Raw genomic sequence first — 144,179 nt, forward strand, 5'->3', positions numbered from 1 at the left:
GTTTGTGAGTTTTTCTCTTGCTCAATCTTTGGTCTTGGATTTTTCAACTCTACACTCTCTATGTCGCATCATGGGTATTCATAGTGTTGTGTGTAGGAATGTTTCGCTGATGGTTTTTATTTCTTCCTATAATGTGAGGCTCTAGGAGAGGGATTGTGTCATGGGTCTCTGGATTTTGGATTGTTATTGGTATGTTGTCATGGGGTGGTGTTGTCTTGGTCAAATGGCTAAGGAATTAAAGCCTGTTGTGAAATTTGTGTCTTCCCCTGCCTGTTTAGGTGGCTTTCTTTCTAAATTTAATCTCCTCATATGGGGTTATTGTGACAATTGGGTATGTTGGTGTCATCACCTAATCGAGGGTGAAAGAGTCAGATTTTTCCATCCTTTTGCAGGTAAAGTAATTCCCATAGATATTCAAATCAATCTCTTGATGATTCTGATATTCCTCTGAGGCAACAACATAGAAGAAGAATAGGTGGAGGGGGCACTACTCAACCTGGTCAGAGGGGTGTGGGGTTTTTTTCTCATGAGTCAGTGACTTACTATTTCAACGCATTTCTGCCTGAGGTGAATATGGAAATAAGAGAATTAGAGACAAAAGTGGGAGAAGAGAGGAATTTGTTATCTTATTCATAATCGCTCAAGGATTTGGGGGGTGTTTTCTAGAACCTAGATACTCGAGATGTAGAAATAAATAATTCCTAAACTCAATGGCCCTTTATTGGCAAATGAATACACTGTTGGGATTAGTTCTTAGAGGTAAACAAGTTGAAAAGCACAACATCTTTGCATTGCTAGAATATGTCAAGAGGATTTTGAGGTTGTGCTTCAACTTTGGTGGGATTGATGCCTTCTTAAGGCATGTAGAGAGCCTTAAGATGTAGGAAAATGTTTCTATGTGGAAATATTTACAAAGATGTGGGAACATGTAGTGATGGATATTAACTATGGTGCGGATGACTCCACACTCAGCATTGAAAAACTAATTAAGGCTTAGCATTACTATTAATATCTATTCAACAAATCAACATGTAATCATGCCATCACTCAATTTATTAATACCATTTACTCAGATGCATTGTGTAATGATTACTAGTTGTAAACATATCAATAAAAGTGTACCTATTAATATTATAAAATAGTGTTTTCAGCTTTTATTCAGTGAATCGAAATGTAATTGGCACATTTTTCGGGTGCTTAATAGAATTTATTGTTTGTAAACAACTAAATAATATGTGCATGTCTCTGCAGCCAGTATTTGTCATAGAAAATTAAAACGATGTGCGGAAATCCTTCACACACATTTTCGATTCACGCATTTCTTCCACCAAATGGAAGCTTCCTATGCACCTTCGCAGTCCACACAAAGAAATTACATCCTTTGACTACTTAATAGAATTTAATTTAACACATCATGTAATCATTATTCATTGTAAACATATCAAGAAGATTGTATTTATCAATATTATAAAATAGAGTTTTCGACATTTTTTAAAAAATTGACGCATAATTAGCACATCGTTCAAGTGCTTAATAGAATTTACTACTTGTAAACAAGTTAATAAGATACACAAGGCTCTACATCTAGTATCCATTATAGCAAATTGAAATGATATTCTTCACACACTTCTTGCACACATTGCCTTGTTTACTAGCAACATTTTGGCAAAATGTTAGATATATTCAATTAGCCTCCTATGGCATAGATTACTGAATGTAAAAGAATAATCAACGCGTAATGAGGACATCCTTCAAGTGCTTAAGAGCATATTAAAATAATAGTTAAGGCTTAATCCTATGATGAACCAAAGGTCCCTTCCTGACTAACGTAAACATTTATTTGGTAAAGCGACGTGCAATCAAAACATTACTCCAATGCTTAATATAATTTAGCCTAATGCAATGTGTAATGATTACTGCTTTTTAAAAAATCAAGAATATTGTATCCATCGATATTATAAAATAGTAGTTTCGACAATTATTCAAGGAATCCACATATAAACATGCTCCGCAACCAATATCCATTCTAGCAGATTGGAAGGATGTGTGGAAGAATGATAAGTGCGATAGAACCTTTGTTCGCTCTTTTTTAAATACCTCTGCATACATTACTCCTCCATACATATCAACTTCCCACAATGCACATTTGTAGATATTAAAAACTTAAGTAAGTATCAATCCTATGATTAACAAATATATTTTCAGATCTTAATGGAAAGTACTATTGAAATCATAAGCATTCATTGAAAAGTAACAGCAAATTCATTATATATTTATAGCTTATGCGAATTCAAGCCCATTGAATTTTACTAGTGGTTATTGTATATTCATGCTATAAATTTGTCATGTTTTTACATTGTTTATAGTAAAAAGAAATTGTAATGGCTTCATCTCGTCTAAAGGTTTTCCAGGTTAGAATGCATAAGGGAACATAGATGAATGAAATATTGACCCTTGTTCAAAATCTAGAAATGAAATGGAGGATGAAGTTTAAGTATTCATGTTTCAGTGTTGTTAAAAGAAACATGACACATTATGCATCACTCAATGAACCCATAATCTTTACTATATCAAGGTCAAAGTTCAAAACACTAGAAGGAATGAAGCAACAAGTCCAATTGACATTTTTGGGAAACTCATAGCTTATAGATGCACTCTTTATGGTAGAGAATTTATAATGTTGTTTTTCTTGTCTATTTAGCTATCATCTTGTTGTGAATGAGGATAATGAAGAAGATGAGAGGCCTTGGTAATGCAATAAAGAAAGAGGCAATAGTTGCTAATTGTAGTTTTTAAAATGCTAAAAAATAATAGCAATTAAAGATAATAAATTAGAGAATGTTGTGACAACAACTCCAAGATTTGTTGTGAAAAATATTTAAATATGTGTAAAGGAGTCGGTGTGATATTTGTGTTTACTTAAGTTATGTACATATGGAGAGAGATTCCTAAAAAAATGTGAAAATGTGAAGTTGGGTTACACTTTTGGTCTTGAGAAAAAAAAAATATCATTTTTAGAAGTTTTTCAAATTTTGGTAAGCAAAAGAGATATTTCTACTTAGAATTTCATTTTACAGTAAAAGAAAACTTGTCAAAAAAATTATTAGCTTTCTATTTCATATTTTTTAGAATTTTTTTTATTCAAATTTGATATGTCAACTTAGAAATTGTTTGGTTGTGTATTCATTAAAAATCAAGGGATTGATAAAAAATCATGTTTTTTTTCCCCAGTGTAATCCTTCTTAACCTTTTGTTTTTGAAAAAAAAGTGTGTTGCAACAATCTAGACAGACTCTACTTTGGCATGGCTATATTTACGAAGCCAACAGATGCATATCATAATTACTAGAATTTTTTGAATTGAACCAATATGAAAAAAATACATATTTTGAAGATGTTTAACAAAGCACCATGTTTCTCATCATATTAGTCTAAAACTAAAAAATATAAAAGCTACCTATTAAAGAGGATGGACCAATGTAATTCACCATCAAATTTTCATATTTTTTCATAGTGTATTTTGGAAGATACAAAATTTTGATTTCACTAAATCATAATGACCTTCAGAAAAATTGTGCACACATTTTACTAGAAAATTAGTTAAAATTAGCAAATACCTATGAAATTCCATAAAATTTATATCTAGTGACAATAGATTCAATTTTTCAAATGTTTGTGTTGGTTCTGAAAGTAAATACACTATATTTGATGGAGTTTAACCATTCTAAAATTGGAAAAGGGTGAATATATGTGAGCCAACTCTCGCTGGTTTAGAGTTGCAGGTTTTCAACCAAAACAAAAAAAATCGAATGAAAGTAACCTTTTTTCACCTAAAATTAAAAAATTTATTGCAAAAGTTAAAGTTAACAGATAAAAAAATCCAGTCGAAAAGCTAGTACTTTCAGCTGAGAACATTTTTCATTTTTTCCTTCGACCACAAAAATAACACAGGGTGAACATGTCAAACTAAAGGATATGACCATTTCAGCCAAAACCTATAAATAAACTCAGCTGAAACATTGTTTCCTCACTCTCATCCCACATTTTCCATATGTAACTTTTGGATAGCAAACTTTTTTCGATCTACCTTAAACATTTTTGAGCTAGATTTTGAATAGTTAAACTTTTTCAATAACAAATTTCTTGAATAGCTAAATAAGATTTTGGATAGCATATTTTCTTATGCAACTCCTTTTACCAGAACAATTTTATCATATCTTTCATTGAGTTTCTTATTGAAGAATGTTGAATTGTTGGTTTAACCTAAGCTTGTCAAGTTCTTGATTTATGGTTTGGTTGTATGGATATTTAGGATGTATTAGATCAAATTATTATTCAGGTTTATTAATGTTAGCAGTCACAAGGGTTTACTATTGAAGGTACTAAGTTTGACAGTGTTAAGTAGATTTAATTGGAGTTGGTTGATGTGTCAGGGATTATCTTGTTGACATACATGAATGAAGGTTTAATACTTGTATTACAACAAGAGCGTTGAGTGTATTGGATTGTACAGTTAGGGTTTGGCTTGATTATTTTTGTTGAGTAGGGTTGATTGTTCAATTATCTTTGAGGGTTGATAAGGTTGAAGAAGACAATAGGGTTTTCATTTATATGCTAGATGGATAGCAAACATTTTTGGATCTAGCTTTTAGATAGTGAACTTTTTTGGGTTATCTTTTAGATAGTAAACTTTTTTAAGTAACAAACTTCTTGATTAGGTAAATAAGATTGCAAAGAGCATAAGTAATATTTTTTAAGGTTTTAGTATTAAAGTTTTTTTCAAATTTTTCTTTTAATGAAAATGTTTATTGCCCATTTTCTTCTCCATGATTGTAAATTTTTTTAATTTATTTTTAAAATCTACAATTTGTTCTTTGAAATTATATTTCTTAATATAAAAATCTCATTAATTTTTTAAAAATCTATATAGATTTGATTCTCCTGGGGAATATAAAAAATTGCAAGAGAAAATATGATCGAATTAGAGATATTGATGTTTATAGAAAATATTCAAGAAACTATTATAGAAGAAAGAAGGAAGAGCATTTAAATATTGAAAGGGAAAATCAATCTCAATAAGAAGAAGTTGAACCAGGTATGTAAATGTCCATATCATAAATGATATTTAAAATTTCATAGTGTATTATGCAATTTAATTTTTATTTGGTGAAATAATTTGAAAAATATTTTGCAATGTAAACAAAGATATTTTCCTCATAACATTGATAATGAGATTCAAAATGTTGAAAGAGAAAGTGAAGAAGAAAATGCACCTGACATTGATGAAGTTGTTGAAGATGTTGAAGGAGATTCAAGTGAAGAAGAAGTTGAACCACCCATATATATATATATATATGCCATGTATTATCGAAATTATACATTTTTACTAGTTTCACTTTTATTCTCTAATTTTTAATTTAATTATTTAATGTGTATTTATACTCATTTACATTAAATTCTCATATGTACAAGTGAAATCAATATTGATAATGAGATGTTAGAAAATGTTGACACTGGCACATATGGAGATAAAAATGTTGCCCATGTTAGATGATATTGTGTTAAGTTGATTATTGATAATTTCTTCAAAGATGAAAATGTGACATTTCAAGCTAAAATTTTGAGAGATCTATTAACACCAAAGAAATTAAAAGAAGCTAAAACACTATTGGGCATTTGAAAACCAATAAAAGATAAAAAGGTGAAGGATAATGTGATAGAAAATATAAATAGTGCTCTAAAATAAATTGGAAGATCTAGAAAGAAAAGTAATCTAGATGCACATGGAGCAATACAAACATTAGTGGTTTCATCAACTACTCATGAAAATTATTTGATAAAATCTATGTTAGAAGCATTAGGAACCTCACGAAAATCATCGCATGTTATGAAACCAGCTCAAAAAGAAAGATAGAAAAGATATATCAACGCCTTAGAATTCAGCCTCTTCGAGGGGGCAACCTCCTTTACATTACATAAATGAACAATTCTTGGATGATTCAAATGACAAAACCTCCTTTCTATATATAGGAGTCTAACGAGTCACAATATAACCTAACCAACCTAACAATAATAATATAAAGCCACAAAAATAACAATAGAGGGATTCTATGGGGCACAGTAATAACAATATGGGGACAATAGGTGCACAACAATATTAATAAGGGATACAACTGCAATAGTAATGGGGTAATCACTAGTATTATAGGGACCCAACATGCCCCTATCCTTAAAAAAAGTGTTGTCCTCAATCCTTGAGTAGTTTTGGATGCTTCTGTATAAATATCTCATCCTCCCATGTGGAATTTTCAGCGGATAAAGTTCTTCCACTTGATAAGATACTCCGAAATTGATCGATTTTGTAGTTGTTGAGTTCTTGTTTCTGTGACTACTTCTGGTTCCAATATAATTTTTCCTTCCTCGTCAAGTTCTGGCAATATTGTTTGAACTGGGAGCTTGTCGCCTATAACCTTCTTTAAACATGAAACATGGAAAACTGGGGGCAATCAAGAAGCTGCAGGAAGCTCCAATTTGTATGCCATAGTACCAATCTTTTGCAACACCTTGTACGGACCATAATACTTTGGTGATAATTTATTATCCTTCTTAGCGTGCTTGAGGGACATTTTCTTATATGGTTGTAGCCGTAGGAATACCCAATCACCTACATCAAAACTTCTTTCATTGTGATGTTGATCTGCCTGTTGTTTCATTCTATTCTGTGCTAACATGAGGTTATCCTTTAAGAGTTGGAGGACTTGTTGTTGATGTTCGATGTGATGTTCCACTGCTTGAACCTTAGAATTTTCTCTTAAATATGATGTGATGGATGGTGGCTGATATCCATAAAGTGCCATAAATGGGGTCATTTTTGTTGTTGTATGGAAGGAAGTGTTATACCACCATTCAGCCAGAGGCAACCATTTGACCCATTGTGTCTGTTTATCAGATACAAAGCAACGAAGATATCCTTCCAAACATTTGTTTACTATCTCAGTTTGCCCATTAGATTGAGGATGATAAGATGAGCTATGAGCTAACTGAGTACCAAGACAAGAAAATAATTTTGTCCAAAAATTTCCAGTGAAAATGGGATCTCTGTCACTTACAATAATCTTTGGTTTTCCATGTAGCTTTTGAATTGTTTCCATAAATGCAGTAGAAACTTTACTGGCTTTAAATGGATGTGATAATGCACAAAAGTGTGCATACTTGGTAAGTTTATCAACTACCACCATGATGACACTCTTTCCCTCAGACTTAGGTAAACCTTTGATGAAATCCATTGAAACCTCCTCCTAACGTTGGCTTGGAATGGATAAAGGTTGTAATAGACCCGGTGTCTTAATTGTTTCAACTTTATTTTTTTGGCAAACCAAACATTCCGCCACAAACTTTTGAATATCTGATTTAAGGCCATCCCAAAAAAATTCCTTCTTAACCCTGTGGTAAGCTTTTAAAAATCCTGAGTGCCCTCCTAAGGGAGAAGTGTGCAATTCCATAAGAATCTTTTGTTTTAGTTGGGAATTCTTACAGAGGTATAAGCGATCTTTGTACCATAACGAATCATTTTGCCAGCTAAATGTATTAGACGTACTGGAATCTTCTTGTAACTTTCGAATAAGTGCCCACACTTCTTCATCATTCTTCCATTCCTCCCTTGCTTCGTTTATCCAATCTGGTTGGATAATAGAAATGGCGCACAACAATGCTTCCACATCCTCATCCTTTCTTGAGAGTGCATCTGCCACCACATTTTGCTTCCCCTTTTTGTAGATGATTTCAAAGTCATAACCCAACATCTTTGTGACCCACTTTTGTTGCTCTTCAGAGGATAATCTTTGTTCCAAAAAGTATTTAAGGCTATCATGATCCATTTTTACCTTGAAGTGTCTTCCCATTAGGTAGGGTCGCCATTTCTTAAGTGCATGGAGTATTGCCAACATTTCCTTCTTATAAATAGCTTTGTGTAAAAACTTTCCCTTGATTGGACGACTTTCAAAAGCAATGGGTCTTTCATCTTGCATTAAAACAGCACCAATTCCATTTCCTGAAGCATCACATTCCACAATAAAGGTTTTTGTGAATTATGGTGTAGCTAAGACCGGTGCTTGGCACATTGCCTCTTTAAGATGTTCGAAGGCCTTTGTTGCTTCTGGAGTCCATGAAAATGTATCTTTCTTCAATAATGTTGTTAGAGGTGTTGCTATTCTCCCATAATTCTTAACAAACTTACAATAATACCCTGTCAACCCGAGAAATCCTCGCAGATGCTTTATGGATGTGGGGATTTTCCATTCCTTAATGGCTTTAATTTTGCTAGGGTCTACCTTAACTCCTTCATGAGATACAATATGACCCAGATATTCCACCTCTTGTACTCCAAAGAAACATTTGGATATTTTTGCATATAATTGTTTCTCCTCTAATAGTTGTAGCACCCTGTCAACATGTTCAACATGATCCTTCCAAGACTTGTTGTAGATTAGTATATCATCAAAAAATACTAACACAAATTTTCTAAGAAATGGTTTGAAAATGAAATTCATCAAACCTTGAAATGTTGAAGGTGCATTGGTAAGGCCAAAAGGCATGACCAAAAATTCATAATGACCCTCATGAGTTCTAAATGTTGTTTTCAGAATGTCTTCAGTCTTCATTCTAATTTGATGATATCCTGAACGAAGATCCAACTTGGTGAAGTAAATTGATCCATGCAATTCATCCAGTAATTCATCAATGACAAGAATGGGAAACTTATCTTTAATAGTGAGCTTGTTGAGCTCCCTATAATCTGGACACATGCACCATGATCCATCCTTCTTGTGCACCAATACTACTGGAGTAGAGAAATAACTTTGACTCGGTTGAATTATACCAGCCTCTAGCATTTCTGCAACCATACGTTCAACTTCACTCTTTTGGGCATAAGGATATCTGTACGGCCTGATGTTTGGAGGAACACTTCTTGGAATCAGATGAATAGCATGATCATGATCACAAATAGGTGGGAGACCTTTGAGAGTCTCAAATACCTTAGAATGATTGTCCAAGACTTTTTGGAGATCTGGAGAAATAGATGATTCCAATGTGGAAACATCTAGTGAACATAATTGTGCAATTACACCTCTTTGTTCCTTTTTTAGAAGCTTTTTCATACTGTTAGAGCTTAATATCTTTCTCGGTTTCCCTGCAATACCCCTTAATTCAACCTCCTTTCCTTCCACAGAAAATTTCATTAAAAGTTCTTGAAAATTAAAAGCTATTGTACCAAAGGATTGTAGCCATTGGACTCCTAGTACAACATTAGCACCTCCCATTGGAATGGAAAGCATTGGGCTAGTCAATGCATATTCTCCCACGGATAGCTTGATATTATGGCACTTTCCCAAGCAATTTATTGTTCCTCCATTTGCAACCATCACTTGAAACTCTGGTGCTGGATATAAGAAGCAATTCAATTCTTTTGCTACCTTACAATGAATAAAATTGTGGGTACTTCCTAAATCAATCAACACTATTACCTTTTTCTTCTTGATTTGTCCTTCTATCTTGATGGTTTGAGGAGTGGTAATTCCCGCCAATGCATTACAAGATATATTTGGATTCATTTCTTCTTTATCTAGGCTTTGTTCCTGTAGCATATCCTCTTCTTTTGACCTTTCTTGCTCCTTTTCTTCTTCCTCTTCACAATCTATGTAGAATAATTTCTTCTCAGCACACTTATGACCTTTAGTGTATTTGCTATCACAACTATAACAAAGCCCTTTTGCTATTTTTTCTTCCAATTGTTTTGGTGTCAAACTTATAGGTTGTGGAATACTAGGGGCAACAACACTTCCATATTTATAGTTGTGAGTGGTATGCTTCCTGATTTCCATAATTTTGCTTTCCATTTTTCTTGCTAACCTGAATGCCTTCTCTAATGAATCAGGTTCCCAAAGGCGAACATCATGTTGGATATTATCCTTTAAAGTCCCTATGAACACATCAATCCTATGCTCCTCTGGAATATTTTTTACCCTTATTTTCAATTTTTGGAACTCCTCAATGTGCTCCATTATTGAACCCTTTTGTTTGAGACTTATCAATTGGCTAAAAAAAGTGTTTCTTTTTGTATCCTCATAATGTGCTGTCAATTCTTCCTTTAAAATTGCCCAAGTGATAATTTGTTTATGAGAGCAAAGCCATTGATACCATACAAACGGATTTGGTTCCAAATATAAAGTTGCAATACGTACCTTTTGTTTGTTTTGCACATTATTTAGATCGAAAAATTGCTCCATCTGTAATATCCATGTTGCGGGATCCTTGCCATCAAAATTCCTCCTATCAATTTTTGGAATATGGTGGGTCTTCAATTCCACGTTAGAGTCTATGAAATCATGATAAACATTTTTTTTGTTTGCATCATGAGTTTTCTTTACTACCTTTTCACCATTAGTAAGTATTTCTTGTAGAAAATTTGTCAAATCTATCTTCAAATCTGCCATGTCTGTCTACAAATCTGTCTTCAAATCTGCCATGTCTCTCTTCAAATCTATCTTCAAATCATCCATCTTAGCTTCCACACCCTTTATCTTAGATTCCATGCCATTTATCTTAGCTTCTGTTAGTTTTTGTGAGAGTGACATTTGTTGCACTTGGTCTTGTAATTTTGATATATCATGTAGCATTTCTTCCTCTTCCTCATGAGTCATGTTAGAGCTTTCAGGTTGCTTACTAGGTGTTTGCATTTTCTTTCCTTGGGGCATCAGTTATCAATAATAATGCTCTACTATGCCCTTTGAATTCATTCAAAATAAATTTTCAAACCAAGCTTAAGAAAAAATTTAAAAAAATATACACACCTTTTTCACTTTGTAGGAGCTCTATATTGCCTCTGATGTATATCTATACTTTCAAATCATCCAGTTTTGAAATTTCTATCTGTAGTAGCCCTCTATGTCCTCTTTCCAATGCCACTAGTCTGATCCAAATTGGATTCTCCAAGGAAGAGTTATGTGAAATCTCCCACAGTGACCTGATTATAGACTAGTTCAGTAGAGAAAAATTGGATAACGTGCCACGGGTCACTGTATCAACCTTTGGCTCTGAAAAATATATACAAGAAACTAAATTCCATTCTCTTTCTATACCTTCTTATGAAATTTCAATCCGATGCTCAGAGAGAAAGTTATGATGATTTTCCCCAAGTCACTTGTGTGGAATGTAATTTAGGAGTCTGCAAAAAGACCAACTTCCTCAGATCATATCTCTGCAAATATAGCTCAAAAAGTTCTGAAATTCGGACCCAAGGTTCAGCACGATTTATTCTCAAATGGGTTTTTTTTAGCTTCCAAAATGTCACAGAAAAAAAGTTATAGCGAAAATTCCACGATGACCTATTTGGAGCAGAAAAACCCTAGAATCCAAAGCTCTAATACCAAATGTTATGAAACCAGCTCAAAAAAAAAGATAGAAAAGATATATCAACGCCTTAGAATTCAGCCTCTTCGAGGGGGCAACCTCCTTTACATTACATAAATGAACAATTCTTGGATGATTCAAATGACAAAACCTCCTTTCTATATATAGGAGTCTAAAGAGTCACAATATAACCCAGCGAACCTAACAATAATAATATAAAGCCACAAAAATAACAATAGAGGGATTCTATGGGGCACAGTAATAACAATATGGGGACAATAGTGGCACAACAATATTAATAAGGGATACAAATACAATAGTAATGGGGTGATCACTAGTATTATAGGGACCCAACATCGCATAAGAATAGGAAATTTTGATTGCAAATAGATGCAAATGATGAGCTTGCTTGCTAGACAATTATTTGTTGGAAACCATGCAAAGATAGACTTAGAGAAAATGTTTAAAATATGATATGTGAATATTGGATGAAAAAATCACGTGTTTCACCAAAATAAAGGGATGTGATGCGATGAATAATAGCATGGAATCAATATGAATAACATCCAAAACATATCTTGGACACCACTCAGATATATTTGTTCAATAGGTTCAAAAAAGAGAATCATGGAATTAATATCTCAATCAGTACTTTTGTGTAGCAAAAATCATGGTATGGTAATCCTACCACTGTACAAGGCACTTTTCATTGTTTTTATCATGTGGAATTTCAATTATATTATGACACCTTCCTTAATTTTGGTAAAACATTTTGGAGAAATTCACCTCCTCCTTCCACTATCCATGATTTCATATCCCAGATTCTATGTGGAAGAGAAAATCATGAATTATTTTACCAAAAGAAATGTGTTGGTGGTAAAAATTTGATAATTGTGGAAAGGAGAAATTCACCTCCTCCTTCCACTATCCATGATTTCATATCCTAGATTCTATGTGGAAGAAAAAATCATGAATTATTTTACCAAAAGAAATGTGTTGGTGGTAAAAAATGTGATAATTCTGGAAATTTGACTTTTTTTCAACAAATATCCTATTGATATGAATGATGAATCACTATCCAACATAAAAGTGGAATGGAAGATATATGAATAAATCCATACAACGATAGGTGCAAGTGGTAGTACAAGTGTTAGAAGTATTGATTTACAAGAAGATGAAATTTTTGTGATAGATTTTTTGAAGAAGCTTGAAAAATAAATTTATAAATACACCAAGAATTCTGATAGAGATTGATGGCAAGACCTGCAATTAAAAAAATCACGTGAAATTTTTCCACCATGGACGATTTTGTTGATAGTTCATTTTGTAGAAAATTACACATTTGTTGCACAAAATGAACAACAGAGTGAATATTATCATTTTGACCAAGTATTTATGCTTGTCCACGTTCTATATACACATGCTAAAAAAATGTTGATCATATACAAAGCACCAATGAAAATGAAAATGTTATTAAAGAATGTCATTTTTATATCAGTGATGATCATACATATGATATACATTTTGTACAACATTGTTTTGATAAGATTTTTTATTCATTGAAAGCTCATGGAATAAACTTAAATGAACATTGGATATTGTCAAATGGATGTGTCGGTCAATTAAAATCTTCATGATCATTCTTTTAATTGTGTCGTCTTTGTATGAAAACCAACATGAAAAATTATTGGAATTTCTTTAAGACTAGTCATGGAAAAGGAGAATATGATGACACAGGGGCATGTATAAAATGAGCACTTCAAAGATATCAGATGGACCACTCTGCCAACCGACTTGTCTCAACTGATTGAGTTTTTCAATGGTGCATTGTTACATTAATCCATGAGACTAACCCATCAAGGGAGGTACATAGCTATGTATATATATGAACTTGTATATATTTTTAATATATGATCATTTTTATAAAATTTAAATTTTAAAAAAATTTAAAAATTATAGTTTAAATAATTGATTGATGATTATATTTGATATATAAATTTTGTTTTAAATAACAATTATATTCTTGTTTGAATTTAATACAGGTTCTTTTGGCATATTGGAGTCCAACACGTAGATAGATCAATTCCATATGACGCTGAAATAATAAAAGGGACTTGAAAATTGCATTCAATTAAAGCAAAAGAGTACAGAAATGCATTTGAATTTGATAAAAGGAAAGAACTTTTTTTTTTTCCAATTTGCATAGAGGACACAACATTCAATGATTCTTGTGAAAACAATATGTATGTGAAAGCTTGGGAACATACAAAACTTAATACAAAGGGGAAATGTCACTTACAAGCTTGGCAGAGATGGAATTAGAGGATATTATAGAGTCATCCAAGGGTGATAGAGTTTATGATCTTGTTAGAGAAGGCAACATTCCAATTTCTTTCAAAGGATATGTGTGTGTGTGTGTGTGTGTGTGTGTGTAATCATTGTGTATAGATAATAGTTAAAATATAGATCTAGATCTAATAAAATTTTACATGTTGATAACTAATTTCTTGTTAATGATAATTTGAATTTGCGCATTGTTTTTTATTGTGCATAAGATGTTTTTTTGTAGGTTCACCCATCAACACCATAGAAAATGTCAAGTATGATTTGATGCAGTACACTAAACGAAAGATGAAGTTATTGGAGGACCATGATGATAATGGTGGTTTTATATATGAAAGAGAGCATATAATACTGAAAGGATATTTTTTCTAGGAAACTCATCAAACCAAGAGTCATGTTTACTTTCAAGACTATCAACCTGATTCCATAAGTTGTCAATATAGTCATTTGGTGTGTGAAATATGCATAAAGTTGGTAGAAGTTCAATCAAGAAAAAAATAAAATTTAAAAAATTGGAATGTCAAAATCCAACCATGAATGAATCATTTAGGATGGCATTCCATTAGAATATTTTTAACTGAACTAGCCAACAATATCTTCTCCTTGTATTCATCTCTTAGAAAGAGTTCTAGTAGATTCTTAGCCTTCCTTTTTTTTCACTCTTAAGTTGTTCATTCTAGCTACTACTAGGTATTACAGAATTATTTTCATTAAAGTGGGTCGCCTTTGTTGTTAAGTTAAAAGGAACTTCAAATATCCCAAATACTACTACAATTTAAGGATGTAGCATCACAATATTTTTGTTTTTTGTTGATCATACTTCTATCATGTTTATGATGCATTTTTCTTCTTTATGCCGTTTTTGTGTCTTTCCAAATATTTGTATTGTTATCTTAGTGACATTATTTACTTTATTAAAATCTCATTACCATCAATTTCAAATGTTTTATATCTCTTGTACATCTTGATAGAATCAAATTAGTTTCCTAAGTAGGTAGAAAAAATGCATTTTATTGTGTGTTTGTCCTATACATGAAGTGCATACACCATCTATATGTGCATTGTATAATCTCCATTGTATGAACCTATTAACTAACAATTCATGTTTCACACATAGTATTTAACATTTCAAAAATTCATTTACTAAGACAAAAGTTAGGCCCACATTGATATTAATGAAAATTTTCAAATTAATGCAACTTTAGTTGATTCAACGTTGCAATATTTAATTCCCAATCTCTATGCTTTCTCAAATTTCACGAAAAATACAGTAGAAAAATACCTTAAGAAAAAGGAGGTACTTAACTTTAGAATGTTCATATTTAACAAACTTAATGGAATGTACTTTTGTACAAAACACATATCTCATATATATGTACCATAAATCTCATAAAAAGAGAGAGAAAGTGTAATGGTCTATTATAAATGGGGCACTTACTACTCCAAATCTGTGTATAAATAGAATTTCATGAGGCTATAATAGAATTTCTTCCAGATATTCTATGGAATAGCTCAAGACTTTGGCCATGCTTTCAATCACAAAAACTCTTCTTTTCAACGCTTTTCTAGTCTTAGGCTGAAAAAACCTTTCATACATCTACGTGCAAATAAACTAAATTAATATAACATTACCTCCAATAAAAGGAGGAGGATAATGAGAATCTGATGTGTCAACTATATTTGGTAGAATACTATATTGAAAGTTTCAAAGGGTGAGAAGAATTGGTTATTAAATAATTCAAATCTTTTATTAAAACCAAGTTTATTTTGTTTTGCAATTTTTGTTAAGTAAATGATTGAAAAAGTGCACGTGTCATAAAAGGGCGTATACATGTCTTTAATTTTTGGTTAAAAAGGAGATTATATCCTGTAATCACATTAATAAATAATCAAGTCTCATAGGGTCAAGGTTGATTGAGAGGGAAAGATAAGCATTTGAATACCACACTTTAGGGGTTAGTTGATAGAAACATTTTCATGACACCACATTAACACAAATGGGGGTTGGGATGCATTTATGATCTAGAAACCTTAGAAAATGAATGTATTTTCATGTACTAATAATAATACCTTGATAGGATTGTGATGGGTTTATGTTAAATAGGTGATATGGATAGGAGATCAAATAATTAGGATGGTGCATACTTCAAATGGCATCGATATCAGGAATGAGATTTAGATCAAGGATGTATATCAATGGAATGGATAGGATTGGGGCATAGCTTTATTTCCAAAATTTTTGTAAGAAAATTAAGAAAAGAAAATGATTAAACTCACAAACTATAACTTGAAACCTAAAATCAAACAAAGAGTTGGAAATTAACTAGAAAAACCAAGCAAAGGTTGATCAATGAGAACTTTGGTGGGTAATAATGGCATCCAAAATATGACTTATATGTGACTACATTTTTTGACAATTTTGATGCATTCTACTCATCCACATTTTAACTATATTCATTCTACTTATCACTTGATGCATTCTACTTATCATTTAACTTCAAACATACATCACTCAAAGTTGGTATGGGGAAACTATAATTATTAAAAAGGATATCAAAAGTTGGGTTCTAAAGCTCTACATATGTGAGCCATACAAAGTACCAATTAAATGCAATTTTACTTTCATTGCTTCATTTTCATCAACTTAATTGTAAAACCTTCAAGTATCAAACCATGCATCATGCAAAATGGACCATGTTTTATTATGCAATTTTATAGTATGTTTTCTTTGAACAACTTTATTTTAAAATTTAAGTATCAACCCACATCCATAGTAGCTCTTATATATAGGATGATAATCTATTCATGAATGCAACATGTACACCATGTTTTATAATGCAATTTTAAGTTATGATTACTTTCAATATTTAACAACAGTTTGATAAAACCCAAGTATCAACCCACATCCATAGTTTTTCTAGACTTCTATAACATGATACTTTATTCACGAATGTAAAATGATTTCTTTGAATTTATTCAATGAACATGATAAAAACCCAAGTATCAACCCACATCCATAGTAGCTTTATACTTCCACAGTTCATGACACTTGATTCATGAATGTAAAATGATTGCTTTGAATTTATCCATTTCACTTGATAAAACCTAAGTTTCAACCCATATCCATAGTATATTTTCTACAACATTATAATATTCATCATGGAAAATGTGTACCATGACCCATTGAATGTAAATTTACTTTCATTGCTTCTCATTCATGAACATCTTAAATCTAAAACCTTTTAAGTATCCAACCGTGCATCATGCAAAATGTACCATGTTTTATGATCCAATTGTATAGTATGTTTGTTTTTTACAACTTGATTTAAAAACTTAAGTATCAACCTACATCCATAGTAGCTCTTCTATATAATATGATAATCTATTCATGAATTCAAAATGTACCATGTTTTATAATTTGCAATTTTAATATATATATATATATATATATATATATATATGATTGCTTTGAATATTCATTGACCAACTTGAAAAAACCTAAGTATCAACCCACATTGTTAGTATCGTCTACAACATTATAAGATTAATCATGAAAAATGTATAAACTCCAAAATTTTATATTAAAGATCAATTCATAATAAATAGTTCCATGAAAAATATGTCCAATATTTATATCATGATAAAAGTAAATATAATAAAAAGAATGTCAAATATAAATATTCATCAAGGAGAATCTCACTCACATCTATTATCTATCATCATTTTCATCCTCATGGGTGCCTTGCACAACATGTGTAATATGCATATATACATAAGATTTTGTACGTTTAAATTAAATTTTAACATATTAAAATTAAACGAGATTTGTTTTATAAGAAAGAATTTTTAAATTATATTAGCTAAACAAAATTTACACATTGTACAATCATGAGTTCCATCTCTGCCTCAAAGGGAGGAACCTAGAGAGTGTAGCTCAAAATTATCTACCCTTGGGTGGGGAAACCAAAGTTCACAATGTCCAAAAAGTTTGATATATGTAAAATAAAGATATACGAATTACAGAGGGTTGAGCCTCTCTGCACATTGATAATATATTGATGAATGAGGGTAGTGGAAAACTACACCATCAAAATGAGATTCTTAGTCTCCAACTGGGTGCACTTGGGTTGAGAGGAAAGGGTGTGGACATGCTGGCATTCATGGAGTCAAAATAAGGTTGCTCTAATATCCAAAAGTAAAAATGAGAGTGAAGTCACCAATCTTTTTCCTGTCATGTCATTGGTGTATAATGAGCACTACATTGGAACCTCATCGTTGTTGAGATGGTGCCCCCTTGAGCCTGGGTGTTTTCATGAGCTTGCACTAAGTTGTGGTCCCTAGGGACCTCCTCCAAGATATAACATAGGAATGGGTTGGGCCAAAGGGGGATGGAGGTGGAGCTTCGTTCACTGAAGGACGAGGAGGAGGAGCTATGAGGGGGGAGGGAGGGGATTAAATAAGTAGAAGGGAGCATGAGGGAGACATAGTATGGGAAGGAAGGTTGGGGGAATAAGAAATGTTGAGATCTCCGGCTAGTATTTTGGGTGAGGAGGAAGAGTGGTTGAAGTGTGCGGAGAGCTCCACAATCCAATTGGTAGTCTTGGTCTTATCCTTCTCTTTATCCATCAGATGATTGGTCGGGAGATTATGGATCACCCAAAGGGACGAGTGTCCCATGTGGGTCTCCTCTTCCTCCATGGCCACCACTTTCCTTCGAATGTGCACAAGTATGTTGTGGTCGAAGAAGGTGGTGATAGAAGCTTCGTACAGAGTGGTTGAGGGTTGTCCATGACCTCTACGCTAGCCAGGGCAACATCCCCTCCCTTTTTAACTACTCATAATTAAGTTTCAAAGATTGGTTATTGTAGAATTGAGGTAAGAAGGAGTGGAGAAGAGCATATAGGAAGGTAACCAAGAGATAAACAACGAGGAGGCCAGGCTGCTATAGATTATAAAGTTGGAGGCAACAAGGTGGGTTGTGCATTTCAAGGTGAGGGAGTGAATATGGAATTGAATTCATGAGGTTTCCATCTGTTGAGGGATAGACTAACCATTCTAGATGCCATTATTTGGTCTATCTCAGGTCACCTGGATCCAAGGTAAAATTAAATTAGAATTTTATCATCAAAAAAAATTATAAAAGGTTTCAAATTCGATGCAATACCTCGTGGTGTCCACCTTGCACTGTGCCCTGATGGATTCCCTGTACAACACATGTACGTGTATATATTAAAAGTTTAAAAGTTCACATGAAAATGCATGAACTCGTAATATTAAAAAGATTGTAACAATTTCTTTAAATTTTCTAGATGACCCAACACTCATAGTTGACTCCATCGCTAACGTCCCTAGAGAAGGAAAATTGCCTTCACAACCTAAAATTTTAAAATTTTAAAATTGTAATATAGCTCTTGATTTTTAACAAAACTTGCTTCAATTTATAACAAAATAAGGTTGAAATATGTAATACTTGTGACAAGCCAATCTTTGGTACATCTCCTAAAATAGAGGAAGAGAGTCATGTAGTGCCAAAAATGCTAGATGGAATGGAAATTTGTTAACATTTAACTATGTAATTATGTCTTCTACAAAAAATTATTCATAATACCAATATAATAAAAGTAAATTAATATTATGGGAATGTTCTTCAAAAAAACTAATATCTCTCAACATATCTTCATTTGAACCCAAACCCGACAATGTTATATTATCAAAATTTTCATTCAACAAATGATTTAACTGCAAATGGTGAACATATGAAACATTTGTGTTAGATTATATCTAAAAATATTTACAAAATATATGTGAATCTAATTCCCTATTATAAACATTAACATTAAAACATCTCTTCTAAACATTATCACATACATTACATTACATTAAAGTATGAACCCTAAACATTAATGCATATTGATCCCATGTCGTCTTCCTCATGAAAAATTAGGTCTTGCCATCCATCAGGTAAAGCCTTTGCATACGCTCTAAACTCTTGATTATTCATATTATTTATTTCCACAACTAATTTAAAAATAAAATTAGCATGTGCATTAGCTCATGCTCTTTGTAAATTTAGCCTGACATCAATTCTAGTTAATGTAGTCTCTATGTTGTCTAGAATGGCATCCCTTGCTTCTTGACCAATCTCAGAAGTGGCATCCATGTTTGATCGTAGAGTTACTAGACATGGTGGTTCAGGTACCAAAGGAGGCGAAGGACAAGGAAATGTAGTATCCCTAAATGCACCATTTCGATCATATGTCTGATCTTTTATAGTACCATAATATTTGGATGGAACCTCAAAAAAATATACATACAATAATCGTGAAAACGTGTGGAACCTCATCATTCCATGGTAGCTTTCCATATGTCACAAGAAACCTGTCATACAAATGGTGGGTTATTTCAGGTTGCTTAACATATTGCACCTTCAACATCTTTCTTTCCAACCATTATTTAAAACTAAACATATATTTGGCATGTGCTTTTGTAACCCTCCTATTTACCTCAGCCCATTTATTAGAACCCATCATTTTTTTCTTACGACACCTCATCATATCTATAAATCCATTAGTTATTGGTCCAATGTTATTGTAAATATCAAGAAATGTACTTATAGAGTGCAAAACTATTTCTAATATTTGCCAACTCTCTACAGGAAGCTCCAACCTCACAATATCATCCATCAATTTTGAATAATGAGTTGTGCACCTCTATAACTTACATTGTCGGATATTTCTCTCCCAAGGAATCTCATCAAGAATATCTAATGGATATGTGGTAATTGGCATATAGTATTTTTCTTGAAATTCCATCCTTCCCCTATGTTGAATTTCTTCTACATTTTCACCCCCTACCTCAATATAATTAAATAAATATTAAAACATTTAAATGTATTTATATACATGCAAAATAAACATACATGCAATTTATTTACATACAAATAACATAAGTCAATTTAAATTACTTAATTTACCAAATGGACGTACATGATCTGATTAAGATTCATGACCACCTTGAGATGGTTGAGCACCATCATGCCCAAGCACATGAGTTGATTGATCTTGTTGACCATCGTAAGAAGGTTGAGCACCCTCATGCAATGGCCTGGTGAGAGATGCTTCTAAAAAAGATGGAAATTATAAATTAATAAGGTTGAATTGACAAAAATCAATTTAATATGTATGTACATATGATTCTACCAATTTATCATTTAAGTATTTGCACATAAACATGTATATACCATGATGATTATGTAATTAACAATGGTCCTCCATTGATTCATTTGATACTCTCCTTGACTTAGTGACAGATGCTTGTAAAAAAGATGGATTTATAAATAATAAAGATAAATTGACAAAAATGAATTCAATGTGTATGTACATATGATTCTACCAATATCATTTAAGTAAGTTTGGACATAAACATACAATGATGAGGAAACAAATTATTTTCCTCCCCTAATTCATCTAATACTCTCCTTGATCCATGACCACCAATCTCTTTGACATGCATAGAAAGTCGTGCTCGAGTTGATGCTCAAGACTCATTTGATGTTCTATCTCATTTACGACTTGAAGAATTTGGTGGTGACTACTCATGTGATGATGTAGACCCTCGATCCATATATATGGATGGATATATATATATATATATATATGGATATGATATTTCAAAAAACCCAAGTCACCTCATGCATTTAAAAATCTTTAAAACTACTATTTAAATATATCAAGAATTAAAAACTTAATAAGACGTAAAGTTAACTATTTAAGGATTTCCTCAAAATTATTTGAGGTATAATTCTCTTCGGCCCGATATAAATATAAACAACAAGTAAATACTTAATATTTGAGTTGGGGCACACTTATTATAGTATTGAAAGAACCACATGGTCATTAAATACACCACATTTATAACTAAAAATTGTACACATATCAGAGATATATTGCATGTCTTACAATGTCCATCAATAAATTTTGATGGAGTGGTTCTTGATACCAATTCATCTTTCACACACAATATTGAGATGGAATTGCCCCATACAATATATCACTATACATCCTATTAACATTTGCACAATGACTTATGCCAAATGATTGAAATTGACTAGAAATAAGTTTTGCTTCTCTATGTAGTTGTTTTAACTTCTCCTTTTTCACATGGTACACACTTTCCATCTGGTTGCACACAAGTTTGGAATTGGTGAATACTACAATGCCATTCAATCCATAGTCCCTAGTTGTTCCTAAGCCTTTTATAAGTGTAATAAATATGCTTCATTGTTTATTTTCCTTCCAGGAACATCCCTTTTCCTTTGGAGGACTTTGTTCGTCAAAATATTGTATATCACATATGTAACCACTACTTTTCCTAGATTGGGGTAACAAGAAAATTTAATGCATAATATCAATTTTTCAACCATGTTTATGGGTTTTTTGATGCCTGTAAAAAAATAAATAAGATAAATAATATATTTCATTTTGAAAATTCCTTCGCTATAAAAAGTATGCATAGGACATTATTTGGTCAATAACTTTAGGGAAGAATGATGAAAAAATAAGTATCTAAAATCAATTTCTATCATGGAATGCATTCTAGGTACTGGGCAGATGGTTAGCATGGAAAGTGGGGAGAGGTTCTTGGTTTGATTGGGGGAAGATCCTTGTGTCAAAGGAGAGGAGATTTAATTACTCTCTCCAAATATGAAACATCATCCAAGATGATTGTTACCAGCATAGATTTTGGTTTATTCTTGTATAGAGACATATGAGAAAGCAATCCAACTTTAACAAGGAGGAGTCCAATTTTACTTCCAGTGGAAACTTTATTGTCGATTGTTTGTTTCAAGTGGAGAGATAGAACTTGTCAATTTTTAGTATTGTAAAGTTCAAATTTAGTTTTTTTTATAACCATGCAGAGAACCAATCAATAAAATCCCATAATTTTTAGTTTTATTACTCATGAATTTTATAATCATATTTAATACTAATATCATTTTATTTAATACCCCCTTACTATATATATGTGATCCATGAGCTCTATGCAAATTTTCCGCATTATATACAATTTTTTGTTTTGAATTATCATTTGGAACAGTTGTGAACTCATTTCACTCTTGTGAATTTGTCATTGTTGTAGGTGCCTTTTGTGCTAGAGGTAATGTGTCATGTCTGTTGAGGTTCAAATTTTTTTCCATTGTGTTATTTTTGCTAATAAAATTATATTAGTATTTCTTTTGGGGGGCAGAAATAGTTGGAATTGGTTATGTCGAAGAAGGGGCTGAAACAAAATAGAAAAAATCTCCTTTTGCCAAGGATTATGAATGGAATAGGTAAAGACATACTAGAAAAAAAATGGTTTGAGATAAATTCCATGAAATTGGTTGTGTGTTAGGTCCTTATAATACTAGTGTAACCCATGTAGGTTTTAACCCTGTATAGAAATTACCTGCAAATGAATTCTTATAAAATAGAAAATATACAATGGCAAGAAAAACAAAATAAATACACAGAGATTTTCCCCTGGATCCCAAAATTGGGACTGCCATATTGATTTTCCATTATATTCCTTTTAATGTTACAATAAATATATATACATGCCAAAGCATTCATAAACCCCAATCCATTTACCCTGGATTATTTCCCTTGACCGGATCTACAAGATACCATGGGAAGAAAACCATCATGCCCAAAACCATGTGCAAAACCCATGCCAAAAACCATAGGTAGCACGTGGGTATAGTCGTGGAAAGAATATAAAACATACCCAACATTCTCCCACTTGTTGTTTTCTTTCCACATAGGGGGTCACGGGAGAGCTTAGTCATTGGTCCAAACCTGCAACGCCCATTATTTCTTTACACCAAGAAAAATTCTCAGTGCTGTTCACAGACTTTGTCAATTCATCTTCAACATTCTTCAAAGTGTCCACCTTTACCAGCAACACCTTTTTGTCCTCAACCATATCCCTCACAAAGTTATACTGAACATCAATGTTCTTTGTCATTGAATGATAAGCAGGGTTCTTTGCCAAGAAAATTGTATTCTGGTTGTCAGAGTATATCCTTATAGATCATTTTACTAACCTCATACTTGAACACAATCTCTACAACCAAATTGCGTCCTTACTTGCATGAGTGACTGCCATGTATTACGACTCTGTAGTTGAAAGTGCCACTACAGACTGTCTCTTTCTCATAAAACTAATTGCACCTCCAAATAGGTTAAACATATACCCACTTGGATATCTTATTTGATCCAAATCTCCAACCCAGCCTGCATCAACAAAGCCACAAATGTCCAAAACTCTGTCAAATCCTAGTGTTCCTTGGTAGCACAAACCATAATCACTAGTTCCACACAAATACCTGAAAACCCACTTCATTATTGTCCAATGCTCCTTCCCTGGTTTTGACATAAACCTCCTCAACACTCCCACTGCATGTGTAATGCCTGGTCTAGTATATACCATTGCATACATCAGGCTATTGACTGCACTTTGATATGGAACACGAGACATGTCCTCTTCCTCTTCGTGTGTCTTGGGACACTATTCAGAAGATAAATTTACACCTACATGAATAGGAACCTTCACCAGTTTATTATCCTACATATTAAACCTATACAATATTGTATCGACATACTTCCTCTAGTTTAACCAGAGATTCCTCTTTTCCTGATCTCGTTTAATTTCCATTCCCAAAATATAGTTTGCAACACCGATATCCTTCATGTTGAATTTGGAAGATAATTGGATATACAATCCTGGATAATTTCTTTGTCATTTCCAATCAGAAACATATCATCCACATACAACACCATATAAATAACACGATCACCAATTAATTTAAAATACACACAGTGATCACTTTTCTCCTAGTGAAGCCAAGTCCACATATAAATTTATCAAATCTATGATACCAAATCCTTGGTGATTATTTTAACCCATACATAGACTTTTTTAATTTTCATACAAGTTCTTTCTTCCCCTTCACCATAAAGCCTTTAGGTTGCTTCATGTATATCTCTTCTTCCAAATCCCCATCAAGAAATGTTGTCTTCACATCCATCTATTCTACCTCAAAATCAAAAGAAGTGACAACAGATAAAAGTAATCTACTAGAAGCTACCTTCAGAACAGGAGAAAAAATATAACCAAAATCAATTCCTAACACCTGTGAATAACCTTTTACTACCAACTGAGCTTTGTATTTATCCACCTTTCCTTCTGCATTCATCTTCTTCTTAAACACCCATTTTCTTCCATTGGGTTTCCTTCTAGCTGACAACTCCACCAGATCCCATGCCTCATTTTTGTCCAAAGATTCCATTTCATCAACCATGGCCACTTTCTAGAGTTTGTCATCCTTTGAATTTACTACCTCCATGACAGTTCTGGGATCATCATTAGTAATAGATAAAGAAAAATTTGAACAAAAAGAAAATGTACTATACCTTTCTAGTTGTCTTCTTTCTCGAACTGATCTTCTCATGCCTGGAATTTGTGGCTCTTCATCTTCTGATTCCTCTTATGTTGTAGAGTCTAATTCTTCCTCCGTTAGCTCAAACTCTATCTTCTTAGGTTCCTTTGGTAGGACTTCATGTTTAATAACATTTTTCACCTCTCTAAACACCACATCTTGGATGTACAAAACCTTCCTTGTTTCTAGGTTCTAAAGATTATAACTTTTTAAACCATCCTTATACCCAATAAAGATGCACCTTTCAAATTTACTATCAAACTTGGTTTTTTTCTCCTTTGGAACATGTACATATACATCAAAACCAAATAACCTCAAATGTGAAAGAAAGTGTTTCTTACCATTCCATACCTCATGTGGAGACTTATCCTCAAACGTTGATGAAGGTGATCTATTAACCAGGTAACATGCAGTCTCCACCACCTCTACCCATAATTCATGTCCTAACCCAGCCCCACTGAGCATGCTTCTTTCCTTTTCCATCAACATCCTATCCATTATTTCTGTAGCTCCATTGTGTTGATGTGTGTATGGAGTATTCTTCTACCATGTTATACCACAGTTCTTACGTAACTCTTCAAATTCCTTCTTGCAAAACTCTCCACCATTATCTATCCTCAACACCTTTATCCTCTTCTCTGTTTGGTTTTCGACAAGAGACTTAAATTATTTAAACATGCCAAAGACTTCAGATTTCTTCCTAAGGAAATATATCCATGTATTCCTTTAGAAGTCATCTATAAATTATACATAGTACACAAACTTACCGAGTGATTGAACCGACTTAGGTCCAAACACATCACTCTGAACAAGCTCTATTATCCCGTTTGCCCCCTTAGCACCAGAGGGGAAACTCACCCAATTTTGCTTCCCATATATACAGTGTTCATAGAGATCGAAATCTAGAGAAAAATTAGACATACCTTCTACCATACCGTTACCATGAAGTATTCGAAGGCCCTTCTCTCCAATATGTCCAAGCCTTTGATGCCATAACATAGTCTTTTCTCTAGAGACCACTAGATTTTCTGCTCCACTTTCAGGAACTTAATAACTGTTGCACCCATCAATAACAGTGCTACCCAAAAGCTTGTACAGAGTTCCAATCTTAACTCCCTACATCAATATCAATGCTCCCCAAACCATCTTGCATGTATCTTTCTCGAACATTGTTTTTACACCTGCATCATCCATCTTTCTTACATAAATCAAATTTTTAGCCAATGTTGGAATATGAAAAACACCCGAAAATGTTTTAATCCTTCCACTTTGCAACTTTATCTTGAATTTTCCACATCCAATGATTTTATCCTTCCTATCATCCCTTAAGAATACACCACCACCATTATATTTCTCATACTCGCATAACCACTCCATATGGGGAGTGAAGTGAAAGGATGCACCTGAGTCAATCAACCATGCCTCATGATCTACATGTGTACTTGAAGAAGAATCCAAGTACACATCCCCACCTTCATCTAAGGTAGCTTTCACCTCTGCAAAAGGAGCATCACCAAATCCCATTCCTTTCCCAGGAGCTTTATATCTACAGTCCTTTTTGAAGTGTCCTTCTTTTCCACATCTCCAACATACCTTTATAGGTTTTCCTGGAGATTTAGATATCCCTCTAGATTTAGATCTCCCACTCAATGAATTATTTTTGTTTCTATTATATGACCGTCCTGGTATAGACAAAGCATCTCCATTTTGGCCCTCCATATTTTTCCATCTCATCTCCTCCGATAGCAAGGATGATTCTATTTCATCAAACTTCAAGGTAGTTGTATTGCTACTTATTGCAACAACCAGACTATCCCATGAATCTCGTAAAAAACACAACAAACTGATGCACTTATCTTCATCTGAAATTTTAATATCAACATATAAAAACTGGCCTACCACAGTATTAAAGGCATTCATATGCTCTACCACCAAGTCTCCATCCTTAATCCTTAGGTTATACCACTTTTTCCCTAGGAATAGTTTATTCACCAGAGACTTAGATTGGTACAAAGTGTGGAACTTCTCCCACAAAGCCTTCGTTGTAGCTTCCCCTGATGCATTCAACAATACTGAATTTGAGATAAATAACCATATTGTGCTCTTTGCTTTCTAATCCAACTTCCCCCAGTATTCATCTGACATTTCTGTTGGTTTAGTACCCAAATCTACCGCGATCCACTGATATTTATTCACCAACAAATCCTCCATCTTGAGTTTCCACAACTCAAAACTCTAGCAATTAAATTTCATGATCTCTATCTTTCCACTATTCACCATCTTCTTTCACAGCAAGAATCAATCTCGCATATCTCCCACTAAACAGGTTCTATCACAAGCCTAAGCAAAACCCCTCAGCAGCAAAGGTGTCCCCTTGAAGCTAAAATAGTTGTGATACCAAATGTAGGTTTTAACCCTATATAGAAATTACCTTCAAATTAATTCTTACAAAATAGAAAATATACAATGGCAAGAAACAAAAAATAAATACACAGAGATTTTCCCCTGGATCCAAAAACTGAGACCACCAGATTAACCCTGAATTAGAATATAACCATATCTCCCTTGACCGGATCTATGCAAGCTACCATGGATAGAAAACCGTCATGCCCAAAACCATGTGCGAAACTCATGCACAAAACCATAGGTAGCGCGTGGGGCTAGTCATGGAAATAATATAACACATACCCAATAACCCCTTATTATTATTGATGTGCCCATGTAGTCCCCATTGTTATTATTGTACCCCATAAATCCCACTATTGTTATTGTTGTGCCCTTACATTATTATTGTTATGTAGACTTTGATTATATTGTGACCCCTTAGACTCCTATATATAGAAAGGATGTTTTTTCATTTGGATCTTCTAAGAATTGTTCATTTATGTAATTTAAAGTAGGTTTACCCCTCGAAGAGGATAATTTCTAATTCGTTGATCTATCTATTTGTGAGCTAGTTGCATAACATTTGGTATCAGAGCTTTGGATTCTAGGGTTTCATTGCTTCAAACAGGCCATCGTGGGATTTTCACTATAACATTTTTTATACAAATATTCAAAATCTGAAATCACAACTATGTGGACATGAAATCTTTGTTAACTTCATGTACAAATTGCAGATCTTGTCTCACCATATTTTTGGAGATATGATTTGAGGAAGATAGGGTTTTTTGTAGGCTACAGAATTTCATCTCAAATAGGTGACCTGGGGAAAATTGTCATAACTTTCTCTCTTAGCATCGGATTTGAATTTCATCAAAATTGACAAAAATAGGATGGACTGTAATTTGGATATCAGTTTTAGGGACAAAGGTCAAAATAGTGACACGTGGAACTCCTTACAATTTCTCTCTACTGAACCAGACTATAATTAGACGACCGTGGAAGATTGGGCATAACCCTTCCTTGAATAATCTAATGTTAGTATGACTTGTTGGGTTGGAAATAAGACTCAAGTGGCTACTACAAAACGGAATTTCAGATCTTGGTGATTCACTATTACATAGATACAACAACTACAATATCTAGCTCCTAAAACAAAATAAAAAGGTGTGTATTTTTTAAATTTTTCATAACTTTTGTTTAAAAAATTAGTTTCAAGTGATTCAAATGGAATAGTGAAGCATACATATCATTGTTTGATTTCAAAATACCTTGAAACAAAAAAATGGAAACACCTAGTAATAAACCAGAAAGCTCTTCTATGATACATGAAGAAAAGGAAGAAATGCAACATGATATATCAATATTATGAGACCAAGTGCAACAAGTTTCTCTCTCACAAAGAGTAACCGAAAATGAAATGGAAGCTAAGATGGATGGTTTAAAATCATACATGAAAGGTTTGAAGGATGGCATGGAAACTAATATGGATGGTATAGAAGCAAAATTGAAAGGAAACATGGAATATTTAAAGAATGGTTTAAAAGTAGACATGGAAGGTTTGAAGGAAGTTTTGACAAAGTTTCTACAAGAAATGCTTCCTAATGGAATAAAGGTATTACATGAAACTATTCATGATAACAAAAGAAATTTTAATCATGATTTCATAGAATCTAATGTTGGATTGAATACCTGCCATATTCCAAACATTGATATGAGGAAGTTTCATGGCAAGTATCTAGTAACATAGATACTTTAGATGGAGCAATATTTTAATAACCATAATGTCCAACACACATTAAAGGTACGCATTACAACTTTATATTTAGAACCCAATCAGTTTGTATGGTATAGATGGCTTTTTCTCGTAAACCACTTGTCACTTAGTCAATTTTTATGGAGGAAATGATAACTCATTATGAGGATACAAAGAGAAACACCACCTTTAGCTAATTGATAAATATCAAACAAAAGGGTTCAATGGCAGAGCACATTGAGGACTTCAAAAAATTGAATATAAGGGTAAATGATATTCCAAAGGAGCATAGGATTGATGTTTTCATAGGGACTTTAAAGTATTAAATACAACATGAGGTTCGCCTTTGGGAATCTGATTCATTGGAGAAGGCATTTAGATTGGAAAAAGAAATTAAAAGAAAAATTATGGCAACAAGGAAGCCTACCCCTTACAACTATAAAGATGGAAGTGTTTCTACTCTTAGCCTTCCACAACCTACAAGGTTGACACCACAACAATTGGAAGAAAAAAGAGAAAAAGGGCTTTGTTATAGTTGTGATAGAAAATACACTAAAGGTCATAAATGTGCTGAGAAGATATTATATTACATAGATTGTGAAGAGGAGGAAGAAAATGAACAAGAAACTTCAAAATAAAAGGATATACACCAGGAACGAACCCTATATAAAGAATAACTGAATCCAACCATATCTTGTAATTAATTTGCAAGAATTACCACTACTCAAAATCTCAAGATAGAAGGAAATATCAAGAAGAAAAAGGTAATAGTGATTATTGATTTGGGTAGTACCCATAATTATATTCATTGTAATATAGCAAAGGAATTGAATTGATTCCTATATCTAGCACCAGAGTGTCAAGTGATGGTTGCAAATGGAGGAACTATAAATTTCTCTAGAAAGTGCCATAAGATTAAGCTAACCATGGGGGAATATGTATTGAATATGATCATGATCATGCTATATATTTAATTCTAGTAAGTGTTCCTCCAAACATTAGGCTTTACAAATATCCCTATGCCCAGATGAGTGAAATTGAATGTATGGTTGCAGAAAAGCTAGAGGTCGATATAATTCAACCTAGTCAAAATTCTTTCTCTGCTCCAGTAGTATTGGTTCAAAAGAAGGATGGATCATGGTGAATGTTTCCAGATTATAGGGAGCTCAAATAGATCATTATTAAATATAAATTCCCCATTCCTTTCATTGATGAATTATCGAATGAATTGCATGGAGCAATTTACTTCGCTGTATTTTATCACAGGTTTACCCAAGTCCAAATGAAAAAGTGTCATCATGGTGGTAGTTGATAGACTTACCAAGTATTCACACTTTTGTGCATTATCTCATCCATTTAAATATAGTACATTTTCTACTACATTTATGGAAATAATTGAAAAGCTACATGCAAAGCCAAAGATTATTGTAAGTGACAGAGATCTCATTTTCACTAGAAATTTTTGGACGGAATTATTTTCTTGTATGGGTACTCAATTAGCTCATAGCTCATCTTATCATCCTCAATCTAATGGGAAAACTGAGATAGCGAACAAATGTTTGGAAGGATATCTTCATTGCTTTGTATCTTATAAAAAAACACAACAGGTCAAGTGGTTACCTCTCACTGAATGGTGGTATAACACTTCCTTCCATATTGTAGCAAAAATGACTCCATTTATGGCACTTTATGGATATCATTCACCGTCCATCACATCATCTTTAAGAGAAAATTATAAGGTTCAAGCAGTGGAAGATCACATTGATCATCAACAATAAGTTCTCCAACTCTTAAAGGATAACCTCACATTGGCACAGAATCGAATGAAACAACAGGAAGATCAACATCGCAGTGAAAGAAATTTTGATGTAGGTGACTAGGTATTTTTACAGCTACAACCATACAAACAAATGTCCCTCAAGCAAGCTAAGAATGATAATATATTATCACCAAAGTATTATGTTCCTTACAAGGAGTTGCAAAATATTGGTACTATGGCATACAAATTGGAGCTTCCTGCAACTTCCCGAGTGCACCCAGTTTTCCATGTTTCATGCTTCAAGAAGGTTGTAGGTGAAAAGCTCCCAATTCAAACAATATTTCTAGACCTTGACGAGGAAAGAAAAATCATATTGGAACCTGAAGCATTCATGGAAACAAGAAATTGACAGCTACGAAATCGATCAATTTCAGAGTATCTCATCAAGTGGAAGAACTTACCTGCTAAAGGTTCCACATGGGAGGATGAGCATATTATATAGAAGCATCCATAACTACTCAAGCATTGAGGACAACATTGTTTTGAAGGAGAGGGGCATGTTAGGTCCCTATAATATATTGTATCCCCTTATTGTTATTAATGTTCCCATGTAGTCCCTATATTGTTATTATTGTACCCCATAGAAACCCACTATTGTTATTATTGTTCCCTTAGATTATTATTGTTATGTAGGCTCTGATTATATTGTGACCCCTTAAACTCCTATATATATATATGAGGTTTTTTCATTTGGATCATCCAAGAATTATTCATTTATATAATGTAAAGGAGGGTTCCCCCTTGAAGAGGATAATTTCTAAGTCTTTGATCTATCTATTTGTGAGTTGGTTGCACAACATTGTGTGTGTGAATATTGTGCCTAAAAGTAACTTATCTAGATCATTTTTAGTTATGGAATTTTAGATTTAGTCATGTGCATTTTGTTAACCTAAGAATATTGTAGTTGAAGAAGATGGTTGAATGGTTTCCTCCCATTCAAGATCCATCTAGCTCATGTGAGATTTGCATTCTAGAAAAGCAACATAGGGAAATTTTTTCTTAAGGGAGTGTCTTATAAAACAAATGCACCATTGGAGTTGGTTCATACAGATCTATGTGGTCTAACAAAAATCCAGTAATAAAAGGGACTGACTATTTCCTAATTACTGTAGATGATTATAGAGAAATACATGGGTCTATTTAGTCACAAAAAATAAGGAACATTTGATAAGTGTTGATAATTCAAGTAAATTGTAGAGAAGTAAAGTGGTAATCAGATTAAAGTGTTAAGATCAAATAGAAGAGGTGAGTATGATTCAAAAGATTTACATAACTTCTACAAGTAGCATGGGATTCAAATACAATTCACAATAAGGTACACACCTCATCAAAATGGTGTAGTTAAAATAAATAAAGAAAATGAACATGAATATAGATACAAGTATGTTGAAGACAAAACATCTATCAAATGATTTTTGGAGAGAAGAAGTAGATTGCTAAATTTATGTTTTGAGTAGAAATTTCACTAAATTGTGAAGAACAAAGTTTGAAAGGCATCATGAATAGGTACGAGTTGCACTTTAGCACACATAAGAATATTTGATTATGTGGCATATGCTCATGTGCCTAAAGAGTTGAGAAGGAAGCTAGATGATAAAAGTTAAAAGTGCATCATTATTAGGTACAATGATTACTCCAAGGAACAAAAATATTATAACCTAGTGACAGAGAATTTCAAATATGCATATTTTCATAGTTAATCATAATTTTTAAAGATTCTTTTGGAATTAAATTGTGTTTGAGGTATAGAAATATCCATTTTTTTATTGAACACTCCAACTATTATAAAGGACATAATCTTTGATGTTGGAAGTGAGTGAAAAAGTATAAAGGAAACATATAGAGGGTAACCTTGAAGAGTCAAATTATATGTTCAAAGCTAGTAATAATTAAAAAAATCAAAAATTAAAAGTTAATAAAAATAACCACTAGGAGAAAATTTAGTTAAGAAAGGATATATAAATAATGAATATTGAGAAAAAGTAAAATTTGAAATACAATATAAAGGGGATATTAATACTAATGAAATAAAATGGTATTAGTATTAGATATGAATATATTCTTAATATGTAATGTAATCATGAAATAGAATTGAGGAGAAATAGATTTATTTAGAGGGGCATATATTAAAACTATAATGCAATCTTAGCAGGGGTGAATTCATGATGCAAATGCTTATAAATAATTAGAGATACTATGATAAAGGAAATCAAAATTTAATAATTAAAGAATTAGAGGAAGGTGGTGAGGAGGGGTGGGAGAGGCCATGAACAAAAGGGTTAGTGATTGAGGTGATCAAAAATACCCTTCCAATATTGGATAATTTTATAGCCATCATTACAATTGAAACTATATCAATGTTAGAGAAAGAGATTAATTCCTAGATACAAGTAAATAAGTATTTAATTAACTTTAATTACTGTTAAATGAAAATGAATGAAGCCATAGGGTCAATAATTTAAATTGTGTCTATGATTTGTTGTGGAAAAGTAAATCTATAGAGTATGAATGGATATAGATTGTATATGTTCTAACCTTTGACTGTCCATAGTGGACAAGGTAAAATTATGTAAAAATAATTGAGCACAAGTGGATGCAGGTAAGTGTTAAATGAAATATGATATAGTCTGCCACTAACTCTACAGGTTTGGATTTTAGGTTAGTTTTCCCGTACATTCATTCTCATCAATAATCTTTTCAAAAGGATGGAGCTCGTCAATGTATGGAGTTTAAGCAAGTTCGATATGAGGTCAATCTCAAGATGTTCATTTAGGGGGAAAGGTCAATCACTAAGCCACAATATTATTGGTTTGTGAGGCCCATCAGGTCCCATGATAGGTCCAACAAGGTTTTCTAGACTAAATATAGTAGCATATAGTAATATGTAAATACATATGTTGCATTCTTCTATTATAAATGTCCTGATATGTACGAGATAACTAAATAGTGAAAAAATACTAATAAAAGGAAAGAATTTATAGAGGAAAGAGATTATTTTCTCTATTGGAACCGTAGTATAAATTTCTTATACCTTATTGATAAGGAAAATCTAGAGAAAAACTGTGATTTTTTTAACAAACAAAAAAAACTTTATTAATTGAAAAACTCTGTTTTTTTAAACAGAAAAGGAAAAAAATCAAATAAACATCAAAAGGAACCTTATTAGAAATATTTCAACTACTCATTTAATCTAATTTCTAAATAAACATTGGTTGCATGTTTTATACCTGATTTTTTATGTAGTGGGTTCCGGTTGACACCTGGACATGGCCAAAAGACCTACACTACCTGACAGACTTGGAATAATTCCTTCAACACCACGTAGATATTTAAAAAAAATTCATGACCAAATTCAATATGAAACTCCATTTAGTGCGAAAAAATTGAACCTCAACAAACCTGTAAAAATACCTCCAATGGCAAACAAACCCGCAAAAATGAACCTCCACTATGCAACAAACATGCAACATTACCTCCAATGTAAAAAATACCTATAGAAGCAAACCTCCACCGCTAAAAAAACCTGCAAGAATTCCTCCCACACCACAGAGACATGAAAAAAAGAATAAAACAATGCCAAAAGTTAGTAGAAAGAACACAATAGGAAAATTTTGAACCTCATCAGACACGAAAAATTACCTCCAGCGCCAAAGACACTTGCAACAATGACAAATTCACAACAGTGCAACTAATTTGCAACAGTACTAACTGATAATTTGAAACACAAAATTGTATACAATTCAACAATGCCAAATGTTAGTAGAAAGAACACAATGGGAAAAATTTGAACCTCAACAAAAATGAAACATTAACACTAGTACCAAAGACACCTACAACAATGACGAATTCACAATAGTGCAAAAAATTCACAACAGTGCCAACTGATAATTTGAAACGCAAAACTATATACAATTGTTATAACATCATTTATCACCCTTGCATACTTGATGCTCTGAGTCATGGCCTTGGGCAGCCCTTTCCCTTCAGACTTGGTCCATTTACTAAAAAGCATTATTTTAAATTCCATACATAACTTTGCCCTTCAAAAAGTGTGTGCACACACCAGTCCAACTATACGCAACTCGCATATATAATTTAAAATATTAGAAAAATATAAATCCCTATTTTATGGGAAGGGTTTACGGGTTACACTGGAATCCCACCTATAGGAGCCCGTGGCCTAACTATATCCCAATTGAAACAATTGTTTTGGGGTGATATAAATACACCTCATGGGAAGGCCTAAGGGATAGAGAAAGATAGGATATTGATATTATATCCAATTGGTCCCTAATAAAGTCTGATTTATCCATGTGCCTCTTGCACTCCCAGCTATAGAAAACCCTTATTTCCTCATAGAGATGTCCATCTCCTTTATATGGAATCTATGTGTATACATTTTAAAGAGGATTGTTGAGGCTTGGGTTGGACGAATATGGAGGAAGTTTTTGCTTGGAGTCGTGGTCGAATCAGGTTATATTCTTCCACATTCTTTGCATACATTAATAAACAAGCTTTGTCTTGTTCCTGATGTGCTGATATTTATGCTTTAATTCATGTTATAATCTAATTATGTATGATCTCATGTTTTATATTAATATGCTTATATGATCTAACATTCATATCTTGAACATGCTTCGAACTACTGCTAGTATATATGTTTTTTCTGGAATGAGTTGCAGGTTTTGAAGCATTGGAGGAAGAAAAGGGTTTGGACACTACGGGAAAATCCTCAAACATAGCACCTACGGGTACTATATCTTCATCCCACTTTAGTAGTTTAAGCATTAGGACTATTTGTTCGCTTGCTTCTTGTTGGTGTATGCCCTTCAATCTGTTGGGGTTCTCAACCCAAACCCTAGGGTGTTTTATACCATAACAATAATGCAATAGCACTAAAACACAATGGGAAAACTTTAAACCTCAAAAAACATGAAATATTACCTCCAGCGCCATAGACACAATGGGAAAAAAATGTACCTCAAGGGACATTAAACATTACCTCCGTCTCCAAAAAAACCTACAACAACGACAAATTCACAATAGTGCAACGAATTCACAACAGTGCCAACTGATAATTTGGAACATAAAATTGTATGTAACAATGCAACAATGTCAAAAGTCCATAGAAAGAACAAAATGGAAAAAAATTGAACCTCAATAGAAATGAAACATTAACTCCAGCTCCAAAGACTCCTACAACAACAATGAATTCAAAACAATGCAATGAATTCACGACAATGTCAACCGATAATTCAAAACAAAAAAATTGTATACAATGCAATGACACCAAAACACAATGGGAAAAATTTGGACCTCAACTCAGATGAAACATTATCTCCAATGCTAGAGACACCTGCAACAATGATAAATTTACAATAATGCAATGAATTCACAACAGTGTCAACCAATAATTTGAAACACAAAAATGTATACAATGCAACAATGCCAAAACACAATGGGAAAAATTTGAACCTCAATAGACATGAAACATTACCTCCAGTACCAAAGACACCTAGAACAATGATGAATTCACAACAGTGCAACGAATTCACAATAGTGCCAAATTATAATTCAAAACACAAAACTGTTTAAAATGCAAAAAAATTGAACAAAGCTCATGACTTGTATATGTAAAATATTTTTTTTTTTGGCCAAAAAACATTTTTCGGCCAAAAGGTGTTTTTGGATGAAAATATTGGTGGTCGTATTTCTCCCCTCCAACCAAAAATCCATTACATGAGATTTGAGATTATCGTTAACTTAAATGACCAAAATTTTGGCCAAAAGTTAGATTTAATTATTCATCTGAAAAAATTAAATATTTCAACCGAAAAATTGAATAGTTCAATGAAAAAAGTGAGATCACAAATTTTTCGAGGGCAATTCTGGTGAAAATGTAACCCATTGATAACAAATTTTTCGTGGGAAATTCTCATGAAAGTGTTCCATGGTCATCGCTTTAGAAATATTTCCTTATAATCCATGTGGGTAGATCTCTATTTGCTGCACTAATTACTTAGAAAAAATAAAATTGAATATACTAGAGCATCAATTATTATTTGTCCACATTACATGAATTATGGGCATTATTTTGATTGCATGTAATCTAGTTACGTCTTACTAATTTTTCTATCTATATTTGTGTCAATATTGAAATATGAAATGATTATACAAATATAATAATTATGAATTAATTGAGCTTTTTTTGTTGCAATTGTTTCCATAACTATTGAAAGAAATGCAACTAGCACAGCATGTAGATTTATCATGCATATTTAGGCCTAGAAATAGAAAATTGAGAAAAGCAAGTTTAGTTTTGTTATTAGATTTTTGAAAATTGAAAGGAATGTTGAAATGCACGAAAGAATGCATAAATAGTTTTAAAAATATCTTTATTTTGATATCTTAAATCAATTTATTTAATTAAAGAAATAAATAGTTTGATAAATTGTATTATTAAACTTTGCGAAAAATCCAAAACATATAAATGATATGTGAGACACTCTATAGTTCACAAATTTCTATGTGACGCATAAACATTTAATTATTAAAGTAATGTGACCACAATTACAGAATCGTATATTGCAGAAGACATATAGAAAGGAGCAAAAATTAGGCAAGAATAAGAGAAATACACAAATGCTTTAATTAGGCAGAGTTCGGATATGCGAAAGAAGCTTTGATTGTTCAGAGGAATATTTCATTGTGAGCATGAAGTTTTCATTATGTGGAGTGCGGATATGTCTTGCTCAATGTGAATTTCTGGGCTCCAAACAATGTATGAATCTGCACCTCTGCTTTTTGCAGAATGTATCAGTAGTAGTAGTGGCAAGAGAAAATATGTAAATATTAATATTTTATTATAATTCTAAGACATATTTTTGGGTGGCCACATGTGTAAAGTGTAGGGGTGTATAAATGTCATTCATGGTGAATAGTGTGAAGGTGGGGACGTGGGAATAACAACAGATGGTGGACACAATGGTCAAAAAGAAGCATTCTCTAACAATGACAAAATGAGGACCCCACATTGCTTCAATCAATTAATCCCATATCTCCACACTCCACAAATTGCAATTTGGGGAATAACCATTTCATTATTAGCCATTAATATCTAAGAAGATATATGTTAATCATAGGATTAATCCTTAATTAATTTCTTAATATATTCTAGTCCGCACTCCAAAAATTTTATATGTGCAGATGGGTAATTTATACGAAGGTGTACAAAAAAATGTAACAAAGTTTTTGCAACGCATATAATTCTTACGCACATCATTCTAGTCTGATGTAACATATACTAGTTTTGGAGCCATGTTTATGTGTGAATTTGTTGAATAAATTTCGAAAATACTATTTTATAATATCGATGGATTTGTTAAAAGAAATCATTATTACATAATGTGTGAAAATAAATGTTATCAAGCATTGAAACAATATCTTGATTGCATGTCAAATAGCCTTATAAATGTTGACATTAACCAGAAAGGGAAATAGATAAATATGAAAATTAAATTATGTAAATATTTTAAAATTAGGGAAATATCTTTTGGTTTGTGGAATGATGGGGAAAATAAGTATTTACGACCCGAGCAAGGAAATGACTAAATCAGTGGAAATCTACATTGACATAGGGTATAGCTAGTGAACTAAAGAGAGGTATATAGATACATGTTACCCATGGGAATAAATATTATTTATTTTGAAAGTTTGATAACATGTTATTATTTTGTTTCCTAACTCAATAACAAGGCAAGGTGGAATTCTTCTATGAACCAGTTTCATTTTATCATTGTTGTTATATTTTGCTTCTTTTTCTTGTTTTTTTTTTGGGTTGTTTTACTATTTTTTTGTTATTATTGGCTAGTATAATGGTTTACATATTTTTGTTTTTGTTTGAATTTTTTGTATCTTTGTTTTGACTATTCATTTAGATAGTTTATTTTAGGAATAAGTGTCGGTACATTACAATAAAGTCTAGTTGGGTTGTTGTTGTTCTCAGCTGAGTTGTAGTTCTATTTAATGTAAGAGGTTTTGTTAGTTTATCCCATCCATAGAATTATTGTATTTAAGCCCTTTGTTTTAGTGAAATAAAAGATTCCATGTGAATGAGGAAGAGTAAGGCATGGAGTTGGTGAATGGGGAGATTCAAGCCATTGTCACTTGGATAGAATTGATCAAGGGAAGCTATAGATCCTATCCCTAACAACATACCTGATTTAACAACCCTACATATGATCAACAAAAAATTGGAAATGAGCTTTCATATCTCAGGATATTTCTGGAACATCTCATAAGAGACAAAATGATGACCAGAATACAAACATCTCATTCATAAATGACATCCAATGCAAACAGTGGAAGATGTAGGACAAATTAGCAAATATGTAAAATGGTCAAGAGCATCTACAGGAAAAACTAGATCACTTTGAAGGAAGATTGGTTTACATGGAGAAACATGTACACTAAGAGTTTCAACGTTTGTTGTCACAGGGTTCAAAACCAGAGAATCTTGTTCGATAAATACCCCTCATATTTAATATATTTTGGTTTTTTACGAATCCTAAAAGTTTTTTGGATTTATGTTTATTTTCATTTTTTTAGCAGTGAAGCAATCTTTCACAATTTGTAAAGTTTTTTTTTTGCTAATTAGCTACTGGCCAATAAATCTAGTAAGAGTGAGGTCGGTAATATTTTTTCAAGTTATTCTTGCCATTGTGATATTTTTTTGCATAAACTGATACTTAGTTTCATTTACAAAAGCTTCTAAAATTCTCAATTGTTCAAGGTTTCCCTTTTCCTGCTATGGTATCCACATATTCTTTGTTCTTTATTTGGATTTATTTTTATTAAATTTTTATTGAGATGATCATTTTGTTTCTTTAGGACGAGGTATCCAATCCTTGTATGTTGGAATTCATGTTTATTCCTTAATATCTTATGATTTATGCTTTATTTATCTTTAGTGAATGCTTGGATGGATTAAAAATATTTTTATTTAGCATATTTCACAACACCATGATCGAATTTAGAGTGTTGTCCTGAGGTTTAGTAAAAAAATCCCTACCTTTTGGTGAATTGAAAGGAATATCAAAATGCATGAATAAATGGACAAATAGTTTTAAAAACATGTTTATGTGGTTATATTAAATAAATTTATTTAATTAAGGAAATAAATAGTTTGATAAATTGTATTATTAAATTTGGGAAAAACTAAAAACATCTAAATGATATATGCAAAGTGTGGAGGAATCCTTTATTATTCTTCCTCTACACTCCCACATGTTTGCATTCTTAAAATTGCAGTGTGAAGCATAACCATTTAATTATTAAAATAATGTGAGCACAATTACAGAAGCAGGTTGTGTAGATAAAGTAATTGATAGATTTGTTTTACAAATAAAATGGTTGTTGTAGAATGAGAAAATATGTGTCTCAAAAACCATAAAAAATGATGATTTCTAGTGTTTAGAAAGAAGTGTATGGAGGGGGAATATGTGTAGATTGCAGTAGGTTGACTAAGCTTATGTGGCATTTACTAGAAATTTTACTGCAAAATGGGAAAATATGTGTGTCAAATATTTGGAAGTTGACATTTTACAGCATCTAGAAAAAGTGGGAAGGGGGGGGGAGCTTGTGCGAAACCGCTAATGTAGGCGAATAAATTTTATCCTACACATATCCCTCTTGCGCATATAATTTGAATTTGTCATAATGGATACTATCTATGAAGCCTGATAAACTAGTGAACACTGCATAAAGCTTCAAGGTAAATGTTATTAATCATTCGAGCAATTCCTTGTTTACATCAAAAACCATTAATTAATTCATTAATATGTAGCTTGCGGGAATGTATGGGAGGCACAGAGCATTTCCAAAGAAACTTTTTGTTCCTTTCTCCAAATATTTGTTTTCCCGCACAACACTTATTCCTCTTACGCATTAAAAAGAGACTTTATTTAATATTATTGTTCAATTGACAAATCTGATATCACAAATGCACGTTGTATTTATGTAACCCAAACTTTTTATGTGAAAAAATTTAGTAAGCCCAAGCTACTAATTAATTGATTAATATGTAATGTGTAGAAATGTATGTGGAGATACAAGACATTGTGGAAGAAATTTTTTGTTCATTGCTTTGCACACCCATTTTTCCACACAATATTTCTTCCTTACACGAATTAATAAGCAAAAATTGCCAATTAGTTGACTAATTTGTTTCCTAAAAAAATTTCAAGCTCAAACACTTCATTTTAATGCTTAATGCATTTCAATGAATGTATGCTCAATGAATTCCTATGTGTGGGAAACTTATGTTGATGGATTAATTGTTTAACTAACCCTCTTTGTGGACAAATATAGCAAGCCTCCTCTCCTAGAATCCTTGGGAATTCAAAAGGTCAAATATTTACATTAATTGATAAAATGGTGTTAGTAAGCATGCCCAAACCAGGACTTTTATTTCCTATAGTAATAAATATTGATTCTGCAGTTGAACTCTTATTGATCATTCTCAGATTAATATGCAATATATTTCCCTACACAATGCTTTGACCTATCCATTAGCAAGATCAAGTTGTCTATCTTTTGACAAATCCATCAAGGAAGCAAATTTACTTTAATTTATTTCTCTTATTATGACATTACCTTGGGATATGTAATTATTAGTTCTTCCAATTTATCTTGTTCTAATCATCAATACTAATGCCAATCAATAAACAAAGAAGGACACAAGATGTAGGCACATAGCCAAGGAAAACCCCTAGATAGGGGAAAACTCAGTCAAGAACTCTTACTTCAGTAGATTCAAATCATAGTGAGACAACCAAGACTCTTTGACCTAAACCTCTCTCCATCCATCAAGTCAACCTTTCTGTTGAAGTAGTCTTCTTCCAAATTGATCTTCAAAATAAGAGTTACGACCCTTCTTCAACCACAAAACAACTTTGGCTCCTGCAACTATAGAAAGAAAATTTGGTCTTGTAATTATTTATAACTTAGTCCCTGCAATGATAGAGAACTTCGGCCCCTATAATGTAGACAACTTTGAACCTGAACTATAGAGAATTTCAGCCCTGAACTTTATTGTCTATGGTCATACGACCTTGTTGACATCTTATGCATTAGGTCAAACTCATTGGGGTATTTATAGTTGTTTCTGCCTGTATAATGATTTAACATGACTAGTAGGATAAGTGAACTTGTATAATATGAAATTGAAGCTAGATTTGAAGAGCTTCATGCCAACTTGAAGGTGGAGGAGTTATCATGACTCAAATAATTTTCTTCTTTAATACAATAATCCCAAGAAGGGTTTACATAATTGAATTTGACTTTTACTCAACAAAATCCTAGAGCACCCAATAGGTGCTTTAACCTATTGACATTGGCCCAAGCATGAAACCCATGCTTTAATAAGTCAATAATAAAATTTCTTATTCAAATATATTACATCATTTCTCAAGCATAATTATGAATATTGACACTAGTTACATTCCTCAACACTCCCTCTTAACTAGGCAGGTATTCATAATTACACATATATAGATGTACATGGAAGATCTCACGACGAACTAAATATTTTGAGCACACTCGATGCTACAGACTAGATTCCTGACGAGGGTAATCTATCTGAGTGGACTTAAGATGGATTAAAGATTTCATCAACTCTAGGTACCATCAGGCTTACCTGCTAACCATCAACCCATGGATATAGGTGTGTATCTAAGGTTGGAGATCCATGACCAATGCCACCCTCCCTCTTCAGGATCTAAACATCAACACATAGGCTGACCAAATGTCCTCCCAAGAATCCACCATTAAATGCTTCAACTCTCCCTATCAAACTAGATATACCCATTTTTCCAAGCATGCTTCTAGAGTGTTCAACATTTTTATGGAGATATTTACATATACAAACAAAACCCCAATCAATAATAAACTTTCAAATATAAGTAAACACAAAAGTTTGGGGGTCCTCTAATGCTACTATCATTAAGTTATCTATATAAAATTTGTCAGAAGCTTTCTTTTTCTTTCATTTCTTCACCAACACCAAATACATCTTTAGATTTCCTCAAGTCTTTTGTTTTCAACTTCCCAGACGTTTATTAATAGTTCTTTCATTCATTTGGATTCATTCTTACTTCAAGGAATTCACTGACATAATATACCCTTCCTCTCAACTGGGGAGATGTACCCTTTCTTCCACCAATCTCCCTCTTAATTTAGGGAGTTCAACATCTTCATAACATGAAGAAACTTCATCCTTTCAAGGCTTCATTCATTCTTATGACATCAAGGTTATCATGCTTACCAATATTATCATCTTCAATTATGAACATCCTCAAAATTTTGAAGATTATGTGCCTGCAAGACTTTAATAGCAAGTACAACCAAAAACAAATATACAGAAGCATGAAGTTAACTATATCATATTATTACAATGAAAGCTTTAAAACTATTAAATACCTAAACCTAGTTAGGTTCATAATTGATAAGAAACACATCTTTTTCATACTAGAATTCAAATTCTTGATAGGGATTTGTCATAAGCCCTAGACTTCATCTTCTTAACTATCAGTAACCAAATCAAGTCAATCATAGTATTATACACCTAGGGTTTCAACAATATACTTTTTCATGTCATATGTTACTAGGGTTTATTGCAAACCCTCGAGTATCAATTTCTACTAGGGTTTTGTTATATACCTTAAACACAACTCAAAACATCAATAATTCAGTTAGCATGCTAATATATGCATATCTAAGGTATCAATATATCAAAATTTACTTTGGTAAACCCTAAACAAAAATATCAAAGTTAGATATACAATACTTTTAACCAAGCTAGGGTTTCAATTATACGAAAGAATGCACACATAGGGTTTCATTCCTAGGACCTCACAAGGGTTTTGTTTATAAACCCTAATTTACCAAACCCTAATAATATATGGTTTCTATCCATTAGTGGAAAACCCTAACTTATCTAAGGTTTTGGTTTATTACTAGGACAATAACAACAAACCCTAAAAGACTAGGATTTTGTCATAACAATACCAAAACCCTAAATATTACAAGAATAGACTTTTCATCATTGGTTCTTTATTAGCAACTCTAAGAGGATTAGGGTTTCAACATCATTGTTAACATATCCTTAGCAAGGATATAACTTCATTGAACAAACCATAAGTAGATTAGGGTTTCATCGACATACCCTTCGGTTAGGGTTTTATAGTGAACCATAAAGTTTAGGGTTTCATAAACAAAATAGATAATATGATGAGGTTAGATTCAATAAAGAGACTAATCACCCTTACAATAATCCTTATGATTCAAAAACCTCGACATTAGAGAGTTAGTAATATAAAGCAAATGAAAGGTGATCATAATTTACATCCTTATACATACCTTGAGTTTTTCTTTAATAAAACTTGTAGAGTTTTCTTACTTTAATGATACAAGTATTTCCTTTGATACCTCCCTCTAAATCTAGTCATAATCTACATACCTACAAGCTTAGTCCTTAAAAAAAAGAATAATAAAAATAATACTTATCTTTTGTTGGAAGTTCTGCTTGAGTGACCTGTTCTTTCCATCAAATAAATATTCCTATATGTACATGCAACAATTATTTGAAAAGTACCAAAAGTATACAAGTACAAGAGTATGATAACAAACTTCAAGCATTAAGTCATTTTTCAAGATATCAATTCTATTCAATTATATACTTGATGGGGTTTTTAATTTCTTCTTAGGAACCAAAATCTAGGGTTTTATGAGAGAACAACATAGTGTTAGGATGTCAACATCTTTCAACATTATAAATCCTAAAAGATATTTCAAAACCCTTAACTTAGTAATAATTATATAGTTATATGGATAGTTAAACTTACCTCAAGGATTTATTACCTCATTCCTTCATGATCACAATGAGTCTATTGCAAAGGTTTCTCCAAAATGTCATGAATACTTCAAGGATGTCGATGTTGAGGGCTACCTTTAAAGGTATCAATATTTCCTAACTGTAGTTTCCTTTTAATTTTTGTCCTTGAATTATTTACTTCAATCTTGATTTGGATTTGATCTTCAAATCTTCTTCCATATATTGGTAAAATATATTTGATACTTCTTTTATCACAGCTCGTAGTAGAGGCTTGTTATACTGGAAGTCAACTTTTCTACTACTTCATAGGATTGAATGCTCCTATATAAATATGCACAAGTTCTTATAGGCTTCATTAATCAACCTTATACTTGAATATTCCTTTCTTATATTTCATTGATCAAGCTCAGACTACATATATACATATGCTCAAAATTTTCGTTCCTTCCACAGGACTCTCAGCTCTTTCAAGAATAATGATTGTAGTCTTGGTAGCAGGATTTCCAAAATAAGCCTCATAGATTGGTCTTGGTTCCTTTTAGGTAGAGATGTTAAGACTTTTTAGGATGCATTAAGATAGAATTCGATCACCCATATATGTGCAAAGTAACCTGAAAATTTTGGATTTCTGAGGAGACATCAAGAATTTGGGTTCCTGAATGGAGATTTTCGACCTTAAGGAATATGCTCAGGATTTCGGTCTTTATGTCAATGCATTCCTCCTTCAATAGACTATTATACTAGTCTTTTAGTGATCTAGAACAAGGCTTATAAGTCTATCAAAAACCTTTGAACTTTTCTCCACAAATCTGTGATCTTAACATAGTGACCTGATGTGCCCAAATTTTTAGTTTGATGTCTCTAGGAGCTCGGTCTTAGATATTTAGATTCTTCTTGATGGATTGAAGATTTTTTTGACCTTCTTCCTTCCCTTACAAAAATAAACCAAGCTTTGATACGACGTTGAGAAATCTATTAGGGAAGAAAATTTACCTTAATTCATTTCTCTTATTATGACATTATCTTGTGATATGTAATTATTAGTTCTTCCAATGTATCTTGTTCTAATCATCAAGACTAATTCCAATAAAAAAACAAAGAAAGACACAAGATGTAGGCACACATCCAGGGAAAAACCCCTAGATAGGGGAAAACCTAGTCAAGGACTCTTACTTCAGTAGATTCAAATCAAAGTGAAACAACCAAGACCTTGACCTAAACCTATCTCCATCCATCAAGTTAGCCTTTATGTTGAATTATTCTTCTTCCAAATTGATCTTCAAAATAAGAGTTACATCCTTTCTTCAACCTCAACAAATTTTTGGCTCTTGAAACTATAGAAAGGACATTCAGTCCTTTAATTATTTATAACTGAGGCCCTGCAATGATAGAGAACTTTGGCCCCTGTAATGTAGAGAACTTTGACCCTGAACTGTAGAGAGTTTCAGCCCGAAACTTCATTGTTTGTGGTCACATGACTGTTTTGACATCTTCTACATTAGGTTGAATTCATTGGGGTATTTATAATTGTTTCAACCTATATAATAAACCAACATAACTAGTAGGATAATCTGACTTGTAGAATATGAAATTGAATCCAGATTTGAAGAGTTTGAGTCTGACTTGATGGTCGAGGAATTATCATGACTCCAATAATTTTCTCTATTTAATACGATAATCCCAAGAAAGGTTTAGATAATTAAATTTGACTTTGACTCAACAAAATCCTAGAGCACTCAATGGGTGCCTTGACCTATTAACATTGACCCAAGCATGAAACCCATGCTTGAATAAGTCAATAAGTAAAATTCTTTCAACAAATGTATTACATCAGGACTCAAGTATAATTATGAAGACTGACATCAATTACATTCTTCAACACTTTCTTGTTGTTGATTATATTCTTTGGAATATGAACTTCTAGAAAGGTACATGGACAAACTAGCTATGATGATAACATGATCTATTTTGGTGTATAGAAAAAATTTGTGTGGTGAGTGCAACAGAAACTTTGTGTTTCAAGTGTAGTAGAAAGTATGTGTAGAGAATCCTTTTGTAGAGAAACGAACAGAAAAACCTCCACACATGTTTCCTTCACATACCCTTTCTCGGTACACCAAAATATTTGGTATTTACGTGCGAAGGGAGGAAGGTTTTTGTTACTTTCTGTTGGCATTATGATTCAAGTGTTGTCCTTGATGGCAACTCACTCAGAGACAGGTACAAGTGATGGCAACTTGATCAGAGGACAGATCTCAGTACAGCAGGACAAGAAAGCGATATACGCAGGTTCGTTAAGCCCAAGTCGCGTGTACACGCAGGTTGGCTTCAGTAAAAGAGCGTGTATGTGGAAAACGTATCTTTGGTCTGTGGCGGTTATTCCTTGGAAGTTGTGCCTATGGTTTTGGACCATGGTGTCTCGACGGACGTGTTGATCCCTAGTTTCGAGGTTGATGGTATTGTGTTGCTATGGTTTTGGCCCGTGGTATTGTGAAGGGCCTAAGGCTATATAAGGAGAAGATCATTAGGCAAAGGGATATGCAATGTGTGTGAGTTGTGAAGATCTGAGGTAGTGTGAGATCCAAGTGCTGGTTATGGGTTGGTGATCTGAACCAAGGTTTCACTCATGTGGAGGATGATGAATGATGGAACGAGATCTCAAGGCTTGGAATGATTATCTTCTTATGGTTTTACTGTGGATAGACTAGATCTACTGACGCATGTTTATTATTATGATCTGGGTATGTTTTGATGTCTGATATAGCTGCGGAACTTTAAGTTTGAATTTACAGATATATACGCGGGTTGTCTTTGGTAAAAGAGCGTATACACGCAGGTTTCGTTTGTCGAAGTAGCGTATACAATGTGAAGTATGAAGATGGAGTTGGATCTGGTTGTTGTTATGTTGTCTGTGTTCTTGACAGGGTTTCAGTGATTCAGTATTGCGTGATTCAGAGATTGATGATGCAGGTTGTTCTACAATGGATCCAGTATGAAAATGTATGAAACGTGGTCCCGGGAAGATCGTAGGCCGGCACCTACGTACTGGTAAACATATCAGCCAGTACACGAGCCAGGGGGTTGTAGCTCCCTTCCAGGAGCAGCTGGAAAACGAGCGAAGGTTGTAGCCTTCTGTAGGGTTGGCACCTACGTACTAGTAAATGGATCGGCTAGTACAAGAGCTATGAGGGTTGTAGCCCTCTGCAGGTTGCAGCCTGCGTGCTGGTAAAGGACTGCACCAGTACATTGTAAAAGAAGTTTCTTATTAAAGAAGAAAGAGACGAATTGCAGCAGGTGGTTTTCACCCACATTGGGTTTCCACCTTATATCATGGTGTTCATGTGTGTGGCTCTTGTGTGATATTCTGTTATGTTATACTGCACCTGTTTACTGTTAATATGCTTAATAATGTTCTGATGCATCTACTGAAGATTAAGATAACTGAATTATAAGATCTCTGGATATACACTAGTTTCTTTAGACACAGTAGCGTGTACACGCGGGTTCACTTAACTGAAGTCGCGTATATGTTTCTGAGCATGAAATTGAAAATTTTTATTGATCTGATAATACTGATTCACCCCCCCCCTCTCAGTATTATTTCCAACAATTGGTATCGGAGCAGGTCCTTCAGAGAAGCTTGATCGCTTGAAGGAGATTCGTAGAACAATGGGGAAGAAAGCACGTCAGAAGAAGAAGACAGCTCAAAGGAACAATGACAACCTGCCGTTGAGTGGAAGTAAGAATTCAGATCCTGAATCACCTCAGAATGAAGATGGACAAACAAATGAAGCATCAGATCAAACCATAGATCAGCAAGATCTACCTAGCAAAAAGGAGAATGCCCTCAAAGAAGAAATCATCAAATTAGAAGATTTGTTGGAATGTGCCTCCAGAACTCGACAAATGCTGCTAGCACTGAATAAAGAGCAAGAAAACGAGATCCTCAAACTAAGGCATCAGTTGGATGAAGGAAGGAAAGCTGAAGAGACCTTGAAGAAGCAATGTCTAGACAAAGAAGAACAACATCAAGTTGAGGTAAATATCTTGAAAAGTAAATTAGAAGAAAAGGATAAACTATTACGATTTCAAGATAGTACTAAGATCTTGGATGATATTCTTAGTAGTCAAAGGTCCCCTGCTATCAAAATTGGTCTTGGTTTTCATGAGTCTATTGAAGGTGAATCTGGTTCACAAAGTAAGACAAGAATCTCTAATGCAAAATCTGAAAGGCTCTACAAGGAGATGAAAGGTCAACCTCATCAACAATCAAGGAAAGAGACTCCTCAAAGAAAATCTTTTACTCCTCCCATGAATAATGTTGAATGTTATGTATGTCATAATCTTGGACATGTTGCAGCCATATGTAGAAGAAGAAGGTTTCAAGACCATCATGCAGAAAGATCATCACATTCAAGGTACTTTAATGGATATTGCTTTTCTTGCAATATATTTGGCCACAAAGCTGCTGATTGCTATAAGAGGAATATGAAACATGTAAGATGCTATGCATGTAACAAGTTTGGACATAAAGCAAGAGATTGCAGGAACAAAGCTCATGATAAGAAGAAATCATCAACATGCTTGAAGATATGGAAGAAGAAGCAAGTTCAGCCAGAAAGATGTGGCACAGCACAGGGTACTCAGCACAGCACAGACATAACAGACTCAGGGGGAGCTGAAGATGTAAAACTTCAGTGTTCTAATTCTCATACGCAAGCTTCATGAAGTAAAGACGCGTATATACGCGAGTTTCACACTGCAAAGTCGCGTATATGTCAGCTTGTGAAAAAGCAGTGGGGACAGACTCAGAAAAGGGGTCTGATATGATCCAGTCCAGTATATGCTCTATTGGTTAACAGTTACAGTCTGCTGAGGATGTTTGGAAATGTTTTGATACTTGTAAGATGTTAGAAGTGTTTAATCCTAACTTGATGATGATGAGATCTTGATGCTTATTACTGATGTATGCATGATCAGATCTAACTACAGATGGCACAGGCTCAGGGGGAGCATATACTTCAAATAATGCATTGTTGGCATTATGGTTAGAATTTGTTGATAAAGTCTATGAAGCTAAATGATACATCTTGTTGTTTGATCAAAGGAATGGCATTGCAGGCTGATGGTACAGATCATATATGATGAATGATAGTCATGGTCTTGAATGAATTGCTGGTCTTAGAACTTGCATCTACTAAGGGGGAGCATGGATGGATTGATACAACTAGGAGCCCATTCAGAAACTTCAGCATGTATCTCTTTTGTGATATCTCTTTTATGGTGTCAAGGTCATGTAACGGCCTATGTTGGTTTCCCCACTATGCCTGGGATGAATGATGTAATGTTCATGTCTTATCATGAGTAAACTCTTAATGTATCTCCACATGGTTAGGTGGATGAGTCAATATTGGTCTATCCCCACTAGGTTGGGTGATGAATGTATGTATTGAGTCTTTTGGTGATAGGAAGGTCTTCTATGGTGTATAAGTCTTTGTTCTTCTTGAAGAACATCTTTTGCAGATCTTGCCTACAGTCAAGGGGAGCATGAACAGCACAATTCAGCAAGAGCAGGATGGATAGATTGGTACACTTTGGCATATACAAGGGGGAGCACATTTGGAGATTACAGCAGGTACTCAGGGGGAGTATGGACAGCAGAAGGTATACCAAAGAAGAGAATATCTTGGTTCGCCCTTTGCCCTTGATGTCAAAGGGGGAGAGTGACTTGGTGTGGTGGTTGCCATCAAGTCCAAAGGGGGAGATTGTTGGCATTATGATTCAAGTGTTGTCCTTGATGGCAACTCACTCAGAGACAAGTACAAGTGATGGCAACTTGATCAGAGGATAGATCTCAGTACAGCAGGACAAGAAAGCGATATACGCAGGTTCGTTAAGCCCAAGTCGCGTGTACACGCAGGTTGGCTTCAGTAAAAGAGCGTGTATGTGGAAAACGTATCTTTGGTCCGTGGCAGTTATTCCTTGGAAGTTGTGCCTATGGTTTTGGACCATGGTGTCTCGACGGACGTGTTGATCCCTAGTTTCGAGGTTGATGGTATTGTGTTGCTATGGTTTTGGCCCGTGGTATTGTGAAGGGCCTAAGGCTATATAAGGAGAAGATCATTAGGCAAAGGGATATGCAATGTGTGTGAGTTGTGAAGATCTAAGGTAGTGTGAGATCCAAGTGCTGGTTATGGGTTGGTGATCTGAACCAAGGTTTCACTCATGTGGAGGATGATGAATGATGGAACGAGATCTCAAGGCTTGGAATGATTATCTTCTTATGGTTTTACTGTGGATAGACTAGATCTACTGACGCATGTTTATTATTATGATCTGGGTATGTTTTGATGTCTGATATAGCTGCGGAACTTTAAGTTTGAATTTACAGATATATACGCGGGTTGTCTTTGGTAAAAGAGCGTATACACGCAGGTTTCGTTTGTCGAAGTAGCGTATACAATGTGAAGTATGAAGATGGAGTTGGATCTGGTTGTTGTTATGTTGTCTGTGTTCTTGACAGGGTTTCAGTGATTCAGTATTGCGTGATTCAGAGATTGATGATGCAGGTTGTTCTACAATGGATCCAGTATGAAAATGTATGAAACGTGGTCCCGGGAAGATCGTAGGCCGGCACCTACGTACTGGTAAACATATCAGCTAGTACACGAGCCAGGGGGTTGTAGCTCCCTTCCAGGAGCAGCTGGAAAACGAGCGAAGGTTGTAGCCTTATGTAGGGTTGGCACCTACGTACTAGTAAATGGATCGGCTAGTACAAGAGCTATGAGGGTTGTAGCCCTCTGCAGGTTGCAGCCTGCGTGCTGGTAAAGGACTGCACCAGTACATTGTAAAAGAAGTTTCTTATTAAAGAAGAAAGAGATGAATTGCAGCAGGTGGTTTTCACCCACATTGGGTTTCCACCTTATATCATGGTGTTCATGTGTGTGACTCTTGTGTGATATTCTGTTCTGTTATACTGCACCTGTTTACTGTTAATATGCTTAATAATGTTCTGATGCATCTACTGAAGATTAAGATAACTGAATTATAAGATCTCTGGATATACGCTAGTTTCTTTAGACACAGTAGCGTGTACACGCGGGTTCACTTAACTGAAGTCGCGTATATGTTTCTGAGCATGAAATTGAAAAGTTTTATTGATCTGATAATATTGATTCACCCCCCCTCTCAGTATTATTTCCAACACTTTCTCCACACACCTTTCACGCACTAAAAAAATAAAAGCCTCACACATAGATACTGAAAAAATATTTATATTTATATGTGTAAATAAAAATTTTAAGTTTTATATGTAAAATCCTTTAGGTTTGATAACTACTTAATTCTTGTAATTAATTGGTTTGAATGTGTAAATATATAAATCCTTTGATAGAGTTTAAATGTGTAAATATTTATTTTTATATGGTTTATATTTGTAAATTGATATGCAAATTGATATCTCCTGCAAACCCTTTGGGTGACTAGGCATGATTAACTCCATTATTGTGCTCCAAGAAAATACGCATCAGTTACAATGTAAATTATAATTGCAATGTTCAATCTCGGAAATTGTTAATGTCTAATCCATTTAGAACAGTAAACCTTCACTATTTGATTTTCAAATTTATGTTTTTCCATAACATATGTTATTTTAATAATTAATATCACCCTATATATTTTATCTCGTTATCTTGTGTGGAATTTTTATCATTTTGCAGAATGCAGAGGTGCTGGGAAACATTTGCACAATGAAATCTTTATGCACTTGCATACAACAACGAAAATAAAACCTTGTGTCATTTTACCGTTGTTAACCTAAAACATGTGGTATGTATTTTACATGATAATTTCAACAAAGGTATATAACAAAAAAAAAAGAGTGGGATGTTTTGCATGCATAATTGTCAAATTAGACATCGATGTTTGTTATCAAAAATGTTGCACAAATTAATATATAAAATAATTTATATATACATATAATCGCTTGCACCTCTGTATATCAATGTTTGGTTTCATTGAAATTAATGTTCCAAATTTATCATTACAATAATATTGTCAATAAGGTTAGTAAAATGGGCATATTTGGATTTGTGTCCATCAAATTTCAGAATGGAATAAATATCTCCCATCGTGTCTAAAAGTAGAATAAATGTTTAGAATGATTTGTAATTTGTGAGCAATTTCTTTGGAAAAAAATTGTGAAAAATTACCATCCTAGAAGGGGATAAATTCATTCTAATCATTCAATATGTCCCATCACTCCTGTAAATTAACTCATAGTAATCATATATTGGAGACCAGTAAAAAACTTTTTGTAAAGATAATAGTTTTGGAATGCTAGTTTTTAGCTTAACATGAATCACTAGAAACCATATCAAGTCAAGATAGAAAATTGGCTTACAAATATAGTTAATTGTCTACACTTATTTCGCATCTGATATCCACATAAACAAAACTTTTCATGCCCCAAACTTTAAAAAGAGAAAACTGATAATTAATTGGTTTATGTGTAGTACATGTAGAATGGAAGTGTCTGGAAGAACTATGTGGAATGATAATGTATGCAAAAATGTGGAACATTGCAAAAAAATGTTTTTGTTGCTTTCTATGCATATTCATTCTACCACACAACACTTCTTCCTCACATGGATTAAAAACACACTCCATTTAATATTCGATAATATGTGTTTAATTCACAAATGTGAAATCACTGATGTACATAGTATTCGAGAAATATCAAGACCAAGTTTCACTCACTCTCTTTTGATAGTAAAAAAATTGGGTGGTAACAAAAAAAGCTAACGGAGTAAGTGTCATGAATACGCATCGATTCATTGAAAAAATGTTGAAAGGACTTGTATTTGTTGGTAGGGTAGCTTTAGTTAATCGTAGGGTTAATCTAGATCGAACATCGAGTTCAACTAATATCGAAAATAACACGACCATAAGAAGCATTAACTCAATGCAATAAAATCAATGTTTAATTGTCATTGTATTGTTACATAAATCAAAATAGAATGAGAATTATGATATTAATAAAATAGAATGTTGATATCGATTTCTATAGTGTGTCAAATGCAGTAATCATGGAAAGAAATCATATGAATTGGACTATCTCCAGTGGGAATTTAAGAAAAATGGATATGGTTTAGAGTAATTGATACTGAAATAGTATTTTCTAATTGCAAATCAGAAAAATCAATACTAGCTAGACTGACGACAATAAGTGGTTAATGAATACCATTAAAATCAGTAACAATTAAATGTGCTTTCAAAAATTTGATGTCAATTCATGATTTAGATGACTTGTGGCCTCTAGTGCATTATATGTAGGCTTGTTGGCTTTGAACTAGTTTCTAAAAGATTTGGGAAAGAGATTTTCCATTCTTCATCTTGTTGTAGGCTCGTTAGCACTAAACTTGTTTCTAAAAGCTCTAGGAAAGTGAATTGATTCATTTCTTCTGAAACTGAGAATTGTTATCAAGATTTTTTTTATCATTTGTCTATTATTTTTTGAATTTTATAAGTCTTGTCAGTATCATCATTGTCGAAAATCTTTCTAGTGAAGAGCCTTATGAAATTTCTTTTATTTTAAGCCAAGGTTACTTTAAATCGAAAATTTTCCATAAATTTGAAAGACAAGTTTGATATTATTGGCTTTAATAACTTGGTGTTGCACTATATTTTATCATCATGGTTTCAAAGAACTAGTAAGTCAAGCGGTGGAGGAGAGGGGGGATGGAGGGTGTTATAGACATATTTGGGCACTGCAACCCCAATCACATATGTCCATAAACCAAGGGCTTCTAAGTCCATAAAAGTGTTGTTTCATACCCTAAAGGAGCAAGGTCAACTGATTACATCATCTCCCAGAAGTTTTCCATGAAAAAACACTCAGAACTGGTCAACGCAGGACCATACAAACTGCCCAGAGCAAAGGGTACGATGTATCTCACCTGCCACATGCAAAAAGTGTGATGCATACTGGAAAGCCCTTCTGTAAGGTGAAATGAGCGAGAGCAGAGAAATGGCACAAGCAGTTTGCTAGGTGGAGACCCTGAGAATATTCTAGAAGCTGCTCATTTGACACTTGCCTCCCTGAATTCGCCCAAGGATGAGTAGGAGATCATGAAATCTCCAAATGGAACCAAGAACTATCAAAGAGATGGCACTAATCAAAATCCCAGAAGCTGACTCACCCCCCCGTAAATGTCTATAAATGGATCCCTCATCCCAGAGATCCAAAGGTTGGAATTTGGTAATTTCCAAAGAGGTGCTGCTGGTTTCTCTTTGAAGACATTGTTGGGTGATCTTGCTTTGTGTGAGGTGAAGAGGGCTTTCAAGCTGGGAGGATGGCACTGGATCAGACCAAGTGGTTGTAATCCTCTCTTCTACTAATTTTACTAATAAATCTATTTGAGTTTTCCTACATATTCTTGTGTATCTCTGAATATTGTGTTGATATATGCATTTGTATGGTCAATATATATCTGATCCTATATTGTTTATAATGAAAGATCTCTATGCTTTGATGGTATTATGCTGTTGTGAATCTACAGGTGCTCTTTGAAGCGAGACAAGTAAGGAAGCAGTGGTGAGATTCTGTCAAAGGGGAAAGGAAACAAGTAAGGAGCCAAGCAGAAGACTGAGGTCTCTGCTTCTTTCCCATCTATCTCTCGTAAAGGAGAAACAAGTGACTTTAATCTGTTTGTTTCTAAGATAGCTACCCGTCTTAGTGGGACTAGTAGCTCTAAATAGACACTAGATTTCCCGATAACAAAATGGTGACTCCACTGGGGAACAATTAGTTTGATTGCTTGTCTCTATTTGTTTGATTCACAAACCACAGACAGAGCCTAAATTTAAGCTAGCTAGCCTTCGAACTGCATTTGCTATGCAAGTGCAAAGTAGATCAATGTTGCTTCAGTCAATCTCCGGGTTTGTTTATGAATTGAAAAATTGACTTGCAAACATCCTAAGTGCCCTAGAGGTAGCTTGAGTAACCTCATTAGATCAGCCCCTATACTTTGTAGTTATTGACTATCATTTGCTCAGCCTAAATCCCTGAACTAAGCTGCAAACTATGACCAAAAACCAAGTTAAAGTCTCGTCCCTGGACCATCGCACCTTCTCTTCTTGGAAATCTGGATGCATCACACCTCCCGTGTGCAGTAGGTGGGATGCATCCCTGTTTCCCTGTGTTACAGGTGCGATGATCAGACAAGACTAGTTCTGCCTCCAGATTTTGGTTTTTCTTCACTCTCTTCAGCTTTATTTAGGAGTTTTGTTGTCTGTGATCAGTAGACCACTGTTGAAACCCCCTTTCTTTGCATCATCCAACCTCCATTGTGCAAAGATTTGTGAATGTTTTTATGTATTTTTTGCCATTCACAGTTCTCATTTACAAAATGGTAGCTTAATCAAACTGTCGTCTTTGGATTTGAAAGTGTTGCAAGTGTCATTTTCAGTCAAGGAAAATAATCCTTCTCTTTTTGATAGTCGATTACACTGTTACTCTTGTATTTGATCTGAATTAATAGTACTTCAGGTGTCGAAAGCAGTTTTCTATTCAAAATCGCAAAGATTCATCTTGTCTCCCTTTTGTTTTTTTTGAAAAGAAAATCGTTAGTACTGTCGCTTTGAAAGAAGATATAATTCAAATTTGTGCTTAGCATTATTTTTGTCATTCACACATTAAGAAAGCAGAAAACAAATACATGCATGTGCATTTGCATTTAGGCTACTTGTTGATTGTGATTTAGGATAGTGCATCTAGTGTGTGCTCTCTGCTCTATGTTGAAAGAATTTCATTTCTCTTTCCTTAGTAGCTAGGATTTTCATTGCAAAAAGAAGATTAAATGACTGTTTATCATCTTAGATTTTATTTTAGGAATTGTATATCTACATCATGCGGTGAACCTGAAAGGAAAATTTCTTAAGAAAGATCAACTGTAAAATAAATTCAATGAACATAAAAATGCTTTGGAACCTAACGCACAACATCTAGAAGTCTAGGCTAGAGACGTATTCCAGCATTGTAAAGCCTAGTAACTGTCACTTTCATTGTAGGTTAGGTGATTCCTCCCCTTTGAGACGACAAGTGCCAATATGGACTTGTGTTCTCACATACCATCGAGTATATATTGGGAGACCATAATAGGCTATATCCTTTATCCCTAGGAAGCCGTGTTTGCCACCCTATCGATCGCAATGCACTGAACACAGAATTCGGGAAGATTGACTGCCGTACCATAAAAAGTATTATGCAGTTTTGCGTTTGGTTTGGTAATCCCTCTGTCTAGATTTCTAGAGTAGTCTCTTTCGTTCCTTTTTAGACTCCTTAAAATAAAAGTTCCATCTGGGCACTTGTCACTTCCAGGACTGACAATCGGCCTGTCGGTATGGCTTTTCTCGACCTCTGTCATTCAAAGCACTGTGATTCCTGAACAATCGAATCAACAACTAGATGATACCAGAGTTCCCCCCAAACCTTATACTTTATTTGTCTCTCCCTCTCCTTCTTCCTCTTCGCTTGGTGAAGATAGTAAAACTAAAAAACAAGTAACTGAGAAGAAGAAGAAGGGGAAGGAGAAGAAGAAGAAGGATCCAACGGAAAAAAGGGGCAACCGTGCATCGTCTAGTGAAAATCCACACACTGCACCATCCAAACCTAAATCTCCATGTGTCATCTACAAAGGAGACCACTATCACTGAGATTGTCCTTGCATCCCACAGATCCTAAGGGACTGGTCTCCCTACTTGCACAATCCGGTGTCATCAACCTCTGACGATCATGTTGAAAGTACACCGTCAACTAGTGAAAGCAAAGTCACCGGACAGAAAGGAAAATCTAAATTTCCCTATAGACTGTGTGAAGGCGATCATGCCCTTCACCGTTGTCCCTTCCTGGACGAAGCTAAAAGATTCTTGGATAATCGTCCTGCATCATCGTAGCGACTCCCTCCTGGATACAAGAAACTCTTGCTGAATCCATTGCTAGTTGAAAATCTGACTGACCCACCTTTGTTGTCGGTCGAAGCACCTATCATTGAAGATAAACCCTCTTAGTCCACGTTGGACCAAAGTCAACAAGTCGAGATGGCAATCAACCCCATCTTGACTTCAGAAGCTTTACCTTCAGATGATACAGTCACCAAAGAGAATGAGAACGACACCATTCAAATTCTTTTCGTAAACACAGACTTTGATGAACATGGGGGCAATCTGCCCATTCCTTTACCGCAGGAAGGAAGTTCGTCAAAGTTGTATCCAGCCGTTTATTCGGTCCCACCTCCAAGAAACCTAGTCGTTTCTTTCGATTGGAATCTACTAGGCAGACCCTGTTTACCATCTAATGTACCATTTCAAATCATAGTGCAAACTTACAAAATGGTCATGGTTGGTACCATAATAGATGAAGGAGCTTCTGTGAGTATCCTTTCCTCAATTGCTTGGAAAGCACTTGGTTCACCATTGCTTTTGCCTGAGATGCGAAATTTGATAGGCCTTGATAAAGGAACCAGTCAACTGTTAGGGATCCTTCCAAGTTTGCCTATAACTTTGAGAAGGAAAACTGTTTATCTGAACGTAATGGTAGTCCAAGGACCTTTAGATTACAATCTACTCCTTGGGCATGACTACATTTATAGCATGGGAGCCATTGTCTCCTCACTCTTTTGAGTAATGTGTTTTCCGCATGAAGGCAGAGTGGTCCAGCTCATATACCAGCTTTCATTCCCTGGTTCACACATAGCTAATAGTCAAATGCCATCCCTAACAGGTCTTTTTGTGCAAGGAATGTCTCATCAATCTCCAATTCATCCACCTGATGAACGCGAGTGATTCAGTGGAACCCAGGGGGCATGCACCCTGGTCTGCTTCGGCAGGAAAACTTCAGGTATAGGGTAGGTTTCCGTAGAGGATATATGACTAGTCTGACACACCCGTCCATTTAGGAAAATGGGATTAGACCAGAATAAGATACCTCTATTAGAAGGTATGCCTTTCCCGATAGAACAAATGTTTTGTCTACAAATTGAAGGGTAACTTAGAAAAGGTAGGCCTTTCCCGATAGAACAAATGTTTTGTCTGCAAATTGAGGGTAACCTAGGAAACTCTACTTCACTATACCTAGGGGCATGCAAACCTTTTTGCGTGAAAGTGAAAAACGACCATTTATTTCCTTAGTTTGTAGGTTCTTAACCCTTTAAACTCATAGGATTGGTTGTTCCTAGCTTACATAATAAAAGGAGTCAAAGCATACTTTCGAATGGTGCAAGCTCCCTAAAAAATGAACCTATCAATGAGACATCCTTATTATATGACTGGCATGAGCAGTTTTACGCAAAGTTCAAGCTCGTTAAAAATTAAACCTAGCAATGAGCATATGTTCCACCAGAGTTTAAGCTCATTAAAAAATGAACCCACCTCCGGTAAATAACCATTGTGAATGATTATCATTAGCTTTTGAGCCTTGGTCGTGTTCTTACCATCACCTTCGCTCTGTTTAGCTGATCATTCACCTCCATTTGATTGTCTAACCCTTTTGAGGAACAACTGCAATGAGTGGTCATATTAGCCACCTTCTTTACACTGCCGTGATTGGAAAGTTCCAAACCTTACCTGGAACCAGCTGCTATCTGAAAACATCACTCGTTCCTCAAAAAATGAGTCTCCTTTAAGTTCTTTTCATCTGACTCGTAAAATATGAAAAGATTGCTGAGCAATTGGCCTCTCCAACTCGTTAAAGTGATTGGAAGTGCTATCCCTCCTCTAGATTTTAATCTTTTTGGACCTGAGGGATTATTACACAAAAAGATCAAGCGTTTGTCTTGTTCGGCTTGTTAAAACTATCGAAAATTCATTCCTTTCGCATTGTTTTATACTTTTTCGGACTTAAGGGATTATATTACGAAAAAGGAATATTGGAGTTTTCTTTCTGTCTCTTTTCAAACTCTCTAAAATTGAAAAGGACCGAGTTATCCTTGTCGTTAATCTTGTTAAAATAATAGCGACAAACTTGTCCATTCAGACAAGAGCAAGTTTCACTGTCGCTAGGCTCAATAAAACATAGCGACGGGTTTTCCCGAAGGGAAAATTATAGAACAAGCATATGTTATCCTCCTCAAGCTTGACAAAAATAAAGAGGTACTGGTCAGAAATGACTGGGGAAAATTGGGAAGAAAACTTTAAGAAACTTTATTGGTAGCGGGTCGCTCTTGAACATGACACTTTCACTCCATCACCATGATTGAGTCAGGTTGGGTTATTCCATTCACCGGTCATACCACCATTGGTCCACTGTACCATCCACTTTTGGGGTTAACGCTACCAATCCATTTCAGTGTCACCGATATGTTCAAGAGAAGTTGCTCAGAGAATTCACCTACCCAGCTTGTGTCTCATCTGCTACAATACCTTCACTCTTCATTCTTTCATGACTTCCACCCTGATCCTTGTCTCATCAGATCGTTTTCACCTCTACAAAATCATTTGCTCTGTTCCGTGTCGCAGATGTGGGATCCATTAATGCCCTCCTACGACGGGTCACTTCTTGTCAACATCATCTCATTATCTAAGAAGCCAACCTAGGGACAACCCTTCTAGTACTTTGAAGCTTGCATGCCTCAATGGCAAGTTTCTCACTTCCAGCGACAGGTTTACACTAATGGCCTTCGATCAAAAGATTTTTTGTGGTGTTCGACATCAACTCATGTATTCACACCACGTGAATTGTACTGTAGTACCTTGAGGGTCATCATCATCATCGGTGATTCCTCTCGTGTCTGTTAATAGCTTACATCATTGGCTGGTAATCAGGCGATGTCCTTCCATGTTCGACATCAGAACATCTTTTCACATGGATCGACTTGTACTTTCGGGCGAAGATTGAACAAGTTTTGAAGACCCCGGATCTAGTTTCATCCATCCGGGTTGCGATATATTCAGGAAAATAAAGACATCAAATGTACATCATTGCTGCACAGATAATCATCCAAACTAAGGGATGATGGCTCTACCAGAATCATCAGTCTGCACACAGACGGTTGTCTGTCCTATGTACATGAAAATGAATTTATCAAGCTAAGCATGGGAATGCCCGCCTCAGCTAGATCATGAAAATATTATGAAGATAATGTATTGTATTGTATCTTATTACAGGTCACCTTCCAGTGTGAAAAACCTCGGATCCTCATTATAAAGCATTTCACCCGACATCAAAAGATTTGCGACCTCATGCTTTAGGGGGAAACTATTATAGACATTCTTGGGCATTGCAACCCCAATCACATATGTCCATAAACCAAGGGCTTCTAAGTCCCTAAAAGTGTTGTTTCATACCCTAAAGGAGAAAGGTCAGCTGATTACATCATCTCCCAGAAGTTTTCCATGAAAAACCACTCAGAACTGGTCAAAGAAGGACCATACAGACTGCCTAGTGCAAAGGGTGCGATGCATCTCACCTGCCACATGCAAAAAGTGTGATGCATACTGGAAATCCCTTCTGTAGGGTGCAATGAGTGAGAGCAGACAAATGGCACAAGCAGTTTGCTAGGTGGAGACCCTGAGAATCTTCTAGAAGCTACTCATTTGACACTTGCCTCCCTGAATTCGCCCAAGGATGAGTAGGAGATCATGAAATCTCCAAATGGAACCAAGAACTATCAGAGAGATGACACTAATCAAAATCCCAGAAGCTGACTCACCCCCTTGCAAATATCTATAAATGGATCCCTCATCCCAAAGATCCAGAGGTTGGAATTTGGTAATTTGCAAAGAGGTGCTGCTGGTTTCTCTTTGAAGACATTGTTGGGTGATCTTGCTTTGTGTGAGGTGAAGAGGGCTTTCAAGCTGGGAGGATGGCACTGGGTCAGACCAAGTGGTTGTAATCCTCTCTTCTACTACTTTTACTAATAAATCTATTTGAGTTTTCCTCCATATTCTTGTGTATCTCTGAATATTGCGTTGATATATGCATTTGTATGGTCAATATATATCTGATCCTATCTTGTTTACAGTGAAAGATCTCTATGCTTTGATGGTATTATGCTACTATGAATCTACAGGTGCTCTTTGAAGCGGGACAAGTAAGGAAGCAGTGGCGAGATTCTGTCAAAGGGGAAAGGAAACAAGTAAGGAGCCAAGCGGAAGACTGAGGTTGGTGCTCTCTGCTTCTTTCCCATCTCTCTCTTGTAAAGCAAAAACAAGTGACTTTAATCTGTTTGTTTCTAAGATAGCTACCTGTCTTAGTGGGACTAGCAGCTCTGAATAGACACTAGATTTCCCAATAACAAGGGGGGGCACGCTCTATTACTCAAAGAACCATGGTTTAGCTATTACTATTGCAATACCAACAATGAGACAAATGGCCAAAGGAAGCAATGACATAAGAATACATGAAGAGTTATATGCAGTGAGTCAAGATATTTTAATACTAATGAATAGCATATTGGAATTTTAGCAAATGCTTAGGCAACTGGAAGATGAACTAGACACCATAAGAACATTATTAGAAGGCCTCTTGCAAAAAATGAATGGAGCAATCAGAATTCCATTCTCGTAGCAAAATCAGTAGAAGGGTCAACCTCCAGGAACTATGGTTGATTAATTTACACAATTACCTAGTATAACTAAATTCCAAAAATAGTAATTGATTACCTTTACTTGTATTTTATATTGGAATAATAATTAAATATAGATTAATTAATATATATTATGAGATATAATTTATTAATGACCATTATAATTAAAATATTAATATTATACTATGATTTCTCTTAATATTTGGGATAATAATAATAATATACCTATTTATTTTTAAATTGACAAATGAATTCCTTTATTTACCTAATTTAGCTTTTTCGAGAAATATTAATTAACTAATTTAGTGGTTTGACCAGGATCATTAGGTCAAAATTAGCCGTTAGCATTATAGCTGTTGGAGTCTCTGCACACTCTATTTAATCACGCTAAGCCGGATTGGTTCTTCAACTTGTCCTGACGATGAACCACACTGGTTGGTTCGAAATGCGTCGACAAAAGATTGGTTATGTGATTTTGCCAAAGATTATCTAAACAATGTTATGGATCACAGAAGTCTAAATTCCTTAAAGAAATTGTTACCAAATATTTCTACTTGCTCGACCAATTTTTAAATTCACTATATGCTAAAGGCAATATATTGTAATTTTTTCGTCATAGTAAAAAAAATATTTTTTTCGAAACATATAGTAGAATAGTCTAATAATGTTGCATCACTTATACTCTGATCATGGTCATGGAACATAAATTTTGTAAATTATGCCAAATTGGATCATCACAGTAATGTAAATATTATGAGTGAAAGTATTTGTTTTTGTTTTCAAATCTAATCAAATTTTACAATTGCAAACAGACAGATCTTGTTGTATCCTTTAGAAAAAGTTGCATGCTAACAGTTACAAATAGACGAATATCATTCCTTCCTTTACAAAAAGTTACATGCTAGCATTAAATTGTCTTATTGCTTTGTTTAAAAGTCATATATGATGGAAAAGTATATGCAAACATAAACCATGTGCTAAGTAAATATGTTTTCTAACATTTTTTTACTAATTATAGGATTTGTAAATTTAATAAATCAATAAAAAAAATGTAGGAAATAACATTGCTAAAAACCATACGTGACATAGCACAATGAACTAGTTATACATTACATACAAAACATAGTAAATAATGTTAGTAAATAGCATAGTACAAAACATGGAACTTAAACAAAGAAATTCATTGAAATACATTTTTGTATAATGTTAATAGCTATAGATCATGTAACCATGAGATTAAATCAGATCCCAACCATCCAATAAACCGAAAAAACTCTTCAGCAATGCTCAAATTCTTGAAGCAAAAAGTAGATATTGGTGTTGATATTGGAAGTGTGGATATGTGAAATTGTGGAAATGTGGATGCCCCCACCCCTTACCAATAGTCAATGGGAATTTAATCTTACTAGTTACTTGTAACAGGGATATTTGCACTTCCCATAACAATTCTTGATTTTAACAACTTGACAATAATACCATCTCCAGAAAACCAATAGTATATTGCTTGATAATGCAACAAAAGAGAACATTATGGCTTTTTATAAATGTGCCATGGATCTCCAAACTAGACAAAAAAAATAACAATTGATATGTCTGCATAGTATTGTTAATAGGAAATTTTTCACATATCGTTTAATACTTTCTCCAGTTCAGTTCCTCTTAGAACATAGCATGTTGTAGTCCTATCATTTGCATGTATGATACAATTTAATCGATGGAAATAAAAAAAGAAATAGTTTTCCTTGCAAAGCATACAATAAACCATATTTTTATCATTAGTTCTAGCTACTATAATTAGACTACTACATTTCCCACATAAAATCTCCAACGGGTTTGTATATGCACTAGTTTCCATCAGTAGTCCTTGAAAGTGCTACATAATTGATATAAGAAAACTGAGATTTAGCGACATGAAATCAAAACATTTTTTATTCTTCATATATATATATATATATATAGAGAGAGAGAGAGAGCACATAATCCACTTGCTGAAGAAAGTATTTTTCTCTGACTTTCCACTTTCCTTTTTGTTTTCGATGAACATATGAATGTGGATTGTGAAGTTTGGAAAAACAAATCTTGTTTTCTAACTATTTTATTTTAGCAAGATGAGCAAAAAAAAATATTTCTTGCAATTTCCTTTTGATTGAAATATGTGTTGGAAGAATTTTGTCGTGTACTTGAACCTATCATATATGCAATGTTTTTAAATCAATGCATGTAAATTGTATAAGAGATGGAAAATAGCTTTCTATCATTTAAACATTCAAATAAATCTAAGCTTACTATTCCTTGTCCTGATATGCATTCCCCTCTTTCATTTCTAGTACACATTGCATCCTCGTCTATGTTGTGGAAATTGCAATGGCACCAATTGTTCCAACTATAAATGGATCTTGACTATGAGACAAATTTGTAATCGTGACACTCGAGAAAAATCTGTACTCTCCTAAAATAGGGAAAATGTTTTCTACAATTCTAAAGCTATTTAGTGTGATAGTTTTCTCACAGTCAACATTATCATATTTGTGCTTTGGAATTATTTCAAAATTTCTAATAGAAACACTGACATTTGCAATATGTTTTTCCTCATGATGTTCAATAAATGGCATTGACACAAGTAATGTTATTGTCACTTCAGCTTTCTTATCCGTCAAATTTGCATAGAGTATTGGTTATGTATTATTTTCTTTATCCAAAAAAGTATGATATGTAACTAACACAATGCACGGAAAGAACTTCATTTTGGTCTCTATTTCTTATCTATTTTCTATACCTTTCATTGTGTCCCCTGTGATATCTGCTTCTATAATTATTCTCATCACCATCTCTACTTACTATTCCATGTCTATTTTCACATCATTGATAATATATTTATTTGAGACTAGTTCATAATCTAATATAATTTTTTTCTATTCACAAATATTGCACCAAATCATTGCTTAAAAGGACATTATAATTGATTCTAAGAATTTGGTCATGAAGACAGAACCAAATATATCATACAGGTAAAATACTAAATATATTTTTAGTTTCAAAGTTTTATGTTACATATATTAAAATGAAAAATTAACAAATGTACAAATGCACAAATGTTTTATAGAAATATTCAAAATAACTTTTTGCTTGTAATTTTTCACCTTGATCTAAATCTCTAAGTGTTACATGTTTCCTAAAAAATTTAAAAAGCGTCATTTTTATTTACAGTGAATAAAAAATATATCAAAAAAATAGAGAATTATATAATATAATAAACAAAAGACAATAAATAGAATAGAAACACACCTCTTAGCAAAGTTATTATTGTTGTTAGGTCCCTATACTACTAGTGTAACCCCTTATTGTTATTACTACAACCCCCTTATTATATTGTTGTGCCCATGTAGTCCCCATATTGTTATTATTGTGCCCCATAGAGCCCACTATTGTTATTATTGTGCCCTTACATTATTATTGTTATGTCAGTTCTTATTATATTATGACCCCTTAGACTCCTATATATAGAAAGTAGGCCTTGTCATTTGTATCATCCAAGAATTGTTCATTTGTATAATGTAAAGGAGGTTGCCCCCTTGAAGAGGCTTATTTCTAAGGAGTTTTATATCTTTTCTATCTTTTTGTGAGCTGGTTTCATAACATTTGGTATTAGAGATTTGGATTCTAGGGTTTTGCTACTCCAAACAGGTCATCATGGAATTTTCACTATAAGTTTTTTTCTGTGATGTTTCAGAAGCTAAAAGAAAAACCCATTTGAGATGAAATCTTGCTGAACCACAGGTCTAAATTTCAGATATTGTCTCACTATATTTTTAGAGATATGATCTGAGGAAGTTAGGCTTTTTGCAAGCTCCAAAATTTCATCTAAAACAGGTCATCATGGAAGTTTCACTATAACTTGTTCACTACGAAATTTGAGAAGCTAAAACAAGACCCCATTTGAGAAGAAAGCAGTTTGAACCTCAGGTTTGAATTTCTAATCTTGTCTCGCTATAGTTTCGGATATATGATCTAAGGAAGTTAGGGTTTTTTCAAACTCTCGAATTACATCTTAAAAGGTGACCTTGGGAAAATCATCATAACTTTCTCTCTGAGAATTAGATTGAACTTTTGTAAGAAGTTACAGAAAGAGGATGGACTGTAGTTGCCTGTGTATATTGTTCAGATCCAAAGGTAAAAATACCGACACGTGGGACTTCATACAAGTTTGCTCTTCTGAAAAGGTATATAAGCAGGTCATCTTGGGAGATTGTGCATAACTCTTTCTTGGAGAATCCAATTTTGATCAGACTGGTGGCATTGGAAAGAGGACACAGAGGGATACTACAAGTCATGATTTTAGAACTAGAAGACCTAAAATTATAGAGTTACAGTTGTTTCAAGATCAAGCTCCTAAAAATAAGAAAAGGCAATATGAGGAAGTTTGATGGCAAGGATCCAGTAAATTGGATACTACAAATGGAGCAATATTTTGATCTACATGAGGTGCAACTGTTACAAAAGGTACGTATTGCATCTTCATATTTAGAACCGGATCAATTTTTATGGTATAAAGGGCTTTGTTCTCATAAACCACTTGTTACGTGGTCAATTTTCACAGAGGAAATGATAGCACATTATGAGGATACAAAGAGAAACACCTTCTTTAGCCAATTGATAAATCTCAAACAAAAGTGTTCAATGGCGGAGCACATTGAAGACTTTCAAAAATTGAATATAAGGGAAAATGATATTCCAGAGAAGTCGCAGATTGATGTCTCCATAGGGACTTTAAAGGATAACATTCAACATGAGGTTTGTCTTTCGGAACCTGATTCATTGGACAAGACATTTAGGTTGGAAAGAAAAGTGGAAAGCAAAATTATGGCAACAAGGAATTCTACCCCTCACAACTATAAAGATGGAAGTGTTGTCTCTCCTAGCCTTCCACAACCTACAAGGTTGACACCACAATAATTGGAAGAAAAAAGAGCAAAAGGACTTTGTTACAATTGTGATAACAAATACATTAAAGGTCATAAATGTGCTAAGAAGAAATTCTTTTACACTGATTGTGAAGAGGAGGAAGAAAAGGATCAAGAAACATCAAAAAAAGAGGATATACACCAGGAACCGAACCCAGAGAAAGAAGAAATGAATTTGACCATATCTTGTAAAGCATTAGCAAGAATTACTGATCCAAGTGGCTCCAGGGACACACACAGGACAAAGAGGGCTTATGAAAGCTCGAAAATCAAAGTAATCAGAATGCTTTTGAACTAGGACCAGGGCGTAGATCTCTTCGTCTTGATTGCAGTGGTTTGAATGGTACATCAATCCAAATTCGTATAAGAAAGTTAGAAGCAGTCAAAGTTCGGTTGACTTTTTGCTGACTGGGCAAGCTTAAAGAGGCCACAATTTGGACAGAACCCAGCCACCAGATTTTAGCCAACTTGGGCCATATTCTAGGTTAATTTGTGGCCCGATTAATTTTCCTCTTTTGGTCAAAATTCGAATTTTCAAAAAAAAAGTTGTGGTTTGTTATTTAAAAAAGAAATATATATATATATATATATATATATATATATATATATATATATATATATATATATATATAGATATATAGATATATAGATATATATATATATATATATATATATATATATATATATATATATATATATATATATATATATATAAGGGTGGTGGCCCACCACCACCCCCACCACCCACGCCTCTCATTTAACATCATAACCACTATATTAATGCAGTTCCAACGAGGATTGAACCCGCCTGGCCCACGTGGGTTAGCCCCCACCAGGCGGCCCCATATATGGTGCATACACCATGAACGACGTACATCCATTAAAACAAACGACCCCCCCAAATTAATTAATGTGCCATTTTCAAGTGTGGGAGGCATGGTGCGGGCCTCCCAATGCGTACCCGACCACCATTTAATACATGCAGTTATGATGAAACGAGAAAAGGTTAAACCATGGAGGGGGTGGGGTTTGACCACCCGACCTCCTCCACCTAATGCGGAATCCTAACCAATCTACCAAACTGATTTCCTTGGGTAATCCACCCTCGATTTTTTATAAACCATCATTTGTTTAGTGCGCCAGCAAATGGAGGAACCAGGAGCAGGCACACATTTCAAGGAAGAGAAGGCAGTGCACGTAGTTCAAGGCAACATTTTGCAGGAGGGCTAAATTTTCACTTTGTCAGATTTTGACAAATTGTATATGGTTTCAGCACTTCTCGATGCCACAAACACAATGGCATTGTCCATTTCTCCATCAGAGTTCTGCATTTTTCGTCCATTTTTCAGTAAGGAGGTGGAACCATGATTGTTGTAGAAATAGGGAGTGGAACCATGATCCTTGAAATTTTCCCAAGGAGGTAATTTTTCTCCATGTCGGAATATAGTCAAGTTTATAGTCATTTTTCATGGTTTCCGCAGGGATCGCAATGGCAAGGTCAGAGTCACCTTTTGAGTTGCATATTTCCAATCCACCCATGGAGAAGAATCTTTGAGGAATCTAGGGGGAAGCTAAAAGATTCCTTGAGCCCCAGATTCTCAATTTCTTAGAATTCAGAAATTTGACAGTCGATTTTGCACTATTCGATGCCACAAATCTGATGGTGCATTCATATTTTTCATTTTCTCATTCTATTCTTTAGCCACTTTTTTAAGTGGAGTGCAGGTGTCAACATGCATGTGCGAGCAGCCATTTCCATGCTATTGATTCCGTGATAATGAGGGTCTGAATAGCTTCAGCAATTTGACATCTGCTTCTTCATATGGCCCTTGGTTGTGAGGTATATGCAGTGTGTTCATGTAATTCTTTTGCTATGCATTATGTAGCACAGATCCCTATTTGATGTTGATGAGGGATCTTGTTTATTACTTGTTTTCATGATTCTTGCTTGATGTGATGTGGAATCATCTATGTGATGTACTTGTTGTCATGATTCATCATGTGTTTGAGATCCCTTTGTTGTATGTTGATGGGATATTCATATTGTCATCATGCATGTTTGCATTGAGATACCTTTTATGCCATCTTGGCAGGATGCTCATCATGCATGAGTTTGTGTCATATTGATAGGAGTCTTTTTTACTGAGAGTTAATGTAGCGGAACATCTCTTAGAGCCACTCCTACATGAGGGCATTTTTCCTTGTATGATCGCGACATCATATCTTGTGTACATCATCACTATTGATAGCACTTAATGCAGCAGCCTACACCATCTTGACACCAAGGCCCGGAGACGTAGTTCCTCCTAGACGAACTCCGTTATCAACGGCTTATGTTATTATGTTGCTGATGATTGTCATGTTCTTCTTCTTTATAGCATGCACATGTATTCATTTATGTTTCTTTTAAAAAATTCAATTTAACACATCACGAAAGTAAAAGGTCTTGGAAGGTTCCTTCGTCACACCCGGACCTGGATCAAGTCATATAATTGTGGTCTATGTGAATTGCATCGTGAACAATGGAACGTGTAGCCGCAATAGAGGATGAAAAATCGATGTACAAGACCATGCTCAAAATTTCCAAAAGGGTGGAAATAATGTATGAAACTCTATAGAAAGAGACAGAGGAAATGGAGCGATTACAACTTCAGTTGCAAGCCATGGAGGAGGCCTTGAAAAAACTGAAGCACAACAAACATAATCTTCAAATAGAGAACACTGAATTGAAGATGCTTCTACATGAAGAGAAAGAGGAGAAACAAAGTTTGCTACGATAGCTGCAAAAAAAGGACAAGGCCTTGGAAAAGTTTCAGCATGACCCATGTGAGGTAAAAAGTAATTGTCTAAATTCATGTATCCATCCTGATGATGATTTCACTATTTTTGAAAATCACACCACAAGAATTGGCTCCAAACTATTGAAGAAAATGGGGTATGAAGGAAAAATCTTGGGTGTTAAGGGCCAAGGCATTGTCAACCCCATCAAAGTAGAGGAATTACCATGTCGAACAGGGCTTGGGTATGCTAGAAATGATGTTGGGGAATGTGCCATGACAGTTAGTGAACCACCAACAATGGATGATGAGCAACCCTCATCAGTTATTTCCAAATCGAAAGAGGAGGTAAAAGATGTTGATTTCCTTTTGGTTTCATCTTCACATAGTATGATTTCTGTTGGAGATTTGGAGATCCCAATTACAGGGACAAACATGAGGCTCCTTACAAGGACGAGGCATGAGGAGGAAGAAAAACTTGGTGTTAATAACCAAGGCATAACTCAACCATTGGAGGTAGTGCAAAGACCTTAATTTGCAAGCTCGAGATACACCAAAGGAGAATGATCCAAGGTGTCAAATTCTTCTGAGACTTCGTTGAAATCGTCGAGGAAAGAGAATGATGGGAAAACATCCCCATCATCCCATGGCAGTGTCCATTGCAGGGAAAGAGATGAGGCAAGCTCTCATCGCCATAATGACATCAGAGACGGCAAGGAAAGGTATAACCAGTCTCGATATTCGAATGTTCATTTCGATTATAATCATGTTGTTAAATATGAACGTAAAACATGGCATCGAAAAACATGTACCTTTTGTGGATTACATGACCACACATTTTCTAAGTGTTAGAAAAGAATGGCAGCACCCAAAAGGATGAGGCATGAAAGACCCTCTCAACAGCAGGTAAAGAAACATGTTAAGCAGATCTGGAGGAAGAAAACCTATTGCAATCATTGTGATAGAAGTGGCCATCAAGGAGCCACTTGTTGGAGGCTCCATCCAAAGCAGCACCTTAAAGACAAAGTGTCAGTGCATGAACCAGTTGAAATGATTGTTCGACAAGCAAAACCACCACAAGGAGGTGACCCATTCACATTGATAAGTGAAAACTGGTTTCTAAATATGTTTTCATATCATTGTCGTGCTTTTGTAAATCATTTTTTTCATTTTAAAATGTAAAAGTGATGATGTGTTTTCCATCACTTGTTAAGCGACAATGATGTCTGGTCTTATTTTGTGTTGCATGTTAAACTATGGAAGTGATGTTGTGTTTCCATCACTTGTCAAAAAAAAAATAGTGTTTGGCCTTCTTGTTTAAATCATGTGTTGCAGTGATGTTGTGTTTTCCATCACTTGTTGAAGCAACAATGATATGTTGGCCTTATTGTAATAGCTGGGGTATTGTGTCCATCTTGATGTAAACTTGACCACCAAGTATGTGTTATAAAATCATGGCAAGTATGGGATGTTTGGGTCATTAGTTGTTCATGAAATTCAAGCATGTAATTTGCAAAACAATGTACTAGAGGTTGCAGGTGTTGGCTCATCACTTAAGGCTTCGAAGAACAAAGGTGAAGGAGATGGAAGTGAGACCTTTCCAGGATGCTTGTGGTGTAGATAAGGTACAGAGAAGTTACAGATTATTTTTCATGCTTTTGGAGGACTAAAATCTCCTAAGTGGGGAAGATTGATCCAGGTGGCTCCACGGACACACACAAGACAAAGAGGGCTTATGAAAGCTTGAAAATCAAAGTAATCAGAATGCTTTCGAACCAGTACTTGAGCATAGATCTCTTCATCCTAATCACAGTGGTGTGAATTATTCGTCAATCTGAGTCCGTATGAAAAAGTTAGAAGCAGTCAAAGTTTGGTTGACTTTTCGCTGACTCAACAGGCTTAAGGAGACCACAATTTGGATAGAACCTAGCCACCAGATTTTAGCCAACCTGGGCCATATTCTAGGTGAATTTGTGGCCCGATTAATTTTCCTCCTTTGGTCAAAATCTGAATTTTCAAAAAACGTTGTGGTTTGCTATTGAAAATATATATATATATATATATATATATATATAAGGGCGGTGGTGGGCCACCACCCCTACCACCCACGCCTCTCATTTAACATCATAACCACTATATTAATGTAGGGCCGGCGGGGATTGAACCCGCCTGGCCCATATGGGTTAGCCCCCACCAGGCGGCCCCATATATGGTGCATACACCATGAACCACGTACATCCATTAAAACAAACGACCCCCCCAAATTAATTAATGTGCCATTTTTAAGTGTGGGAGGCATGGGGTGGGCCACCCAATGCATACCCAACCCCCATTTAATACATGCAGTTATGATGAAATGAGAAAAGGTTAAAACATGGAGGGGGCGGGGTTTGACCCCCTGACCTCCTCCACCTAACGCGGAATCCTAACCAATCCACCAAAATGATTTCCTTGGGTAATCCACCCTCGATTTTTTATAAACCATCATTTGTTCAGTGCACCAACAGATGGAGGAACCAAGAGCAATCACGCATTTTCAGGCAGAGGAGGTAGTGCACACAGTTCGAGGCAACATTTTGCAGGAGGGCTAAATTTTCACTTTGTCAGATTTTGACGAATTTTATATGGTTTCAGTACTTCTTGACACCACGAATGTAATGGCATTGTCTATTTCTCCATCATAGTTCTACATTTTTCAGCTATTTTTCAGTAAGGAGGTGGAACCATGACTGCTGTAGAAACAGGGAGCAGAACCATGATCCTTGAAATTTTCCCAATGAGGTAATTTTTCTCCATGTTGGAATATAGTCAAGTTTATAGTCATTTTTCATGGTTTTCCATAGGGATCACAATGGTGAGGTCAGATTCACCTTTTGAGTTGCATATTTCCAGTCCACCCATGGAGTAGAATCTTTGAGGAATCTAGGGAGAATCTAAAATATTCCTTGCGCCCCAGATTCTCAATTTCTCATAATTCAAAAATTTGACAGTTTATTTTGCACTATTCGACGCCACAAACATGATGGTGCATTTAGATTTTTCATTTTCTCATTCTATTCTTTAGCCACTTTTTTAAGTGGAGTGTAGGTGTCAGCATTCATGTGCGAGAAATCATTTCCATGCGATTGATGCCATGAGATCGAGGGCCTGAACAGCTTCACCAGTTTGACATTCACTTCTTCAGATGGCCCTTGGTTGTGAGGTATATGCGGTGTGTTCATGTACTTATTTTGCTATGCATTGTGCTGCACAGATCCCTGTTTGATGTTGATGAGGGATCTTGTTTATTACTTGTTTTCATGATTCCTTCTTGATGTGATGTGGAATCATCTATGTGATGTACTTGTTGTCATGATTTGTCATGTGTTTTGAGATCCCTTTATTGTATGTTGATGGGATATTCATGTTTTCATCATGCGTGTTTGCATTGAGATCCCTTTTATGCCATGTTGGTGGGATGCTCATCATGTATGAGTTTGTGTCATACTGATAGGAGTCTTTTTTACTAAGAGTTCCTATAGCAGAACATCTCTTAGAGCCACTCCTGCGTGAGGGAATTTTTCCTTGTATGATCGTGACATCATCTCTTGCGTACATCATCACTATTAACAGCACTTAATGCAGCAGCCTACACCATCTTGACATCGGGGCCCGAAGACATAGTCCCTCTTGGACGAACTTAGTTATCGACGGCTTATGTTTTTATGTTGTTGATGATTTTCATGTTCCTCTTCTTTACAGCATGCACATGTATTCATTTATGTTTCTTTTAAAAAATGCAATTTAACACATCATGAAAGTAAAAGGTCTTGGAAGGGTCCTTCGTCACACCCGGACCTAGATCAATTACCACTCCTCAAACTCTCAATATAGAAGGACATATCAAGAAGAAAAAGGTTCAAGAAGTGAAAGATCACATCGATAAAGAAGAAATTAATCTGACCATATCTTGTAATGCATTGGCCGGAATTACCACTCCTCAAACTATCAACATAGAAGGACATATCAAGAAGAAAAATGATCAAGAAGTGAAAGATCACATCTAGCATCAAGAAATGAATCTGACCATATCTTGTAATGCATTAGAATAAATTGCCACTCCTCAAACTCTCAAGATAGAAGGACATATCAAGAAGAAAAAGATTCAAGCAGTGAAAGATCACATCGAGCATCAACAACAAGTTCTCCAGCTTTTAAAGGATAACACCACTTTGGTGCAGAATCGAATGAAATAACAGGCAGATCAACATCGCAGTGAAAGAAGTTTTGATGTAGGTGATTGGGTATTTTTACGGCTACATCTCAAGTAAGCTATTTATGAGAAGGAAATGTTGGCAATATTACATGCACTTAAGAAATGGAAACCTTACCTAATGGGAAGACACTTCAAGGTAAAAATGGATCATGATAGTCTTAAATACTTTTTAGAACAAAGATTATCTTTAGAAGAATAGAAAAAATGGGTCAAAAATATGTTGGGTTATGACTTTGAAATCATCTACAAAAAAGGGAAGAAAAATTTTGTTGCAGATGCACTCTCAAGAAAGGATGAGGATGTGGAATCATTGTTTTGTGCTATTTCTATTATCCAACTAGCTTGGATAAACGAAGCAAGGGATGAATGGAAGAAGTATGAAGAAGTGTGGCCACTCATTCAAAAGTTGCAAAAGATCCCAGTTCAAACAATATTGCCAGAACTTGACGAGGAAGGAAAAATCATATTTGAACCTGGAGAAGTCATAGAAACAAGAACCCAACAGCTACGAAATCTATCAATTTCAAAGTATCTCATCAAGTGGAAGAACTTACCCGCTAAAGATTCCACATGGGAGGACAATAATTTTATACAGAAGAATAAAGAACTACTCAAGCATTGAGGACAACACTTTTTGAAGGAGAGGGGCATGTTAGGTCCCTATACTACTAGTGTAACCCCTTATTGTTATTAGTACAACCCCCTTATTATATTGTTGTGCCCATGTAGTCCCCATATTGTTATTATTGTGCCCCATAGAAGCCCACTATTCTTATTATTGTGCCCTTACATTATTATTGTTATGTCAGCTCTGATTATATTATGACCCCTTAGACTCATATATATAGAAAGGAGGTCTTGTCATTTGTATCATCCAAGAATTGTTCATTTGTATAATGTAAAGGAGGTTGCCCCCTCGAAGAGGCTTATTTCTAAGGTGTTTTTCTATCTTTTCTATCTTTTTGTGAGTTGGTTTCATAACAATTGTATTTAATTGTATCTATTCTACTTGTTCTCATCTTCCTTGTTCTAAAGATATGAATTAGATAAAATATATAGAAATAAAAAAATAAAAAAAGTTATAGTTTCATAGCACGAAAACCATTCAACCCTAATAGCTAGACGAAGCTAACATATAATGTATAAATGTTTTTAGCACTCTCATATTACCCACTTTTTTAACTTTGCGCCTCATTGCTATAGGGTTGTAACTTATATTGTATAAATGTTCTAAGTACTCGCATGCAGAACAAACAACACATAACTTACCTGAAAAAAATGTTACATGTTTTGCACCTGTGTTCGAAATGATCTTGCAAAGAAAATCCCTCATGCCATGCAACTACCAAAATGACCACCGTACAACCTGGAGAATAAATCTTTTTGTAACCAACTCCCTCAAAAAGTAATCAATCATGCATTGGCAACATGTATGATAAAAATTGCATGATAAACACCTATCCAATCCTCCTACGGACATCATAACTAGAACTAGTGATTACAGTCATCACATTACTTTTTAAATTTTCAACATACGTATTAGATACCAACTAAATATGATATGATATTCATGATATCTTATTTTGAACATCGTACTAATGCACTTGCAGGGAGAATAAATGCATTTTAAATTTGACATTTGTCAATTAAATAGTTATCATCAAATATTAAATGAAATTTCTTTGTAATTCATATGAGAAAGGAGTGTTGTGTTGGAGAACAAGTGTGTGGAGCAAGTAACAAAAACTTTCTCCCCTTTGCATGCTTATATAAAGGGTCCCTCACACTTACTGTAATTTGGAATCTACAAAATATTAGGTAATATATAAAAGGTCAAGAAAAATTCTCGAAAATTTACTTTCAATTAATGTTTTTCACAATGTTTAAGAATTCTTTTTAGAATTGGTAAATAGACTTAGAATTCGAACACATAGTAATCAAAAATGGAATGAGGATTGAACACAAAGCCATGGTCCAAAGAATATTTTTTTTGCATAAAGCACTTATCAAAATTTTGATACTTAAATCATAAAAGTAAATTTATTTTCCCCAATGGGGATTAGGATTTGGATCCTATAAATCATAACGTAAAAAAGGCGCTTGCAACAAAAAATAAAGAAACAACATCAAGGAATTAGATTAGTTCACAATAATGTGTCCAACCTGTTAGTCTTTGAAATAAGGGTGGTTGATCAACTATGTGCAGTACTATTTCAATGCGGGTGCATTTTATTTGATATGGGGATGAAAATGAACTCTGCCAAAATTGCTTTGCGGGTTTTTATGGTATGATTCTCAAAACTATTTTTGATGGATATGAGTGCAAAGGTGTAGTTGTGCATAGATATGAAAGGAGAATAATGAAAGATTCTTTTGCACCTTCGCATTATTTATTTAAAAAAAATGTTGTTCAACTGAATTTGATAGTAATTTATTAAAATTTGTAAATATACATTATGTTGTGTGCGGAAGAAAAAATCTTGATTCGATATAGTCCCTTCTCTTTAACAAACTCCCCCACACACATTTTCTTTGCATAACCTTTCTCCCACACTTCCTACACACTTGATCAGTTCTCATGGTGAGCATGACGTCCTCCATCCTAATGAGAGAAAATATTTTCAAGAATTTCACTTCTTCATTGATCGCTAGATCAAGCACCTATTCAAATATTTTCATTTTCACTTCTCCCTATCAAATGAACCCACTTTAATATGCCATAATGTAATTTCTCACTTGTTTTGGTTCACCCATGATAGATTAAAATTTTAGTAGTTTCATATTAAATTAATATATAAAAGCTTCATTTGCATATTTTTTGAGCTTTTCACACAATTTCTTTGCACACCCTTTCTCCTTCCTCGACATAAGATATCTGGAAAAATTTATTTGTGGGTTTCTCAAAACTATGTTCAATGGCTCTAAGTGCAGAGGCATAGTTATGTGCAAGTATGGAATGAGCACAATGAAATATTCTTTCGCACTTCCACACTAACCTTTTTTAAAAACAATGTTGTTCGAATGAATTTAATAGTTAGTTGAACCTATATTGCCTTATATTGCTAATTTTTAATTGATTTCTAACTTTACCATTGCTCTCACTTCCGCAATCCACACAATCAAAGAGATAGGTGTATGATAGAAGTATGCAAGACAAGAAAATTTCATGTTCCTTTTTCAGGAAAAGGGAAACCTCGAACACTCGGAAATGTTGGAAGCATTTGTAAATTAAACTAACTATCAGTTGTTATGAACAATCTTATTAAACACTAGGATATATTGGTTTCCATCTAATGGGAAGAGCAATTTTTAAAATTTTAAGATATACATTGTGCCGAGTGTGGAGGAAAAAAGTCTCACTCGATATAGTCCCTTCTCTTTAAAAATATACCCCTCACCCAATTTCTCTGCACACCCTTTCTCTTGGACTTCTCGCACATTGTTTCTCTACACATGAAATATTAGCAGTTATATATTAAATTAATATATAAAATTTTCATTCACATAATTGTCGGTCCCCTCCCCCCCCCCCCCGGACTTATGTATGGGACCTACAACCTTGTTAGTTATAGCATCATTTGGCATAGCACTCACCAACAAAATTATCTTTTTTTGTCCATGCCTCGACTCCACCTATTAAATTAGCCTTGAGCAAAGGAAGAAAGCATGACTAGATATATTCCCTTCTCTTTAACAAACTCCCCCACAAACAATTTCTCTGCACACCCTTTCTCCTTACTCCACATATTTTTTTAGCCCTCCCCCACCCACCCCCCACCCGTCACTTACGTAAGAAAACTTGAAGCTCGTCATTTTTAGTATCACTGAGTAGAGCAATATGAGAGTTAGGTATAATAGTGTCAGAGAACTCACCAACGAAATGGCCACTCAAACAATTAGCCTTTTTATTTTAAAATGCTTTTTCACGAACTTACAAATACAAAAAATAAATCTCCCTCCACCAAGGGAATTATGTCACATCAAGGTGCACTTAACCAATCTAAAATTAGAAATAAGATTTCTAGAAATTAGAAAAACATTTTTGAATTTATGAGAAAATATAAATATTTAGCATTTTCCTATTACTTCGGTTAAAATTGCAAAATATTAGCAAAATAATAGATATTCAATGCACTTTTACTGCAAATTGAGTGTTATAGTCCGTGACAATGAAGGGAATAAAAAACAATTGATATCAAAAAGGTTGTAATAAGAAAAAAAATCTAAGATCCCATTTCAACTATTCTCAACTACACACATAGAGAAATAAAATCCACTTACAACATAAGAAATATAATATGGTTTGTTGCACTTGTAAAATAAACTTTTCCAAAGTAATCCTCCCAATAAAATAGGATCATAGTTGCATTTACGATAGGAAAAATGGCATGACATTATACTTAATTTCATTTCTTTTCTATAAGCTTATAAAACATGCTTCCTATAAAGTCTTTCACATAATACCTATTCACTAATAAATATGTGCAACTTTATTTATTTCTTTTATAAGAAGGCTTATAAAACATGCTTCCTATAAAGTCTTTAACATAATACCTATTCACTAATAAATATGTACAACTTTATTTATTTCTTTTATAAGAAGCATCACTAATTGGGTCATGAATTCTACGCAATATTTATCGGAGACTGTAAAATTATCCACATGTTAACGATACTTTTAAAATATATTGATATCATTTTTGTAATGACATTTATCAAGTATGATTTATATATGGCTCTTCGATCTTTAAACAACTAAGTTTCCATTCTGAAAAGATTCCCTACAAATTTAGATGGCTAATGTAAAATGTTATGAACTCAAACGAGTTATGAGAAAAGAGAACCAAATTTTCATAGCCATTTTGAATAGAATTAGGACATGCTTGCAAATAGATGTTGATATTCACTACCTAGACAAACAATGTTATAAAGTCTCACATGATGATCCAAAATTCCCATGCCTTTTCCATAGAAATAAATATGTTCAATAGCAAAATCATAAATTCTTGATAGTATCACAATAAAATATATTGACGTTGAAAGCAAGGTAAGGAAATAAACAAAATTGAAGAAAATCATAATGGAGACAACGATATGCATTTGCCTTCTACAATTTTTATAAGAAAAATATGTCCATTTAGTTAGCTGGAGGAAATTATGTGATCTAAATTGAATGCTTGTAACACTTAGAACATGCAATTTAATTATATACTTGATTATGGATAGTAAATTATCGAAAAGATAATGAAACATAAAATGGAATAATGAAAAAGAAGAAGAAAAAAATGCGAGAGAATAAACTAAGGAATGGGAAATGAAAGGTCATTTCCTTTGGTGTTCCTATTAATTTAGTTTTCCATATTTGTTCATAATCGTTCACTCTCAATAGGATTTTTCTATCCAAGGGAGCATTGCGTCGCATGATAACCAAACATTACGAAGATGAGAACTGATAAAATATTCAAAACTAGTTTTCTCCTTGGATTTCCAAGGTAAAATATTTGTATTCATTTTGATTAAATATTGTATTTGTGATGGAGTATTTCATTTTTGTGTGTATAGATAAGCATTATATTCAATTATTCATTCACTATTTTTAAACTAATAAATTATGTAGGGTAAAACATAATAATTTTATATTTCCCTTTGGGGCTAAGTCAATGGTATTTTCTAGTGTTCGTATAATTTTTCAAACAAAGTTCTCATACTTATAAAAAATGTGCATATTGGTTTAATGTTGTCTAAGGTGTTGTTATCATAAAATATAATAGGCATGTTTAAGCTTCAAATTTTGGATAAACATATAGTAGTGTTTTGAATTTATTCATTCATATCGGTACACACATGGAAAGATATATAGGCAGACTTGAATTATGTGGCATGAGCCCTCTTTTCAATGGTTAGTGAAAACTTTCTCCTTCTGAGCATTTGGAAACGAGTATATTTGTGGTAGGGAGTATGTGTTTTCTCATTTGAATTGGGTGAGATACCATTTGCGTCAAACCTATGTGAATCGCCCTTATTTTTGATAAGTATGATTGATATTCATAAGTTTGAATACCCATTGTTGAGATTTTAGTAATTTCCCTTCACATATATTTGAGTGATTTTCCTTCTTTTACAGGATTCTGCAACCCCATTGCATCAAATACTATAATTCGATTCAACAAAAAAGGTTGTAGGTTCACTTATTTAAAGTGAAAAAACCTTGAACTAAGATGTGTGAGCATAGGATTACAACATAAGAAGGGATACTTAGTGAAATGTAGCTTGGGCATGTAGCTAGCACTCATGAGGCTTTTTGACACATAGATGAAGAAACAACCATGTGGACATACTTGGGGAATTCTATCCCTAGTTAAGACATGATAAGCTCTAATGCCATTGTTAGAATGCATAGTAATGAAAGATAAGCATGTATTACATATTATTCAAAAGATAACTATATATAAAAAAATAAAAATAAAAATTATGACTATTAAATTCATGTTCCATAATCTCTTGGACTCACAATGCAGATTCATATTCTTTAACGTAACCTAAATAGATTATATATATAACATATTTCATAATATTCATTGAAAATATCCATATCTAATTTACATAGATTTTAAGCCTTAAACCTAAACCACTTAAAATTAAACATATTTCAACTATTTTCTTTACAATAATTGATAATTTAACACAAATTTTTTTTTGCCCCTCTCAAACATTTACATGACATGATGTAACTTTTACTTAAAATATCATTAATTCCATGTTGTTTGCTATTATTAAATTAATTTCATACCTTGTATATTTTTTTCTTCAATTTTGAAAAAATGAAATCCATTCCATAAATGTTCAATCCATTATTATATTTAATTAATCCCATAATCTATTATTATTTTGAATTAATACCACACTCAATACAATAATTTTTTTATAAGATTTACCCTAGATCTAGGTGCTCCATCGAAATGTGGCAATCACTATGCCCATGACAGATTGCCTTAGGCATTAAAGGTCAAGGAATGGTGGTGATACTCATCTGCCATTCCTATTAGTTTTATTCAATGTGATGGATAGGGTGGCGAAATACCGACAACCTTGCATTCATTTTGTATTTGGGAAGTGGAACTCATCTCTACTCCTCCTGTGCCTAAACATTCTCTCATGTAGAGCCCCACGAGAGGCTAAACAATCCAACATTTGTAGAGACAAGAAGGATACTAAGCTCAAAGTTAATATTAGTGGCGCATCTCACCTAACAGGAATGGTATGTGAACGCAGTCGCACTAAGAGAGGAGGGAGAGGAAGAGGTTGCCATCCTCCTCCTCCATGTCTCGGCCAATGAGATGACCAGTTTGATGAGAACCTTCCTTAGTGCATAAGGTGAATAGTGCAGCCATGGAGGTAGATGAGATAAGAAACACATGAAATGGACATTGGGCAATCAGGAACCTAATCGGTAGGCACTTAAGGGACCAAGAAGAGGTCTTGTGTGTTCTCGATGGTAGAATAATTGATTTATATTTCCATCTGGTTTAGGTTTGGTCAACCCAATGAGTTTTAGCTAGTGCTCTGGCAATTCAATTCCCTCCTCCTCCCTGTCTCCAGCTTTCCACAACTCCCCAAGCAGTTTGGACCCTTCATCTTTGAGTCCCCTGGACTCAATCTTTCAAGGAGAAAGGCCTCCCAAACCTGAGAAGTTGGGGTCTCTGTAAAGGAGGGAGAAATAAATAAATAAACTAGACACATCAAGAAATGAGGCAATGGAGTTAGCCACTGCGAGAAAGATAATCGCAACAGACAATCTGATGGCAGAGGAAAAACAGCAAGATGCCAACATCAACAATGGAGGGACACTCATTGATTGAGAAACACCACCATGGTTGTAGGAGGGTCAAGATAATCCCTTCAAGTAATCCTTAGCATGACCTGGCTCACCATCACTCTTCAGGAAATGCCGTATGAGTTTTAGTTATTATGTTATTTTTCATGCATACTCATTTAGTCTTTTTGTTGATAAAAACTAGTCTCATAACATTCAAGGAGACCGTCTAGTTTCCCACCTAAAAGCAGATGGTCACTCCCAAGCCTGCTCTTAGTTAAACAAGTCTTTTTTCTTCGTGAACATACTCGATTCGAAAACTATTTATCAATATATTCACAAAATTATATTACATATAAATTTGTATTACTCTAATAAAATTTTGTTTACTCTGAAAAATATATATATAATTTATATTTTATATTAACCTAATTTAAATTTATTTAAGAGCTAAGCATATGCTCTTTTCTTTATAAATGATCAATCAAACTACGAATTAAAATTCTCATAAGCTATAATAGTAAAGCTTTAACTTTTAATATATATATATATATATATATATATAATTAGAAAAATCTATACACGTTTCTAAAAGCGGCTCCTTATGTTTTGCGTGCACATATGAAAATGGTTGAATGCCTTTTATTAAACAGTTTTATAACTAGATAAGAAGGCCCTACCTTTTTTAAGAGAAGATATAACTACATTCACATTCAAAGGCCCTCATGTCTAAAAAGGAAGGTAGGTATGGTTTTTTCCTCCCCGGACTCTTTTCTAGAAAAGCTGTGAAGCGATGAATTTAGTTAACGTCATGATAATGATAGATTTGTCTGTATCAATTGTTTATTTATATTGTAGCAAAGGAAAAATGACTTTTACGTCATGATAATGATAGATTTGTCGGTATCAATTGTTTATTTATATTGTGGCAAAGGAAAAATGACTTTTCTAAGTTTCCAGTAAATATAGAATGTTAAATGGTTTCCAGATTCATTATATCAAAATTATATGTTTAAGTTTCTTAAACACATGGCAGTTTTCCAACCTATAAATTAATTTATTTATTTGAATTTAAATTTCAGCGAAAAGAAAGCTGAAAGCTAAAAATAATTATAAGAAAATTTTGTTAAAAAGAATTGAAAACTCATTATAACATAGTTCTGTAAAATTCTAATATAGCATTTCATTATTCAAATTACTTTTCAATATATACTAACCTCTATCTCAACACAACCTTTGTATTAAAAATAAATAAAAATCTCAATACAAATAATAATAGTAGTTTAAGGAAGTTAATAGCAGTTTAAGGAAGTTTCTTGGTACAAATAATAACAGTAGTGTGAGGAGGTGACTCTTTCTGAAAATAATAGAAATTTTGAGATGATTTTGAAAAAATTTGGTGGAACTTTGGGAAATCTTTGTTACAATTATTAAGATTCAGGGTTTTGGGTGCTCCAAGTGTTTTTGATGGTGTTAATCTATTTCCACAGTGAAAAAATGATCCAAACACTTCCATAGTTGGATTTCTTAAAAACATTCTCACCGAATTCCAACATAAATTCGTCATTCAAACAAAATTATAGCCTCGTTAGACCTAGGCTCGACGGATAGATTTCTATGGGTCAGATTGTGATTAGAGAGATATACAAAACTATTTGTGCTTCCTCAATATCTCTAGTAGACATAGTTTGGTTTCAAAAGTATTGGACTTGGGAGATACCTTAGAAACTCAAGTGTTTATGTCTATTGTCTTTACATAACAAAATTCTTACCTGGGAGAATCTTGTTCATATGGGATTCATTGGCCTTGTTATTTGCCCACTATGTATGAATGATATAGAGGATGTTTGATACTTATTCTTGGTTCATCCATTTTCTACGGACATCTTACATACACTTCACATTGCTTCTGCTTGGGTTACCAGCTCACTAAAGGATTGCTTACAACACTAGTTTGGGACACAAAAGGACTTTTGCACTATGCACTTCTACATCATATGGGACATAGAAGGATTTTTTATCATTTAGTGGTGGACATGAAGAACACGATGATAAAAGTGGTGTATTTTTCATAAATTTGCCCCATGGCACAACCCAAAAAAAACAAGGATTAAAAAATGGGATATTTGGCAAAAGTTACCAGTGGGTTTTTTTATGGCACCTGCTCTAATAGATGGTGTGGTTGTGGTGCATTCATTGTCACTTAACCTAGTTAATATTACCATTTCTGGTGGGAGGGTGGAAAGGGTACCAATAGCCGAGCTGAAATCATTGTTCTTTGCGGCATCCTCATCTGTGCAAAATGAATTGGAATCAATAATTTATAGGTTTTTGGGGATTCCAAGCGAATTATTGATTGGGTAAAAGGTCACTCACATTTCCATCCACCTTTGTTAACTAATTGGATGTGTCACATCTGCACTATAGCGAAGGTATTTTAGCGTATATCCTACAAGCACCAAGCACATATACAGAGCACAAAATCACGTTGCAGACTTCATATCAAAAAGAGGTGTCGCCAATGATCTAGGTGTCATATATTTTGTTGTTTTTGTTCAGGATTCTGTGTCAAATGTAGGGGAGTACTAACATTATATAACAGTATTTGACCTATAGGTTCTTTAAGAGAATTTTGTATGAATCTCTAATTTTGTGTTGATGTAGCTAAATGGGAAAATATGCTAGATAGATCAATTTTGATTAGAATATGAGTGCACTACTCATAGCCATTTTTGGTTCACAGATATAGGAAAATTTACATTCACATAATATTGTGAAACTATGGTATAATGTAGTGTGATAGAAAAATGATCTTTTTGAAGAAGACTCATGCAATATGTATTCCTTTTTTTCAAGTACTCTTTAAATAGAAAGTTTTCCAGTTTATTTTCAGATCTAATTTATTAGAATCTAACGATATTCATTGAAATCACAAATTTGACATGTGAACTCTTCACAATCAAAGTGCCCCATGAGTTTTTAAGAGTCTTGAATCCATATATGTAGTGAAAACCCCAATTTAAACAACACAAAATAAGATTTGGCCACAAAATTTTTCACGAGGCTACAACTAGAAATCTGCCCAACACTCTTAAAAAACACACTTAAAACTTCTCTCCAGTTTTTCTCTCCGAAAACCGGAAAAACTAATTCAAATTAATCGGAGAGGAAGGACGAAACAGTGGACGTTTTTGAGAGTGTTGAATCCATATATATATAGTGAAAACCCCAATTTAAACAACACAAAATAAGATTTGACCACAAATTTTTTCACGAGGCTACAACTAGAAATCTGCCCAAACACACTTAAAACTTCTCTCGGAAAACCGGAAAATCTAATTCGAATTAATCGTAGAGGAAGGACGAAACAGTGGACGTCGCTGACGATCAAGGTGATTCGTGTTAATCCATATATATATATATATATATATATATAGTGAAAACCCCAATTTAAACAACACAAAATAAGATTTGACCACAAATTTTTTCACGAGGCTACAACTAGAAATCTGCCCAAACACACTTAAAACTTCGGAGTTGTCTATAATGCGACTTTTTGGAGATTCCGGTGACGGAATCCGGCAGAAGAAATTGAGGTTAAATCTTGATTTGTTGCAGTTAAAATGGTTTTTTAACCGCATATTTGAATTCAGCACCCTGAAAAACCCCTGGGACGCTTTCATTGTGCAGAAACTAGCTATCAAACTTGCGATTCCGATAAATTCCTGCCAGATTTCGATCGGAAAAACCCGCCGAAAAAACTTTCAAAACGTCGCGTTATAGACAACTGCTAAAACTTCTCTCCGAAAACCGGAAAATCTAATTCGAATTAATCGGAGAGGAAGGACGAAACAGTGGACGTCGCTGACGATCAGGCTGATTCGTGTTACGGCAGCACAATGTTTGGTGAATCAGTATGGTAGGCCACGTTTGTTCTTTTGCCTCCTTCAAAGAGACGGCGTGACGATACGGATGTTGGTTTGTTCGCCACTGGTAATGTGCACGCTTTCATAGACTGATGGCCATTACAACTGAGACTTCGCCATCAACTAAATAATTCTCCACTCTTTCAAATCACAATGTCATTTCGTGAAGCAAGAGTCTCGATTGGCGATTAAATCTAGTATTCAGTGGTGGCCACTGCATTTTATTCAGTGGTGGCCACTACAATATAAAAATGCAGGCACCGACTCTCCTGTAACATTTCTACTTTCGTGATGAATGGAATATAGAAATTGGAAATGGAGTCACTCTCGAGAAAGATTTCTACTTTCATGATGAACTGTAATCGATTTAGCGAGGGTGCGTGTTTTCTTTTTCCAAAAAGCAGCCGCAAAGTTTCGAAATTACAAACTGTGTTTAATTACTTGAAATCTGAGCTCTCTAGAATAGCTATCTAGGCAAAGTTCAATGGGATAACTTTACCGTCTTTTCTGGCACATTGATTAATTTTATTCAATCATTGCCCATAGAAACTGCATCGATTTGTGTTCATTTCATATTTTCCATTCCATACACTAATTGTTCGTCATTATTTAATAAATCCACTCGTTAATGCAGTGTTTTCGTATAATTCCACGCATTTGATTCTGTTATCTGTCTCCTATGTCTGAACCATTTCTTATAAATAGACATGCACCGGATTCTATGTACATAAACAAAAAAAAATCAGAAAACAATCAGAAAACACGACGAAGTTTCTGACTAACACACATATTTTCTTCTTTTTATAAATCATATTCGAAATGTTATATTGATGCTGAATTTCAAGAGTACATAGAACATAGGATTAGTAAGCCTGTACTTTGTACACTATAACAACAAAATGAAAGTATAACTAAAAGTCTTAGTGCTGTAGACTTTGTAATATATATTTAGAATTAAATAAAATTTGTCTTAGTGTTGCAGAATTCGTAATATATATTTAGAATTAAATAAAATTTCACTTGTATGTTACCTAAACAGATGAGGGATTGATTACGACATGCTCTCGGTTAAGGAGAGAGGAAAGTATGCAGACGTGGTAGAGTAAGGAGAAGATAGAGTAACCTGCATACCAATTAATTTTTTTTATTTTCTTTTTTTTGGGTCTTCTTCTTCTTTTTTATTTCATTTCTTAAGTTTCTTATTTAATTTTTTATTTTTAAAGCTATTGTCTTTGTTCAGTAGTTTCATTGTCGATGTCCATTGTGCAGCTAATTGATGGTACTTCAATTGTAGTTGAACCATGTTGTTTTGAAGGTAGGAGGAGAGAAAGCATGGAATTTTCTACCTACCAACTTATGTATGTGTCGGTATCCTTTACTTGTACTCCATAGAAATCCCTACAAGCTAGATGATCCTTCGAGTCCTAAATGCCAAGGCCTATGTCGCCATCATCCACTTGTACTCCATAGAAATCTCCACAAGCTAGATGATCCTTGGAGTCCTAAATACCAAAATGTGTTGGAAGTAATGCTTCCATGTCATGTGTAGTTGTCATTAGGAGTTACGAGGAGTCAGTCTAGAAGTCGTTGTTTCCAATGTGTGAGTTGTAATGATGATCTGGTTGTGTTGAAGTCAGTAAATTGTGTCTTATATATTTGTCCCTGTGATGATCAATAAAAAGATCAAGGGAAATTGTGTTGTGCGTAATGGCTCTGCTCTCTCTTCTATTTTTCTAACATGGTATCAGAGCCATAAGGCTGAGATCTGAGAGGCAAGATAGATAGTTAAAGCTCTTGCAATTTGGCAATCTGGTTTTGTGAAAGCTATTTATTTTAAAGCCATTGTGCGGTGCGCAGATTGCAAAAACAATATAATGTTGTCGCTATAATCTTCACACCCAGCATTTCTTTAATCAAGATCTGCATAGTTCAAAGATCAAATAGAAGTTGCGATATCTATAGATGACATCTGTCAGATCTGTAATTAGATCTGTGAGTTGTTGCTTTTGCTAGTCAAAGGTGAGGGCATGGGAGACAACAATCCATCGTTGTCATTTGAAGGACTTTGGGTATCAGACTTTGGAGATATGGCAAGAATAGTTGGATAAAGTATTGTTGTTGAAGGAGGCGGAGCATGTTGTCAAATTGGTTGAAGAAATCCACCGTTGCATGCTTCGGAGCGAGAAAAGGTGAGCAGGTGTCAAGGTTTGTGACCTAGAAAAGAAAAGTGTTCTTCAAATTCAATTGTTGTTGCCACAATCTCTGTTGACGCTGCATTTCTTTGTGGTGGCCACGATGAGTGGATCCAGTGAAAAATGTCGCAACCATGAGTTTGAAAGTTAGTGTTGTAGAAGATTGTTGCCTTAGCGAGGGAGCTGAACCTGATCTGCTCAAATCTCAAGCATTGATGCCCCAAAATATAATCGTTCTTGATGCTTTCATCACCACCTTTTAATGTGTCTTCACAACAGGAAGATTCTTCTACTATAGTCCCTAGTTTCTGCGCACAGAAGGTCGGTCTCCAACCATTTCCTACATGCAGATCCTTGTTGTGAATGTGCCTCATAAAGGTCTATACAATCCAATGGGTATTTGACGAGCTACAGATAGCTTGAGGGCTTAAGAGACAGTGAATTGCAAGCTAAATTGTTGTTGGTAGTGTGGGAAAAGAATCAGATTCACATATCTTAGATCTGAAAGAAGAAAAAGAGGTAACATGGACTCTCTTCCTTTAGAGAAGTTTAATGGCATCAATTTCCATACATGGAAAGTTAAAATTCAAATGCATCTTATGAATATAGGTCTGTGGAGTATATTAAAAGGAACCGAAAAGGCTCCTACTGATGCCAAGATTTTAGAAAAATGGGAAAAGAAAGAAGATAAGGCTAAGGCCATAATTAGATTGGGTCTTTCATACACTCAGATGCATATGATTGATTTAGAAAAATCGGCTCATGAATTTTGGGAACATCTGAGTAAGCTATTTGGGGAAAAGGCTATGAACGCAAAGTTCTCTTTAAAATTGCAGCTCTCTAGTCTCAAATTCATCATGAGACACCTCTCTGTAATCATATAAATGAGTTAATGTCTCTCTTTGGGAAATTGGCTGAAATTGGTGCCAAGGTAGAAACAAATGATGCTAAAGAAATTATATTAAATAGCTTATCTCCCAAGTATAGAAACATTGTATTCACATTAAGCGAAATGTCTTCTCAATCATTAGAAGGAATGGTATCATCACTTTTAGCTAAGGAAAAAAGGGCAAATACAGAGGGTTTAGATGTTGGTGGTCAACATGAGCTTGCACTATTCTCCAAAGGCAAAATGAGAAAAACAAAGGGTTCAACAGAATGCTTCTACTCTCACAAATATGGACATACTGCATGGAATTGTAGAACTCGTGCAAGGGATATTCTCAATGGAAATGAAACTACAAATATAGCCAACTTGGATGACATGTTAGAATCAGATAGTGATGAGTGGTCATCAGAATCACCTCTTAAACTATTTTAAAAGTAAAAGAGATTTAAGTTTTTCTATTGTGTGGTGTGATTTGATAAAGTTTTATATTGTGTGTTTTTTATTGGATTGATGGTTCTTAAACTTGAAGCCCCAGTGTTTGAAACGTCAATTATTGTATGTTAGTAATTTTGGTTATAAAAAGGGTTGGTGGTTCTTAAACTGGAAGCCCTGGTGTCTGAAACATCAATTCTTGTGTAAGGTCAAGTTGTTTGATCATCTCTTGAGCACATTCAGTATCTAGACCTCCATCTTATCAACTAACGGATAGTCGAAAGTGAAATATCCAACAGATGGTGGTTGGTCCATAGGATGGTTCATTACTTGACAACTCTTATCGCGGAAGCCCCGACGAGCCGAGGTGTCAATATTTTTTATCTTGCAAAGTTCATCAACAATGGTCAGAGGCAGTTACGTTTTAAATGGAGGTCAAGTATAAGCTCGAAGATGTGGTGGTGAAGGAGTGGTGTTTCCAAAATTCCAGAGTGGATGTGGGCATTGATGAAGACCAGTTAGACAAAGATTTATTTATTGTTGTAATATGTGTTTTTAATATTATCCATGTAAGCATTAAGGGAGCGTTTTTGAGGTAATGCTTCCATGTCATGTGTAGATGTCCTTAGGAGTTACGAGGAGTCAGTCTAGAAGTCGTTGTTTCCAATGTGTGAGTTGTAATGGTGATGTGGTTGTGTCGAAGTCAGTAAATTGTGTCTTATATATTTGTACCTGTGATGATCAATAAAAAGATCAAGGGAGATTGTGTTGTGTGTAATGTCTCTACTCTCTCTTCTAATTTTTCTAGCAAAATGTGTATTAGGACAATTGTTTCCTCTCATGCCAAATAGAGAGAACACTACATATATTTAAATCCGCCACCACAAAGGCCCAAGCTCAATGTTGCTCGATGCTTAAGCAAAGTTGCCACTAAAATCAAATGGATAGGTTGCATCGCGTTTGTAGTCTACTATACCATGGTAATGAATTCCTTCCTTAATTTTCCATGATTTAGGATGCATAGTGCCATAAACATGTGGGCCCCTAAATCAACAGTCAAAATTTAATGGGACCAGCAACTATGGCCTCATCGGGCAACCACAAGTTGTGACTCTGGTCATCTCCCTTTTCACCCAATAAACACTTTACATGGGGCTCGTTAATGTTATCAGGTATAAAATTAACTCCTTAATGGTTTTTAACTAATCATTTGGGTTTTTTATTGTATATCTTGTAATTAGTTTTATTTTCCATTTTTATCGTTAATAAGTTACGGGGACACAACTCTCTCATACCTAGATTTCATATGTATAAATAAGTGATTTTATCATTAATATGATCACTTTTTTTCATTCTGGAGTTTATTTTGCCCTATGTACAGTGGTATCAGAGCACTCAGTATTCATAAATTCCATGATCATTTTGTGCTATGTAGAGTTTGTTCTACATTTGTATGAAGATCCTGGAGATGATGTTGTTAGGTGGAAGCATCATTGAAGGAGCAAGTTGCAAAGACTAGTTGCAGTCATAAACCAAATGAAGGGTTATTCATGCATGACTGGTGTTGTTGAAAGTTCTCCTACTCAATAAAAGGAGGACGTGTGATTAAGTGAAGGATTTTCCTGTGACTGTCTTTCTGTTTATATCATCGAATCGGTGGCTTGCACTCACACCCTTTAGATTCTTAAATCCGAAATCTTTGGTGGCTCATTTTGTAACCAAAGAGGATTTTGTGTGTTTGGCCTGTATGTTGACCATGTCATTTAGGGCCAGCCTACACAGTGGTATTATGAATTGAATCCCCAAATTTTCATATTTGGCCTTTGTTGGGTGGTCTCAAAAGAAAATTGCATGTAAACGGATTGATGCCCACTACCTGCCATCATCTAATTGTTGTTTTTAGGCCACAGCAAGAGCCCATACTTGCTGGAAGGCCCAGTGTTTGTGTTGCTGGCAAGAGATAATATGCTTTATAATTATATTTGCAAGTGACTGGGAAACAAATATGGCAAAGGGGTAAAGGGGTTTTAACACATGCTTAGTTTTCTTCACTTAATGAGCTAAGGTATGTTTGTAGTGTCCCACTTCGGCAAGATTAGTTTTGTGAAACTTAGAGAGAGTGATTTTGATGTGGTGATATAAAGATTATGCATGTCAGACATATGTATATGCTTGTATGCTATAGACCTGGTTAGTATCACACAGTTGCTATGTGCTTATGATAAATATTGATTTTGGCTAAGTGCATATTATCGATGTTTTCTCTTTTGATATCCTAGTTTGGACATATGTGCATGACATGGATGGTGATCCAAGATTGGGACACATAGATACATGGATGATCATGGTTATGTGGAACATATGGTTAATTATGATTTATGGATGATACATGATTTATATGATTATATATGCTTAATCTTGTACTAAGAAGGATGTGGCGGGGGGGTTGGTTATTTATAAACAAGGATTCTCAATTTATAAATGACTGTGGAAGTCGTGATACATTATTTGTATGATTATATATCCATAATTTTTTACTAAGTAGGATGTGGCATGGGACCTAGTTATCTTCAAACAAGGATGCTCAAAGTATAAATGATTGTGGAAGTCATGATACATGATTTGTATGATTATATATGTCTAATCTTGTACTAAGCAAGGTGTGGTAGGGTACGTGGTTATTTGCAAACAAGGATGCTCAAATTATAAATGATTGCGGAAGTCATTTCTTCAAAACCAAAATGACTACAGAAATCATGCACAATTCTTGGTCTTGGAACTAGACCTTACCAATGAACCATAATATGGGTATGAGCACACAATAAATACCTTAAGGTTAAGCATGAAGTTTCAAAGCAAAGTAGATGAGAAGCAATGGAAATTAGTGTGTTGAGTCCTAAACATATGAAAGATAAAGACATTGATTCTTGTATCTATAAATTTTAGGGTGCGGAGTCCTGAATATTTAAAAAATCAAGGTTTGGAATCTTGGATATTTTAAGTAGATTAGGGCACAGAGTACTCAATCTACTAAGGCACGAAGATGCCCGCGATAAGGATGTGGAATCTCTATTCTCCGGAAGAAAAATACAACTCATGGGAAACACAGGGATGAATTACCTTAAAAAAATATCATTTTTGACAATTCTGGAGTGATTTTCTAAAAATATAATGTCATGTCTAGCATCTCAAGTATGACTTTCCAAAAATAGTAGATCACCTTTCATTAATTAGTAATCAAGTATAGTTGAAGGAAAATCACTTAACTTATCACTAATCAATCATAATAGTTCAATATTAACATAATCATCAATATTATTATTATTATTATCTTTTATGAGACTATGATATTATTATTAAAAAGGAATTACAAGTCATCATCATCACCTCAATCACTTCACACCTCTCTCCTTGATGACTCTCATGGCTCTACATAACTCTCTCTCTCCTTCTCTTATGCTCTCCTTAATAGGTATGTTACACTCTCCTTAGCTAAGGCATGCATACCTATCCTTAATGGAATGAATTATACTCCTATAAATGGAATATGTTACTTTTTATCAAGGCATGCATATTACTCCTCCTTTATGACAACTCATGGGCAACGCGGGGATGAATTACCTTAAAAAAATATCATTTTGACAATTCTGGAGTGATTTTCTAAAAATATAATGTCATGTCTAGCATCTCAAGTATGACTTTCCAAAAATAGTAGATCACCTTTCATTAATTAGTAATCAAGTATAGTTGAAGGAAAATCACTTAACTTATCACTAATCAATCATAATAGTTCAATATTGACATAATCATCAATATTATTATTATTATTATTATCTTTTATGAGACTATGATATTATTATTAAAAAGGAATTACAAGTCATCATCATCACCTCAATCACTTCACACCTCTCTCCTTGATGACTCTCATGGCTCTACATAACTCTCTCTCTCTTTCTCTTATGCTCTCCTTAATACGCATGTTACACTCTCCTTAGCTAAGGCATGCATACCTATCCTGAATGGAATGAATTACACTCCTATAAATGGAATATGTTACTTTTTCTCAAGGTATGCATATTACTCCTCCTTTATGACAAGAATTTTTTTCTCCTCATATATATGTGTATCATGTCTTCTCACTGGGGGGGTGGGAATAGAGGTGCATTGTGATACCAAGAGTTGGAGATATGTCAAGAATATTGTGAGAAGAAGAGACCTAGAGAGTATCATAATGCTAATCTGAATTATTAAGTAGCTCTACCCAATGGATTTGAACATGAGTGGTATTGAGAGGAAGTGAAACTTATCTTCCTTAGCTTTCCTTGTATATCTCATCTCTCTACTGCTATATTTTGGTACTACTTGTGAGATCCTATAACTCGTGGGTTCCAAGGGAAGAAGTTATCCCTAAATATGGTTGGGTGGAAAACGAGATGGTTAAAATGAGTTGGTTAAGGAATCAGAGACAGATTATATTCTCAGTGATTAGAGTTGAATATCTCATCAGGTATAAATTTTATTGTCTTGGAATTTTAGTATAGTATTAGCATAAAAAAATAGAAAAAATTGAAATTGTTGTAAGCATCTAATTTTGGTTTAAGCTTATGTTATCTAGAATCTTAATGGCTAGTTAAAAATCAAGACTAAGAGTGTTCTATATGTATGGATGTTTAGATCTCAAGTTGGAATTATTATTGGTGTAGTTTATTGTACTAACCTTGGTATTGTAGTGTTTGAGAAAGAAAAAACAAATATTGCTAAAGGTAATTATAGTAAAGAATTGTCAAAGGATTTGGTAATATTTCTGTGAGTTTTGGTTTTGTTTTGTTTTAATTAAAATATGTAATTAGAAGCATGTTTTAGAAAGCGTTTTAGGATATGTTTCCAAGTGTTTGAAGAAAATTTTGAATGGGAAATGCTATTATTTTTACTATATATGAAAATAATTATGCATGAATAAGTGCTAACTTGCAACCTACAGGAGAAGTAAGGAAATATACACATATCCAAATCATACCTGAAGGAATCACTAGATCAACCCTTAAAATAAAAATGCAGAAATAATGGCAGCCAAAATTTTCAAAGAAAATAATTAAGGTAATGTCAGTCATTATGTACTTGTAATGCTTGAAAATGTAGATAACAAGTAAGGATACATAATTCATTGCAAGAATCATCACTGGTTAACTCTTATTTTGGAGTAATTCTCTACATGTATTACAACAACTCAAGATGTTTTCCATGTGTTTGTAGGAATGATTGAATGAAAATAATTCTTAATGAATCTCAAAATCCTTCAATTCATTTACAGTAGATGAAATTATCTAGAAAATCATTTAGGAAATATTTAAGTAATTATAACTTAATTATGTGTTACTATTTGTTATTCATGGTTGCAGATTCAAGCTTGCATGCCATCTATTTGACAAAATCTATAAATGAGATTCCGGGAGTCAAAATATTTTCTAGTTTAAAAAAATGCATCCATGGGTGGTTTGGTACTTATTCAAGTCAACATACAGGGGTATCCATACCATATGACCATGTAACCCTCGATTTGATTCCAAAAATGTTTTTCAAAACCTAAATCATAAATCTGGGCATTTTTGCAGATTGTTGATGCTAGTTATGTTTGTTTGGTGTCAAGTTTTTGGTGAAAGATTAAGATTATTTGGTCTTTGTTTTAAGATGCCAACATTGAAGTTTAAATTTATGAATTTTATGAGTTAAATACGTTACAGAAGAATCTCAAAATTCATTGTTTCCAAGTGTTTGAAAAAATATCTCAATGGTTATAGATTATGCTTGCAAAGTATTTGACAAAATGCCTCAATGGTTGTAGATTGCATTCTTGCAAAGTGTTTGTCAAAAGCACTCAATGGTTGTAGATTGCATGCTTGAAAAGTGTTTATCAAAATACCTCAATGGTTGTATCTTTTGTGCATATAAATTGTTAGAGTAAGTGTCTTACTTACCGTAGCTTTTATGTATTGGAAAATTATGAATAAATTATTTAATGGATGTAGCTTCCTATTTCTGCAAGTTTTTATATGAATGTGAAAATTAATTTAATATGTTGTTGAAGTGTGAATACAGAATAGCACAGTTTTTAACTTTATTATCTAAATCTTTCATAAAAAGGGTGGGGGGTTGTTGTAGGAAACAATTTTACAGAAACCACTTATGTAGGATTTTGTGCAAGTGAGCATAATATGTTTTGTCTAAGCTGCATGTATTCATGGGTATAGTCCTATGCTTTAATGACTGTAGAAAACAACTATTGTTCCCAATTTTGGCAAGTGCATTGTTTTATTTGCCACTTTTTGAAGAATAATATGCTTCTGAATTTGTAATAGTGGTTGCTCTTACTGCAACATTCATTATATGAGTCTCATGATTAAAGCAATGCCATTGGAAATTTCTAATTGATGAAGCAATAAACATATCATATTTATTAGACTTACTGATAAAGAGAGGCATGTTCCTCCTTTGTTTATCTTGTTACAAGTAGGTTAATATTCATACCGTTATTGTAATTTTTGTGATATAAGCATAATATTTTGGGTTCTTGTGGCACACTTTTGTGGTTGTGATATAAAGAGTTAATAAGTGGAGCTTATTTGGCACAATCTAGGAAATCAAATAGGTTTGTCTAGCTTAATGTTTGCACATGGAATTATGGTGGAATTTATTTCTATTCTTATTTAGCGCTCATGTATAAGTATGATAAGAGCACATGCTTATTTAAACTTGAGGAGAAATGTGTTTTGGAATTAGTTTTAAGGGAAATTTATCCCTGACTCTTCATGTTGAAATAGAGGAAGGAACATGATTACATGAAAACTAAGTTAGTCATATTATGAAAATATAAAAGAAAAAAATGATTGAATATTAGTGTTCAATGTGACCTTAACTTCTCTATATTATTGATGAATGGTAAGGTGGGACCTTACAAGCTCGACTTGCTCAACAACAATCAATTATTCCACTGGAGAATTATTTTAACAAAAAAAAAAAATTATAAAAAAAATGGAGATAGAGCATGAATAGTTCTATTCAAGTTTTTATTTAAAAGAACTTTTCATAAAGGGGAAAAAAGATTTGAAATTTAATTTTTTATTAAAAATAACTTTTCATAAAATGGAAAATAATGAGGTTTTAACATATCCCTCCTCGAGGTTATTTTTGAAGCCCACCATCGAACCACAAGCCAATTTTTTATTTTGAAAGGAGAAAAGGACTTATATTTCTTTTAAAACAGTATTGCACATATTTGAAAATTTAAAAAGGATTTGTTTGAAGAATATTTTTTATTACAACACAATAATGACTTCAATAGTTTCCATAGTTAGAGTTGTGCTTAACGGAAAAGAGAATTATCAAGAATGGTTTCAGAAACTTAAGAGTGCCCTTATTTTTAATGATTTGTGGGAATTCTGTCAAGGAAAGAAATATAATGATCGAAACAAAAATTGTGTCGGAGTTGTCTAAAAGTGAAAAGAAGCGTGCAATTTAGGAGACCAAAGATAGCAAGGCATACGCATTAATCACAGCATCAATGATAGAGGAGGTAAGTCAATATATTATTTCTTGTAATAAAGCATTTGAATCATTACTAAAGTTGAAAGAAATTTATGATTCATATTCAAAACTTGAAATTATTCAGTTGTTGTTGAGATTATTTAATTTCGAGATGAAGGACAATGATCCTTTAAAGATGGCCTCTGAAATAAAAGTTATTTTTCGATATATAAAATTCACTAAAATTGAAGTTGATTTACAACTTATAACTTTTATAAAATTCTTTCACCCTATATATTCACACTACTTGGAATCTCTCCAAGCTAGTGGGTAGTTAAAAGACATTACATTTGATAAACTAGTGAAAAACATAGCTAAGAGAGAAAAGGCCTTTGGGAAGAAAGAGGCTCCACCCAATTCTAATGTAGAAACTTTGTGCCTTGCACAAAAAGATCAGAAGTCTCATGGTGAAACTTCTAGAGGTGATAAAAGTACTAGAGGTCATGGTAGAATAAATTATAGAGGCAGGGGGGGAATTAGGGAGACAGACAACAAAATGATATACAACAAAGGAATTTTAATGATAAACCAACTATCAAATGTTTTAGATGTGGTAAAATTGGTCATATTATTGCTAATTGTAGAATTCCTTAGGAGAAATTCAGTGAAAGGAGAGAAAAGTTAAATGAAAAGAAAGATCAACCACCACGAGATAAGGAAAAATCATCGAAGTCTACACATTACATTGTTTCCCTTTACAATTTTAATATTAATGATGTTTTAATTACAACATTTTCTTCTTGGCAACATAGTTGGATTTTCGATTCAGGGGCCACATGTCATAGTGCTTTTAGAAGAGATTTGTTTGAAACATTTAATGATCAAGTTGATGACATCGTTTACTTTGCTAATAAATCTCAAATTAAGCCTTTAGGGATTGGATCCATTCGTTTGAAGATACCAAATCTTGAAGATTATGTTCTACAAGATGTCCTTTACATTCCACAATTTCAAAGAAATATAATGTTTCTTCTACATATTCGATAGCAAGGGAATTCTATACATATATTTGATGGCATCATTAAGATACGTAGAGCATATGATCATGTAGTCATTATGACTGGTGTTGAAGAAGGTACGCTTTTAAAACTGAATGGCACATCCCCTATTGTAAGTGATAATTCTTCTCTTTTAGCATAGAAAAGTGATATTCTTTCTTCCACTTTATTATGGCATGCACGTTTTGGTCACATTAATTATGATAGCATCAGAATAATGAGATAGCAAGATATCAAAGGATTACCTACAATTCGGCAAAAGATGACACCATGTGATGCTTATATTTTGGGAAAAAATTAAAAGCAACCTTTTCATAGTTCTTCTTCTATAGCTTTCAGAAAAATAGGTCTCATACATTTAGATTTATGTGGACCTATGCTTATTGCAACTACCAATGAAAATCAAATATGTGCTGAAATTTATTGATGATTACTCGAGAATGTTTTGGGTGTATTTGTTGAAAGATAAGTGACAAGTGTTTGATGTTTTTAAAGCTTTTCATTCGATGATAAAAAATAAAACTCAACTGAATATTGGCATTCTCATAACTGATAACAATGGTGAATATACTTCTAATTATTCTTAACAATATTTAAATGACAATGGCATCAAACATCAGACTACCATACCTTATAATTAGCAATAGAATATCGTTACATAACATATGAATAGAACTTTGCTCAATATAGTTAGATCTATGATGTTTTTTAAGAATGTGAAGATGATGTTTTGGGGAGAAGTTGTGCTTTGTGTAGCATACATTAGAAATCATCATCCTTCTTCTGTTATCAATAACAAAACTCGTTATGAAATTTGGTATGATAGACTCCCAATTGTTCAAAATTTCAGAGTTTTTGGATCTAAATGTTATGTTTTAATTCCTAAGCAACATCGAAATAAATTAGGTGCAAGGAATCGAAAATGTATATTTTTGGGTTATTCCAATACTTCCAAAGCATACAGGTTGTATGATGAAGAAAATAAGAAGTTCATTCTTTCTAGAGGTGTTATTTCCCTTGAATTGGATAAAGAATACCACTATTGACAGACAACTGACTCATTTGGAGAAATTTGCATCCAAAACATTCTATTTTGAATATGATAATGATGTTCCACATACTAAAGGGGGTTGCCATTTTTCATAATTATGTGATTTTTCCATCTTTACTTGTGAGAATGATGAGAATATTACTACTGAAGAAAAATTGGTGGATAGTGTTGTTTCCATAGGGTCAAAAAGTGTTCCTGAAGAACATGTACTTGAGGATGAGCAACCTTCACAGCCACTTCAACTACCTTTACGAAGATCCACACACATTTGAAAAGTTCCAAGAAAGTATGATTATTTTGAAATAGAAATTTCTTCTAAAGGTGATTCAGGTAATGTTTCTCATGACAGTGAATTTAATCATTCTACAATTAGTGAACCTAGTTTTTTTCAAGAAGATGCTAATTGCGATGAATAGAAGGATGCAATGAAAAAGGAATATGATGCACTTATTAAGAATGGAACTTGGAGGTTAGTGGATCCTTCTACTAGCGTCAAACATATTGGTTTCCAATGGGTATATAAAATCAAGTACAAGGAAGATGGTTCGCTTAATAAATACAAGGCAAGGCTTGTAGAAAAAGGCTATGCTTAGAAGGAAGGTGTTGACTACATAGAGAAAATTTTTCCTATAACAAAATGGGGCATAATTAGAACTTTGTTTTCTTTTGCAACTCAAAATAGCTAGAAGATACACCATATGGATTTACAAACAAAAAAAAAATTAAATGGTGATTCGAAGGAGGATGTTTTTTATGTTTCATCCAAAAGGTTTTGTTGTCAGAGGAAAAGAACAAAAGGTATGTAAGTTTGTGAAACCTTTGTATGAACTAAAACATGCATCTTGCGCATAGTATGGAAAATTAATTGAATGCCTTCTCAAGTTGAATTATAAGATATTTGATTTGGATGATGCAACTCTTTTTTTTAAGAAGATTGGAAAGTTAGTTGTATATTTGGTTGTCTATGTAGATGGTTTGAAGATCACAAGAAATAATGATTACTAGATAACATATGTTAAAAGAGAATTATTAAGAGTTTTTTGACATGATAGATTTGGGTTTATTGAATTATTATTTGGAGATTGAAGTTGATCAGAAACCCAAATATATTTTTATTTCTCGGAAAAAATATTTTGGACAACTATTAGACAGATTTGAGATGTAGGATTGTAACCCTATTGCTACTTCATGAGAGAAAAAATTGAATCTTACTTCCACTAAAGGAATTACATTTAAGGATCCAACAAAGTACAAGCAACTTGTTGGAAGTTTGAATTTCTAACTACTACTCGACCTGACATAGCTTTTGTTGTAGGGATGATTTTTAGGTTCATGCATTAGCCATGTGAAGTTTAATGGAATGTAGCAAAGTGAGTGCTTAAGTATTTGAAACACACTCAAACATATGGCATCAAATATTCCAAAGTTGTAGATTTCCATCTCACCAGTTATTCAGATTCTAATTTTGAAGGAGATAAAGAGGATGGGGTCTCAACTTCTGGTTATTTGATGAATCTTAGATCAACAACCATCAATTCGAGATCATGCAATAAATTTGTTCCTGTTGATTCTACCACTGAAGCCAAGTATGTTGCAGAAGCTCAAGCTACAAAAGAAATAATTTGGCTTTGTAAAATACTTGAAGACTTGCAGGAGAAACAAAAGGCTTCAACTCCACTACTTATTGATAACTCTTCTGCAATTCAGTTGGCCATGAATCCCAAGTTTCATGATCACAAAAAAATATTTACACTAAATATCACTTGATTTGACAATATGTAGAGGCCAAAGTTATTCCTCTGCCACATTGTTCTACTTCAGAGCAAGTTGCAGACATATTTACAAAGGCATTGGGACGTGAAAAGTTTAAAAAGTTTAGAATGTTACTTGGCATGACAAATGTCCCTTTAGATTAAGGGGGATGTTAACTAATCCTTTGGGATTGTTATTGTATATTGTGTAATTAGTTTTATATTATTTTTTTACGTTAATAAGTTGCCAAGACACAATTTTCTCATACCTAGATTTCACATGTATAAATAAGTGATTTTATCATTAATATGATCGCTTTTTCATTGTGTATTTTATTCTTCCCTTTGTAAAATGGTGCCCTCCTTCACTAGTAAATGGATCGTGATTGACCCAAGCTTCAGTGGTTATGATTTAAACTTCATGTTTCTATTGATAGAATGTGATAGTAGGGAGTGGTTCCTCCTTCATTTTGCCTCGATTCTATCTCAAATATGCAATATATTTGGACATCTACAATCACCAATAATTCTCACAGTAACCATACACATGACACTTTACATGGTTTATAAAATATATACTATGAATTCAAATTCGTGCAAATTGTAAAAGTGCACAAAACACACACTTTATATTAAGCTCAAACAAGTTACACAATATGGCTTCTCAGGGCATGGTTGCCTTTCAACTTGATTTTACATGTCGTTGGCTACCACTATAACCATGGAATTTCCACCACTAGAATAGGTAAGTTTTTGCAATGTAGTTTCAATAACAATCAACTATAGTTGAGTTATAGTAACTGACAACTTCGGCTAAATATAAAAAACTCTAGATGCCACTATGTATGTGCATTAATCCACCTGTCTCGTTCATCCATTTATACAAAAAATTAAGTTGGTTAATTTCCCCTTCATGTTTCAACAAGTTGTGGTAGTGGCTTCCAATTCAGATCAAGCTAAGGTGGTGTTTCTTTTCTGAAGTTTGATGAGCTGAGGTAGTGGAGGTGGTGCTACCCCTTCATCTGTGAAATAATCAGTATCTCTAACTTTCTCCCCCTTAATTATTTCACCAAAAAACAAAATTTTGTTGTTACATCAATATGGTGTTACACTAAAAAATGTTGTTACACCATACATACTCCTATATTTTTCTTGTGATTTTCAAACAATTATTTTTCCAATGGTTTTTTAAATATATCTACAAATTGGTCTTTTGATCTGCAAAAATCTGTACAAATTTCATTATTGTTTTCTAATTCTCGAATGAATTGATACATTATATTAAAATGCTTACTCTTCTTATGAAAAACATGGTTTCTTGATAATGCAATAGCAGGTTTGTTGTCACAAAAAATCTAGGTTGGTTCTTTCTATTCATGAAACAAATCAGTCAAAATTCTTCTCATCTCGATAGTTTGACATGTTTTTTTTGTTGCAACATACTATGTCTCAACAGATGATAAATTCACAATGGATTGCCTCTTTTATTCCCATGTTGTTTCACCTAATCCAAAACTAAACACATACCCAAATGTGCTCTTCCTGTCATCAGTATTGTGCATGCAAAATCACAATCAGAAGCTCCAGTTAATTTAAAATCTAAATATGATGTATATAGGATGCCTTAATTTGTTGTTAAAATAACATATCCTATGATACTTTTCCAACTAGATAATAGGTACTCTTCGAAGACTCCATGAATCAAGAAATTAAAATTACAACAAACATTATATCATGCCTTGTTTCATTCTATTATATAAGACTTCCAACCAATTTTTTATATAAGTTGGATCAACATTTTAACCTTGATCCTTATTACTAAGTTCTGTACCAGTTTCAACTGGTATTATAATTTTCTTATAATTCTCCATCCTAAACCTTTTCAATATCTCCTTTGCATACTTAGGTTCACAAATGAAATTACCATCTTAGATTTAGTCATTTCAATACCAAGAAAATGTTTCATTAACCTTAATTCAATCATCTCAAACTCTATTTTCAAGGTTTTCCTAAAATAATCTATTGAAAGATCTCTAGTGAAAATCGAATCATCAACATACATGAAAACTATCAAAATTTTACCTTCCTATTTTACCTTTGTATAAAGAGTTAGATCACATGGAATTTTGTTGAATCCTTTGTTATTTAAATATTCTTCAATTATACTATAGTATAAACGAGGTGCTTGTTTTAATCCATATAATTCTTCTTTAAGTTGTAAATTTTATCTTCTTGTCCATTAATTTCATATCCTTGAGACTATTTTACATAAGCCTCTTCTTCCAAAGATCCATTTAAAAACATAGAATTAACATCCATCTAGTACATTTTCCTTTTATTTTGCGCAACAATAAATAACACCATCCTTACTATGTCAAGTCTAGCTATAGGTGCAAAAGTTTCATTATAATCAATACTATCTTGCTGACTAAACCCCTAAGTTACAAGTCTTGCTTTATATTTTTCAGTTTCACACTCTTAGTCGGACTTCTATTAATAATATAAACATCACAAGTTACTGCGTCTCCACAATATGCATTTGGTATATGATTTTTATTCATCATGCTCTGAGCCATATTCATAATGGTTATATGTTTCCTTTCATCCACTCCATTTCATTGTGGATTATAATGTGCATTAAATTGTCTCTCGATTCCATGAGACACAAGAATTAATGAAATCATTTAGCATTTATTCACCACCTCTATCTGATCTTAAAATTTTAATATATTTTCCACTTTCCTTTTCAACCATATCTTTAAACTTCATAAATACCCATGTTTCAAAAGATAAAGCCAAGCCTTTTTACTGTAGTCATCAATAAAAGTTAAAAGGTGAACATTACCAACCAATGAGGGTGTTTGCATCGCTCCACACAAATATGTGTGTACAATCTCCAATGGAGCTTTTGCCCCAAACAAAACTCTAGCTACAAATTTCTCTCTATGATGCTTTGAAAGTACACAACTTTCACATGAGCTTATTGGTTGTTGAATATTAGGTATCCCTTTCACCATCTATTTCTTCTACAGCAAATCTAGACCACCAAAAGATAAATGACAATATCTTAAATGCCATAACCAAGATTCATCCAAATTCTTAGTTTTATAAGTATTCAAGGATGGAGTTAACTCATTTCTCATTATAAGCATAAACATCATATTCTTTCTCATATCCATTCTTGTTAGTAGTTGTTACTTGGATGTTTATCAAAGATGATATATACCTTGTCCTTCAAGAACACTTTGTACCTTTTTTCTATCAATTTTCCGATGCTCAACAAATTTCATTTTAAACTAGATACATAATATACATCATTGATTGTTCTTATTTCACCATTTCTAGTACAAACAAAAATCACTCCTTTACCCTTAATGCATACCTTATTATCATTACCCAGCTTGACCTCAAACTGAATACTAGTTTCTAGAATGGAAAACAAATCTCTACTTCTAGTCATGTGATTGCTACAGATGTTGTCCAAAAACCAAATATCATTTGAACATTATTAATTCATGTTACCAGTCAAAAGAACCATCTTCTTATTATCTTCAGGCTCTTCTAAGGTGTGTACAAACTAATTCCAACATCTACCTACTTCTTCCAACATTTGTTAGCAAAATGACCATACCTTTTGCAATAATATCATTGTACCTTAGACTTATCGTACCTTTGATTTCCTTGATGCCATGTTATGTTGTTAATCCCCCTTAAATTAGAAGGGTGTTGTTGAGATTTCTCCTCATATACATAATCATCTCTCTTGCATCTTTGATCAAATACTTTGTCGTCTCTTCCTATATTACTCAACCTTCTTCTGCTTCTCTGTTTAGTAAATTGCAACTGAGTTTTGAAGGCATTATCTTCTATGGATACAACCATGGCTTCAAATTCCTCTGGAAAACTATGGAGGAATTTCTTAATCACTCACTTATTTGGGAGATCTTCTCCATAGTGTCTCAATTGATTAACAATACTCATGACCTGAGTCATAAAACTATCCATGGTTTCACTATCTTTTATCTTTAGATTCTCAAAATCTCTTCTAAAATTCTGTAACTTGACATTATTCACTTTTGGTAAATGGATTCAAGATTGTATCATGCCTTCTTTGAATACTTTGTGCTTGACACCTTTGGAAATATGACATTGTCTAAGCCTTTCTAAATAAGGCTAAGAGCTTTGCTATCCTTCTTTTTGTTCTCCTTTAACAACACTCCCTTAGTATTTGTTAGAGCCATCTCTATTGTTTGATCAATAGGCTCTAGATACACATTAGTAACATATCCAAAGATCATGAGAACACAGCAATATTCTCCTTCTAACAGACCATAAGTCATATCTTTTCTCAATCAGAATAGGAACCTGTTACTAAGCAATATTGATATTCGACGTCATCTCTCATAGTCAGCTGAAATATTCATATGCATGTTAAGAACACTTTCATGCTCTAATACATTTAATTCCCCTAATACATAATGGCTCTAATACAACTTGTAGGCCCCCAAATCAATGGTCGAACTTTAACGAGACTGCCTCTAGCTCAAATCTGTAGTGACTAGGTACACCTGCAATCACCAATAACACTCGCAACAACCATACACATGACAATTTAAAAAGTTTGTAAAATATATACTATGAATTCAAAGTCATGCAAAATTTGAAAGTGCATAGAACACACACTTCATATTAAACTCAAACAAATTACACAATATGGCCTCTCAAGTTCTGGTTACTTCTTGGCCTTATTTTACATGGTATTGACCGCAACTATAACGAGGGAGTTGTCGCCACTAGAATAGATAAGTTTTTGCAACTAGTTTCAAGAACGATTAACTATAGCTAAGTTTTGACAACTGATAACTTCAACTAAAAATAAAACACTATGTGATGCTACTATATCTACGCATCAATCCTCTTGTCTCATTCATCCATCTATACAAAAAATTTAAGTTGGTTAATTGCCTCTTCGGGTTTCAATGAGTTGTGTTGGTGATTACCCTTTGGATCAAGTTGAGGTAGTGCTGCCTTTTTTAAGTTTGATGGGTTGAAGTGGTGGATGTGATGTTGTCCCTTTAGCCGTGAAATAATTAGTATCTCTAACAAACCACAGGGAAACGAAGAACAAAGCTAAACTTTTTCATAATTGAGTTATATTGAAGTGCCACCACAATGTGTTGACATAGCCCTGAATGTGACATCAAGTGCTCCCAAGTGATGCCAACATAGATGACCAAGTGCCTTCATGCTCACATAATCAGGTAGTGAAACTCCCAATTATTAACACTTAATGTTCCCTCTACATTGTGAATAGCCAGGTTGGCTAAGAAATCCACTTTTGTGTTATCATACCATAGAACATAAATTGCTTGGAACTTTTCAATGAAATCTACATTTCTTTGAACTTTTTGAAGACTAAGAGAATTACCAAAAATAAAGTTGTTTGATAATAAGTTTTAAATTATCTTATTGATTAATTTGTTAAAAATTTATTAATACTATATAAGATCACTTGTTTGATTTCTTTTAACACTACATAAACATTGGCTTGATTATTAGAGACTTTACCAAACGCACACCCACACCTACACCCCTGCCACTAGACACATCATATTACTAATGAGAAATAAAAATTAGATTCAACAAACTTCTAGAAACCCAAATTAGCGAGTAATGTAAGAATATGAGAAATTTTTAGAATAGTATCTCTGAGAACAGAATATTATTCATTTCACACATTAATTCTATTATGAATGTGACCAAAAAATTCTAAAATTTTATGTTTCGCTTCGCCGGTGATTTCTAAATTGGTGTTCTGACAAAAGGAAATAAATGCCACTGCCAATACATACAATCTTCTATGTTATAATGTTGCAAGTAACTATTTCTGATATCGCTATTTATTCCTTGACGGCACGCATCCTTCCATTGTATTCTCTAGAAAAAAAATTAAAACCTACCTTATTCTAAAGGTACACAAAGGCATAGGCATAATGTTAAGAAATAAATACAAAAAATTTTATTGCATCAGGTTAGTTGAGTATGGGATAAATCTCATGTAAACTTAAATGTAAATGTAAAAATAAATGTTTTGTATGTAACATTTAATATTTTTAATCTAATGTTTATTTTCTTTAAAAATCAATCTAATTATTATTATGTATAAATATAATATAAATTTAAAATATAAAGAGGTTTATAAAAAATAAGTATGATAAATAAATAAAAATTTAAATAAATTGGAAGTATGGTAAATAAATAAAAATATAAATAAACTAAAAGTATGGTAAATAAATAAAATCTTTTTTTATATTTACTTCATAAACCTCTTTATATTTAAATAAAACTCAAAAAAGGGATCTTATTTAGATAAAGTCTATAGGCCAACTACTATTTTAATACCATGGACTAAATATCATGGGCCAAATATCATATTTATAAAAGAGATATGATAAATAAATATAAATATAAATAAACCAAAGGTGTGGTAAATAAATAAAACCCTTTTTTATATTTACTCCATAATCCACTTTATATTTACGAACACTCAAAAAATTTTTATTTAGGTGAAGCCTATGGATACCATACAAAAAAACATTATTAACCCTAATATTAATTTTTTTTGGATTGTTTGGCCCATGGGGATTTGAATCTTGAATCTCATGATTTACATGGTACTTCATAGCATGATTATTACCAAATATTAATATTAATAAAAATAAAGATGGCACATGGTCTTGACCCATGGTATTCATGTGGTATGTAGCCTATTTAAAAGAGGAAATTAAACCAACATAGATCTATCTTCACTGTAAATCTACTAAACACCGAGAAGATCAAATATCTTAATTTACAAACTAGCATAGAGTGAAAAAATTTGATCCCTCTCTACATTTAATAAATCCAAAATAAAAATAATTCTATACTAATATATATTACAGTCTGAAATATCTTGCCTCTATTTAATAAAACAACAAGTTGTGTATATAGGTGAAAATCTCAGAATTGCACAGATCGCACCTTGTGCATGTGAATCTGTGGAGATACTTAAAGATGTGACTAGATTCCAAGCACATTCAATATTACTGAAAATATGCCAGTTTCATAGCGGTCTTGACGCTTCATTAGAATTTCTTGATATCTAGCATCCGTAGTATATGTATTAGCAAAGCAAAAAGAAAACCAGCAAATGATAAAATTCAAACACGTCACTTTTTCCAGCAGACTTCTTGGATACAATATTATTGAGAAATAAAAATAACATTATAAATATTTATATTTGCGTTTGTATGCTCTTTCCATACAAAAATTTCTCTATCAGTTTTCAACTTTTTCCTTTTAAGAAACAATGGTTATAACTATTTATAATTCAGGTAAATAAATATAATTTATAATTTATAATTATATTTAAATTTTAAAGTAATAATAATCATATTAATAATATAAATGTATCATTTAGATAGAGATATCTTCGATACATATTAGAGGAAAAAATATACTTATTGTGTTAGATATATATCTATCAATATAATATGGATATATTAATATAATATGAGTATAAAAATATGATGATTAATTTTCGCAAAGATTAATATGGTTTATCAGACTTTAAGGAAGTAAGAGATTAATTGAGATTTTTTTAATATTTTATTTTTAAGATGGAAAAGTAGGGAGAGAATTCTTCCTAGATCATCATAGTTTTGTTGACTTAACAAGTCAAGAAGGTTGGTAGTGTGGCAAATACTTTGGAAATGAGAATGGATGTGAGTAAGAGCTAAGCAATCCATCCAATTGAAAGTGTTTTTCATCATCAACCCTCATAGTATTGCAAAGGTGATATACTCTTTTATCCCAATGTGCTTTGGGAATTGACCACTGCCCGATTTCACTTTGAAGCTCATGAGGGTTAGTTCTTATTGGGGATGTTCATTTTCTTCTTAGCTACATTGTTCAAGACAAAAAGATAATTCTAGTTAGCAAGATTGGGGTTTATCACCTCATTATAATACCTTAGCTTCATTTTTCCCTCTAAGTCATTATCGTCCCACGACTTATCCTTAAATTTGGAAGTAATAATATTTTTAATACTATCCTTATTCTCCACGATGATCTCCTCCTTTATCCCCTAATGGTTTTACCAAGACTAGGAATCCTTCCCCAGCCTCGCTTAAGCCAAAGGTAGGGATTTTAGCTAGAGTTAGAAGCAATTTTGGGGAACCTCTTGGTTTCCATGTTGTAAAGTTTCTTCTTATACATGAGGTATCTAATCATAGCCATGATTTCAATGGGGAAAAGGCTAGCTTCAATCATGAGGATAAAGTAGGGAGTGTTTCTTTTAATATTAAGGTTGTGGGTTATAAATTGCTTTTGAATTAACTTGATCTTCCTCTGTGATTCTCTAGATATATTGCAACCCCAAACCTCACATCAATATAAAATAATACGGGTTAGTCTCAAAGAGGAACATTTGTTTTTACTCCATACCCAAATATCTATCAACTTACAATTGTTTTCAAGCCCATAATAAGCTTTCCAACCTCCTATTTTCCTTTCCTCAATGATATAATTCTAATCGAGTTGATGATGAATGTCAATACCAAAATATTTGTATGAAGAAACTCTCCAAGTAGTTTTTATCATAAATGAAATTATCATAATTGATCTTTTTGGATTTAATTATCATGATTTTGTTCTTGTAAGTATTAACAGTCATACCCATCTTCGAGTAGTAATCATGGAGGATTCTAAGCTACTTGTTGATATCACCATGGCTTCTCACGAGAAGAACGACATCATTGGCATAAAGGAGAAAGGCAATTACCATACTAACGAGCTTTGCGCCATCACATCTTGTAGCTTTCAAACACTCTTCTAGCTTATCAATGTAAATGCAAAAAAGGGTAGGGGATAGGGACACCCTTACATAAATCCTATTTTGCATTTAATTTCTTCAGACCAACCCTCAATGGTTTTAAACTGGCAATAACATTCTTGTATAGCCTAGTCACAACAACCCTCAAGTTGAGAGGGACCATTATCTCTTCAAACCTTTATTATAACTTATATCAAGAAAATGTGTCGAAAGCTCTTCTAAAGTCAGCAAAACAACAAAAGAGATCAATTTTATTATTGTGACAATCCTCTGCAATGATCCTAAGAGTAACAAGATGTTCTATATTTGAGTGATGTTTCCTAAAACCATCTTGCACTTTAGCTCTTTTACCATAGATTTCAAGCCAAAGGCTAATCTTCTTTTCCAAAATGAGCCCATACAATTTAGCTAAAATGTGGCTAACCATAATGGTTGTGTAGTTAGAGGGAATTATTTTATCCCCATTTTAAAGATAGAACAAAAGGCTTTGCATCCAAGGCTTAGGGAAATTGTGTTTCATTGCCAGATTGAGGAATTTTTGTATATGATGGATTGGGATATATCTTCCCATTTTGAAAATTTCATCTTAGCAGCCTTCAATATCCTTAGCTTTCCCATTAGCGAGTTTTTTAATCTCGAACTCCATGTCTTCCTAAGAAAATATATCCTCCTCTATAGGAGTGTTTAATATGTTTCCCATGTTGTCCAAGGAACCATAAAGATTATTAAGATAGATATCCTAGTTTAATGGGATCAAATTATTTTATTTTGTTTCACAAACAAATATTTTCCTCCAAAACTTTCTAGGATCAAATTTAGAAAGGTGAAGAAGATGGTCTTACCTCTTATTTATATAGGACATTTTATTCATTTTGATAAGAGCTTTGTATATACTTATTTTTTCAAGCCTTACAATTTCGTTAGGAGCATCTCTTATCATGACAAGATTTAGAAGTTCTATTATTCTTTTTATAAGACAACTCGATAGAGAACTTGTTAATGGTAGTGGAAAGGGTTGTAGTAAAATTGTGGTAAATGTGATCAATGTTATCATTATACGTTAAGAAACCTAAATCCATTTTTAAATCCTTTAAGAAGAGATGATTTTAGTTCTTTCAAAAAACATGTGCCTTGATTCTCAAAATTCTTTTGCATATGGTTGTTATGCATGTCAAGGTTTAGAGTTAAGGATAGGGGTTTGTGGTCAGAATTGGGCGTGTGGTCATTTAGGAGGTCAAAATTTATAATACGATTGAGAACATGGGTATCAGATATTGCATAATCCACAACACTACTACCAAGCCCATGAATACAAGTCATCTGGCTAGAGGTTGGCCACTTATTAATTCCATTACAAATTATCAGGTCTTGGGAACTATAAAGCTTGATTATCTCGATACCAAATAAGTTCTCAGTTATGTCTTCATAATTTCTTTTCAATATACTAGCTAGGTCAAAGTCCTCATCTAGCCAAAGGAGATGAAGGTGGGAGTTATTACTTAGGAGAGTAGCGGTTCTAACATTGAAGTCCCCAATCAAAAGGATATTACCTTCATTACTTAAACTATTAATATTTTGTTCTAAGGTATTGAAGGGGAAATTATTATCCAAGTTGTTTTTCTTATAGGAGGTAGAGTTGATAGGAGAAAAATAACAAATTGCGAGATAAATCCTATTGGTGTTAGAGTCATAAATTTCAATCCAAATGTACCAATTTAGGGGGTTGATATTATGAAGATGAATGTGAAAAGAAATATCATTTTTTATATAGCAAGTTATTCCACCAAAACCTCTACAAGAGGATTTCTTGGTCTAGGTTGACCAAATAATGAATCCATGTATATGGGGGACCCTAGATTCATCATGCCCCCATGTTTTAAATAATAAAATAATATCAATATCACTTGTAATCCAACTTAACATAATACCTTTACACCATGGAAAACTACAATAGTTCCAGAAGAGGATCCGAAGTGTTTCTAATTCCTATTTATCACTCTTATTTTTGTCTCTATCTCTAATAATAGATTTCCTATTCGTAATTATTATATAAATTATAAATTATAATATTAATATTATAATCATGGACAACAAAGATACAATACACATATAGTGGATTTAAGTTTTATTACATTATAAATATGAATATGTGGCTCTATGATTGCATTTACAGCGTTGCACTTGACTCTCCCTCCAATAAGATTCTTCCTTATGAGGACATGAATGTGCATGAGGCTCAATGAACTCATCATAATCGCTATTATACTTCTACCATATTCTCCCCCTAAGGTTATGCACCTCTCATGAATTCTGCAGTCCTATGTGAATATGCATGAATTAATCATGGACTACAGAAGGAAATTCTCTTCACTAATTGAAGAGTTGTTGCTCCTTCTTCCTCCACATGGTTTTTGGCTACTTCTTTTCTTCCTTCATCTACTTATTTTCTTCCTTGATTGGTTTTCTAGTAGCTCCTCTTTTCTTTTGCCACTTTTGTCGATTTTGTCTTGTATTACGGGGCAGAAAATGATCTCTTGCCATATGGCCAAAGTTATGACATATATAGCACTCCACATGGCCAAGAAAATCAAATCTCCTTCTGCCCATGCTAGATCTAAACCTTGCATGAAATGTGTCTCTCCTCCATTGCTTGTATCTTGAATCACATGCCTTATGGCCAAACAAGTTACATGAATAGAAATAACCATAAAAACCACAAGTATACATGTTAGCCAATCTCTTTGGCTACTGATAATTTTGTAATCTCTTCTTGATTGGATCTACACGTTCCTCTCCAGTAGTTAGCTGCAACATGTCCATACTTGTGACAGTTGTAGAATTGTATCTCATGCATCAAAGGAATAGAAGGAATTTGCTTCCTTCGAAATCTAATGGATTTGTTATGATCATCTCTAGACGCAAAATATATTATGAATGTAGGTGCTCCTTGATATTTTCTTCTCTGATGTTCGTTCTGCTTGTTTTTCTCTTACTGGTTCTTTTGTTTTCTATTTGGCTACTGGTTTTGCTTCTTGTTTCCTTGGTTCTCACTTTTGCTACAGGTTATTTTGGTTCAAATTTAGTGTTCTTTCCTGCATATAAACTAGATTCACCCTTTTGAAATACAAGACTAGATTTATGTAATGGTGATCTTTAGATCTCAAGAAAATTATCCAAGGCTTGTTGGCATTATGATACAGGTGTTGTCCTTGATGGCAACTCACTCAGAGGTATGATACAGGTCGCAACTCAATCAGATGACAGATCATAATATAGCAGGTCAAGAGAGAGGTATACGCAGGTTAATCTTGATGAAAGGGCGTATACGCGCGGGTGAGAATAACAAAAGTCATGTATACGTACACACACAGGTTCACAGAAGGAAAGGCGCGTACATGTCAGAAAACCAAGTTTTGGTCCGTAGAATTTGGTGCATGGTATTTGGTCTGAAGTGTTGATCCCAGGTATTGGGTCCAAGGTATTAGTTCTATATGGTTTTGGACCATGGTATTGAGAAAAGCCTAAACTTATATAAGGAGAAGATCATTAGGCTAAGGAGAGAGGGGTGCAAGGATTGAATATCTGATAAAGTGTGAGATCTAGTATGCTGGTCATGGGTTTGTGATGCTTAGCTTGATCTGAACCAAGGAGGCACTCATGTGGATGATCATGAACAATGGATCAGGATCTTAAGGCTTGGAATGTTTATCATTATATGGTTTGATTATGGATAGACTAGATCTGAATTATTGATGCATGTTGTATTGTATGAATGTTATGATCTGGGTATGACTGATGTCTGGAACAGCTGCATAGTTATGAGTAAGTATATGTAGATCTGTACGCGGGTTGGCTTTGGTCAAAGCACGTACGTACGCTGGTTTGGTTCTTCATAGTAGCATATACATTATGAGATACGATATGTGAAGTTGCAGTTGGATCTAGTTATTGTTGCAGAGTTATGTTGTCTGTTCTGTGTTCTGGTGATTGTGTTGTTGACGGGGTTTCAGTGGTTCAGTATTGGGTGATTCAGAGATTGATGATGCAGGTATAAGTTGATGGTTGTATTGCAATGGTGATTGTTTTGTATTTATGGATCCAGTATGAAAATGTATGAAATGTGGTCCCTGGAAGATCGTAGAGTTCAGTAGGTTGGCGCTTACGTACTGGTAAACATATCAGCCAGTACAAGAGCCAGGGGGTTGTAGCTCCCTTCCAGGAGTAGCTGGAAAACCAAGAGCCAGGGGGTTGTAGCTCCCTTCCAGGAGCAGCTGGAAAACGAGTGAAGGTTGGAGCCTTCAGTAGGTCGCCGCCTACGTACTAGTAAATGGATCAGCTAGTACAAGAGCTAAGAAGGTTGTAACCTTCTGCAGGTAGAAGCTTGCGTACTAGTATAAGGTTGCACCAGTACTATTGTAAAAAGAAGTTTCTTATTAAAAGAAGATAGAGACGAATTGCAGCAGGTGGTTTTCACCCACATTGGGTTTCCACCTTATATCATGGTGTTCATGTGTGCTCCTGTTGATGCCTCGAAATTCGTAGCAACAACATCGGGGAAACCACCCGGTCCGGAACTTAGTGCAGCTCCTTTTCCGTTTGGAATAGTGGCTCCGACTGGGGATAACGGGACCAGTTTCCCAAAGATTATAAGTGAACGGGATGGATGGATGATTTAAGATATGAAATGATAATAAACAAAATAACTGAACTATAAAAGAAATGCAAAAAAAATATAAGCTAATCCCGGGACTTATCAATTCGGACAGTACAGCGTTTAATAAACTATGCTTAATGACAGGCATATAGATGACACTAACAACAAGCATAGATGTTTAATCATTTGAGATTGCTCTGCGTAAGTAGTTACGCAGAGCTATAATAGCGAATTACTGTACTCAGTCATTTATATCATTGATACATACATGGGTGAAAGATAACAAATCTCAAAAACATTCAATAGTGATATGAAATGAAGACTTATTGTTGTATTGCATACATGTATTCAATAATAGCAAAGTAATAACACAGCAATTCATATAAATGAAAAGAGAAAAGATACAGATAATAGTACCATGCAAGCTGTTTGATCAATCCAATGTATTAATCGCTATGTAGCAGTCCTTCCTTCCAACCAGAAAGCATTCCAAGCAAACGACAATAGTGCACAATTTACTTAAATAGCATTCCAAGTAAAATTAAGGACCAATGGTCGAGTTTCAAAAAGAATATGGACTGAAGCACAATAGTGCAAACTTCAGCCTTTTAGTCTTTTACAAAATTTTACGACCCTTTCCAAAACAATGAAAGGGTCTATAAATACTATTCTAATCTAACTATTAAATATCTAAAAACTAAAAACTAAGAAATCGGCATCAACAAATATCATCTTGCAATTTGGGTGAATTGGCAGTCGGCGGTGATGCTTCAGTCAGCTGTCTCTTTGCCTTTACTCTTTCGCTGACATATAGCCAGCATTGGCTCTACTTCAGGTGGAGTATTGAGGCGAGAAGTCAGCTGTGCATCATATGTGGCATCTTGGAAATCGGCAATCAGGTATTGGAGAGCGTCGGTTAGACAGTTGAGAGCCGACCTTTGAGAATGCGGTTTAATCAAGAAAAGCCAGTATGCATCGGAGGTCAAGGTATTTACTCCAGCAATTAACCGCCCTTGTTCTTCCAGCTTAAGATAATTCTTATGCTCCAGCATATTTGCGGTTGTTATATTTCCAGGTGTGCATTGTGAAATCATATTAGCCAGATACAATGTATCATTGACTATATTGATCATGTTCGTGGAAATTGTTTTGCATCTGGATGCTGCCCTCTCTGCCTTCATTACCTGTGTTTCCCATTCCATGAAAAGTATGTTCTTGTATGTTTCACTGATTCGGGCTAAATTAGCAGCTTGCCCTTCTGGAGTATCTTGCCATTCAATATATTCTATTATTTCATCTTCGGCCTGATCCAAGTTAGTCCTGGCTTTCTCGATTTGCTTACATACTGCTGTAGATATATCACAAAGTGACTCAGCCTCAACTAGCTGCCGGCACAAAAGTCTAATCTGGGATATTAAAGCGCCGTTTATCAGAGTTGCCTCTGTTCTGAAATCTTCAATGCTCTTGGCACCTTTAATACCTTCAAGTTGTGCTGAGAGCTGAACTATTTGATCTTCTTTAGATTTCATTAACAGCGCATTTGATGCTTCCAACTGTGATAATGCCTCTGCTAACTCTCGTGCTTTAATGTCACTTTGGTCTATCCTTAGTTTTTCGATTTGCTGGATTAACAAATGATTTTCCTGTTGTTGAGCCAGCAATTGTTCTTCCGCCTGTGTCGTTTTATTCTTTGCCTCTATCACTTCTGCTTGCAATGCATATACCTCATGCTCTTTAGTCTTCAAAAGAAGACTCACTTCGGATGCTTTGTCAATGGTTGCTGCTGAATAAGCTCCCGCGAATTGCGACAGCTTTGTTAAATCTTCAGAGGGACTTAATTCTCCCTTCCAGACGACATTGCCCGTGACTGTTTGCTCATTTGAGACAGAAAGTTGATCAAGCCTTCGTCTCTTCCTTGAGCGTCTTACAACGGCTTTATGCTTAGGGCTGTAGAAAATGTCTAGAGGAGGAATTTCCTCTACCTGAAGATCAACTTGATCAGATGGATTCTGAGTAACTTCTTCAACATTCTGTACTGTGGGTGGGCCGCTGGTTCCTTCAAGAACCGGAGAAACAGTAATATCGGGAGTCTTTAAGGCATCTGAGTCTTTGGAGGCTTCTTTACCACTTATAATGGAATCAAATTGGTTCCATTCCTCAATTAATTCAGTATCGACAGAGATTTGCTTACTCTGTTCTTTTTCTTTTTCAATTTTCTGCTGTTCTTCGAATGCCTTCCGCTGTTGCTCTTCTTGTATTCTCCGTTGCTGTTCCTTCAATTCCTTTTTCTGCCTATCTTCCAGTTCTTTCCTAATTTTTTCTTCTTCCTCTCGTTTCCTTTGTTCTTCTATCTCCCTTTGCCTTCTCTGTTCTTCTATCTCCCTTTGCCTTCTCTGTTCTTGTTCAATTTGTGCTTTTTGCTGCTTTTCTGCCTGCAGTTTTCTTTGACTTTCCTCCTGTTCTCTAATTGTAATGGGAGGTAAATTTATTTCTGGCTGATTAGGCTCGCTTGAGGATGAAGTTGGGGTTGTAGATAATAACTTTAGAGGCAAAGTTTGCAACCTTTGCTTTCTAAGTTTATTAAATTCAGTTAATTCCATATCTCCATATCTCATTGCAGCAAGTTGTTCGACTTGGCTTATTGAATCAGCACCCATGAACAGGTCATCAAACTGGTCTTCTTGATGAACCACCTTTGTCAGCTTAGCCTGTTCCAAGGCAGTGAAAGCAGCCTTGTTCGGGTCATAGAGTCTGTTGGGAATAGAAACTAGAGATAGCATTTGGAGTTTTGCTGCTTCCTTTTCTGCATGTTTATAATTTAGCAGCGTATAAACTCCAATTCTTAAGGGAAACGATGGCCATCCTCTCTTCTTCTCCTCTTTGAGAGTTTGGGTAACACCTTCAGACATTATCTGATAAGAGATTTCTCGGGCCAACAGTTTGTCTGGGATGTATATGGGAAGAACATGTGGCCTGGCCTTGCTTCCAAAAACTCTGATATAAGAAAAACATTCTTCGCCGAACCAATGGGCTACGGCTGGCAGGTCAAAAGAGGCTTCATAGGAAATCCTAGGGATAGGTCTGTCAAAAATAGTATAGTGAACGGGAACCATAAAACCATTGCAAATTTGGTACAAATGGTCTTTGTGAGAAGGTTTCCACAATTTACGATGATACAAATGAATAGGTGTTGGGTCATGGGTTGTCCATCTCCAACCAAGGACAGGAAACTCAGAATTAAAACAAAGGGCATCCATAATGTATGCAGAGTAATAAAAAGGTGGGATTTTCCTCTCACTGACTCTGGTTTTGGCCCTAAACTCACGAATAGCTAAGACCAACTTATCAGACAGGATAGTGGCCCAATCCATAATTATACTATTAACGGCCGCTTCCATTAAGGGAACCATATCAACATGGATATTTGCTGAATCATGAAATCCCCACAATCTACACATCATAATTCCAGCATAGCAGTAAGGTGAAGCCAGAGAAGCATTGGAGTACTTACCCGACATATCTTGTTTGTGTTTTGCTGGATTTTGCCTCCACTCTCGTAGAGGTTCGGCTGGTGATTCATTCTCTCTGGCAAATTTTTCCACAAATGCTCTGTTATAGACTTGCTCGGGATTGGGCAGATGATACATTTGTCTTAAGTCTTTAGGCTTGAAGGAGCCGAAAATCCTTCTATCCTTAGAAACGAAGGTTCTGTTAGTGAGAGGAACTTCTTCAATTGCCCAACGTACCACATCAGTATAAGGCAGGACTTGTTCCCTGGCTGCTATTCTGTGCAGAAAAGAGTCCGCCAAATCTTTAAGAGTTGCCTCAGACTTTCTTAATTCATCCACACTTGCCTCCGTTACTGTCACTTCTGGTTGTTCTCCTTCTAGCAAATTGTATGTCCCTTGCCATGTAGTACCAGTAAGACCAGTGCATGTAGTATCTGAGATTAAGCCCTTCCTTGAAGGTGTAGCAGCTTGGCCTAAGGCGGGTGTTGCAGTAGAACCTGCCATCTTCTTAGACTTTTTTCCCATCATATTCAGACTTCTCTCGTTAGTTGAATTCTACACAAGTGCAAGAGAAATCGTAACAAAGAAATAACAATGACAATCCATAACGGGATAAATATATGATTTGAAGCGTGGCGAGATTATTCTAAAAAGAGGCTGCGGATTTAATGATTTGAGCAGGCGCCGTAGATGTAATGATGGTGATTTTACGGCCTACAGCTTCATAAATGACCATTACTTAAGTTATTAAACCGAATGACTCCTTAAAGCGTGTAATAGATCTTTGAAAGGTCTAATCGTAGTTGTTCGTTAATTCGAAGGGGCAAAGCTTTTAAATACGCATGCATTACCTTATCCCTTTACTTAACGGCTTTTTGAAATCTGTGATTTTGTCAAATCGATTTAAATATAACTTTAATGCTTTGAAATAATCACCTTTTGGAACTGAGGTCATCATTAAGCGTCATCATATCGCATCGGAAGTGTGTGTGTGGCGTTATTACTTGGGAAAGTTTTTTAGCGAAAGCCGATTGCGATATCGCATTCGGCACGCGAACATACCCCCAGATGTGTATCAATTGCTTTTAGCGAATGCCGATAGCCGATATCGCATCGGGCCGGAGTGTTAAAACATTTTCCACACGACATAGTGGAATGCCGATAGCCGATCGCCGATATCGCGTCGCATCGGGGAAAGGTATGTGCCCTTTTGTGTGTGCATTTGCTATTGCCGATGGCCGATAGCGATATCGCATCGGGAAAAACCAAGATGGCAACCGAACCTGCGATTACTTTTTTGGACTTAACCAAAAAAATTGCTTACCACTTGCTCAATAAGGGTTTTTTGCATAAATTCATTTGATTATCATACCTTATTTGAACAAGTTTATTAATGCCAATTAAAAATTTAAAAGGGACCCATTTCATATGTAAATTGTTTATGATAAAATTGTTATGAAATGGGGGGTTGTTGTAGGGCACAACAATTGGCGATTCGCTGGCAGAACCAGTTATCTCTGAACTAACAATTATATTTACATTTTCTCAAATAGAATCTTCATAAAAGAAAGGAAATTTCTAATATAACTAGATATCTATTGATTCTAAATAAAACAGGTTTCTTCATTAAACTTCCTCTTTTTATAAATGCACTTCGAGTATTAAAATAAGTCCTTATTGGTTTGTAAGAGTAAAAATAGAAAACTTTTCCATATCAGCTTTTAAAATAAACTCCTCTGTCACAGGTAGAGCCTCTGCTGCCAGCAAACGTTCATAGTCTCGGCAGGGTTACCTTTTAACCATGTTCTTGTCCATTGTTCCATTCACCTTAGAGTGTGACTAAACAGAATGAATTCAAAAGATATTCTCGTATTTTTTTGAATTTCAATTTCTTTTTTCCGTTTAAGATAAAAGCCATTGTCCTGGTTTGGTGGCCAGATAGGTGACAATGCCATTCACGGGTAGTAATTAAACTGAACAAGCTGGCTCGTGATGAGACCCCTTGTCTTGAGATTTCAAGCCATTACCCTGTTTGGTATGCAGTTTTGGTAATGTCAGTTAAATTATTTTCCTATGAACATGGTAAGCAGGCTTGTGATAAGACCTCTTATCTTTAATCTTTTATATTTTAGAATTACACTCTGAGTCATCAACAACTGTTGGTGAATGGGATGAACAATTATCTTATTAAGAATAAATGGATGACAGGTTCAAGAGTTGAAGATTCTGAAGATGAATTAGCTCCTATTTTTGTATAGATAACCTTTGGGGACTAATTTCAACCACTCAAGATGATTCATAGATCTTTGTTCAGAGTGAAATTTACAAAGGTGAGTCTGTAATGCTTAGAATAAAAAGACATCTAATTTCCTAGAAATGATCTCTCTTGGTTCAGGATGCTATTTTTTAAAAAAGTAAATATTAATATTATTATGGCGAGACAGCTTTTATTTACAGCGAAAGGTCAATGGGAATGTCCCACATTCTTATTCTCACAAATCCTACAAACTATGAAAAACTAATAAGCTAGAAAGAGAAGGGGTTACCTCCTTAGTTAAAGAATTTCTTCAGAATTAGACCATTGACAGGGAGAGAATCTCTCACCCCTGATAGATTTTGAAGTATGAATGTAGAATGGCCTACTTTTTCACAGATTTGAAATGGTCCCAGCCACAGTTTTTGGAATTTGGAATGTTTACCTTTATCTTCGTGGGCTTTGTCCCATTTCAGGACTAGATCTCCGACTTCAAATTGTCTAGGGCTGGATGAGGCTAGATCGAAAGCTGTTTTAATGACTTGCTGATGTCTTGCATGTGTAACCTTGGCTTTGTCCCTTTCTTCTTCCAGTTTGAGTATTTGATCATGTCTAAACTGTATGGAAGAAGAAGGAGTTTCGTCTATAAATTGCACTAGGGCTAAAGATGGGAGAAGAAGATTGGTTGGTACAACTGCTTCTTTTCCATAAACAAGATTAAAAGGAGAGGTCCCTATGGAAGCTTTCTGTGTAATTCTATCGGCCCATAATGCAAATACCAAGGATTTATGCCAGTTCTTATGATTTTCTTCAATTGTTCGCTTAATGATTTTGATTAGATTTTTATTAGTTGATTCTGCTAGGCCGTTACCCTGAGGGTAATAGTTGGCAGAATATTTTAATTTGAATCCTCTTTTGATAGCGAAATCAATCATTGCATTGCCTGAGAAGTAAGAAGCATTATCAAAGACAAGAGCGTTTGGAACACCAAACCTGGTTATGATGAACTGATCTATAAATTCGATGATTGCTTCCGAGTTTGTTGTCTTTAATGGAACTGCTTCTACCCACTTTGTAAAGTAATCAGTTGCTGTAAGGATATACTTGTGTTGCTTGGAAGATGAAGGATTAATTTCTCCAATGATGTCCAATCCCCATTGTTCAAAAGGTTGTTCAATGTTGATTGGTTGTAAAGGGAAAGCTGGCTTTCGTTGTCTTCCACTGGCAGCTTGGCACTTAATGCATTTCCTTACATATTCATGAGCATCCTTAAACAAAGTAGGCCAGTAATATCCGGCATGAATTACTTTATGAGCTGTTGTATCAGCTCCAAAATGTCCTCCTGCCGGTCCATCGTGTAGCTCCTGCAAAACCTTTTGAGCTTCAGGTTTCTCAAGGCATCTTAGTAATACAGAATCATAGTTTCTCCTGAAGAGCACATCGTTAATAAGAGAAAAACTTTTAGCTTTCAACCTAATGGCTCTCTTATTCTTGTAGGACAAATTGGTAGGTGCATAACCATTCTTTAAATAAAAGATTAGATCTGAATATTGAGATTCGGAATCCGGTATACTTAGCTGATTGCTTCTTGATTTTGCTCTGTATCACCTGATTCAGGAATGTTTGATGCTCCTGCTAAGATCCTGCAAAAACCTTGACCTTTAACAAATTTTGCTGGCTTTATTTCTAGATCATATTCTTGGAGAGCTGCGACCCAATTTGCCCTCTTTTCTCCCAATTCCTTTTGAATTAATAGTTGCCTAACTGCGGAGAAAGGAACTATTACTTTAGTATGGGTTTTAAGAAGAAAGGGTCGATAATGTTTGACTGCTTTAAAGACAGCAAAAGCTTGTTTCTCAATTTCTGAATAATTCAATTCGGCGCCTTGGAAGTTAGAACTGAAAAACGAAATGGGCGCTTCCAAATTGTCATCATTCAATTGAGTTAGTACTGCTGCGTAAGATAAGTCGGATGCAATAGTATATAATGTAAAATGATTAGAAAGATTTGGAGTATTCAGGGCTGGGACATTGATTATGGATTGTTTAATATCATGAAAAGCTTGCTTTTCTTCTAGTCCCCATCTGAAGGTTGAATTCTTTTTAATCATCTTTTGCAGTGGTAGTACAATCTGTGAAAAATCTGGAACAAATCTCTTAACGAAATTAATTTGTCCTAAAAACGACTGCATCGATTTTTTATTGTGTGGAAAAGGAATTTCAGAAATTTCCGTAATTCGCTCAGGATCTACATAAATGCCATCCTTAGATACAATAAACCCTAAGAGCTTGCCTTGATTGAGAGCGAAAAAAGACTTTTTCGGGTTAAGAGAGATACCATATGTTTTGCATCGTTGAAAAATCTGATTCAAATCATGCAAGTGATTATATCTCTTTTTAGAATATACAGTAATGTCATCGAGGTAGACAACTACTGTTCGGTTAATTAACCCTCTAAAGGCTGTATCCATAGCTCTTTGAAATGTCGCCCCTGCATTTATGAGTCCGAAAGGCATCTTTTGGTATGCGTAAGTTCCCCATTTTGTTCTGAATGTAGTTTTTAATTGGTCATCGGGTGGACCAGTACTTGATTGTATCCTGAGAAACCATCAAGAAAAGACATCAATTCAGATCCTGCTACCGATTGAAGGATTTGCTCCATGGTAGGCAGAGGGAAGTTATCCTTTAAACTTGCCTTATTTAAATTTCTGAAATCAATACAGATTCTGATGTCGCCGTTTTTCTTCCTGACGGGTACCATATTGGAGACCCAGTTTGAGTGTCGGACAGGAAAGATAATCTTAGCTTTTAAAAGCTTATTAAGTTCCGACTTTATCTGGCTCTCCAAATTTGGATGGATTTTTCTTAACTTCTGCTGGACTTTTTGATCGGGAAGCATAGGAATAGTGTGTTGTATGATAGATGTATCATATGTTTTAAGGTCATCATACTTCCAAGCAAAAACTTGTTTGTTTTTTCTTAAAAGTTTGATAAATGCTTCCTTTTCTATTGTAGAAAGTCCTAATCCTAAATTTACATTCTGAGGAGTTTGAGCCGTTCCTAAATTAATCAATTCAAACCTAAGAGTAGAGCTCTGGAGTTTAGCATTAATTACAGGTTTAAATCTATCTTTAATGTCATAAAGATCTTCAAGCTTTACCACAGGTTTAGGAATAACGTTATCTTGAGATGTTTGCTTCATTTGAGAATCATGCTCATCCTCTTCAATGACTTGATTGTCATAGGACTTTTCAGAGGTCAAAAATTGCAGAATATCCTCGTCATGGTTGAAAACCCTCCAGCTAGTGATGTTATCAGGAACTGAAGGTCTAAAAATTAACTCTACAGAAAATCTATCAAGACTATAGTCTTCGGAAGGGAGAAGCTTGGAAGCTACGTTGGCTAGTAAATCAGCTGCTGAGTTTTGCGATCTTGGGATTGATAAAATATTGAATGCTGAGAAATGTGAAGTGAGATCTTGCACTAACGTTTGATAATGCTTAAGGTGGCTTGAGAGGCAATGGATTGTATTCCTTACCTGTTTAACAATGATCTCACTATCGCCGAATACTTTTAAATATTGGACTTTAAGGTCAATTGCCTTATATAATCCCTGAAGTAATGCTTCGTATTCGGCTGTATTGTTGGTGCATTCAAATTCTAATCTACAAGAAAGCATTGTCTTTTCGCCTTTTGGACTAACCAAGATGCAACCTGCTCCTGAGCCCTCGCTGGACTTAGAGCCATCAAAATACAAAGACCAAAATAAAGGAGAATCAGAAATATTTACATCCTTTTGATCTACATTAAAGCATTTGGATAAATTTGATTGTGAAAAATTTTCTACTTGAGATGTACAATGATTAACTTGAAAAGGGGAAGATTGGGCAATAAAATTGCCAAAGAATGATTGTGAAGAATAATTTCCCAAAATGTTATTGTTGAAAGCCACCGGCTGGTTTTCTTGTTCGAAATCGGTTACTGTATGAGTCATATGCTTCTCACGGTCGATCCTTATTTGATTTGGCTTACCCTTGTAGGGGAGCCACATATGTGACCAATCGGTGGAAATGTATCCATGTAGTTTCTCAGACCAGTCTCTGCTCAAAATTAAACCGTAAAATTCAGGTATGTCGGCTATCAAAATGTCTATTCTCTGTACTATTCTGGGATCAGCAGACAACCTGATAGTCACGGAATTAATTTCTCCTATGACCTGAACTTTGGTTCTGTCTAACTGTACAATGTGGATGGCTGACTTCTGGGGTTCTATGTTCAGCTTAGAACAAACTGAAGCTGGCATAATATTGGATGAAGCCCCTGAATCAATTAAACAGTTATGCAGATTTCGATTATAGATTTCATAGGTGAGCAAAAAAGGTGGGGTATGAGAATTGGATCTATCTCCAATCAGAACCGAATCGGTAGCCTCGACCATATCTGGAGGGGGTTGTCCTGAATCATTAGCAGCTTTTGAACTGGGAAGAGGGGAAGAAGGAACAGCGTTAAATTCCCTTAGGAGCAGTTTTTGCTGATGTTTTAATTTACCTAGCTCAAACATAGTTATGTTTGCCTTGGTCTTTTTCATGTCATCGACAATATTATACTCCATATGGTCAGATACCACTAGTGTTTTGGATGTTGAAGGAGAATTAGAAATTGGAGGCTGGTTTTGAGGGGCTGCTACCGGAGATTTCTTTGGAAGAACTTTTTCTTTTGGTGTGGCAGCACCTGCGCTCCTCTTTTTTGTTTGAGTAGGTTCAGAAGCGCTTCTACTTCTTGTAGTAACCGGAAAGGCTTCTTCTTCATTCTCAGTATCAGAATTTGGGAGTATAAAATCCCACATTCCATGGCACTCAACTACTTCTTCTTCATCATGGGTCTGTTCAGTTGTTTCACCTTCCTCTTCTTCTTGGTCTGAGTCTGCATTTGATATAACATTGGGTGGCTTTGACTCTGTTTTCTTGAAAGTTCTAAATGGTCTTTTATTTGAGGTTTCAGCCACCTGTTTCTTGATATCAACCATTTCATTAGACAATGTTTTAAGGACCTTTTGTAAACCCTCCATATCATAGGGGTCCTTTGGGGTTTTCTTCTTGGAATCATCTTTAAACGAGACTTTTTTAGCTTTTCGGTCTTCAAGAGCAGCTTTCTTCTCAAGAGCATTAATGCGCTTTTCAACAGCAAGTGCTTCTTTCATGTTTTCAGCTAAGGTAGGTTTGCCAGCCCTGTCTACAAAAATAGCTATGTTGGCAGGTAAGGCAGTAATATACCATTCGCTTCTGATTTGTTCACTTGGTTTAGAGTCAGTAGGGATTTTATTCAGGAGTTTATTAAATCTAGCATTAAACTCTTTTATTAGTTCCCTATGCTCTATTCTTAAGTTGGAGAGATCATTTATTAAAGTAGCTAAGGACCTATCATCTCCATACTTGGTAAGAAACTCCTCTTGGCATGTGTTCCAACTGGTAATTAAACCAGAAGGTAAGGAAAATACCAGGATCCTGCCGATCCTTGTAAAGTGTAGGGAAACAGTCTGACAACAACATCCTGCTCTGTCACTCCTTTCAAGTTGACTGCTAACATAAAATTGTTAATATGTTCTTCAGCTTGGGTTCCGTTATCTGGATTAAATTTAGGCAACCATTTTTCGGGAGCGTCTGGTAGATCATGTAATGGTCCAGGCATGTTGACTGCACCTGGCCTAGTCCATGGATCTGCCATTGTGCTAGCAACAGGGTTGGGCACTACTTTCGGGGTTCCAGATATTTGAGGAGGTATCAAAAATGAAGAGTGAACAGGTTGGGATATTGAGGCTCCTATTCCCTGATGAACAACAATCTGTAATGGAGGAGTGGATGGTCGACTTTGCAGATGAGGAGATGAAATGGAAGATGTGGAAGAAAAATCTCCACTATCAGATCCTTCAGTGTTTTTCTTTGGCCTTTTCCTTTTGGGTAAAGGAAACTCAGTGGGTTCAATACCAAGTTTTTCGCTCTGAAGTCTGGTGAGAGGATGAGTGAGGTTGAACTGCGAAGTCGCACTGCTTTCTGATATCTCAGATTTCTGTGGTGAGATGGAGAAGGTCTGAAGTTTCTGGATTAGAGACTGGACTTCAGGGGATTCAAGACTCAGTTGTTCTGAAATATTATGGGTATGAGCAGTGGTGGTTGATTCTTCTTTCTTTGATCATGTGCTGGTAAACCAGCATGTGATTGAGAAGGAGAAGATGGTTTGGAGGGGGAATTACTCTTAGAATGGTTTGTGGGGTTGGACCTACTTGCCATTCACAGTTGATGGCCCTCCTTCTAGCGCCAAAAATGTTGATGCCTCGAAATTCGTTGCAACAACATCGGGGAAACCACCCGGTCCGGAACTTAGTGCAGCTCCTTTTCCGTTTGGAATAGTGGCTCCGACTGGGGATAACGGGACCAGTTTCCCAAAGATTATAAGTGAACGGGATGGATGGAAAGATGATTTAATATGAAATGATAATAAACAAAATAACTAAACTATAAAAGAAATGCAAAAAACTATAAGCTAATCCCGGGACTTATCAATTCGGACAGTACAGCGTTTAATAAACTATGCTTAATGACAGGCATATAGATGACACTAACAACAAGCATAGATGTTTAATCATTTGAGATTGCTCTGCGTAAGTAGTTACGCAGAGCTATAATAGCGAATTACTGTACTCAGTCATTTATATCATTGATACATACATGGGTGAAAGATAACAAATCTCAAAACATTCAATAGTGATATGAAATGAAGACTTGTTGTTGTATTACATACATGTATTCAATAATAGCAAAGTAATAACACAGCAATTCATATAACTGAAAAGAGAACAGATACAGATAATAGTACCATGCAAGCTGTTTGATCAATCCAATGTATTAATCGCTATGTAGCAGTCCTTCCTTCCAACCAGAAAGCATTCCAAGCAAACGACAATAGTGCACAATTTACTTAAACAGCATTCCAAGTAAAATTAAGGACCAGTGGTCGAGTTTCAAAAAGAATATGGACTGAAGCACAATAGTGCAAACTTCAGCCTTTTAGTCTTTTACAAAATTTTACGACCCTTTCCAAAACAATGAAAGGGTCTATAAATACTATTCTAATCTAACTATTAAATATCTAAAAACTGAAAACTAAGAAATCGGCATCAACAAATATCATCTTGCAATTTGGGTGAATCGGCAGTCGGCGGCGATGCTTCAGTCAGCTGTCTCTTTGCCTTTACTCTTTCGCTGACATATAGCCAGCATTGGCTCTACTTCAGGTGAGTATTAAGGCGAGAAGTCAGCTGTGCATCATATGTGGCATCTTGGAAATCGGCAATCAGGTATTGGAGAGCGTCGGTTAGACAGTTGAGAGCCGACCTTTGAGAATGCGGTTTAATCAAGAAAAGCCAGTATGCATCGGAGGTCAAGGTATTTACTCCAGCAATTAACCGCCCTTGTTCTTCCAGCTTAAGATAATTCTTATGCTCCAGCATATTTGCGGTTGTTATGTTTCCAGGTGTGCATTGTGAAATCATATTAGCCAGATACAATGTATCATTGACTATATTGATCATGTTCGTGGAAATTGTTTTGCATCTGGATGCTGCCCTCTCTGCCTTCATTACCTGTGTTTCCCATTCCATGAAAAGTATGTTCTTGTATGTTTCACTGATTCGGGCTAAATTAGCAGCTTGCCCTTCTGGAGTATCTTGCCATTCAATATATTCTATTATTTCATCTTCGGCCTGATCCAAGTTAGTCCTGGCTTTCTCGATTTGCTTACATACTGCTGTAGATATATCACAAAGTGACTCAGCCTCAACTAGCTGTCGGCACAAAAGTCTAATCTGAGATATTAAAGCGCCGTTTATCAGAGTTGCCTCTGTTCTGAAATCTTCAATGCTCTTGGCGCCTTTAATACCTTCAAGTTGTGCTGAGAGCTGAACTATTTGATCTTCTTTAGATTTCATTAACAGCGCATTTGATGCTTCCAACTGTGATAATGCCTCTGCTAATTCTCGTGCTTTAATGTCACTTTGGTCTATCCTTAGTTTTTCAATTTGCTGGATTAACAAATGATTTTCTTGTTGTTGAGCCAGCAATTGTTCTTCCGCCTGTGTCGTTTTATTCTTTGCCTCTATCACTTCTGCTTGCAATGCATATACCTCATGCTCTTTAGTCTTCAAAAGAAGACTCACTTCGGATGCTTTGTCAATGGTTGCTGCTGAATAAGCTCCCGCGAATTGCGACAGCTTTGTTAAATCTTCAGAGGGACTTAATTCTCCCTTCCAGACGACATTGCCCGTGACTGTTTGCTCATTTGAGACAGAAAGTTGATCAAGCCTTCGTCTCTTCCTTGAGCGTCTTACAACGGCTTTATGCTTAGGGCTGTAGAAAATGTCTAGAGGAGGAATTTCCTCTACCTGAAGATCAACTTGATCAGATGGATTCTGAGTAACTTCTTCAACATTCTGTACTGTGGGTGGGCCGCTGGTTCCTTCAAGAACCGGAGAAACAGTAATATCGGGAGTCTTTAAGGCATCTGAGTCTTTGGAGGCTTCTTTACCACTTATAATGGAATCAAATTGGTTCCATTCTCAATTAATTCAGTATCGACAGAGATTTGCTTACTCTGTTCTTTTTCTTTTTCAATTTTCTGCTGTTCTTCGAATGCCTTCCGCTGTTGCTCCTCTTGTATTCTCCGTTGCTGTTCCTCCAATTCCTTTTTCTGCCTATCTTCCAGTTCTTTCCTTATTTTTTCTTCTTCCTCTCGTTTCCTTTGTTCTTCTATCTCCCTTTGCCTTCTCTGTTCTTCTATCTCCCTTTGCCTTCTCTGCTCTTGTTCAATTTGTGCTTTTTGCTGCTTTTCTGCCTGCAGTTTTCTTTGACTTTCCTCCTGTTCTCTAATTGTAACGGGAGGTAAATTTATTTCTGGCTGATCAGGCTCGCTTGAGGATGAAGTTGGGGTTGTAGATAATAACTTTAGAGGCAAAGTTTGCAACCTTTGCTTTCTAAGTTATTAAATTCAGTTAATTCCATATCTCCATATCTCATTGCAGCAAGTTGTTTGACTTGGCTTATTGAATCAGCACCCATGAACAGGTCGTCAAACTGGTCTTCTTGATGAACCACCTTTGTCAGCTTAGCCTGTTCCAAGGCAGTGAAAGCAGCCTTGTTCGGGTCATAGAGTCTGTTGGGAATAGAAACTAGAGATAGCATTTGGAGTTTTGCTGCTTCCTTTTCTGCATGTTTATAATTTAGCAGCGTATAAACTCCAATTCTTAAGGGAAACGATGGCCATCCTCTCTTCTTCTCCTCTTTGAGAGTTTGGGTAACACCTTCAGACATTATCTGATAAGAGATTTCTCGGGCCAACAGTTTGTCTGGGATGTATATGGGAAGAACATGTGGCCTGGCCTTGCTTCCAAAAACTCTGATATAAGAAAAACATTCTTCGCCGAACCAATGGGCTACGGCTGGCAGGTCAAAAGAGGCTTCATAGGAAATCCTAGGGATAGGTCTGTCAAAAATAGAATAGTGAACGGGAACCATAAAACCATTGCAAATTTGGTACAAATGGTCTTTGTGAGAAGGTTTCCACAATTTACGATGATACAAATGAATAGGTGTTGGGTCATGGGTTGTCCATCTCCAACCAAGGACAGGAAACTCAGAATTAAAACAAAGGGCATCCATAATGTATGCAGAGTAATAAAAAGGTGGGATTTTCTCTCACTGACTCTGGTTTTGGCCCTAAACTCACGAATAGCTAAGACCAACTTATCAGACAGGATAGTGGCCCAATCCATAATTATACTATTAACGGCCGCTTCCATTAAGGGAACCATATCAACATGGATATTTGCAGAATCATGAAATCCCCACAATCTACACATCATAATTCCAGCATAGCAGTAAGGTGAAGCCAGAGAAGCATTGGAGTACTTACCCGACATATCTTGTTTGTGTTTTGCTGGATTTTGCCTCCACTCTCGTAGAGGTTCGGCTGGTGATTCATTCTCTCTGGCAAATTTTTCCACAAATGCTCTGTTATAGACTTGCTCGGGATTGGGCAGATGATACATTTGTCTTAAGTCTTCAGGCTTGAAGGAGCCGAAAATCCTTCTATCCTTAGAAACGAAGGTTCTATTAGTGAGAGGAACTTCTTCAATTGCCCAACGTACCACATCAGTATAAGGCAGGACTTGTTCCCTGGCTGCTATTCTGTGCAGAAAAGAGTCCGCCAAATCTTTAAGAGTTGCCTCAGACTTTCTTAATTCATCCACACTTGCCTCCGTTACTGTCACTTCTGGTTGTTCTCCTTCTAGCAAATTGTATGTCCCTTGCCATGTAGTACCAGTAAGACCAGTGCATGTAGTATCTGAGATTAAGCCCTTCCTTGAAGGTGTAGCAGCTTGGCCTGAGGCGGGTGTCGCAGTAGAACCTGCCATCTTCTTAGACTTTTTTCCCATCATATTCAGACTTCTCTCGTTAGTCGAATTCTACACAAGTGCAAGAGAAATCGTAACAAAGAAATAACAATGACAATCCATAACGGGATAAATATATGATTTGAAGCGTGGCGAGATTATTCTAAAAAGAGGCTGCGGATTTAATGATTTGAGCAGGCGCCGTAGATGTAATGATGGTGATTTTACGGCCTACAGCTTCATAAATGACCATTACTTAAGTTATTAAACCGAATGACTCCTTAAAGCGTGTAATAGATCTTTCAAAGGTCTAATCGTAGTTGTTCGTTAATTCGAAGGGGCAAAGCTTTTAAATACGCATGCATTACCTTATCCCTTTACTTAACGGCTTTTTGAAATCTGTGATTTTGTCAAATCGATTTAAATATAACTTTAATGCTTTGAAATAATCACCTTTTGGAACTGAGGTCATCATTAAGCGTCATCATATCGCATCGGAAGTGTGTGTGTGGCGTTATTACTTGGGAAAGTTTTTTAGCGAATGCCGATTGCGATATCGCATTCGGCACGCGAACATACCCCCAGATGTGTATCAATTGCTTTTAGCGAATGCCGATAGCCGATATCGCATCGGGCCGGAGTGTTAAAACATTTTCCACACGACATAGTGGCATGCCGATAGCCGATCGCCGATATCGCGTCGCATCGGGGAAAAGGTATGTGCCCTTTTGTGTGTGCATTTGCTATTGCCGATGGCCGATAGCGATATCGCATCGGGAAAAACCAAGATGGCAACCGAACTTGCGATTACTTTTTTGGACTTAACCAAAAATTGCTTACCACTTGCTCAATAAGGGTTTTTTGCATAAATTCATTTGATTATCATACCTTATTTGAACAAGTTTATTAATGCCAATTAAAAATTTAAAAGGGACCCATTTCATATGTAACTTGTTTGTGATAAAATTGTTATGAAATGGGGGGTTGTTGTAGGGCACAACAATTGGCGATTCGCTGGCAGAACCAGTTATCTCTGAACTAACAATTATATTTACATTTTCTCAAATAGAATCTTCATAAAAGAAAGGAAATTTCTAATATAACTAGATATCTATTGATTCTAAATAAAACAGGTTTCTTCATTAAACTTCCTCTTTTTATAAATGCACTTCGAGTATTAAAATAAGTCCTTATTGGTTTGTAAGAGTAAAAATAGAAAACTTTTCCATATCAGCTTTTAAAATAAACTCCTCTGTCACAGGTAGAGCCTCTGCTGCCAGCAAACGTTCATAGTCTCGGCAGGGTTACCTTTTAACCATGTTCTTGTCCATTGTTCCATTCACCTTAGAGTGTGACTAAACAGAATGAATTCAAAAGATATTCTCGTATTTTTTTGAATTTCAATTTCTTTTTTCCGTTTAAGATAAAAGCCATTGTCCTGGTTTGGTGGCCAGATAGGTGACAATGCCATTCACGGGTAGTAATTAAACTGAACAAGCTGGCTCGTGATGAGACCCCTTGTCTTGAGATTTCAAGCCATTACCCTGTTTGGTATGCAGTTTTGGTAATGTCAGTTAAATTATTTTCCTATGAACATGGTAAGCAGGCTTGTGATAAGACCTCTTATCTTTAATCTTTTATATTTTAGAATTACACTCTGAGTCATCAAAAACTGTTGGTGAATGGGATGAACAATTATCTTATTAAGAATAAATGGATGACAGGTTTAAGAGTTGAAGATGCTGAAGATGAATTAGCTCCTATTTTTGTATAGATAACCTTTGGGGACTAATTTCAACCACTCAAGATGATTCATAGATCTTTGTTCAGAGTGAAATTTACAAAGGTGAGTCTGTAATGCTTAGAATAAAAAGACATCTAATTTCCTAGAAATGATCTCTCTTGGTTCAGGATGCTATTTTTTAAAAAGTAAATATTAATATTACTATGGCGAGACAGCTTTTATTTACAGCGAAAGGTCAATGGGAATGTCCCACATTCTTATTCCTACAAATCCTACAAACTATGAAAAACTAATAAGCTAGAAAGAGAAGGGGTTACCTCCTCAGTTAAAGAATTTCTTCAGAATTAGACCATTGACAGGGAGAGAATCTCTCACCCCTGATAGATTTTGAAGTATGAATGTAGAATGGCCTACTTTTTCACAGATTTGAAATGGTCCCAGCCACAGTTTTTGGAATTTGGAATGTTTACCTTTGTCTTCGTGGGCTTTGTCCCATTTCAGGACTAGATCTCCGACTTCAAATTGTCTAGGGCTGGATGAGGCTAGATCGAAAGCTGCTTTAATGACTTGCTGATGTCTTGCATGTGTAACCTTGGCTTTGTCCCTTTCTTCTTCCAGTTTGAGTATTTGATCATGTCTAAACTGTATGGAAGAAGAAGGAGTTTCGTCTATAAATTGCACTAGGGCTAAAGATGGGAGAAGAAGATTGGTTGGTACAACTGCTTCTTTTCCATAAACAAGATTAAAAGGAGAGGTCCCTATGGAAGCTTTCTGTGTAATTCTATCGGCCCATAATGCAAATACCAAGGATTTATGCCAGTTCTTATGATTTTCTTCGATTGTTCGCTTAATGATTTTGATTAGATTTTTATTAGTTGATTCTGCTAGGCCGTTACCCTGAGGGTAATAGTTGGCAGAATATTTTAATTTGAATCCTCTTTTGATAGCGAAATCAATCATTGCATTGCCTGAGAAGTAAGAAGCATTATCAAAGACAAGAGCGTTTGGAACACCAACCTGGTTACGATGAACTGATCTATAAATTCGATGATTGCTTCCGAGTTTGTTGTCTTTAATGGAACTGCTTCTACCCACTTTGTAAAGTAATCAGTTGCTGTAAGGATATACTTGTGTTGCTTGGAAGATGAAGGATTATTTCTCCAATGATGTCCAATCCCCATTGTTCAAAAGGTTGTTCAATGTTGATTGGTTGTAAAGGGAAAGCTGGCTTTCGTTGTCTTCCACTGGCAGTTTGGCACTTAATGCATTTCCTTACATATTCATGAGCATCCTTAAACAAAGTAGGCCAGTAATATCCGGCATGAATTACTTTATGAGCTGTTGTATCAGCTCCAAAATGTCCTCCTGCCGGTCCATCGTGTAGCTCCTGCAAAACCTTTTGAGCTTCAGGTTTCTCAAGGCATCTTAGTAATACAGAATCATAGTTTCTCCTGAAGAGCACATCGTTAATAAGAGAAAAACTTTTAGCTTTCAATCTAATGGCTCTCTTATTCTTGTAGGACAAATTGGTAGGTGCATAACCATTCTTTAAATAAAAGATTAGATCTGAATATTGAGATTCGGAATCGGTATACTTAGCTGATTGACTTCTTGATTTTGCTCTGTATCACCTGATTCAGGAATGTTTGATGCTCCTGCTAAGATCCTGCAAAAACCTTGACCTTTAACAAATTTTGCTGGCTTTATTTCTAGATCATATTCTTGGAGAGCTGCGACCCAGTTTGCCCTCTTTTCTCCCAATCCTTTTGAATTAATAGTTGCCTAACTGCGGAGAAAGGAACTATTACTTTAGTATGGGTTTTAAGAAGAAAGGGTCGATAATGTTTGACTGCTTTAAAGACAGCAAAAGCTTGTTTCTCAATTTCTGAATAATTCAATTCGGCGCCTTGGAAGTTAGAACTGAAGAACGAAATGGGCGCTTCCAAATTGTCATCATTCAACTGAGTTAGTACTGCTGCGTAAGATAAGTCGGATGCAATAGTATATAATGTAAAATGATTAGAAAGATTTGGAGTATTCAGGGCTGGGACATTGATTATGGATTGTTTAATATCATGAAAAGCTTGCTTTTCTTCTAGTCCCCATCTGAAGGTTGAATTCTTTTTAATCATCTTTTGCAGTGGTAGTACAATCTGTGAAAAATCTGGAACAAATCTCTTAACGAAATTAATTTGTCCTAAAAACGACTGCATCGATTTTTTATTGTGTGGAAAAGGAATTTCAGAAATTTCCGTAATTCGCTCAGGATCTACATAAATGCCATCCTTAGATACAATAAACCCTAAGAGCTTGCCTTGATTGAGAGCGAAAAAAGACTTTTTCGGGTTAAGAGAGATACCATATGTTTTGCATCGTTGAAAAATCTGATTCAAATCATGCAAGTGATTATATCTCTTTTTAGAATATACAGTAATGTCATCGAGGTAGACAACTACTGTTCGGTTAATTAACCCTCTAAAGGCTGTATCCATAGCTCTTTGAAATGTCGCCCCTGCATTTATGAGTCCGAAAGGCATCTTTTGGTATGCGTAAGTTCCCCATTTTGTTCTGAATGTAGTTTTTAATTGGTCATCAGGGTGGACCAGTACTTGATTGTATCCTGAGAAACCATCAAGAAAAGACATCAATTCAGATCCTGCTACCGATTGAAGGATTTGCTCCATGGTAGGCAGAGGGAAGTTATCCTTTAAGCTTGCCTTATTTAAATTTCTGAAATCAATACAGATTCTGATGTCGCCGTTTTTCTTCCTGACGGGTACCATATTGGAGACCCAGTTTGAGTGTCGGACAGGAAAGATAATCTTAGCTTTTAAAAGCTTATTAAGTTCCGACTTTATCTGGCTCTCCAAATTTGGATGGAATTTTCTTAACTTCTGCTGGACTGGTTTTTGATCGGGAAGCATAGGAATAGTGTGTTGTATGATAGATGTATCATATGTTTTAAGGTCATCATACTTCCAAGCAAAAACTTGTTTGTTTTTTCTTAAAAGTTTGATAAATGCTTCCTTTTCTATTGTAGAAAGTCCTAATCCTAAATTTACATTCTGAGGAGTTTGAGCCGTTCCTAAATTAATCAATTCAAACCTAAGAGTAGAGCTCTGGAGTTTAGCATTAATTACAGGTTTAAACCTATCTTTAATGTCATAAAGGTCTTCAAGCTTTACCACAGGTTTAGGAATAACGTTATCTTGAGATGTTTGCTTCATTTGAGAATCATGCTCATCCTCTTCAATGACTTGATTGTCATAGGACTTTTCAGAGGTCAAAAATTGCAGAATATCCTCGTCATGGTTGAAAACCCTCCAGCTAGTGATGTTATCAGGAACTGAAGGTCTAAAAATTAACTCTACAGAAAATCTATCAAGACTATAGTCTTCGGAAGGGAGAAGCTTGGAAGCTACGTTGGCTAGTAAATCAGCTGCTGAGTTTTGCGATCTTGGGATTGATAAAATATTGAATGCTGAGAAATGGGAAGTGAGATCTTGCACTAGCGTTTGATAATGCTTAAGGTGGCTTGAGAGGCAATGGATTGTATTCCTTACCTGTTTAACAATGATCTCACTATCGCCGAATACTTTTAAATATTGGACTTTAAGGTCAATTGCCTTATATAATCCCTGAAGTAATGCTTCGTATTCGGCTGTATTGTTGGTGCATTCAAATTCTAATCTACAAGAAAGCATTGTCTTTTCGCCTTTTGGACTAACCAAGATGCAACCTGCTCCTGAGCCCTCGCTGGACTTAGAGCCATCAAAATACAAAGACCAAAATAAAGGAGAATCAGAAATATTTACATCCTTTTGATCTACATTAAAGCATTTGGATAAATTTGATTGTGAAAAATTTTCTACTTGAGATGTACAATGATTAACTTGAAAAGGGGAAGATTGGGCAATAAAATTGCCAAAGAATGATTGTGAAGAATAATTTCCCAAAATGTTATTGTTGAAAGCCACCGGCTGGTTTTCTTGTTCGAAATCGGTTACTGTATGAGTCATATGCTTCTCACGGTCGATCCTTATTTGATTTGGCTTACCCTTGTAGGGGAGCCACATATGTGACCAATCGGTGGAAATGTATCCATGTAGTTTCTCAGACCAGTCTCTGCTCAAAATTAAACCGTAAAATTCAGGTATGTCGGCTATCAAAATGTCTATTCTCTGTACTATTCTGGGATCAGCAGACAACCTGATAGTCACGGAATTAATTTCTCCTATGACCTGAACTTTGGTTCTGTCTAACTGTACAATGTGGATGGCTGACTTCTGGGGTTCTATGTTCAGCTTAGAACAAACTGAAGCTGGCATAATATTGGATGAAGCCCCTGAATCAATTAAACAGTTATGCAGATTTCGATTATAGATTTCATAGGTGAGCAAAAAAGGTGGGGTATGAGAATTGGATCTATCTCCAATCAGAACCGAATCGGTAGCCTCGACCATATCTGGAGGGGGTTGTCCTGAATCATTAGCAGCTTTTGAACTGGGAAGAGGGGAAGAAGAACAGCGTTAAATTCCCTTAGGAGCAGTTTTTGCTGATGTTTTAATTTACCTAGCTCAAACATAGTTATGTTTGCCTTGGTCTTTTTCATGTCATCGACAATATTATACTCCATATGGTCAGATACCACTAGTGTTTTGGATGTTGAAGGAGAATTAGAAATTGGAGGCTGGTTTTGAGGGGCTGCTACCGGAGATTTCTTTGGAAGAACTTTTTCTTTTGGTGTGGCAGCACCTGCACTCCTCTTTTTTGTTTGAGTAGGTTCAGAAGCGCTTCTACTTCTTGTAGTAACCGGAAAGGCTTCTTCTTCATTCTCAGTATCAGAATTTGGGAGTATAAAATCCCACATTCCATGGCACTCAACTACTTCTTCTTCATCATCGGTCTGTTCAGTTGTTTCACCTTCCTCTTCTTCTTGGTCTGAGTCTGCATTGGATATAACATTGGGTGGCTTTGACTCTGTTTTCTTGAAAGTTCTAAATGGTCTTTTATTTGAGGTTTCAGCCACCTGTTTCTTGATATCAACCATTTCATTAGACAATGTTTTAAGGACCTTTTGTAAACCCTCCATATCATAGGGGTCCTTTGGGGTTTTCTTCTTGGAATCATCTTTAAACGAGACTTTTTTAGCTTTTCGGTCTTCAAGAGCAGCTTTCTTCTCAAGAGCATTAATGCGCTTTTCAACAGCAAGTGCTTCTTTCATGTTTTCAGCTAAGGTAGGTTTGCCAGCCCTGTCTACAAAAATAGCTATGTTGGCAGGTAAGGCAGTAATATACCATTCGCTTCTGATTTGTTCACTTGGTTTAGAGTCAGTAGGGATTTTATTCAGGAGTTTATTAAATCTAGCATTAAACTCTTTTATTAGTTCCCTATGCTCTATTCTTAAGTTGGAGAGATCATTTATTAAAGTAGCTAAGGACCTATCATCTCCATACTTGGTAAGAAACTCCTCTTGGCATGTGTTCCAACTGGTAATTAAACCAGAAGGTAAGGAAAAATACCAGGATCCTGCCGATCCTTGTAAAGTGTAGGGAAACAGTCTGACAACAACATCCTGCTCTGTCACTCCTTTCAAGTTGACTGCTAACATAAAATTGTTAATATGTTCTTCAGCTTGGGTTCCGTTATCTGGATTAAATTTAGGCAACCATTTTTCGGGAGCGTCTGGTAGATCATGTAATGGTCCAGGCATGTTGACTGCACCTGGCCTAGTCCATGGATCTGCCATTGTGCTAGCAACAGGGGTGGCACTACTTTCGGGGTTCCAGATATTTGAGGAGGTATCAAAAATGAAGAGTGAACAGGTTGGGATATTGAGCTCCTATTCCCTGATGAACAACAATCTGTAATGGAGGAGTGGATGGTCGACTTTGCAGATGAGGAGATGAAATGGAGGATGTGGAAGAAAAATCTCCACTATCAGATCCTTCAGTGTTTTTCTTTGGCCTTTTCCTTTTGGGTAAAGGAAACTCAGTGGGTTCAATACCAAGTTTTTCGCTCTGAAGTCTGGTGAGAGGATGAGTGAGGTTGAACTGCGAAGTCGCACTGCTTTCTGATATCTCAGATTTCTGTGGTGAGATGGAGAAGGTCTGAAGTTTCTGGATTAGAGACTGGACTTCAGGGGATTCAAGACTCAGTTGTTCTGAAATATTATGGGTATGAGCAGTGGTGGTTGATTCTTCTTTTCTTTGATCATGTGCTGGTAAACCAGCATGTGATTGAGAAGGAGAAGATGGTTTGGAGGGGGAATTACTCTTAGAATGGTTTGTGGGGTTGGACCTACTTGCCATTCACAGTTGATGGCCCTCCTTCTAGCGCCAAAAATGTTGATGCCTCGAAATTCGTTGCAACAACATCGGGGAAACCACCCGGTCCGGAACTTAGTGCAGCTCCTTTTCCGTTTGGAATAGTGGCTCCGACTGGGGATAACGGGACCAGTTTCCCAAAGATTATAAGTGAACGGGATGGATGGATGATTTAAGATATGAAATGATAATAAACAAAAATAACTAAACTATAAAAGAAATGCAAAAAACTATAAGCTAATCCCGGGACTTATCAATTCGGACAGTACAGCGTTTAATAAACTATGCTTAATGACAGGCATATAGATGACACTAACAACAAGCATAGATGTTTAATCATTTGAGATTGCTCTGCGTAAGTAGTTACGCAGAGCTATAATAGCGAATTACTGTACTCAGTCATTTATATCATTGATACATACATGGGTGAAAGATAACAAATCTCAAAGCATTCAATAGTGATATGAAATGAAGACCTGTTGTTGCATTACATACATGTATTCAATAATAGCAAAGTAATAACACAGCAATTAATATAATCGAAAAGAGAACAGATACAGATAATAGTACCATGCAAGCTGTTTGATCAATCCAATGTATTAATCGCTATGTAGCAGTCCTTCCTTCCAACCAGAAAGCATTCCAAGCAAACGACAATAGTGCACAATTTACTTAAACAGCATTCCAAGTAAAATTAAGGACCAGTGGTCGAGTTTCAAAAAGAATATGGACTGAAGCACAATAGTGCAAACTTCAGCCTTTTAGTCTTTTACAAAATTTTACGACCCTTTCCAAAACAATGAAAGGGTCTATAAATACTATTCTAATCTAACTACTAAATATCTAAAAACTGAAAACTAAGTAATCGGCATCAACAAATATCATCTTGCAATTTGGGTGAATCGGCAGTCGGCGGCGATGCTTCAGTCAGCTGTCTCTTTGCCTTTACTCTTTCGCTGACATATAGCCAGCATTGGCTCTACTTCAGGCGGAGTATTAAGGCGAGAAGTCAGCTGTGCATCATATGTGGCATCTTGGAAATCGGCAATCAGGTATTGGAGAGCGTCGGTTAGACAGTTGAGAGCCGACCTTTGAGAATGCGGTTTAATCAAGAAAAGCCAGTATGCATCGGAGGTCAAGGTATTTACTCCAGCAATTAACCGCCCTTGTTCTTCCAGCTTAAGATAATTCTTATGCTCCAGCATATTTGCGGTTGTTATGTTTCCAGGTGTGCATTGTGAAATCATATTAGCCAGATACAATGTATCATTGACTATATTGATCATGTTCGTGGAAATTGTTTTGCATCTGGATGCTGCCCTCTCTGCCTTCATTACCTGTGTTTCCCATTCCATGAAAAGTATGTTCTTGTATGTTTCACTGATTCGGGCTAAATTAGCAGCTTGCCCTTCTGGAGTATCTTGCCATTCAATATATTCTATTATTTCATCTTCGGCCTGATCCAAGTTAGTCCTGGCTTTCTCGATTTGCTTACATACTGCTGTAGATATATCACAAAGTGACTCAGCCTCAACTAGCTGTCGGCACAAAAGTCTAATCTGAGATATTAAAGCGCCGTTTATCAGAGTTGCCTCTGTTCTGAAATCTTCAATGCTCTTGGGCCTTTAATACCTTCAAGTTGTGCTGAGAGCTGAACTATTTGATCTTCTTTAGATTTCATTAACAGCGCATTTGATGCTTCCAACTGTGATAATGCCTCTGCTAATTCTCGTGCTTTAATGTCACTTTGGTCTATCCTTAGTTTTTCAATTTGCTGGATTAACAAATGATTTCTTGTTGTTGAGCCAGCAATTGTTCTTCCGCCTGTGTCGTTTTATTCTTTGCCTCTATCACTTCTGCTTGCAATGCATATACCTCATGCTCTTTAGTCTTCAAAAGAAGACTCACTTATGCTTTTCAATGTTTGCTGCTGCAATAAGCTCCCGCAAATTGCGACAGCTTTGTTAAATCTTCATCGAGGGACTTAATTCTCCTTCCAGACGACATTGCCCGTGACTGTTTGCTCATTTGAGACAGAAAGTTGATCAAGCCTTCGTCTCTTCCTTGAGCGTCTTACAACGGCTTTATGCTTAGGGCTGTAGAAAATGTCTAGAGGAGGAATTTCCTCTACCTGAAGATCAACTTGATCAGATGGATTCTGAGTAACTTCTTCAACATTCTGTACTGTGGGTGGGCCGCTGGTTCCTTCAAGAGAAAGGAGAAACAGTATATCGGGAGTCTTTAAGGCATCTGAGTCTTTGGAGGCTTCTTTACCACTTATAATGGAATCAAATTGGTTCCATTCCTCAATTAATTCAGTATCGACAGAGATTTGCTTACTCTGTTCTTTTTCTTTTTCAATTTTCTGCTGTTCTTCGAATGCCTTCCGCTGTTGCTCCTCTTGTATTCTCCGTTGCTGTTCCTCCAATTCCTTTTTTTGCCTATCTTCCAGTTCTTTCCTTATTTTTTCTTCTTCATCTCGTTTCCTTTGTTCTTCTATCTCCCTTTGCCTTCTCTGTTCTTCTATCTCCCTTTGCCTTCTCTGCTCTTCTATCTCCCTTTGCCTTCTCTGCTCTTGTTCAATTTGTGCTTTTTGCTGCTTTTCTGCCTGCAGTTTTCTTTGACTTTCCTCCTGTTCTCTAATTGTAACGGGAGGTAAATTTATTTCTGGCTGATCAGGCTCGCTTGAGGATGAAGTTGGGGTTGTAGATAATAACTTTAGAGGCAAAGTTTGCAACCTTTGCTTTCTAAGTTTATTAAATTCAGTTAATTCCATATCTCCATATCTCATTGCAGCAAGTTGTTTGACTTGGCTTATTGAATCAGCACCCATGAACAGGTCGTCAAACTGGTCTTCTTGATGAACCACCTTTGTCAGCTTAGCCTGTTCCAAGGCAGTGAAAGCAGCCTTGTTCGGGTCATAGAGTCTGTTGGGAATAGAAACTAGAGATAGCATTTGGAGTTTTGCTGCTTCCTTTTCTGCATGTTTATAATTTAGCAGCGTATAAACTCCAATTCTTAAAGGAAACGATGGCCATCCTCTCTTCTTCTCCTCTTTGAGAGTTTGGGTAACACCTTCAGACATTATCTGATAAGAGATTTCTCGGGCCAACAGTTTGTCTGGGATGTATATGGGAAGAACATGTGGCCTGGCCTTGCTTCCAAAAACTCTGATATAAGAAAAACATTCTTCGCCGAACCAATGGGCTACGGCTGGCAGGTCAAAAGAGGCTTCATAGGAAATCCTAGGGATAGGTCTGTCAAAAATAGAATAGTGAACGGGAACCATAAAACCATTGCAAATTTGGTACAAATGGTCTTTGTGAGAAGGTTTCCACAATTTACGATGATACAAATGAATAGGTGTTGGGTCATGGGTTGTCCATCTCCAACCAAGGACAGGAAACTCAGAATTAAAACAAAGGGCATCCATAATGTATGCAGAGTAATAAAAAGGTGGGATTTTCCTCTCACTGACTCTGGTTTTGGCCCTAAACTCACGAATAGCTAAGACCAACTTATCAGACAGGATAGTGGCCCAATCCATAATTATACTATTAACGGCCGCTTCCATTAAGGGAACCATATCAACATGGATATTTGCAGAATCATGAAATCCCCACAATCTACACATCATAATTCCAGCATAGCAGTAAGGTGAAGCCAGAGAAGCATTGGAGTACTTACCCGACATATCTTGTTTGTGTTTTGCTGGATTTTGCCTCCACTCTCGTAGAGGTTCGGCTGGTGATTCATTCTCTCTGGCAAATTTTTCCACAAATGCTCTGTTATAGACTTGCTCGGGATTGGGCAGATGATACATTTGTCTTAAGTCTTCAGGCTTGAAGGAGCCGAAAATCCTTCTATCCTTAGAAACGAAGGTTCTATTAGTGAGAGGAACTTCTTCAATTGCCCAACGTACCACATCAGTATAAGGCAGGACTTGTTCCCTGGCTGCTATTCTGTGCAGAAAAGAGTCCGCCAAATCTTTAAGAGTTGCCTCAGACTTTCTTAATTCATCCACACTTGCCTCCGTTACTGTCACTTCTGGTTGTTCTCCTTCTAGCAAATTGTATGTCCCTTGCCATGTAGTACCAGTAAGACCAGTGCATGTAGTATCTGAGATTAAGCCTTCCTTGAAGGTGTAGCAGCTTGGCCTGAGGCGGGTGTCGCAGTAGAACCTGCCATCTTCTTAGACTTTTTTCCATCATATTCAGACTTCTCTCGTTAGTCGAATTCTACACAAGTGCAAGAGAAATCGTAACAAAGAAATAACAATGACAATCCATACGGGATAAATATATGATTTGAAGCGTGGCGAGATTATTCTAAAAAGAGGCTGCGGATTTAATGATTTGAGCAGGCGCCGTAGATGTAATGATGATGGTGATTTTACGGCCTACAGCTTCATAAATGACCATTACTTAAGTTATTAAACCGAATGACTCCTTAAAGCGTGTAATAGATCTTTCAAAGGTCTAATCGTAGTTGTTCGTTAATTCGAAGGGGCAAAGCTTTTAAATACGCATGCATTACCTTATCCCTTTACTTAACGGCTTTTTGAAATCTGTGATTTTGTCAAATCGATTTAAATATAACTTTAATGCTTTGAAATAATCACCTTTTGGAACTGAGGTCATCATTAAGCGTCATCATATCGCATCGGAAGTGTGTGTGTGGCGTTATTACTTGGGAAAGTTTTTTAGCGAAAGCCGATTGCGATATCGCATTCGGCACGCGAACATACCCCCAGATGTGTATCAATTGCTTTTAGCGAATGCCGATAGCCGATATCGCATCGGGCCGGAGTGTTAAACATTTTCCACACGACATAGTGGCATGCCGATAGCCGATCGCCGATATCGCGTCGCATCGGGGAAAGGTATGTGCCCTTTTGTGTGTGCATTTGCTATTGCCGATGGCCGATAGCGATATCGCATCGGGGAAAAACCAAGATGGCAACCGAACTTGCGATTACTTTTTTGGACTTAACCAAAAATTGCTTACCACTTGCTCAATAAGGGTTTTTTGCATAAATTCATTTGATTATCATACCTTATTTGAACAAGTTTATTAATGCCAATTAAAAAT

This window comes from Pinus tabuliformis, chromosome 5_2, assembly GCF_031772625.1.
Source record: "Pinus tabuliformis cultivar Carrire ecotype Pingquan chromosome 5_2, CPIR1, whole genome shotgun sequence".
Classification (NCBI taxonomy): domain Eukaryota; kingdom Viridiplantae; phylum Streptophyta; class Pinopsida; order Pinales; family Pinaceae; genus Pinus; species Pinus tabuliformis.